The 124,488-nt window shown below is 52.7% G+C and overlaps 2 protein-coding genes across 3 annotated transcripts in view; one reads left to right on the forward strand and one right to left on the reverse strand.

Moving 5' to 3' along the window:
* The window catches only part of SNX20 (sorting nexin 20), a 9,491-nt gene extending 6,145 nt beyond the window's left edge, over positions 1 to 3,346 (forward strand). The window contains exon 4 of the mRNA XM_026011710.2: positions 561 to 3,346. Coding sequence (XP_025867495.1) covers positions 561 to 1,229 — 669 coding nt within the window. The 3' untranslated portion in view covers positions 1,230 to 3,346. The remainder of the gene's footprint in view (positions 1 to 560) is intronic.
* A 30,788-nt stretch (positions 3,347 to 34,134) lies between these two features.
* Positions 34,135 to 118,306, reverse strand: NKD1 (NKD inhibitor of WNT signaling pathway 1). 2 transcript variants are annotated; one of them, XM_072750265.1, is made up of 10 exons: positions 118,099 to 118,306; positions 117,902 to 117,934; positions 117,120 to 117,253; positions 61,458 to 61,524; positions 46,844 to 46,950; positions 43,557 to 43,652; positions 38,500 to 38,647; positions 37,920 to 38,004; positions 36,447 to 36,574; positions 34,135 to 35,705 (listed from the first exon to the last, which is right to left on the reverse strand). In XM_072750265.1, exons 1-10 carry the CDS (start codon positions 118,121 to 118,123, stop codon positions 35,116 to 35,118), a joined length of 1,413 nt encoding a protein of 470 aa, XP_072606366.1. In that variant the 5' UTR covers positions 118,124 to 118,306; the 3' UTR covers positions 34,135 to 35,115. The 2 variants fall into 2 exon arrangements, with proteins under 2 accessions (XP_072606366.1, XP_072606365.1); XM_072750264.1 differs by lacking the exons at positions 61,458 to 61,524; positions 117,120 to 117,253; positions 117,902 to 117,934; positions 118,099 to 118,306 and adding an exon at positions 47,326 to 51,252.
* Positions 118,307 to 124,488: the final 6,182 nt, after the last annotated feature.

Below are 124,488 nucleotides of genomic sequence, written 5' to 3' on the forward strand. Positions count from 1 at the left end.
TGCAAAAACCGAGGCCCATAGTGGCTAACGTACCTAAGACCACACAGCTAGACTGCGGCAGGACTGGAATTATAACCCAAAGAGCCTGTGCCCTTAACCAGTATTCTCTAACTGGAAGAGATCTGAAAAAGCAATCATTTTCTTACCATGGGACATCACCACCAACATACCACCTAAAACCACCCCTCAAGTGTCGCACACTCGGGAAATGCAGATCTAACCTAAGCTCCCCGGTGCAGGAACCCGAGGTCCAGTTTTGATGATGGAAAGCCGGGAGCCCCCCCAGGCCCCCGGCACCACCTATTCCTGTGGTCTTGGTCCCCCAAGATGCCTCCATGCTGCCCTGTTTGTTATTCTCGGTTGGCCTCTTGTCACCAGCTGCAGTTATAGCTCAGCAGCAGCTGGTGGCAATTTAAAACAGAATCGCAAGTAACGATAACCTGTTTTCCGATCTGCCTTAAATGATCATCATCATTAGTTTTATTTGCCGGGGCTCACTCTGTCAGTTACAACCTTCTATTAGGATGTAGTCAAATTCTCTCTCTCTCTCTGCACCGCAGATGTACCAAATCGTCGTCATCCAGACAGGGAGTTTTGACAGCAACAAAGCTGTGCTGGAACGGCGCTATTCAGACTTTGAGATGCTCCAGAAAAACCTCCTCAAGACGTTCCGGGAAGAGATGGAAGACATCGTCTTCCCCAAGAAGCACCTGATGGGCAACTTCACGGCGGAGATGATCTCCGAGCGCAAGCTGGCCTTCAAGGAGTACCTGAGCCTGCTCTACGCCATCCGCTGTGTCCGGCGCTCCCGCGAGTTCATTGACTTCCTGACGCGGCCCGAGCTCCGGGAGGCCTTCGGCTGCCTGCGCGGGGGCCAGTACGGCCGCGCCCTGGACATCCTGGTGCGCGTCGTGCCCCTGCAGGAGAAGCTGACGGCCCACTGCCCCGTGATGGTGGTCCCGGCCCTCTGCGCCATGCTGGTGTGCCACCGCGACCTTGAGCGGCCAGCCGAGGCCTTGGCGGCGGGGGAGAGGGCGCTGCAGTGCCTGCAGGCCCGGGAGGGCCACCGCTACTACGCCCCCCTGCTGGAGGCCATGATCCTCCTGGCCTATGGGCTGGGCAAGGACTTCGTATCGCTGCAGAAGAAGCTGCAGGAGTGCCAGCTCCGCAAGCCCAGCCCCTGGGGCTTCACCCTGAAGGAACTCACCGTGCGGGAATATCTGTACTGAGCCCCTTGGGAAGGCAGGCTGGAGATTGGGGCTCACCATGGCTCAGCGGGCTGTTTGGGGGTTCATGTTTGGTGGGAGGAGCCGCTTGGCTCTAACTTGCTGAGTCACCTTGGCCCAGTCCCTCCCCTGGTCCTCCATGTCCCCATCTGTGTTGAACAGAAGTGCCCCTCCCAGGAGGGTGTGGGGGGCTTGGAAGCCTCTGCTTGTGTCCTGTGTCCCTTTGATACCAAGCTCACTTCACCGCAAAACCACAAACCCAGCTGGCAAAACGCTGGAGAGTAAGCTCCAGCTTTCTGATGCTTTTGTGGGTAGCTGGAGGGAAGGTTTACACTGCACGCCATGGACAAAGTTTAACCCCCTTCCTACAGATGGCTCTCTCCAGCTGTCCTGTCTTTCCTCTCTGTTCCTCCTTCCTCGACATTGCCTGCAAAGAACCCCATCATTATCCTAACTATTCCAGCTCTTCCTCTTAGCCTGTGGACCTGGCTCAGCAAAGCAGAAGCTCACCCACTGCTCCTCAAAGCCAGCTTCATCCCTGGGATGGGACGTATGTCACCCTTGAAAGGGTAGAAAGATGCTGGGCCAGAACAGCATCCTGTTATGAGAGTCTGTAAAACAAGGCATTTTGAGGAAAGGAAGTTGCCAACAATTCTCTGGCTAGGATGCCATAACTCATTGTCCAGGTGTGTTTTCAATTATAAGGCAACTGGCCCTTGAAGGGGCTCCTTGAGTTATGTAGACAGAGCCCCGGAGGGAGGTGGGAGATGATACCCAGTGGAGCCTCTGGACAGAACAGAGACTGAATGTTTAATGCCTCCCCATTTGAGGGGCAATGTTCTTGGAACCTCTCTGATGGGTTGGGTTGCCCTTGACTGAAGTCCACTGTCAGGAAAGGATACCAGGAGCCTGGACCTATAACCTAGGTTCAACACTGGAGCTAATGGTACAGACTGGTTTGGGGCAATATGTGTTTGAGCCTGGAAGTCCCTAAAGACCTAAACCATCTGTCTGAGCTTATGAGTGAAATAAAGAGCCAGTAACTTGACATCTTAGCAATGGGGCACCAGTTTGGCCTGTACAGGGATCCAGCTCAGCAAGGAGATTGCTGTAGCAGTGACTGGGCAGTCACCAAACTGCACCAGAATGTGTTCAATAGCGACACTGTGTGGCAGCAGCTGTGTGGCAATCAGGCTCGGCCCTGGAGGCAAGAAACAGCCTGACACTTGTGACAAAGAAAGCCTGGGGTCTCTCAATTTGCTCAGGGAGGAAGACACTTTGAATGGGAAATGCTGGACCTCTGGGCATAGAGAAAATTAAAGTGTTCAGTGGAAATATAAAAGGCCGTGACTCTATTTCTGATGGTGAAGGAGACCTTGCTGATTTTGTAAGTCATTTCATCAAATGGAAAAACACCATCAACTATCAGGTGCCCCAAATATGCCCTCAGAAGGGGAAAAAATGCCCATCACAGGAAGTTTCCTAGGGATTTCCAGTCAGAAGCTGGGAGAGAAAAGAGGCAGCTCCCAATGTAAGGGTCAATGTGGAAGAAACCAGAAACAGAGAAAGGGACAATCAGGAAATGGAGGAAATCAGATTTGGTGCAAGGCAGGGGGTGGGACTTTCTTCCTAGGATTTGAACTATAAGGCTTGGCATCTGAACACACACAGTGTGGCCCAAAGTACTTCAAGCAGAGAGGTCATGGTATAGTGGTCTCCAGTACAGGTGTTCCTTGTACCTGGCACCTCAAAAACAGGTTCTCTCTGAGGGAAGTCAACATGGATTCAGGCCAACTGAGGGAGAAAGTCATTGACTCCAGAGGTACAACAGGGTGGGATGGGGGGAGCATGTGTCTCAAGATCACATATACCTGGTATGTGTGTAGTACATAGAAGTTTTTTAAAAGCCTAAAATATGGGGGCACCTGGGTGGCTCGGTCAGTGAAGCATCGGCATTTGGCTCAGGGAGTGATCCTGGGGTCCTGGGATTGAGCCCTACAACGGGCTCCCTGCTCAGTGGGGAGTCTGCTTCTCCCTCTCCCTCTGTTGCTCCCCATTTGTACTCTCTTGCTATCTCTCAAATAAATGACATCTTAAAAAATAAAGCCTATAATATGGGATAGAAGGAGTCTATGAGATCATAAGCCTCACCTGTCTTCTCCCTTCCCAGGCCTCTTCCTGTCCACGTGCCCCCCAGCCCAGGACCCAGGGATCTCCGAGTGAGAGCACTATGCCAGCCTCACCCAAACCCAGGAACCCCACTCTGGGCACTCGGGCCCTAAGTGGAGGGGGCTTGTTCCATGCAAGGCCTCCCGTCAGCTGAGATCAGGTGACCTGAGGAGCCTCTGTGCCTGGGATACAGGTCTCTCACCCTACCCCAAGCCAGGATGGGAAGACAGCACTGCCAGTGGCTGCCCATGCACAAAAACCCAGAGGTCCCTCAGCATTTCTGGAGCCCAACTGTGTGTCCAGTGCTCTCCTCATCACTGCCTGTCTGGCTCTGTTCAGCAGATACTCATCCCATTTTACAAGTGAGGACACAGACCCCTGATAGGTGAAGTGATTTGTCCAGGGTCCCACAACTAACAATGTGGAGAGCAGGAAATTAAACTCAGGCCTGTGTGATGACCCCAAGCCTGTGTCTTCCTCCCTGAGCCTGACTCTGGAGGGGAGAGGGGAGAGGTGGGGGTAGGGATATATGTCCCTGATCCTCTCATCCTTAAAGGGCCCTTAGAGATCATTTCACTCCTCTCTGTTTCTAGGTGGGAAACAGGCAGTGAGACAGAGACAGCTCCAGGAAGGGCAGACAGAATGATCCCGGGCTGGGTTTCCAAGAGGCCATTGGTGGGGGAGGTCACCCCACTGGACCTGGAGGCAAGGGGTCAATCTCAAGGCTGGGGCCAGGGCCAGTGAGCCAGGAGGCTCAGTTCCGGTGGGCTGAGCCAGCATGCCCTTCCCTCTGGATGTTCCCTTGGCTGTAACTCTGCCCTGGAGCTACAAAACCAGTTCCAAGCCCACCTGCCAGTGGGGGATGGGTACTTGCTCAGGAGCTTTCCAGATGCTTCCTGTCCCTCCTGCAGCAACAGCAAAGAGCTGCCTTCCCAGCATCCTCCCCACTCAGCCACATACCCCCACCCTTTGGGGGCCCACAATGCTGCCACCTGTGCTGTCATCCACTTGCTACTTTCCTGGTAGCAGTCCCCCTTGCACTTATGTAAATTTATTTGAAAAAGACTCTTCCGATTACTGATTACCACTCTAAATGGAAACTCACAGTCACTTGCTATAGTTAGAAAGATCGCTATAAAAATCAACACAATGAAACCTATTGCTGTTAGTACACCTCACAGGCGTTGGTCTGAGGCAGGCCTTGAATGTGAGGCTGCCAGAGGTTCTTTGCGAAAAGAGACAGAGAGATGGATGTTTGGGACGCGTTATCCCCAAGTTGAGCCTTCTCTTTGACGGACTCAGGAGGAAAGGAAAGAAGTTTCTGACCACGTGGACCGGATCATTCAATGTTGTCTGTGCATTTGCCCCTACCCTCTGGGGTCTTGCTCCCTGCTGCTTGGCCAGTGGCCCTGGTCTCCCACCCTCAGCCCTGTGTTTAGCCCTGCTGGCTTTCCAGCTCCTCAGTGGGGGGCCTGGTTTTGGCTTTGGTTGACATCCTCAGATCTCCACACCCCACTGGGGAGGCAGTACCTAGGCTTCAGCTCCTGGCTTCATTCTCGATTTCAGGTCAGACCCTCAATTAGAAGGAAAATTCTAGCTCAGTCAAAATCCGAACCTTCAGCATGTCCTCTGGTTGGTGTCAACGTGCTCCCCCTGGTATGAGCAAGAAAATACTGCTGCCCCAAAGAGGCCCTGCACCCAGAATAGGCTCTTACCATCATCCTTATCCATCAATCTGTGCCTAGTCTAATCTTCTTGGTAAACAGCAATTGATAACACTCTCACTATTTGTCAGACCCTGCTGAGAACACAGCAATGCAATGGCACAGCCCCAGTGCTAACCTCATTGAGGTTAGAAGGGAGTCATTCATAGAGCAGAGTAAAAGGAAGCTGAGACAGATTGGTTTCACTCAGCCAGATAATCAGGGAAGGCTCCTCAGAGGAGGAGGTGTTTAAAGGAGCCACAGCAGAGGCCAAGGGGGAAGTCACTGGAGCGTGGGGAGGTGAGAGTTTTAGGCCGAGGTAAAGTAGAAGCTCTCCTGTGGCAGGAGCCTCCTCCATCTCTGGGGACCCTTAGTTGAGGCCCCGGGCCCAGAAAGGGGGCAGGCCCAGGGCGCTCCCTTCCCCGATGTGCCACCCTGGCGGGGCTGCCCTGTGAGAAAGGGTTCCAAGGGCTGCCAGATATGCCCGGCCAGCCATCTGTGTGTCATCCTCCATCTCCAGGGACTGGCTCATCGCAAAGTGAGCAAGCGGGGAGCCTGTGTTTAGGGAGCACAGACCCTTTTGGTTACAAGCAACAGAAACCCAGGGGAGGAATTTATTATCTGAAAAGTCTAGGAATAGACGAGCTGCAAGCCAACTTGGATCCAAAGAATCAAACCTTGTCATCTGGTCCCTCGCTCACTTACACTTTCTTTCTCCGTTCTGCTTCCTGGCTTCGCAGCTTCCTCCCGACAAGCCCTCCTCCTGGTGACAAGATGGCTGTAGCAACACTGGGCTCAGAGCAAGCGCCCTTCTTGGCAACCCCAGTGGCTCCCCCCTCCCCAGGGCCTCGTGAAGCCCCTCATCTGCAGGATATGTAGGAAACACCCCCAGGGCCTTTCCTGAGGGGCCAGCAGGGCATATCCTGCCCCCCAAGTGTGGCGACCATACTTAGCTTGCCCAAGCCTTCAACAGAAATAAGTCTTAACATATTGTTTTGTAATCTGCTTTTCAAATTTTAAAATAGACTTTTATTTTTAGATCAGTTTTCAGTTCACAGCAAAACGGAGTGGAGAGAATCAAGATTTCCCACATAGCCCCTGTCCCCACATGCACATAGCTTCCCCCACGATCACATCCTTCACCAGCCTGATACATGTTACAACTGATGAACTTGCGCAGTCCCATCACCATCACCCGGGGCCCACAGCTGACGTTACAGCTCCCTCACCGTGGTGTGCTTCCTATGGCTTTGGCTGAATGTAACCCCCTTTGACATGTATCCACCGTGATAGTGTCATACTGCGTATAATAAAATTAAAGTATGACTGGAGTATATGATTCAATTTTGTCTTTATGTCATGAGCACTTCCCTATAATATATAATATTTTTCCACATTGTTTTTAATTTCTCTTAACCATCTTCTAACATTCCACATTTTTCCCATTCCAGGCGGCGCTGTTGCAAACGTGGATCCTGTGTCTTTTTGTATGTGTACACCCTCGAGGCAATTACTAACTGTGGTGTTCCGGATTCATAAACACTTTGCATGGTTTTGATGTTATTCTCTCCAGGAGAGCTAAGTCCCTCCTCTCCCAGCTGAGGACAGAGATGCCCATTTCTGGGAACCTCCTGTATCCCCGGAATGTTAACACTTTGAAACGACTGCCAGTGGGAAAGAGCAGACGTGGTGTCCACGGCTTAAAGTACCTTCCACTGTTCTTAGTAAGAATGAACATGGGCCAGAGTCTTATTGGTCACTCCTGTACCGAAGGGCACTGACCTCTTCGGTCCCCCCCTTGCATCAGGCACTTGCGGGGCGGGGGGAGAAGCAGGACCTAGGCGGGATCTCAGGCCGCAATTTAAGAGGCGGCCAGCAGATGGCGCTGCCACACAGGCCGCTCCGGGAGCTTCAGCGCAGCGCCAAGAGGAGAAAATTGAGAGCATTTCTCAAAAAAAAAATAATAAAAAATAAAAAATAAAAAAGACTTAGAAAAAAACTGTTTGAAGCGGTTTGAAGTAATACTAAGAAGAAAGTTTTGCTGGGAAGGCTCTGACGTTTCGCCGCCTTCTTTACTGTGGCCACCTGTCTCCCCACTCCTCTAGCCCCCGTGCCACTGTTGGTTGGGGGTCCCCCGGCGGATCCCCACTTGGGGTTCCCTTTAGTGCTCCCGCATCCTCTTCCCGCAGTACACAGACCCAAAGGCGCGGAAGGAGGCCTCCTGCGGCCGCCCCCCACCTCCAGGGGCTATCAGAAGGAAACCAGTGAAAATGCACCTGCTACCTAGAAATACAGGGCAGCATGCAGAAGCTCCAGGAGCAAGGGGGGGCCAGGAATGCACCCCCTGTGGTCAAAGGTTTAACCTGCTGGCTCCTGAGGGAGGGGGCTGCCTCCCTTGGTATGGGGGCAGGGCCCTTTCTCCAGTATCAGGGGAGGGGGTGCAGGGGGCCCCTCCCAGAAGCCTTGCCACATGGCTTCCCAGGAGAGAAGGGTTGGTTGCCACCTCTGACCTCTGGAGACCTGGGGGCTGGGCTGCGGAGGGGTTCTCATCCATCTGCTTATTGAACTAGGGGAGAGAAGAGGAGCCAGGCACTCAGACTTCTTTTTAGCATTAGATACCTACCCAGGGCCCGGACCAGACGTGGTGGGTAATGCAATGACTTGGATGGATAAGTAAGGGAAGGAAGAGGGAGACAGAATGGGAGCAAAAAGAAAAGAGAAATCTACCTTGCTTGTTAGAGTGGCAATGGGTACAACCACTAAGAAAGACCATCGATTGAAGCTGACCATAAACTATTGCATGAGGATCTATCGATTAGGCTCTCAGGGGCATGCCCTACAGATAAGAGAGGCAAGCAAGTTCACCACAAGCATGAACCAGAATCTCCCAGCAGGACTACTCCCAGGGATATCCCTGAACTAGAAACAACCCAAATGTCCACGAACAGTGAAATAGTTCAGTAGATGGTGGTGTATTTATATTTATATTTATATTTGTAAGCTGGACTATTACATACCCATGAGAACAAATAGCACTTATACACCATGAAGCAGCAGAATGTCACAAGCAGGGCCAAGTATGAGCAGCCAGACACAAAAGAACACAGCCTGTATGACTCCACTAGATGAAGTTCAAGAAGAAGACAAACTAAATGATGGTTAAGGATGCTTACTTAGGGATGCCTCGGTGGCTCAGTAGTTGAGCATCTGCCTTTGGCGCAGGGTGTGATCCCGCAGTCCTGGGGTGGAGTCCCAAGCTGGGCTCCCTGCGTGGAGCCTGCTCTTCCCCATGCCTGCATCTCTGCCTCTGTGTCTCTCATGAATAAATAAGTAAGATAAAAAAAAAAGGGATGCTTCGTTAGATCACAAAACTCCTAAAAAAAAAAAAAAGCAGAAGGGGTTAATATGAAAGTCAAGATAGTGGTTATTACTTCCAGGGGTGAGGATGGGGGTGGACAGTGAGGATCTCAGCCTGTGGGTCGTGTTCTGTTCTTAGTCTTATATGCTGGTTATAAGGATTTTTTTTGTAATAATTTGCTAAGCTGTGCACTTATATTTATGGGCTTTCCATTTGCATTATATTTCACAATAAAAATATTTCAATAAAAGAATGGATGGATGCAGCAAATATGGATTCGGTATTTATTAGGTACCAAATATGGTAGCACATAGGGCTGGCATTTGAACCCAAGGCTTCCACCCCCAGCCTGTGCTAAACCACTGGGCACGGGGTGAGGGTGGGGTGATTACGAGAACTTCAGACTTTAGACTAATGAACAGCACAGACTAAGACCCTTCACACCCACTCAGCTAATGGGGTGCTCTGACTTTAATCTACACTCACCCTAAGCCGCAGGGAGGAATCGAGAAAGGTAGACACTCAGGAATAGCAACAACTCCGCCAGTGGGTTGGAGAGATCTCTACAGGTGCCTCACTAAAATAATAGTGTGTGGTCAACTGGGGGGATGGCCCCGTTCATCTCCCCTCCCCGACTCTATGCCGTTACTATATGACACTGCAGCTCCTCCCAGTACAGACGCAGGGTCAGTTTCCCCACCCCTTGAGCCTCGGACACTTGCTTTGGCCGGTATGATGTGGCACAGGGGACAGCAGGCCAGGTCCAAGCCTTGGCCCCAAGAGACCTGGTGTTCTTCGTTCGTGCTCCTGAGCTTCTGCCATTGTCATGAGAAGAACATGCCCTGCGTTATCTTATTGGAGGATGAGGGATTCCAGATGCAGAGCTGAGGGCAGCTGAGACCAAAGGAGAGCCAGCTACTCCCAGATATGTGGGCAAACTCAGTCAAGATCAGCCAACCCTCATCCGTGTGATTTGTGAACTTGAATAATAAATTGTTCTAAAGTACTGAATTTGGGCGCTGTTTGTTATGTAGAAATAGCTAACTGATACTCTGTCTGTAGATAGCTGTGGGGTCTGGAAGAGGGTCCTGAAAGGAGATGCCCAGGCTGGGAAGTGATCCGTGCCAGTCTGCCCAACACCCCCACCTTTGCTGAATTCCCTTCCAGGCTCCAAGCAGCCTTCACCTCATCATCACCACTGAGGCTACTGATGCCTGGTATGCAAAGAGTACTCCTGCCAGGCCCTTGGTTTAGCATTGTACACTCCTAACCCACTTAACTCTTGCAACAGCCCTACGAGGTAGGTAGGTGCTGTTACCACCCCTGCTTTACGGTAAGAAGGCTGAGAACAAGTGGTTAGTTGGCCAGCCCCAGGTCACATGGCTCATAAGGGAGAGCTGTAATCTGACATCAGAGCCTGTGCTTTCTTCACCTGTGCTATCCTCCTGCCCATCCCAACCTGTGCCCCTAAGAGCACTTTCCCAATTTCAGGACACCTTAGCATGAAGATTGTGCTCAGTAGCAATCATGTCCCAGGAGAACATGGTTCCTATGGGTAAACAAGATGCCAATTTATAGGAAACAGCATAAAGGACGCTTTGCAATAACTCCTAAACAGGCTGAAGTTTATGGAAAGAGAGTTTGTCATTCTGACAGAGAATCTTGGAATATTTGGCTTGGAAGGGACTTCAGAGCTAATCCAGTTCAACTTTCAGAGTCTTTTTTAAAGCCATAGAGTCTTTTTCAAATGAAATTTGATACAGAAACCCAATATATGAAGAAGACCAAAGCCAAGCTCTTCATGCTGGGAGGCCAGGGCGCTCTACTTCAGACCCGGGGGTACCCCTGGGGTTCTACGGAGAGCTATTTGAGAACCACTTTGGGGAGCCAGTCAGGTCATTGTGCTGATGGGTAAGAATCTAAAGGTCATAGAGCACTAGCATAGAAGAGCCAAGACTTGAACTCAGATTCCCTGCCTCCCATCCCTGGGCTTGCTCTTCTGTTCCAAGCATTCAGGAATTAAAAAAAAAAAAAATTCCAAAAAGAAAGGCATAAACCAGATGTTTTTTAACATCCATTTTTCAAAATGGCGCACTTGGCTTCTCACCTCATCACTAGGACAGAATTGTTTCAGTCATGAAATTTCAAGACCCTGTTTTATCAATTTGTTGTGTTTAGCTGGGGGTCCCCTGGGACCCTGCCCTCTTTTCCCTGGGATCATCTCCCTTGACCCTTACCCTCCCACTCTACTGTGCAGTCCTTGTGTGTAGCTAGCTCCCTGCAGAGCAGCTACCCATGTGAGCAGCTTTGCTCTGGTGCCTTCACGACCTCCTCTACCTCCTAGGGGGGTGGACAGGCTGCAGGTGTCTGCAGATGAGAGAAGATGCTCCGGAGTGTTCCCCAGGTCCAGAGGGAGCCAGAGAGGACCAGGGACAGAGCTGAGAGTCTGGCACTGGATGTCTCTGGGTTTTGCCTGTCCGGCTCCTTCTGGAAACAACAGCTGCTTATTCTTCTCTGGGGGGGCTGCTGATCCCCGATTGCAGTCCATGAAGTTTGGATGGGCTGGAGCACCGGCTGTCCTGGAGGCTCCCCGTCCACTTGCTGGGGTTCAGGTTCTCTGCTGCTAAGTTGTATTCATTGCCTAGGGCTGCTGTAACAAATCACCATGACCTGGATGGCTAAAACCAGAGCAATCTCTTCTTTCACAGTACTGGAGGCCAGAAGTCTGAAATCGACGTGTCAGCAGGGCCACACTCCCTCTGAAGTGCTGAGGAACCAGGGCAGTGCCTGTCCCTGGACTTCTGGCAATCCTTGGGCTTCCTCGGTTTATACATACATCACTCCAACCTCTGCATCCATCTTCATATGGCCTTGTCCCTCCCGTGTGTGTCCATGTCCAGATTCCCCTCCTCTTAGGAGGACACCGCTCATTGGATCAGGGCTCATCCCAGTCCAGTAAGATATCATCTTGATCATACCCACCAAGACCCAATTTCCAAACAAGGGCACGTTCAGAAGGGCCAGGGGTTAGGACTTGAACATATCTTTCCAGGGGATGCAGTTCAACCCCCCAACATAAATGAGTTATGTGCATACTAGGTAGTGGCCTCCTGGGATTTTTGTGAAATGAATGTGAAATAAACCCAACCAAATGACAGTTTACCAGCTTCATCCCCACTAGGTCTACTACGGGGGACCCCACAGCACCCACGTGGGCTCCCCCTAAAAGCAGGTTTCTAGTCCTTTGTGCTAGTCTCTTGATGGGGATGGGTCTGTCTCTTCCTTATCTCACCCTGGGCACCTGGGGCCACTCCGGGGGGGGGGGGGTGAGCGAGTGGACAAGAAGCCTTGAATCCATCTGGGAATCCTTTCGGTTTGCCCTCCAAATATGCCCTGGACCCTACCCCTTCTCTGCCCCACAATTCCCGCCTGGCCCCAACACCCCTTAGCTGTTCTGGCACCTCCTGTCATCACAGAGAACTTTCCAAACAGAAATGGATCATCTCACTCCCCGGCTCAAAGTCCACCTCTCTGTCTTGAGACCCTACTAATCTCCCGTTTATTTCTTTAACAGCCTGTATCCCCGTGAAATCACCCTGGGGTCTGCTGTCTCTCCCTACTGTGAGGGAGTCCCTCTGGGGCACAGCCCACCAGACACTGGCCCTCAGTATCTAGAGGAGCACGTGGCAGGGCTGGTGTCATAAGTGGTCAACCTCTATAGTCCCATGTGACCCCTACCTAGAAGGGCCCCAGGCTTGGTATAAGGCTCCGCTGTCACTGTCAGAATTCTCAACATTTTTTGAATGAGGGTCCCATATTTTCATTTTGCACCAGGCCTTTTAAATCATGTAGCCTGTCCTGGTGTCTGGTAGATAGAAAGTGCTCAGGAGATAATGACTGAATGGAGTCCTTGGTGGGGGGAAGACTTTGTGTCTTGCCCTCCCCTACCCCACCCCCACCTCCAATCTCCTTCTTAGAGACTAGGCCTAGATCCTATTCAATCTTAATTAAGCAGAGAAGCAGAAATGGGGAGATTGTTGGGGAGGGTGGGGTAGAGAGCAGGGTAGGACAAAAAGCCCACCTGAATCTCCAGCCTCTGCCCCTGGATCCCTGAAGACACCTCAGAAATAGCAATAACAGTGCCCTGCAACCAGGAAGGGCTGTGGGGCAGGGGGAGGAGGAGACGGGCTGCAGGAACCCCCCTGACTTTCCCCTGGCCCCTCAGGCACCCACATGATGAGCTCACTCATTGTGAAGGGCACACCTGGATGGCCAGGTGCAGGCCTGCACACTTGTGCACCTGTGCCACCAGCAGTAGGAGGGGCCACTAGCTCACTGGGTCTAGTATCCCTAAGTGGGGGGTGCAGCCCACTCATTCTTTAAAATACCTGAACCCCAGAGAGAGATGTCAGCCCCTTTCTCTCCTTCTAATCATGGCCAGGAGCAACCCTCCCCGAAACCCACTTCCCTCTTGCCAAGCTCTGATTTTTAAGAGCAGGAGCTGCTGTGCTCTTGCTGCTTCCGGCGGGCAGCATGATCCAGCTAGGATTTGATGACATGTTGCTTGTCACTGTATTTCTTTTCGTGGTTATTTTTTCTTACTATGGACCTGCTATTGTTTTGGTTTTTTCCCCATTTACATTGGTGACATAAAATTTCTTATTCAGTTGAAAGCATTTAAGTTAGGAAAAGGGAAATGGTAGCAAGGTGGCAGTGGCTATGGCGGAAGTTGTAGGGGATTCTGGAGAGAAAAGGGACACTTCCGAACTCTGGTCCCGGCGCTCATACAGAAGGGACATTGAGGCTCAGAGCAGGGTGGGGATGTGTCTGGAGTCCCACAGAGGGCCTTCGGTGACTCCAGTTGACCACTCATAACACCTGTGACTCATGGTGAATCAAAGGCTGGGCTGTCACTTTCCTCCCAGAAACCCCCTTTCACCAAGTCCCTCAGGGACCCCTCTCCCCTTACATCAGGGCTCCTTGGCCCATTAAAAAACCCAGGCTTCAGGCACATCCTCCTTAGCAATCCTCAGACAAGCAGGTCTGGAGACTGGAAATCATGTTCCTGCTTTGAAAACTGCCACTGACTGCCTTTCCCACCTTCTGCTCAGCAAATCTTCACAGGCCGTGTTTTAAATACTCTTTCTCCTTTTGCTGTGATCAAAGGACCTGCTTGTTCCCCTGATAGGTGACAAAAGATGTCAGAAAGACTAATGAGAGAATGTGGTTGCCGCCCCCCTTCCTCTCTCCCGGAAGAAGGAGGATCACAGGGCAGAGCTTCTTGAGCTGGGTGGCGTTGAGGATTTAAGCAGGGGAGAGATAAGGGCAGAGGCTAGGGCAGGGATGGAGGAGGGGGCCTCAGGCAGGCTGATAATTTGGCGCCAGGGATTGACATCAGTTGGGTGGGCCTCCCAAGCATGAGTTTCCCCTTCTGGGCAGAGCATCCCAATTTCGCTTTAGAATAACCACCCTGCCTCCACCATGATCTGGTTCAGGAGGCATGGCTCCAGCCCCAGCTCCACGGAGCTATGGACTGTGTATGTGACTCACACCTGGCCCACTGGAGTCTTCTATTCATTTGGCCCCGTAGTGGGGATGTGAACCAATCAGAACCATGGAGAGGGAATCGTGGGGCTCCAAGGGGACCGAGGGCTAGGAGGGAGGACAGCACTTGTGACCGGTCTTGGTGAGATGGGGATGTAAGCCTGGAGCTGCCGGGGAGTTTGCCCAAGAGGAACTAAGGAAATAGAGCCCAAAACTGGAGAGAGAAATGGCCCACTGAGTCATGAAGAGCTTAAGCTCCTAGATCAAACCACACCTGAATACAAACACAGGAAACGCCTTTTTTTGCTTCAACTGCTGAGTTTTTTCTTTCATTGTTACAAAAGACGGCCATTTCATGATCATCTTTCATCATCTGAACATGTGCCTTCAGGTGCCTTGCTCCCTACCGTGACCCCTCCCTATCCCCAAGCATCTGACAGATATAATTTCTTCCATCACATTTCTTTTTTTAAGACTTTATTTATTGATTCATGAGAGACAGAGAGAGAGAGGCAGAGACACAGGCAGAGGGAGACGCAGGCTCCGTGCAGGGAGCCCGACGTGGGACTCGATTCTGGGACCGTGGAATCACGTCCTGAGCTGAATGAAGGCAGATGCTCAACCGCTGAGCCACCCAGGCACCCCTCTTCCATCACATTTCTAAAGACAATTTCAGCTCCATTCACACTCATCACACACCAACACTTTGCTGTGCTTCTTTTGGAAGGTACAAGTTCAGTTGGGGAAACTGAGGCTCACTCAAGTGGGTTATATAGACAGAGAGTTCTAGGGTAAGTCCCACCCCTGGAGCTGTCTCTGCCTGGGTATCTTCCCACCCAGGAGACAGCCTAGAGGAATGGATCAAAAGTCCTCACAGCCTTGTGACTCCTATAACCTATAATCACTCTCCCAGAATTTAACAATCCCATTTTATAGTTTCAGAGACTGAGGCAGCAGGGACAAGGAACATGTGATACTCTCATCTCCTTATCCTGACACACACTCAGCACTTCTAGCTAGGAGAGAGGGAGACTGACCACTCATAACATTGATTGTGATCCTGGATCCAGCCATGCCTGAAGGCCTTAGATCTACCTCTTGGAATTTCAAGAGCTAATAAATCCTCCTTCAAGATTTATCTCAGGGGACACCTGGGTGGCTCAGCAGTTGAGCATCTGTCTTTGGCTTCAGGGTTCTGGGATTGAGTCCTGCATTGGGCTCCCTGTGAGAAGCCTGCTTCTCCCTCTGCCTATGTCTCTGCCTCTCTGTCTCTTGTGAATAAATAAAATCTTTTTTTAAAAAAAGGATTTATTTCAGGATTTTGTCACAACCCAAAGAGCCCTGATTATATAGCTGCATTCAAATCTCTAAGGGGCCATGTATATGGGACAAAAGGAACAACTGTACCCACCTAGCCCCAGAGGCAGGAAAAAGACCTGTCATGGAAAGTTCAGGCATTCCATGGACTTCCCCAGTTATCCAGGTGGGTCAGAGCCCCTAGAAGCAGTGGGAGGGGAGACTGGCAATGTGGAGACATGGTAAAAAAAAAAAAAAAAAACAGCATGCACGGGATGGGCACAAATGCCAGGACAAGGTGCCCCTGAAGAGGGCCTGGCTTTCTAGGAACTAGGGCCATAGATACCCCAGACCAATGTTTCTCAAAGTGTGGTCTGTGGGCCAGCATCAGGGTCACCTGGCAATTTGTTAGAAATGCATCTTCTCAGGCTCTGCCTCAGACCTACGGAATCAGAACCTGGGTGTAGGGCCAGCATTCTTATTTTCGTAAGTCCTCCAGGTGATTCTGATGCTGCACAAAGCTTTAGCACCACTGGTTTGGACATTTAGAAAAAGTAACTATACTCGGTGAAGAGAGGAAGGTATTTACTATCAAGAAAAGATGGGGGGAGCCCAGCACCCAGCTACTAATCTTTCCTGCTCACAAGTGTCCCAGGGACCTTCAGCAGCTACGGAGGCTGGTACGGGGACCTCCACGCCTCTCCCATGGGCTCGCACCAAGCCAGAGAGCAAGGCTAGGGGTAGCCACCACCACTGCTAAGTTCCTCGGGGCTCATCTACCTCAGTCCCCTTCTGAGGACCCCGGGCAGCAGCCTGCCAGGATGGGCACAGAGAGGAGGCACGGCCCAAGGGGCGTGAGTGGTGGGCAGAGGTCCACCAGGTGGACTTTACTGTGACACGCTAGGATCACATGCCAGTCAGATCCCTGACTGCAGCTCTGTCCCTGACTCAAGTTCAGTAACTCCGCCTCGAGGTAGTCAGGATAAGGCTGGGTTTTGTGGCAGTAACAAACGAATCTAACATCTCAGTGGCTTAACGTATGACTCGTAACTTTCCTGTTCTCACAAAACCCAGAGCAAGTCGGGAGACTTTTGGGACAATGCAATGTCTCAGCAGACCAGGCTGCTTTGCTCTTGCGGGTGTGCTCAGTCCAAGCCTTCTGGGGCAGAGGGAACTGGAAAGACCCACACAGACGACGTGCATAGACGCTAAACATTTGCACCCTTGTCGTCCACTGGCCAAAACTAGCCTTGTGGCCCCAACCAGCTTCAAGGGGGCCTGGGACACACAGGAAGAGTTGGTGATCGACAGAAATCTCTGCTACCTACCTGTTGGACACCCCCAGCCACAGCCCACTCTCACCTCCTGTGGCATCCCTCGTTTCCTCAAAAACACCCAACGAGGACTGACAGCTGGGCACTGGGCACAGCATGGGATGTGGATGGGCATAAACAGGACAGACACGGCCCCAGTCCTTCAGGAGATGATGGATGGAGGGTGGAGAGCTGGAAGATTGGGCAGATCCTCCTGAATGTTCCCTGGACCTGCGTTTCTGTGCCACCCTCCTTCCTGACTCGCCAACTATATTTAATCAGCTGTCACCCCTTGGGGATAATAAACTAATCAACCAATAATAATGAGAAGTGTGAGAGGGACGCCTGGGTGGCAAAGTGGTTAAGCATCTGCCTTTGGCCCAGGGCGTGATTCTGGAATCCCAGGGTCGAGTCCCACATGGGGCTGTCCACAGTGAGCCTGCTTCTCCCTCTGCCTGTGTCTCTGCCTCTCTCTCTCATAAATAAATAAAATCTTTTTTTAAAAAATGAGAAGAATCTCAGATTGGTGAGCCCTCCCTCACAGCCCAGGGCATTAGGGCCAGGATTCAAATGCCATCTGTCTGATTCCCATCTTCCAGTCCCCTAAGTGGCCCTTCCTCTTCCTACCTGGGTGAGCAGTCCCTACAGAATTTCCTTCAAACTTTTTTTCTTCTTTTTAAGTAGGCTCCATCAGTGGGGAGCCCAACAAGGGGTCTGAACTCACAATCCTGAGATCAAGACCCAAGCTGAAATCAAGAGTCAGGCGCTTAACCAACCGAGCCACCCAGGTGCCCCTAAGCCTTTTAAGCTTTCTCTGAGAATGTGGGGATCTGACAGCCAGCTTCCCTGTCACAGCCAACATTAACCAGGCCTGGCCTCCAGCCAGCCTCATCTCCTAAAGACAACTTGAGCCAGCCCAGCCTGATCTCCCAGGCATCCTTGGAACAGGCTCCTGGCTTGGGTCATTCCAGAAGGGCCGCTCTGGATGCGGACAGGGCCCGCTCCCAGCTCCTCACCGCCCACCACCCTTTCTCCAGACTTAGATGTAGTTGAAAAGCTTACCACGGGACCAGCAAGGCCACCACTGCCACCATTAGAAACCTGATCCCGCGCCGCTGATTAAAACCAGGAGGGGGTTTTAATCAGCCGGGGCCATATGCTATTTAACTGAAGATGAAAGTACCAATGATAAGCATCATCTCAGAAAGGATGTCGTTAAAGGAAGAGCAGAACAGCGAGTGGCATCTTTTATCATTACAGCAGCCCCTCGCCAAGCTCTCGTTAGGGGCTTTGAGGACCATCTGGGCCCTGTCTTTATTATGCAGCGCTTACAGTGTCATTGTGTTTGAGACGGCTCCCAAGCCCACGCCACGCTAAACTTCTAAATATACAATTAATGCCTATTAATTATAGTTTTCAAACCAGCAAAATGATCCTTCATTAACTTAATCGCCTCTTCTATTTTATCAGGAAATTGTATTCTCGCTTTCCATAATCCTTGCATCTGAAGCCTCCCGGGTGGCGGGTGGCACATGAGGCTTGGCTGCCCAGCTAGGGGAAGGCCTGCCTGTCCTCTGGCCATCTCGACACCCCACCCCACCATGCCACATTCCACCATGAGACGGGAAGCCACGGGGCCCTGGTCAAGCTGGATCCTAGGTCCTCTGGAATTGGATTTAAACCAGGGTGGGTGAGGGTGGGGGGTAGAGAGCCTTACCTTCCTCATCTGTAAAATGGACATGATAGAAAGGCTACCCCACAAAGTCACCATGAGGATTAAATGGGCAGTGCTTTGCCTCCAGGGGGATTTGGGCACCGTGGCATCACGGATGACCCAGAGCAAGAAACGGGCTGCTTCCTCAACCCAGCTCCATGGGTCCCCCAGCCCAGCTAGGCTGCTAAAACCCTACTCCAGCTTCTATAGATTTGAAGCATCTCGACACTTCTCTCCCTCTGTTGCAACTTCATTTCCACACCTTTATTTTAAGCCCTGTCACCTCATCTCATTTGTGCCTTAAAGTAGTTTACAGCTAAGCAGAGAAGACAAGTAGTTGATACGAGGGATGTGTGGGGAGCCTACGAGGGACGTCTGCCCCAGCCTTGGGGGTCACGGAGGGCTTCCTGGGGGAGCTGGTCTTGAAGGAGGTATGTGGCCCAGGAGGCACAGACCCACAGCCACCTGCCGTTCCAGTGTGGCCACCAGGGAGTCCAGCAAGCACAAGCTCACCTGGCCCCAGCAGAAGCACATCCTGTGCTGTGCCCTGTCTTCCTGCCTTCTCCAGTCCTGCAGGGGCCTGCCTGCAAGCACACATCTTCAAGTGGGGGTGGGGGGCGTCAGCACCCTTGGAGAAGCACCCGAGACTCAGGCCTGGGATCGAGCCCTGTGTCAGGCTCCCTGCTCAGCGGGGAGCCTGCTTCTCCCTCTCCCTCTGCCCCTTCCTCCGCCTGTGCTCTTTCTACCTCACACTTTCTAATAAATAAAATCTTCGAAGACCAAAAAAAAAGATGGAGAACCAAGTCTCAGTAATTGGATAAAGGGTAAGGGCAAAGCTGCAGAGGATGCCCAGGTTTCTGGCTTAGGCTACTCAGTGGATTGTATCCCCCTTTACTAAGCTTGAAAGAAGTTTTGGGGTAGGATGGAGAGTTTGTTTGGGGGCATGCAGTTGGAGCCCCTTGTTAACTGCCTAGAGATGGTTGTCAAGGCCATGGCAGTGGATGAGATCCCCAGAAGTGAGGCTGTGGAGAAGAAAGGGGGTCAGGACCAAGACTAGAACGACGTCGCCATTTAAAAAATGTTTTATTTCACAATGCTTACAGATTCTGCAAGGATAGTACAAGAGGTCCCAGGTACCCAGTTCCAACGCAGTAGTTTGTAAAGGAGGATTCTGCAAAGCCTCAGGAGAAGCTAGAGGGTCCCATAGGGCTTGATGTCAAGAAAGTTCTTTCGCTGAGGATTCAGTTTGGTTGCAAGAGAAAGTGGTTTGCACAAGTGACAAGTTGATTTCTTCCTCACTGAATAGTCTAAATGCAGGTATCCAGGTCTGTGGCAAAAGTCCTGTTGCTCGAGGGCACAGGCTTCCTCCAGCCACTCCACCGTCTCCAGGGTAATGTCCTTGTCCTCATGGTCCAGAGCAGTGGCTGGAATTCCTGCTAACACATCTGCTTTCCAGGCAGCAGAATGGGAGAGGGGATGGAGGAGAAAAGGGACAACGGGAATAGACAAGGAAGCTCTTAGAAAAGATTCCCAGAGCTGCCACAGGACACCCCCTTGTGACTAGAATTTAGTGACAGAACTGAGTTGCGCAGGAGTCTTGAGAACCATAGTCTTCGTTTTTGAACTCAAAACCAGAGGCTCCGTTGCCAACAAGAAAGGGAGAAGGCGTACAGGGGAGCCACAAGCAGCCTGTGCCTGGAGTCCCAGGGCGAAGAACACAGTCCCCGAGATGAGACACAGCCACGAGGTCACAAAGAGCTGCGGAGACAGCCCGCGGGTCGAGGAACCAAAAAGTCAACGGCAAGCTGGTGAGGACGGAGCCCTGGATCCTGCCTTCTCTACTTTCCCCAGAGGTGGCTTTGGTCAGGTGTGTGTGTGTGTGGGGGGGGGGGGGTGTGCAGAAGACAGAGGTGATGGCCTTAAGGTGCTCCACAGTCCGACCAGGGGCCACGGTAAGGCAAGCAGGGCGAGGGGACGGGGGTGACAAAGGACGGTGTGCTGGGGCGGCGAGGAGGAGGTTCTTGCGGCTTCTGGGGCCACGAGGCCGGCGTGGGGGGCGGGGGCGGCTGGAGAGGAGCGACCCGAGGTCTGTGGGGAGCCTGGGAGTGGACGCGGGGCGGAAGCGGGGTCGAGGCGGCGCCGCCGGGGCGGACCCCTGCCCCCAGCCTCGAATGTGTAGGAGGCCGTCGCACCTTCGCCTCCTCCCCGCGGGCCGGGGCACCCCAGGCACGGGCAGGAGGCCGCGCGAGCACACCACGCCAGCGACCCGAGGCCGAGGCCGCCGCGTGACGCACTTGCGCGTCTGTCAGTCCACTCCCATCGGCCAGCGGCCGCGAGCCCCTGCGGACCGCCCGCCCCGCCCGGGCCGCTCTCCCCGCGCGACCAAGGCCCACCCGCCACGCCGCCCGCCTGCGCCGCCCCACTCCTCACCGTCCTACTGGCGCTTCCCGGGGTCACTTCGGAAGAAACGACGTGACCTCAAATCTCCATCTCCAGGATTTTCTCGTGAGAAAAGCCAAGCAATGAGAGCGCCCAGGCTGGGCAGCGGCAGGCGCCGGGTCAGCTGTGCCCGCCGACGCCCTCCCGGGCCGGCCCTCCGTCTGCGCTCCGCGGTCCTCAGGCACCCGCCAACATGGCCGCCGCCGCGACGGCTCACAGCCCGCCCACGCACTTCCCCCGGAGCCCATTGGCCAGAAGACGGCCACGTGACACCGCCCCAGCCAATCACTGGCAAAGGGGATGGCTTGGCCGAGGGGGCTTGGACAAATCATAAAACGAGTGCAGGAGGTCCTCCTGCTTCCGTGCAGGTGTTTTAAGAAGGGGAGCCCGAGGCCGAGGGGAGGAGACGGCGAAGAAGAAGAGCGCAAAGAACCCAAGTTCCTCTTGCCCAAAGAACGGCTTTACAAACTCAAATATTCATATTTGGTTATGTTATAGATATTAAAACGTCAAATAGTGAAAAGACAGAGCTGGTTGATCCTGCGTGTCTTTCATTCATTCATTCATTCATTCATTCACATAATAAGCATACATTGAGTGTTTACTATGCCCTCGCCCGCAGGGAGCTCACAGGCTACTTGCTGGGTCTGGGCGGGCAGACAAGAAAAAAACAGAGCACTGAGCAAAGGACAGGGTGGCAGAGGCACGACGTAGGCATCCCCTGATGCAGCTGTTTCTTCACCTAGTATGCACCTGCACCCCTCCCAGCCACCTAGGATCCTGCCGGCCCCACACAGCCACTCTCCTCCAGGAAGTCTTTCCGGATTCCCCAGGCGTCCAGGGTCTACTCTGTCCCTGAGCCCTCTTGCGATCTTGAATGGACCAGGCGCAGGGCTGCCACTGCCTTGGCTGCCTCTGAGGTGTCCTGCCCATTTGTCCTGTCCTGTCCTGTCCTCCATTAAGGCTGAGGGCTCCAAGAGGAAGGGGGCGGTATCCCCAGAGCTGACCCACAGCCTAGGCTGACCTGGCAGGCCCAGGCCCAGCCCTCACACCTGCCTCTGGGCTCCTCCTCTCCCTGTCTCTCCCATCGATTTCTTATTTCATAAAAATCAATTTCTGTCCCGTTTTTGCCATGTACATAAAAGACTATGGCATCAATTAGCCTCAGTTCTCTCTCTCTCCCCCTCTCTTTTTCTTCCTCGTCTTTTTTGGAAACCTCTTTGTAGGGAAAATCTCATATTTCAGCAATTTGCATTATCCACACACTCAGCTTTGAAGTTCTAAGTTATGGTAAGAAAAGGACCCACTTATCTGCCCATAAAAAATGTTCAAAGCTTATAAATTCCCTGAAACAGATGTACATTATCATTGGATTTGCCTTTCTTTTTGCTAGAGCATGCCTAATAGAGTTTCGGCCGCCCCCTGGCCCCCTTCCCCCGCCCCTGTTAGCATCTTGTCTCCACAGAAGCCCGCTCCCCACTGGGCCAGACTGACTTCAAAGGTCCCAGGCTGTCTGTTAGAAGCAAAGCACAAAGTGGGAACATAGGGGCCTTTTAAATCCCCCGCGTTTAAGTCAATATCATGCCTCCCTTCTTTCCCCTCTTCTGGTGGAGGGACATAAGTCAGCCATTCCTTTTCTGCCTTCCCGAGAGCCAATTCAGCAATTACCAGAGAAAGAGAGAGAGAGAGAGAAAGACAGAGAGAAAATTGAGGCCTCTTTCTCTCTCAGCCTCTGTCTTTGCCCTCTTGTTCTTTCCAACTTTACTTTCTGTTACTTCCCTCACTTAAAATGTCGTTCAACAACAAGGGAGGTATCACTGATCCCTGGTGTAGACAAACAAGTGGATCCTTAGTGCATTTGTGGGTTAAGAGTGTCACCAGCAACTTCTGACAGGCTGACATTGTGTCCTATGATGAGAGCCCCCTCTCCAGGCTCTCGTCATAATCTCCACAAAGTGACCAGAGGGCAGGCCCTAACCACCCGCACCTGACCTTCCAACTTCTTGATGTGTCCTCAGAGTAATGAGCAAACTCTCCACCATGACCTCCCACCCCTGTCCACAGGCCCTGCCCGTCCTGGGTGTCCTCCTTGCTGTGTTCAGCCTCACTGGCTTCCATAAGTTCGTTCAATGGCCCACCCTGTCTCCCACCCCAGGGCCTTTGCTCAAGCTTTTCACCTGGCTATTTCCTCCTTAACCTTGAGGTCTCTACCTGAATGTGGCTTCCTGGAGAGGCCCTCTCTAAACCTGATCTCAGTCATGTCCCCTCTGTTATTCTCTCACATGCCCCCCCAGAACTGATCACAGTTGAAAACAGTGTGACTTTTGTGGGACTGTTGCTCCCCTACTAGATTGAAAGCTCTGTGAAGGGAGGGAGGAAGGATGTCTATTTTATTTGGTGCTAAGCATGGCTCCTGGCACAGAGTAGTTGCTCTGTAAATATTTGAGAGGACACATGGAAAGAGGAATCTAGAGATGAATTTGGAACAGGTTTGGTCCAGGGAAAGGTCAGCTGGGCCTGAGAGGAACCTCTCTGAACAGTGAGTACCAAGGTTGGGTCCCCCTTGGCTCTGACCGGGCTTAATCTCGCAGTGGTCAGCTCCCAGAGACAGATTTGTGGTAACCAAACCACACAGCAAGGTTGAGTGAGATACTTGAATACTAAATTCTCCACAGTGAAGGAGGGAAGGAAGGAAAGAAGAAATGGAGGAGGATGGGAGGGAGGGAAGGAGGGAAAAAGGTCACATAGACCCCACTAGAATACTCTGGCTAGGAATTTCTGAACAAATTACAATCAGATGTTGCTTTTTGAGGATAGAGTCAGAGGAAATTAAATCAGGTGACAATGGCCATCTGGGGAGGATCTGGACAGGGGACAGAGACACTCAAAGTCACTCAGGTCCCGTGTGCCTGGACTATACTGGGAGCCCACAGGCCAAGCACAGTGGTGTTAGCCCTCTCTTCCATGCTGCCCAGAGCATCCCCGGTACATTCCTGGTGTTCAGTCGGTCCAAATGTTGCTACCCATCCCCGAGGGCAGAATCAACATGTCAGTGAACCAGAGCACAAGTCTGTGAGAGGGGAGGCTCCCTGCACACCTGTCTTTATGAATGCAATCAGCAGAGAACCTAGAGCACCAGGGCAGGTGCTATGCTGGGTCTAGCCCTGGGGCCATGTGGGGAGGCCAGCAAGGCACTGTCCTCCAGTTGCTCTGCAGAGATTTAACTTGTGCTGATCTTTGCAGGGCCTTTGGGATCACAAAATGATCTTTGGTGAGCAAGACAGTGCTTTGGTGGCAATAGATGTTAACTAATCAGAGGCACAAACAAGTATGTGCAGCCGACTCTAATTAGTCTTGATTTATGAATTTGCCTACACTCTAAAATGTATTTGTCACCCCCAAATCAATACTCACGGCGCTTTCACAGTCAATCGTAGTTATGTGTGGAGCAGCAAAAATTTAAGCCACTTAGACATGCGTGTTTCCAGCTTATGTCAAACACAGCGATGATCTGCCCTCTTGTTTCAGCTCTTACACTACAAACAAGGGTCCCTTCTGTAGTCTATTTTGTGCCACACTTTTGGTACTGTGGGCCTTGCATTGGTGATTTCGCTGTTTAAAATGCCCCCCAGGGATCCCTGGGTGGCGCAGCGGTTTAGCGCCTGCCTTTGGCCCAGGGTGCGATCCTGGAGACCTGGGATCGAATCCCACATGGGGCTCCCGGTGCATGGAGCCTGCTTCTCCCTCTGCCTATGTCTCTGCCTCTCTCTCTCTCTCTCTCTCTCTCTCTCTGTGACTATCATAAATAAATAAAAATTAAAAAAAATAAAATAGAATGCACCCCAAATGTGGTGCTGACACGCTGTCTAGCGTTCCAAGGCACTAAAGGCTGTGATGTGCCTTACAGAGAAAAATGCATGTTAGATCAGCTTTGTTCAGGCACGAGTTACACTGCCATTGGCTGTGAGTTCAATGTCAACAAATCAACAAGATATTGTAAATCAGGTGTCCTTAAACAGAAACACACACCTAAACAAGGTTAGGTATTGATGGTGGATGTAATGTCGCAACCAGAGGCTCGCAGGAACCTAACCCTGTATGTCCCCTAGGAGCAATGGCTCAGTATTTGTTAATTCAGTGTTAGCAGTGACTTTGCAGCACATAACAGGCTCAACTGTAATTATGAACATGATCAGTGCTATGAAGAAGGGGACAGTAGGGGACCATCTTGCTGCCACTGGGGTCTCAGGCTTGACCAACGGTCCCACCTCCCAAAACATCCCTTCACTCACATTTGCCCAGACTTGGCTGGGGTGATGGCAGAGGAGAGGGTAGGACTGGTCTTTGTTCATCTTTGCCAATGTTTGAAGGCCTCTGGAAAGGGAGGGTCAGGCGGCTAACAGCTTGCCCTCTGCCCCTTCAGGTGTCAATCTGTGTTTAACCCTATCACACATTAACCATGAGCTTGGTTGATATAAGTCACTTAGCAGAATAGTCAGTTTCCTCACAAGGGTGTCCTAAAGATGTCAGCAGACGCAGGCTGAGCATACAGTAGGTGCTCTATAAGTGATAGAAATGGCAAATTAGACTCCTCCATGATGCTGGGGCTCAGGGCCTGGTCCCTTGAGGGGCTGGACCAGACTCTCTGAAGACAAGAAGAGTCCCAGATGTGGGGCAGCTAAGACCTGACCCAGAAGCTCCATCTCCCCCACTGGTGGGGACAAGGAACTACTGGGCATGGCTCTCAGGGTGCCAGTCCTACCACAAGACCCAGTTTGTCTGAACCACAGGCAGCTTCATTATGCAAATGAGATTTAAGGGCCCAGCCAGAGAGGGTGGGTTCTTGCCCAAGTTCCCAGGGCAGGTAACGTCTGGGAGGCATGGAGTGACCCTATTGAAAGTGGAAAGGAAACAGGGCAGGCGAGGTGGCCCTCGAGTGTGCAGCTGACCTGCAGCGGGGCTGCAGCCCAGGCGGGGGCAGGGCAGACTTCCAGACTGTACCTCCTTTCCCATGAGCCCTGTGGGCTGTCTCTCGAGGGCCTACTGTGTGCCAGGCTCTGAGCCAAGCACTCCGCACCCACTGGATCATGTACTCTGATCCTCACAATGCCCCAGTGAGGTGGGTACTCTGATGACCCCTGTGTTACAGAGAAGGCAACGGAGACACCGAGAGGGTGGGCTTGCTGGTCCCACAGCTGGGAACTGACAGAAGCAGGTCTCAGTTACAGTCTGCTGACTGCACAGTCCATACTCTCCACCACCTGAGCTGGGCCCCCAACCCTGCATTCTGGGGCATGGCTGCTGGATCTCAACACCTCCTCAAACTTCACCCACCAAACCAGATGTGCAGCATCCAGGATGTCATATCTAGAGGTTCTGGAGCCACATCCTTCCCCCCGACCCATCTCGGATCTGCAGACAGGAAAGGGCCAAACTCCTAACCTGAATGGTGAGATGCAGCCCAGAGAGGTGGGGGCCACGCCCAGTGCCGGGCCCCGATAGGGCAGTGCTGGGCTTCCCCACGTGCCTGAGAACCCCTCCTCATCAGCAACCTTTAGCTGCCCCCTCCAAGAGAGCCGAGCCATGTGGGGATTTGTCCAGGGCATTGAATGTGTAAGAATCTCCTGTATTTCTCCCCTTGCTTACATCTCCGAAGACCCTGGAGCTAAAGCAAAGGGGATCTCATTAGACCCGTTTTACAGAAAAGCAAACTGAGTCTCTGACTACTGAAGTCACTGGCCCATGGTCAACAGCTCCAAGTAGCCCAGCCCCATGGAACCCAGCCAGAGTCTTTTGAGTTGGGGCTCTTTCTGTCCACTTTGCCTCTTTAGGCAGTGACAGCACGGTCTCATGCAGGCTGGCAGCCTCCTCGAGGGGCCCCCAGCCAACCCTGCCCCAGCTAAAGGAGGAATGGGGCCATGTGCTGAGGGAGGATTTCTAGAACTGGCCCCAAGGATCTTCCCCATGAAAATCCTCCCGTGCCTGAACCCTCTTCCACCCCCGACCCCCTGCTGCCTCTGTTAGTGTCCAAAACTCTGCCTTGGGCAGCCCCGGTGGCCTAGTGGTTTAGCACAGCCTGCAGCCCAGGGTGTGATCCTGGAGATCCGGGATCGAGTCCCACATCGGGCTCCCTGCATGGAGCCTGCTTCTCCCTCTGCCTGTGTTTCTGCCTCTCACTCTCTGTCATTAATAAATAAATAAAATCTTTAAAAAAAAAAAAAAAAACTCTGCCTTGAGAAGGCCCAGGTTTCCATGGGCATCGCTGGGCCCCACCCAGAAGGTGCTTGAGCATCTTCAGGGTTATGAGCTGAGATGCTGCAGGGCCAAGCCGGGGAAGGCACACGTGTGCCAGGGTAACAGGGCACCAGGACATTGGACCTTATCTAGGGGTGTCACCACAGCTCCTGGGGAATCACTGCAGTGGTGGGAAGGTGAGCCTGGAGGAATTGCATTTTTTGATCTTTGTGAGAAAAAATAACTCAAAGCCCAGATATTTGGGTGACACCTTCAGATTTGGGAAATTAGTTGAAAATGTTTGAGACCCAAGATGGGTTAAACACGACATGTTTGGTGGGCCGTGTTGGGTATAGCCCGAGGGACCAGGGGCTGGAGGAGGAAGACTGGGAGGCTCAGAGCAGGCAGGGGACTGGAAGGGGAGGAGGGGGACAAGCTCTCAGGGTGTGGGGCTCTGACCACGCACGTGGAGTCACAGCAGATGCTCCTGCTGGACTGCCAGTGACAGGCCTCCAAGAGTCCGGCTGCAGGTGCCTACACAAGCAGGATCACCACAGGGGCCCCTGCAGAGCCCCCGGCCCATGACTGAGGCTGTGGAAAGCCTCTCCCCAGACGTCACAGATGCTAGCCTATCCCCACGTCTCCCAGCAGGCAGCTGAGGCCACAGACTAGAGAGGGGTCCCAGGAGCTGGTCTGGATTCAGCTTCAGGAAGGAGTGTCAACATGGATGGCACATGCCTCCTCCAGCTTCAGTTCTCCCGTCTTTAAGATGGGGACAGTAACCCCTGCCCACCCACAACTGGCGGTTCACAAACACAATAAACATGCAGCCAAATTATCACTGTTTTCCAACAGTGGTGGGATGAGGTTGTGGGGGGGAACCCCCAATGCAGTGAGAGGTTGTTCTTTCTAAATAAAGCTCAATTTTGTCCTTTTTTTGTTTTTTAAGTTTCTTTAAAGAGTATAAGACTGTAGTTTTCTTCTCTTTTCTTTTCCATTCTTATTTAGCAAAATTAGAAGTCGGTGATGCTGTGTTGTTTTCCCAGACTTTTATCTGAATTGCGACTGCTTTGTAAAACTCCACAGTCAAGGACTCCCCAGCAGGAGAACACCACAAACCTTCCAGTCAATAAAGGACCTGCAATCCCCAGTGTCTTCTCTCCCTCCCTCCTTTCTCTGACATTCCCTCTTTCCCTTTTAGTGACCACCTACTGTGCACATGCTGGAGCCAGGCAGTGTAGAAGTCCCTGTGTGCCTGCCTGCGGGTCAGGTCGGGACGTGACAGCCTAGGAGGAGCCAGCAGCCACAGCCGAGAGACTGACAGCACTGCTCGCTGCCCCTTTATCTGGGCACCAGCTAAGTTGGTTCCAAGAAGTGAGGCCTTGTTGTTAAAAGAAAAAAATAGAGAGTCAGCTTTGATGAACTTATTCAGAATTTTGCAATGAGAACTATCTAGAAATGAGTTTATTTTAGTGGAGCAGGGGGAAATCAAAGCCTGGGGAGTTGGCAGTGGTAATCCTGTAGTGTTCACAGTCCCTTAGGGCTTTCATCCTTCTCTGCCCCCCCTGAGATCTGAGTGGTGGCCCAGAGGTTCTGGGACTGCTGGCCTCCTCCAGTGCCTCCCCAGACCCTGGCAGTGACTCCGTGGCCGGATAATCGCACCCTGGTCCTTCTTCGAAATCTCTAACACCCCTCCGTGCATGCCTCTTCCCTGCAGACATGGGGGATCAGGACAGCCCTCCAAAGGGTCAGCCCTTGGGACGCCTGGGTGACTCAGTGGTTGAGCACCTGCCTTCAGCCCAGGGCGTGATCCAGGAGTCTCTGCATGGAGCCTGCTTCTCCCTCTGCCTGTGTCTCTGCCTCTCTCTGATTCTCATAAAGAAATAAATAAAATCTTTAAAACAAACAAAAAAACAAACAAAAAAACAAAGGGTCAGCCCAGATGTGGCTCCCAGCACAGACCCCTTGCAGGTGCTTGGCCATCACCGAGCCTGCAAAGAGGGTCAGCTGGTGGTGGCATCAAGCCCCTATTTCCCAAGGCCGGCCTTGACCAAGCACCTGAGTGCCTCCCGCAGCAAGCAAGGACCACACAACACAGTAGGAAGATTGAGAAAATCCACCTGCATCTTCCTGGAGAGCCAAGGGAGGAGGAGGATGTGTGGTGCACACACCAGGGCTCCTGTGGACCTGTCCTAGTTGGGAGTCATGCCTAGGACTCTCCCTAGAGCTGGCTGTCCTTGGGTGCCTGTGGTTTTACCAGGGGAGGGGCAGGAGGGCAACACCAGGAGAACTCAGCCTGCGCCTGGAGGGCTGTTACTGAATTATCCAGTTTTGTCCACACCCGAGGGTGTGGTCATGGCCACACGCTCCAACATCAAGAGGCTTTTTGAGGCTCCCAGTAGGACAGGGGCATGGGGAGCTCCCTCTGCCTCTTTTATACCTTAGTGGGTATACTCCTCAGGGTAGGGCTGCTAGGTTCCACCTTGCTTGTTTGGCATAGGTCCTGGGTTTCTCACACTGTGACCAATGGGCCCAAGTGCAGCACCACGCCCTGGTGGAGGGGGAGCTTGTCAGGAGCCTTGATGCCGGGCGCCACCCCAGACCCACAGGATCTCGCTCTACAGGGGTGGGCCTGAGTACCCGCATTTAACATGCTCCACAGGAGATTCTTACGATCCCGGAAGTTAGGTGTTTCCCTTGCATGGGGCCTTCTGAGGTCATCTGGGGCAAACTCAAGGCTTGGGGTTCTCAACCTGGCTTGCCAGAAGTCACTTGGAAGCTGAAATACCTTGATGCCTTGCTGGACCAGCGAATCAGCATCACTGGAGGTGGGCCCATGAACTGGTGTTTGTACAAACCTCCCCAGGTGATTGGGAACACTCAGGATGAGAGGTAGAGGTGGTGGACACTGCACTCTGCCCTCCCCACCCCTCACCCTCACAGGCTGGTCTCTGCCAAAGTCACGTGTGGGGGGTCTCCCGTCGAGGTAGAGGCCCTCGTCTCCACCAGTCTCACAGGCTGAATGCACCAGGATTCTTCCCCTTTGTGGAGAAAAGGTGGAGGGCAATAAAGCCCAGGGGATGGTCAGTGGGAGATGGGGAATAGAGGCCAGGCTGTGTCATTTCCCCCCTGGGGTCACTTTCTGCTACTAGAAGATGAGTCTCTCACTCATCCCCCTCCTCATGCTGAAGGAAGATGCTGAGTGCAGAAAGCCCTCTGTGGAGACGTACATAAATCAATGGAATCATTCAAGGGCACAAGCCCCAGATGGGTCAGGTTCAGAGGTCTGCTGGTCTGGGAGAGGGGAACAGACCAGATCAGGGCCCCTGACAAGGCAGCAATGAAGCTTTAATGATTGGGGAAGGGTGCCCTTGGCACCGCTTCTAAGGAGTCACTTCTAAAGTGTTCACCTGGACCAACTGTATCAGCGCTGCAAAACCAGCCGTGTGTGTGCCAAGAAGGGGTGAAGCCGGGCTGAGCCCAGGGGACTTGGGGGGCAAAGGCAGGGCTGCGAGGGCAGAGGCTCGGTGGCTGCGGGGTCTTCGGGGGCACACCACCCCCAGGTGTGGGCTGGGTGCAGCTCTGCCTTCAAGGAGGAGGTGAAGGCGGGGCCAGGGGGGTGTCACCAGTTGCTTACACTGAGCACCCCTCAGGGGTCCCCTTTCATTCCCACGATGCTGACGGGGCTCACAGGAGCCGGGTCATTAGTGGCGGCAGCTGACAGAAATGGTACATGAAGTGCAGGCAGCCCTCCCCTCCTCCCGCCAGCTCCAAGGCTGCTCCCCTCTGGCCCCGTAATGATGTGACATCTACACGCTGAGAACAATGAGGGGGAAGCAAAAGAAACTGCTCCCGGCTGTCTGCTTTGCCAAAAAGTGTAATTGGCACGGCTGGGTGGGAAGTGCACGAGCTCCGGCCGCAGTGCTCCCCGGAGGTGAGAGCAGGCCTGGGAGCAAGAGCGCAGCCTCAGCCGGGCTGGCTGCCTGACACCCCCCAATGTCCTCAGGGCCCAGCGACAGATGAGCGGATGTGGGGCACCCCAGCCACCAGCTAGGCAAAGCCCAGTCCTGTCCGCCACCTCCAACTTCTCCAGGCCGAGGAGCTCAGAGCTCAGTGTCCTGGAGCAGCAGAAACAAGCAGTTTCCTCTAGAAAGGATGGCAGATTTGCGATCAAGACAGAACCCCCCCACCCCAGCCTGCAGTGGGGGGGAGGGACGGGGGACACACATGTGCTCAAAGCCTCACCAGGAAGCGTGCTTGATCTCTTCCAGCTTCCTTTCCCCTCCCTCCCCGCCTGCCTGCCTTCCTTCCTTCCTTCCTTCCTTCCTTCCTTCCCTCCTTCCTTCCTTCCTTCCTTCCTTCCTTCCTTCCTTCCTTCCTTCCTTCCTTTCCTCTCTCCCTCCGTGGCTCCTCTTCCTTTTTCTCTCTCTTCTTCCTGCAACTTCTATTTGCTACAACTTCCTTGAACAGTCGTTTACGATCTAGCAGCACTGACGTTGCCCAGGCTCTTGAGCTGAGCCCGTCTGTGCTGGCACTGTCCCTCTTGCTCCTGCTGCCGGGCACTGGGACTGGCCGCTCACCAGGCCCCCCAGGGCCCTGTGTCTGGCCCGGCCTGGGCTGAGACCCACAGGCACGGCAGGAGGGGCTGCGGCAAGTCGGTGACAGCACCAGCCTCCGAGCAAGAGAAGGCTGCGCAGCTGTTGGAGGGAAGGGGGCCGCGCTCCAGAGCCGCGGGGGCAAGCTCTCCAAATGCATTAGGTCACAGAGTGAAGGCCTGAGTATGAATACTATGTTACTCCTTGGGTAAAAATAAAAAAGTGGGGGTGGCAAGGGGATTAAGCAGCCAAGGCAGTGTTTTCTTTCTTAAAAATAGATCTGAAATAAATATTGTAAACTGTCAGCGTTTGTCAAACTCGGGCTGTGAGTTCACAGTTACTGTTACGGTTTCCTGTTTCAAACCTTGTTTGAAATATTGGATAAAATAACAAAACGGGCCAGGGGAGCGAGGAATGGGTGGAGCACAGATTTTTAGGGCAGTGCAAATACTTTGTATGATATTATAACGATGGGTATGTCGTTAGCTATTTGCCCAAACACATAGAATGTCCAACACCAAGAGGGAACCTTGAGGCAAACTATGGACTTTGGGTCATTACAATGGGTTCCCCCACAGGTTCACCCTTGGCAAAAAATGGTACCATTCTGTTGAGATGTTGATGATGGGGGAGGCTGTGCATGCATGGGGTGAGGAGTGTGTGGGAAATCTCTGTATCTTCCCCCTGATTTTGTTGTAAACCTAAAACTGCTCTGAAACAAGCCTTTTCAAAGAATTCAAAATTTAAGCAGGGAGGAATCTTACAGACATGCATTTATTCCTATAAATAATGGCAGCTACCATTTCTGTGGTGCTCCCCTGGTCTGGGCATATGTTAACTCAGCAACAACCCTATGGGGTAGGTCTCTTATGATCCCTCTTTACAAAGGGGAAACAGAGATTTGAGAAGTTCCACGTATCCCTTGGAGCACAGAGCACTGAGGAAGTCGGAATTCGGAGCCCAAAGTCTGTGCTCACAACCACCGAGCCTCACTGGATGGCCCGGGAGGGAGTCAGGGAAGGCTAGAGTCTGGGGATTCCAGAAGAAAGCGTACTTCTTCCTGCATGCCCATTCTGTATTCTCTGAATCTTTAACATGTGCACAGGCTATGATTTTTCAAAATGGTATTTTAAATAAATCCTAGTCCCTAAGAAATAACTGCATCCCGGCAGATGTGGGGTGGGAGGGATGGCCTGGGACCCCCTCTCAGAGGCTGAGGGGATGCTCTAAAGCCACAGCAGAGAGACTCCCTGTGTGGACCCAATCCCTGGTTCCTTTCCACCTTGCAGCAATTCTAGTCCTGGCTTCTGGCCCCTTTCTTCCCGCAGACTCTGCCCCCTTGCCACCCCTAGCAGAAGACCTTTTCCTGTCTGGCCGTGGGGCTCAGAGAGTCAGCAGCACCCATAGAGTGGCGGAGCTCCTGGAGGTAGAAGCATAAACCCAGAGAGGGAGAGCCAGCACCCCGCACGTCTCCGCTTCATTCACACCCTGGCTCCTAGCCTCTCAAAGCCAGCTCCCTCCTGCCTTGGTTACATTCCCAGCCGTTTGAGTTGGATGCTGAGTGATAGAAACCCACAGCTCAAAACAAGGGAAGTGCTGACTGAGTGGTGAAGCCCTCCAGGGATTAAGGGGGTCACAGGGAAGACTAGAATCCCAGCTCTGCACCTGCTGTGTGATCTCAAGCGAATTAGCTAACCTCTCTGAGCTAGATGCATTTCCTGAGCTCACTATCAGAAAAAACTCCTTACCAGCCATATTAGACCCAAACCAGAGGCTCTGCCAAAGGGGATGCCAGCTGGCAGCCAGGCAGCAGAGAGGCAGGCAGTTGGCCACTCCTTCTTGTGTCCCGCCACTCACTCTCTGCCTGAAAGAACAGCCATGTGGCCCTCAACAACAGCTCCCTGGCCCTGTGGCTCCCTCTGGCTCCCAGGGGCTCCAGCCAATGGGGTCTCAGCAGGATGCAGGGCAGGAAGGAGTGAGGGCAGGATATGGATTTCCCTGTAGGGTCCCCACAAGGCCGGATGCATCCCCGCGTGACGGCCACTCACAGCCCCTTCAGGTGGCTCCCCTAGCCCCACCACTCTGTCTGCTGAAGATGACTCCCACCCTCTTTGCACCACACACCGCTAGCCCCAGATCCTGTATTCTTGCGGAGGCTTTGCCCACACTTTGTAAGCATTCCCTCAAATTACCCAACTGCAGTGTGTGTTAAGTTTTTCATGGGACCCTGCCTGGTGGACAGTGGTCCTTTTTCTAGTCTCCCCAGGCCTCCATCAGATAAAATCGCACTCTGTGGAGGACGCTGCTCCGGGGCCCCACCTCTGGCCACTGTCCCCATGGCCCTCCTAGCTTCTAGACTCCAGCAGGTCTCTCCAAATCTGTCAGACCCTAAGTCCCAAAAAAGAGGTTTGAAAAAAACTGCCAATGAGAGGCAAGTGCCTATTCGCATCTGATGGACCGTGGTCTGAACAGGAGGCACACAAGGTGACATCTGGGCTCAGGAAGTGTCTAGAGAAGCAAGCCACTGACTTCTGTACACTGGAAAAAGTACCTGAGAGTGTATATTTATAGAAAGATACATCGAAACGGACAGCTGGCGCCTAGCTATAGATACAGGAAGCTCTGTTAGAGAACCATGTAGGTACGTATATATTTGCCAACGGTAGAGAACAGGAGGTTTCCACATCTTCGGCCACAACCAACAACACACGAATGCCCGTTCTTGGAAAACCACGCTTGTTTGTGTGGTTGGGTTCCCTCTCCAGAGGTTTCCCAAAATGAGAAGGCTGGTTTCAGGGGGCAGTCCTTAAATATGTGTGTGTCTTTCTAAAAAGAGAGAAAAAGGGAAGGGAGGAGGATAAGCGTATTTTCATGTGGTGCACGGCAGAAAAGATGGGACTGGCTTTGGGCAGGGACATGATCCCACTGGAAAGGCCTGAAGGGGAACTCCAGAAGGAACAGGGGTTTCGAGGTTGGGACATGAAAACACAACAGCCAGGAAGGTCACGCGTCCGCAGTCCGCTGAAATCCCTTGTAGCACATTACAATCAGTTAAGGGCAAAACAAAATCAGAATAATACTAAGAGGTAGCAGCTGTTTATCTTCTCGGAGATTTTCGAGGGTCTCTGGAAGCGGGCCAGGTAAGGGTGTTCTCCTGGAAGAGACTAGGGGTAGGGCACAGTTCTGGCCAAGGGCTCCCCCAGAGCCGGCAAGGGTGCGGACCAGCCTGCGTGGAAACTGCAGCTCGGGAGCCCGAGCGAGCCTCCACCGTCAACAGGCCACTTCCAAACCCAGAGTCATTTCTTGGGTAAGTTATGCAGTCCTCACAACATATAAATAAAAGTTTAGTTCTGTGTTTCCATATATCTTCTACATGGAGGCTAGCTGAATATTAGTGGAGTAACAATAATTATTAATAACAATAATCGTCATAATAACAATAATTAATAGAATAATAATGCCTTGGGGGCGCGGGGGAGGAGGGGTCCTTCATATGGCAGGGCTGGGGGTTTCTGGGGAGGGGTCTATGTCTGGTAGAAGTGGTGGTAATGGTGGTGGTGTTCGTGATGGTGGTGGTGTTCGTGTCTCTGGACCGCCTGGCCGGCCGGGCTCTCATACACCACCACAGCGGGCAGGTCCCTCCCGCGGTCCCGCCCCACGACACTGCCGCCCACCGCCAGGGGCGCCTGCAGACCCCGGCCCCCCTGCTGGCTCTCCTTGGCTCGGTGCTTCTGCTTCTTGTGCCCGAGGGGCGCCAGCGTGGGGAGGAGGGCGGGGCTGGCGGCCAGGTGGGCGGCCGGGGACACCGCGGGGACGGCGGGTCCCACGGGGGGTTTGCTTCTTGCCCCTCTGGCCACGTGGCCCACACCCACGCTCTTGCCCTGGGCCTTGGGGGACCTCACAAAGTGCTTGCTCCCGTCCTGGGTGCCCCGGAGCCGCTGCTGGACCTCCGAGACCTTGGCGAATGGGGTGTCAAGGAAGTGGAAGGAGCCCGGGTCCGCGCCTTGGGGCTTTCGGTGTGGGACGTGGATGGCTTCTGGCTCATGGGAGCGAGACCGAGTGGGGTTGGAGGTGCGGGGGGGCAGCTCTGACTTCTGGGCCACTGATGGGGAGCCTAGGAACCAATTTAACAGATATTTAATGAGCACCTACTGTGTGCCCGTGCTGCCCTGTGCCCCAGAAACCACCTCCACCCCCCGGGCTCCGAGTGGTAACTGTTCTTTCTCCCCACCCCGAAGGCTGCTCCTCACTGCCTCGGAGGAACCTCTCTGGAAGGGAACGTGGCCATATACGAAGGGGGAAGATCTGCTTCCTTGTTAGGTCCTTAAAAATAAGTAATTGCCTTTCCAGGAGAGAGAGAAGGAAGAGAGAGAGGCGGGTAGCTGTCTGAGGTCATGGGATCGGAAGGAAATCTAGAGGTGCGCTCCTTCACTTTGGAGGTAACCAGCACGCGAGGTAGGAGGAGGCGGAGGAAGGAGTTGGGCGTGTGAAAGTAAGTAGGCTACCTCTTCATTTATCTCAGCCAGGGGTCAACAGAGGTCAGCAGCTGATGAGGGCAGAAAGCGGTATTTTGCTTGGAACAGGGGAGCGAGCAGGAGCGGCCTGGGGGTGGGGGGCGCAGAGCTGTTGTTCTCACTGTATGATAGACCCTATTGATACTATTTGATTTTGTTCAACCTGGGGCATGTTAGTTTTTAAAACGTTTTTAACGTCATCTCTTCCGAGAAGTCACTTTAACCCATCCAATGAAAGCTGTACCTTCTCCCAGCCCAGGGTGGGGATGCAGTGAAAGCCACCCCGCATGGCCCACCAGCTGTCCCCTCGCCCCCCCTCCCAGATGTAGGAGCTCCCTTACCAGGCCCAAACTGGGACGTGTAGTTCTCTATCCCGGCGAGATCTAAGTAGTGGTTTCTCCTCTCAATATTCTCATCCACGCAGTGGTGGTAGCAGCCAGACTGTTCCAGACGGCTGTCACCCTGGAACCTAGGGCAAGAAGGCAAGTGAGTGGGTGGGCCCTGGCCCTCTGTGGGGGTAGCCCCATGTCTACCGGGAAGCCACTAGGACAAAGCCTTCTGGACCCTTCATTCATTTCCTTCTGGGTCTTTGGAAGGGGCTGGGGTGGGGGAGGGTGGGGAGAGGGAGTGGTCATCTCAGCCACCTGTGTTTCCAGTTCCTTCCCTGACAGCAGAGATGCAGACCTTTGCTGGCCTCCCTGGGCCTTCTGGGGAGGACTGGAGAGGCATTTGCTTTGGACAGGTCCAAAGTAAAGTTGAGAGGTTACTGGTCAAAACTTAGGGAACCTCAAAGTCAGGCTTCAAACCACGTGTGCCCACGGTGGACAGGACACCTAAGCCCTGGGCTGGTTCCCCAGAGAGTATGGGCAGCGGAAGACCCCAGGCCACTGCGGCTGAAGGGGGCAGGCTCTGTAACCTGCCCCAAAGCGAAGAACGGGCCTTACGAATGTGTATGTAAGGAGGGAGTCTGAGCTTCCTGCTTCTCCCCTGCAAGGCTCTCCCATCTGCCAGCCCCACCTCCCTCATTACTCCCTGACCCCCTGCTCCCTGCACCTCCCCACACCAAGCTGGGGCCCCTGCTGGGACCACCTCCCAGCTTGCCCCTATGGGTGGGTGCTTCCCACAATCCAGTTATATCCTTTCCCTTCCATGCAGGTATTCCCATCTCCCCCCTGACTTCAGGGCCGCTAATGCCTCCTACGTCCTCCTGCCTCCTAGGCTGCTGTTACTTTATATTCCTGTTTACTCAGTGACTCAATGTTTTTCTTTAAACACACTCTCTCTTTGTGTCCCTCCCTCCATCCCCCCTTGCAGTTAAAAGAAATAACAGGTGGAAGAGAACCGCAGCCTCACGATCCCTTAGCCACAATTCTGACACCCAAAAAAGCCTGAAGACAAAGATTTTCTCATTACCTATGGGGCAGCCCAGACTGCCCTAAATGGATGTGATGGGAGCTACAGCCTTTATATCACTTTGTGTGGATATTCATATGTCTCCGTGCAGAAATTTCAGTGTGCTAAATCCCAGGGTGCTGCCCAGATGCCAAATAGAATACATGAGAAATACACCAGGAACATCTTTTCTAAAATCCAACAGATGCTGGATTCCAAAACATTTCTGGCCCAAAGAGTTTTGGACAAAGGAATGTGGATCTCCATTTAGTTATTTTGTAAAAAATTGATTTGTGAGCCTATCCTCCAAAATCACTTGCCTCCAGCTCAGTCCCTCAGGTGCAGGTACACAGCTGGTGTTCAATATGTGGTCAGGTGCATTGGGCTGCTAGCCACCCCCCACACACACACACACACTTTACCTGAGTGGGGCTCGCTGCTTCTTCTCCCAGCTTCGGAGCTCCTCGGCAGGCTTGGTCTCCGCTCTGGGCCTCGTGCCCTGCAGGTCTGAGTCCCACCCGAGAAACAGCCAGGTGAGCGGCTTGCACCTGTGCCCACCAGCTTCCTGGCTCTGCTGAGGTTTTCTGAGCTCCCTGGCATGTCGCCCTTGATAAATGGTCCACGACTGCTCACAATGGCTCTGTGGTAAGGGTTCTCCAAGCCAGGACCCGACAGAGGGGTCTCACATCTACATGGCCCCTTACCTCCTGCCCCCCCACCCTCCCAGACTCACCTCCTCCCCAGACTCCTTGGCTAGCCTGCATTATAGCTGCATCCATGCCCATGCCCACCTCCAGCTTTGCCTACCCAGGGTCTCCCACCCGCAATTCCTTTCTTATCCAAATCCTGCTTTTTCAAGGATCTGCTCAAATTCCACCTGTCCACAAAGTCACTCCCAGTCAAAGGGGCTCCTTTCCACTCCTCCCAGGTAGGGTGGTGATCCTTCCTGAGATCTGGGAGTGGACTGGCCCCTGTGGCCTGGGCAGCCCTCCAGCCCCTCACCAGGGTGATTGAGAAGGATGCCCTTCTTGCCCTGGCTTCCATCAGGGGCCACTGTGAGCTTCACCCGCAGCGTCTTGCTCGAGGTCGGGGAATGGTTGACAGAGGAGTCAACCACCTCGTAGATGGTGTGCAGCAGGCTGGTGATGTCCTGTAGGGGAGCAAAGCAGAAACCCACAGGGGGCCTTTAGCCACCATGCATGCACAATACAGGAATCAGAGGGCTTATGAAACCTGAGAAAGCGAAAACCCCCTGGCTCCCTCTCTTCTGCCCTTGAGCTTCTCTGCACCCACCCCCAGTTTGCCCCCTCCTCTTTCCATCTTAGGAAGCCCATGAAGGAGGTGTCAGTATACCCATTTTACAGATAAGTAAAGTCAGGTCCACTAACATCATCCACCCAAGTGTCCTCTCCCAAGCTGGGGGGGGGGGGGGCTTCCAGCTCTAAATGATGTAGGAAACCTGTGGAAAAGGTATTTGCTCTTTATAGGTCGGGGCCCCAGATAGCCAATTACCCACCCTTATGGCTCTTCCTACACAGATAGAGCCCTCACCTTACTCCCCACCCACAAGCCCTTCAGGCAGAGGTAGCAGAGGTGACACCAAGCACTGCCATGGCTAGGCAGGGATATGGATGAGTGACTTGGAGTGGGGAAGCACCCACAGATGTAGCACCCACTCAGCACAGCTGATATGCCCTGTGGCAATGGGGACAGGCATCTCAGAAATCCAGAATCTTCTGCTAAATCTTCAGAACCTTTGATACTGGAAACTCATCTAATTTTTGTCAACTCCCCATTTCCCCGTCTCCCCAGCCGCTGGCACTCTACTTTCTATGTCTACAAATCTGACTATTCCAGGGACCTCAAAGAAGTATTATCGCACAGCATCTGCCTTTTTGTGACCGGCTTGTTTCACTCAGCACAACATCCTGGAGGTTCATCCATATTGTGGCACCTGTTAAAATTTCCTTTCTTGGGGTCCCTGGGTGGCTCAGTGGTTGAGTGTCTGCCTTCAGCTCTGGTCATAATCCCAGGGTCCTGGGATCGAGTTCCACATCAGGCTCCCTGCAGGAAGCCTGCTTTTCCCTCTGCCTGTGTCTCTGCCTCTCTCTGTGTGTCTCATGAATAAATAAATATCTTTAAAAAAAAAAAAAGAATTTCCTTTCTTTTCAAAGCTAATACCACACTGTATGTCTATGTGTATCCACTCCTCTGCTGACGGACACTTGGGTGGCTTCTGTCTTTTGGCTCTTGGGAGAAATGCTGCCGTGAATGTGGGTGTACAAATATCTTGAGACTCTGCTTTGGGGGGTACATACTCAGCAGTGGAGATCATATGGTAATTCTGTTTAGCTTTCTGAGGGCCCTCCATGCTGTCTTCCACAGCAGCCACACCATCTGACATCCCCACTGATAGTGCAGGGGTTCTGATTTTATCACTTCCTTGGGGACACTTGTCATTGTTGGTCAGTTTGGTTTTTTTGTTTGTTTGTTTGTTTGTTTGTTTTTAGTAGCCATCTTACGGCATATAAGGTAGGATCCCCACTGTGGTTTGGATTTGCATTTCCTAAGTGATGTTTAGCACCTCTTCCTATGCTTATTGGCCATTAATTTATGTATCTTCTTTGGAGAAATTATCAAGTTCTTTGACCATTTTTTAACTGGGTTGTTTGTTTTCCCGCTGTTGAGTTGCAGTTCTTTTTTATATTCTGTATATTAATCTTTCATCAGATACGTGATTTGCAAATATTTTCTCCCATTCTGTAGGTTGCCTTCCACTCTGCTGTGTCCTTTGATGCACAGAACTTTTTAATTTTGATGTAGTCAATTCATCTATTTTTGCTTTTGCTGCCTGTGATAATTTTTAACAAAAACTTCTGGGGGGCTGGGTTGGAACATCTCGGGGCTACATCAGGAGTGTGGAGGCTGCCAGTTTGAGACTCAGGCTCTCTGGCTCACTCAGCGATCTAGCTCCTCTGGCAGGGCCCACAGAGGACTCCTTTTCTCCTCTCTTCTGCCCTAGAGCTTCTCTGCACCCACCCCCAGTTTGCCCCCTCCTCTTTCCATCTTAGGAAGCCCATGAAGGAGGTGCCAGTATATCCATTTTACAGATAAGTAAAGTCAGGTCCACTAACATCATCCACCCAAGTGTCCTCTCCCAAGCTGGGGGGGGTGGGGGGGCAGTGATTTGGGGTCTAGGAACAGGCATGCTCCTGCAATCCCAGCTGAAGAATCAACTCCTGCCTGCGCAGGGCCCAGCATACAGAAGTGGGTGCCTGTGAATATTTATTGCACAAATGAACAGGTACTTTCTTCTGAGTTGGGAAGTGAGCCCAGAGCCGGCTCTGGGCTGTAGCTGCAGCGAGGAGGGAGCCTGTCTGCCCTAGCGCAGAGAAACATGCCCGCAGACGGCCGGAGCATGGAGGGGACTGGTATTTATAGCCAACTTTGAGGAGTGGCCTTGAGGCTAAAAATAGACCAAGGGGAAACACGAGGCTGGGTTCTCCCTGGACTGGAAGCCAGCCTCCTTGCTCCTCCTCAGCAGGAGGAAGACACAATGCAGGGATGGCCTTCTGTAGGCCAGGCCAGGCACCCTCCTTGGGAAATCTCCCTTCCCGGCTCTTCCTCTTGTAAAGGAAGGCAAGATGCAGAGCCAGATGGCAGTGTCTGGCCGTGGGTTTCTGCAAGGCCTCCGAGGTGGGGGGCAAGCCCTCTCTTGGTCAGCATTTCTGAACCAGCAAGGAATGAAGACGGCAGCTAGCAGGGGCAGGCGGCAAGCAGGGGCAGCATGGTCTTTGTCCCCACATGCATCAGAAGAGAAGGTGATGCCACCGAGAAGCCCAGGCTGGCTGCCTGCGTGGCCTGGACAGCCAGTCGGGGCCACGGCCATTCAGCTCAGTGACCAGGCATCCAGGCTGCAGTGTGCTGCCCCGTGAAGGTAATTACACCGCAGCTGCCATTCCCAAACAGGACGGGGAGGAAAGGCGGCTCTCGCTCCAGGAAAACCATAACCCCTCACACAAAACATCCCAGCTGGAGGGACGGGGGTTCACCTAAGCCCTCCCCTTGGCCTTCCACAAGATCTCCATCCAGGAAGCATTTCCACTGCTTCCCAAGTCCCCAGGCCCCTTCTCAGGGCTTTGCCTGCCCAGAATCCATTCCCCCACCCCCTGAGGACAATACCTTGATTTTATTTTGGGAGCCATTTTACACGCCCCCCTCTCACTTTTAGTCTCTGTGGCTCATGCATCGAATAACATCCTCCGGCTCCAGGATGTGGAACAGGGCCATCTGAAGCATTGCAAACCCACAGCAAAAATGACTGGATCAGGGCCATTCATGTGAGGCCGTGGGAGCCAGTGAGGTTCGGTTCTGGAATTTCTGAACTGGAAGGGTTGCTGAAAGCCCCGGACAGAGGAGGAAAAATATTAGCCATCACCTTGCTCCTGGCCAGAGGGAAGCTCTACCATGGAGCCTCTGGATCCAGCCATGCCTGAAGTCAGGCTCCTGGACCACATTTCAGTTACATGAACCAATATATTCCTTTTTTTTTTTTTTTTTTTTAACCTATAGCAGTTTGCTGGGAGTCTGTCACTTATATGCCAAGGAGTCCTGAAGGACTGAGAGTCACTCACAGCTTCTTCCTCTACCCTGTTCTAATATTCCTTAAGCCACAGGCTGAGGAAGAGGTGCCCTATTTTCACCCAGGTGTCCCCTCTGGCAGCTTCTCCTGTACTAGCCACAGAGAAGAAAATCCATAGCTCTGAATCAGGCAGAGAGAGAAGACAGCAAAGCTTCCCTGGGAACACACCTGGCACCCTTGAGAGCCAGATGGCAGGCACGTGTGGCCCCCGCCAAGCTACTCTCAGAGCCCTAGGCAGATCTGTAGTAGGTCACACATCTGAAAACCAGGGCCTCCAGGGGAGGGGGAGGATGTTGCAGAGGGTCAGTGGGGAGAGAAAGGAGCCGGATGGGATAAGGGTGAGGCCCAAGGTACGCGGGAGGCAGAGACCCTGCAGTAGTTCAGACCAGCTCATGCCCCTGCTTAAACCAGCCCACCACCAGTGCTTCCCCGAGCACCAGGAACCAAAGCCAGGGCCTGCCCTGCTGGCTCCGGCCAAAGCCACGTCTCCTGTGAGCAGCCACACCAGTCTCCTCCAGTGCCTTGAACACCAGAGCGCCCGGCATCTGTCTCCCGGCTCCGCACGTCATGCTTGGCTCCACATCACCTCCTGCAGGAGGCTTCCCTAGACACGGGGACCCTTCCCTTCACTGGACCCATCAGACTGTGCAATTGTCCCATAATTGTTTGGGATTTGCCCCCTCAGGTGGCTGGATGCTGTGTCTGTGCTGTCCTTCGCCTTGTCCCCACACCTAGGGCATAGTGAATGCACACAGTGGGTGCTCAGTATTCAGACAGATGCAGGGAAGGAGGGTGAGGGGCACATGGAGGAGAGAGAGAGGTGTGGCAGGACGGCCGAGGGGAGAGACGCAGGTGTTCAGAGGGAGAAGGGCGGTGAAGAGCAGGCTGGGACAAGGCCATGCGTAGAGCCACTGGCAGAGCTCTCAGGGCCCGGGGGTGCTCATTTCGGGATCGGCAGAGGGAGGCACCGCCTGGCCTTCATGTGCCCACCCGGCCCCAGCTCCTGGGCAGCCTGGCTGAGGTGGGAAGCGGCCTGGGTGGTCCCAAGCCTGCCCCAGCCAGAGCTCCCCAATCTCAGAGTGGAGGACGCAGGACAGGTCTCTGTGGGGACTCGGGGTCCTCCTCTGGGGAGACCTCGGGGCTCCACGCCTGCCTCCCACCCTCCCCCTTCCCCAGTGGGAGCAGTGCCTCACCTGGGTGCAGGGAGCCCAGCTGTCCCTTCCTCTGTCGCCACTGCCCACTCACCAGGCAGCTCTGGGATACTCTTCCAGGTCCCCCTGGAGCTCCAGCAGCCTTGCTCCCCCTGACACACCTCCCTGCCACCTGTTAGCCTGCCCTCAGGAGGAGGACCAACACGGAAGGTGCAGAAGTGCCCAAGGAGGTGGCCCGTGGCAGCAGGTCTGGCAGGTGCACTCACCTCACGGGTGACCTTGCCATTGTTGTCAAAGTCATACAGGGTGAAGGTCCACTCCTGCCGGCTATCCTCCTCCACAGACACGTCACATTGGAGCTCCTAGACATGAACATACAACACACAGGCATGGCTGGAGTACCCAGAGGCCAGGTCGCAGGCCTGCTGCCTTCCCACTGCCCTCCCCAGACCTTGTGCAAAGGGAGAGCACGATGACCACAACATGGAGGGCCAGGGGAGTGGGGGGAGAGGCCCGCCGGGCAGGGGACATCCAGGGAGAGATGCCGGCAGGGGTGCCAGACAGCCTCTGGACCTTTGAGGGCAAAGGAAACACTAGAGGCATGAATTGGAGGTTGGAGGAGAGGCTTTGTGAGCCTGGATGGAGGGACAGAAGTTACTAGAAGACACAGGGAGCAGTAATAAGGAGCAGGCAGGACTCCTTGGCAGGACTCCCAAGGTGGCCACCTGGCCTGGGAGGCAGGAGAGGGTGAGCAAGCATTAAAAGGTAAAGCTCAAGGGCAACCTGGGTGGCTCAGTGGTTTAGCGCCGCCTTCGGCCCAGGGTGTAATCCTGGAGACCTGGGATCGAGTCCCACGTCGGGCTCCCTGCTTGGAGCCCGCTTCTCCCTCTGCCTGTGTCTCTGCCTCTCTCTCTCTCTCTCTCTCTCTCTCTCTGTCTTATGAATAAATAAATAAAATCTTAAAAAAAAAAAAAAGGTAAGGCTCCAGGTACCTGGCCCTTCAGAGCTGTGTGGCCCTAGGCATGGCTGCTCTGTGCCTTGGTTTCCCCCCATATAAATTATGGAAAAGACCAGTACTGATCTCCTAAGGCTATTGGGAGCATGAACTTCCCCCTGCCCGTGTCCCCTCAGTGCTCCTGGGCCAGTTCCTGACTTCCCGCCTTGAGCATCCAGCTCCTATGTCCACGAAGACCTGAAGAGCCGGGGATCGTAAGCCCAGGACACCCCGGGGCATTCGGCATGGCCCTTCTTGGGGGAAGGGGGTTCCCAGCGGGACTGAGCCCCCACTGCCCTGGCAGTGATCCCGTTAACCTACTGGTTTGGGCTTCCCTCCTTTGCTGCTCCCTGGGATCACCTGCCAAGTCCTTGCCTCTGGCTCTGCGATGGGGAAACTGGAAAAAGCATGGAACTGTTTGGCACTGAGAGAAGTCCAATTAATAATAGTAACTGCCATTGTCTTTGCTGTAATGTTAACATATGAGGTACGTAATGTTAACAATGGCTTCATTATCATCACTCACAGGACCCGACATGTCTAACCACAGGAACCTGCACTGGGAAGTGATGAGCTCTGTCCCTGGCAGTGTGTGTGCAGGAGCCAGCAGAACACCAGAAAGTTCTAGAAAGGCTGGCTGTTTTGGGAAAGAGATTCACAAGATTCTATAAAAACAAGCAAAGATGCTTCCAGGCCATTCTGTTTCACGTCTTGCCTCAGGTCCCCTCTCCTTTTGCAGGAAGACAGGTTCAGCCCCCGAGAGAGGGGTGGTACCTGGCCTCTGAACGCTGGCAGGGATGTGCCCGAGCGCGGCGTCCCTGCCCCCAGCCTCTGCAGCTCGAAGCCAGTTCCCTCCAGCAGTCCTCGGGCGGCCCACGCGGAGTTCAAAGTCAGCCTTCCCTCAGTTGTGACATGCCCGTCTGATACCTGCCAAGTGCCCGCTCTGCTCTGCAAGGCACCGTTTCATGTAGCACAGCACTCGCCCCGCACACATGCGCGCACACACACACACACACACACACTCAGAGCGTTTACCTGATTCCTTCTCCCTGGCCCTTCTGCTCGGCTCCAAAGACAGCTAAAGCCTCAGTAACTATCCCTCCCTCTCTCAACTTCTGTCATATGTGTCTTCTGTCCGCCCCCACCCCTCACCTGGACTTCTCAGGTGAGTCGTCCTCATGGGCCATGGACGAGTCCCAGGCATTAGCCAGGCCCTTTCCAGAAATCAGCCCACTCAGGCCTCCAGGGAAGTGAGACATCTAGGTCTGAGGCTTCCCTCTGCTGCTGCACTTGGCCCTCGGCTCGGCCAGCCACCCCAGAAGACATGCAGGGACCCCAGCGCACTCCAGGAAGAAGCTAGCAACCCCAGCTCCCCAGGTGCATGCTGCCTGCACCCCTCAGCTCGTGCATTCAGGGCCCAGTGTGACCATCTCACACCCTTTCCCGAGTCATCTTCCCGCACCACCGCCATCCCTCTGCAATATAATGCAGTTTGTTTGCACAGAACGGGCGGCACTGGCAGGCCTCTGGGCCTTGCTCCTACTGTTCCCTCCACCTAAAGTGCTCCTTATCCCAAAGGCTCCATGTCATCACCTCTCCCAACTCCTAGTCCCACACTCAGAGGCTCACTTCAGACTCACTCATCCTCCCAACCTCCGCTTGCAGCCACGGCACTGCATGCAGTCTGGAACCGCCACATGTCCGTCACTCTGCAGGCCTCCAGACTCGGGTGGCCACCCCCTCCGCATACTTCCAGATCTCCCTCGCATCCCTGACAGTGCAGTTACTGGGTCTGGGTCACTCTCCCAGGCTCCTCACCACACTGTGGTCCATGAGGCAGGAGCCATGCCCAGTTCACTTGGGGTCCCCAGGGAACCAGCAGGTATGTCGATCAAGTGTGGTTGGAAGGGAGAGGAAAGTGCTTACGTGATAGTGGACAGGCACCCCTTTGAGCACGTTAGATGTATTAACTCCTCATGCTTACAATACCCAAAACAAGATAGATGCTGTTGCTACCCCCATTTCCCAGGTGAGGCCAGCAGGGCTGTGGCAGAGCTAGGACTTGAACCCTAGCCTGCTGGTTCCAGAGTGATGGCCTAGTGGTCTCACAGAGGGAAGCAGAGAAGGAAGGAGAGTGAGGGCAGGGCAGAAAGAGCGTAAGCTCCATGCCAGATAGGCTGGGTTCTGCTCTCCCGGCAGGGAAGGCCATCACCCGGTACAGTGATAGCAGCGCCAGGGCCAGCCGTCACTCCTCTCATGTCCTCTCCCAGACCTCTGGGCCACAGCCCAGTGGCCACAGCCCAGCTGCCACCCCACATTGCAAGGCTGGGTAGCCAGGGCCAAGAGGGGTGGCTGCACACGTCCTCAGGACCTGCATGGAGCTGGGGCAGCCCCAGACATGACGGGACTGTACTGTCATGCCCCACTGCAGGCAGCTGTTCACACAGGAGGTATAAGGCCCTCACATCTGCATAGGCCTCAGTTTACCTCCTAGAAGAGCACTGCTGGGGGGACAGAAACCCTCCTCTCCAGAGCCCAGTGCCAGGAAAGGGAACTTACTTCAAATTTCAGCTGCTTTTTGGAGCCAGGGCAAGATTCGCTCGCCTTCTCCCTCCTCTTATCATCTCCGCTGGTCAGCCCATCTGTCTTCTCTGGAGGCAGGGCCACTGCAGGGAGGACAAGTGAGACAGCATGAGGACAGTCCCCAGCTGGGCCTCGGGGCCACCACACCCACTGTGGCTTTGTTCTGGGGACCGTGTGGAGGAGCGCTGGGGTGCTAGGCCTCTTTCTTCCCTGTGTGCTCAAGTCAAAATCACTTCGCTCGGGGCCTCTGGGTAGCTCAGGGGTTGAGCATCTGCCTTCAGCTCAGAGTGTAATCCTGGGGTCCTGGGATCAAGTCCCACATCGGGCTCCCTGCAGGGAGCCTGCTTCTCCCTCTGCCTATGTCTCTCATGAATAAATAAATAACATCTTAAAAAATTGCTTCACTCTCTGGCCTTTGGTAATGTCCAGGGTTCACATGTGCTGGCCACTCAACTTACCTCCAGGGTGCATCTGAGGCCTCAGAGGCCTCCATTCTCCGCCCCTTATAAGTTCGGACAAGCAGCCTGTGGCCAGCCAGGGCTGTGTCAGACCAGGGGCAGGTGGCCAGGGAGCTTGTGGCCCATGGCCACGGTTGGCACAGCCTCACTGCCTTTCCTGCTGACATTTGGGCTTCCTCCAAGATGCCGCCTGCCCGGGGCCCAGCATACGGCACACTGGTGGGTGGTCAGGAGGACTGAGGGAAACGGAGGCGTGGTACCTCTCTCAGCTAGCCTGGCAAGGTTTAGTTTCTGCTTGGATCCGGATCCTTCTGATACTGTGTGTGACCCAGGGTGGGGCATGTAACTTCTCCAGATATCTCAACTAGTTTCTGCAGTGATAAAACAAGGATCAGAACAGCCCCCTCCCCACAGGATCCTTGTGTGGATTCAGTGAGCTACGACCGACTGTCAAGGCCAAGAGCCCAGGGCCAGCACACAGGGTCCCCGCCATTGGTAGTCACAGTCAGGGGAATGATGTCCCCTCCCCCACTCAATCTTGGGCATCAGCATAGTTGGTAGCTAAGTTTTCTCAAAACGGAGGCTTCGGGGATACAAAAGGGACACGCAAGGATCATATCAAACACAGGCAGTCCAGGATAGGGAACAGGACGGGGAGGGAAGAGCTGAAGATAAGGATGCTCCGGTCACCAGCCCAGACGGGTGAGGACAGGAAGGCCACGGTGGCAACAGACTGACCTGGCTCCTTCCACAGCTCCCCTCCCAGCTGGGCCTGAGTGCCCCCTTCTTTCTCTTCACCCCGGGTATACCCAGAGGGATGCAGGGGGGTAGGGAGGGCCCCACCCTCGATGCCCACATCTCAAGGCAACAACTCCCTAGGGATCCAGCTGGAGACCCTGTCTCGGCCACAGATCCCAGTTCCCTCCCAGTGCTTTCACAGGGAGGCAGATAAGGACAAACCTCAAAGGAGATCCAGCTCCTCGGGAGGCCATGGGGCGGGGGCGGGGGGCAGGGACTGATGCTGACCACTTCTGATATAGTGGATAAAACCAGGTCCTGCCTTCCCTGCTCCTCCAAAGCAAACAGTGTAATGGCCAGGAGGTGCACCACTCCCATGCAATGCTGAGCCCTGGGGCAGGTAAGCGGGCAATTAGCCAGTGACCCAAGGACAGCTGAGCACACAGCCTGGGCCACCCTGATCCCCCACCCCAAATCTGCTGGCATCCTGCTGGTCCGGACCAGCTGCCATCATGGGACCAGACAGGGTGCAACGCAAAGCCACTTTTATCCAGGCCACAAAGCGGTGGGTGCTGCTGTCACCCCCATTTAGAAGAAAGCAAAAAGGTCTGGAGGCTTAACAGAGCGAGTGAGGGAACAGGGTCTCTCTCCATTCCCAGCCCTCAGCTGTAGGAACCCCCAGCATCCAGTGGGTGCAGCTGAGCTTGGCGAGAGTGTCCTAATTAAGACAGTCTGGTCTGGGTCCATCTCCTGGTCCTGCTGCTGACTGGCCTGGGCAACCTTGGGTAAGGCACTACTGATATAGGCACTAGACTTCTCTGGATCTCAGTCTCCTCCTGTGGAATATGGGGATGAAATGGGTTCTTCTTCACAGGGTTACTGGAGTGGTGGGGGGAGGCAATGAGGAAGGTACCTACTTAGCACTGTGGCCTACATGTAATAGGTACTCGATAAATGCTGGCTTTGCAAAAGATGGTCCATGGTCCCAGCTGATAGCCCAGATCGAGGTGACGCCTGTCACCCCCAAACCGCCCCACTGGAGAAACCAGGGTGCTCTCCTGGCCTGCAATACCCTCTATTCAGCCCCCCTGTGGGGTGTGGGGAGTCGGGTGGGAGCGGAGAAGAAAGGAAAACAAAGCCCAGCTCCATCTTCAAAGCTGCAGCCTCCCTCCACAGAGGTCCTGGCTGGAGATGTAAGCCAGCCAGGCTTATCGAAACCAAACTTCAAGTTCAAAGAGAAGTTATCAGAAAACCACCTTCAGGTTCAACATTGCCTTTCAAGTTCCACTTGATAAAACCCAAAGAAAAGAAAGCTCTGTCCCTGTTCCCTCCTTCTCTGGAGCACCCCTCCCCACATGTGGGTCCTCCCTACCTCCCCTCCTTTCTCCTCACCCACAGCAGGTGGAAAACATCCCCCTCGACCACTCACCCTCATCCTGTGTCTTCTCCAAAGGCCAGCGTGGTCTGGATTGCCTTCTCTTCACCAAGGGGTCCCTCATCACCACCCCATCCCCATTCAGAAAACCGCCCCAGGCACCTGTGGCACTGGCCACTGATGGGTCATAGGACTGGGAGCCCTCCTGCCCCAGAGCCCTGGGGGCCAGAAACAGGGAGAGTCAGCACCTTCTGCCCCCGCCAAAGTCCCTTCACCCTGTCACTGTCCCTTCTGCTCCCCAGTGACCAGAGGAGATGTCACAGAACTGATGGGAAAGCCTAGCAGGCCCTGAGTGCCAGGGGCAGGGGCCGGGACACAGGGCCCTGCTCCTACACCCACATGTGAACCCTCTCAAACCAGACATTAACCAATTCCGGCCCCACCACCCCTGCACAGAACCTCTCTCCCTCCATCCATCGTTGGGCTCGTGGGCAGGCATAGGAAGGGTAAAGGGTGTTCACTTGGGACTGCCAAGGTCCCACCAACCAGCAAAGAGAATGGCATGTTTGTCACAATGGGCTTTGGGGTCAGATTCTGAGCCCATTCTCTGTCTCCTACTCCTGCTCAACCCAGAGATTTTTTTCTCCCAGAGATGATCTTCTGGGGGGTGGGCGGTACATAATGTCAAAGGGACTCTGATCACTCTTTAATCACTCACGGTAACAACAGGAAATACTGCTAATTTGAAAGAAGAAAGGAAAGCTGGAGCAAAGGTAGGAAAAGGAAGGGAAGAGATGAAGTAAGGAGGAAGCAAAGCCTTCAAATTCAAAGACTCGTATTCTGGGTTTATGTCCTGCGTTCACATCACTGTGACGTACCTTTGGATGACTAAGAGCAGGGGCTGGCAAGCTACGCCCTGTCCACCCACTGCCTGCTTTTGTAAATAAAGTTTTATTGGGACACAGTCATGCTCATAGGCACTGTGTATGGCTGCTTGGCTCTACACTGGCAAAGTTTGGTCGTCACAACAGAGACTATATGGCCCACAAGGCCTAAATGATGCACTCTCCTGGCCCTTTGTAGAAAAGTTTATGAACTGCTCTTAGGTAAATGCAGCCCTCCCTTCCCGCCAGGGTACCCTGATAAGCAGGATGCAGGCTGGATTTCACCTTACTGCTCACCGGCTTCACTGGAAACTCTTGTGCAGTACACAACCTGCCCAACCATGCACAGTACATATGGAAGAAAGAAAACATCAACTCTGCTTTCTTGAAACCAATTCTCAGCTCAGATGAGTCTGGGGGCGGTGTGTGGAGCTCCTTCTCTTTGGAAACTGCTCCCTGTCGCTCCTCACACCACGGCTGCAAGGAGCCTGCTGGCTGTGTTTACCAGATGATGGATCTCTCCCACATTAGCTCCCAACCTGGCATCTCTCCACCCCCAGCAACTGCCAGATTAAATGCATTACTTGACCATCTTCACCGGGCTCCCTTTGATGTTCCCTTCTCAAGCTTCAAAATACCTTTTGGAGGGAGATCAGACAGCATTAAACAGAATTACTAATTAATTAAGCAAAGTTAAATTTTAAACACTGTTTGTTGTGTTCGCCAAAAGCCTGAACAGAACAGACTTTTTTCCTCCACTGAGATCAAAGACAGTCTCTTCCCTGTCCCTCCCCCAGTTTAAAAGAAGAGGGGGCTGGGGAGGGAGAGAGGGAAAGGAGAGAGTCAGAGGAGCACCAGCGAGTGAGGAAAGACCCGAGTGGGGATGGTTGTTGGCGATGATCATGGGGCCAGCTCCCAGCCCCCACCCCACAGCCACAGCCCCAACAGGAGGCATCAACAGCTCATTTGGGACCACATGCTGGGAGAGCCCCGGTCACCTTCTCCAGCCTCTTTAGCCTGGCAAATAGCAGTGACCCCAGGAGCAGGATGGCACAGCCCACCCAGCCCGAGCTGACAGCTGGCACCACCCAAACAGCATGAGAAGACGGCTACGAAATAAAACAGATCCGCCCTCTCGCAGCCCCACCTTCCCTGGCACCCAGGCAGGACCAGCACCTCAGGGCTCTTCCCTGCAGTGGGGGTGGCTGGGGGGGGGGGTTGGGGGGGGGGTGGTACTCGGGGTCATCTGGGAAACAGGTTGGGTTGTGCCGTGTAGCACTCTAGGGGGCGCCATTCATAGACTGGGCCTCATTTTGGACAGATGGCAGAAAGGTGTCTTGCGGGGGTGGGGGGGGTGCTCCTTCCTCTAATTTGCACAAATGAATTTGTCGTGAGCAGAGCGTGGTCTATCCCCATCCGGCCCAGCACTTCATTCTGAGCAATCTGATCTGGGATCTTCCGATTCCTTCACAAGAGCCTGCCACATCCTGGCAGCCAGACTGCAAGTCTCATGGGAGCCCGGACCCTGCCGGCTAGTGCCCCTGGGATGCCCACAGTGCACAGCATGCAGCACGTACCACGCACATGCACGGAGCACTGTTCCAGCCCAGAATGTTAAACTGCACCAAATCCCATAGGCGGACACAAGGAAGGCACATAACGAATGCACCACAAATTCTGGCTTGATGGAGTTTGGGAACTGGCGTGAGAAAGGGGGTTTGTGAAAGAGGTAGGTCTGTTCTTGAACCCCATACTTAGGCTAAAATCCAAACCCTGGATGATAGCAGCAAACGCCAGCTTATTTTAACACAATCTAGAAAGGCCTGGTTGATAATAAACTTAGGAAGTAGGGACAAATTTGAAACACCATTACAACTATTATCAGCCCCCTCCTGCTCTGCCCAGAGACCAGAAATTACTAACACTCAGACAGGCTCTCTCTGCCCGGTTACCTACCACGTTCTCAGTTGATACGACATAAGATCTAACACAAGCCAGAGCTTCCTTGCTGGAGTTTGGACGCCCGCCCTGATGTCCCCACAGGCCCTTCTCAATTGTCCACGTACAGATTATCTGCTGCAAATATTTTAGTGGCCCTGAGGGTGGCTGGCCAGGATGTTTCTGACTCCCCAATCCTCCAGCAGCAGCTGTTAGAGGGAATGCAGATGAATTTTAATATTAGCCTATGCCAAATATAATTAGGCGGGTAAATCTGCTGCCAGTAAAAAGAGAAAGATATCATATGTGCATTCCAGGCCAAATGGTTTCTCGCATCATTTGTGCGAGACTCTCCTCAGGGAGCCAGGGTCCGAAAGACACGCAAATCTGTTTGTCAACGAGCACAAGGGCAGGCTGGTGAAGGTAGTAGGTACGTGAAGTATTCTATTAGGGCCTCTCAAGAGCACCAGGTTGGGTAGGCTACTGTTTGCATTTTACCAAAGAGGAAACCAAACTTGAGAAGTGAAATGGATCAAGCCATTTATTTCTCCGCTGAAAATGATCTCTGGGCTCTGTATCTCCCCGGAACTGCTTTTCAGGTTTTGACTCAGCGGTGCTCTCATGCTGTTATCCCTGCCAAGAACATTTGTCCTGGCTCTCCAGCTCCGGCTCATCCTTCAGGTCCTCAGCTTAGGCCCTCCACCCTCTGAGCAGGTGCCCGCACACCCCCAGGGGCAAGACTAGGGTTCTCTGCTCAGGGAGTCTGTCTTATAACTGCTATTATCACTACTTGGTTTATTCCATCTTCTTACTATAGCCCCAACATATAGCATAGTGCCCATCACACCCCATTGAGGCACATCGATACTGTCACCATCATCATCATCATCATCACCGTCATCATCAAAAAAAAAAAAAAAAACAACAACAACAGTAAGTCACACTACCAGGATTTGAACCCAGAAGGTGGAGAAATAGAACAAAAATCCCCTTTTCCTGACTCCCCCCACATACACTGATCTCTCTATTCTGTCACACAATAGTTGACACCTGCTCCTGCATGTTCTACGACCATCCTCCCTCTTCTGAGAATAGCATCTGGGTTTCCTCTGACAGGCCACCCCTCTCCCATCTCAATCCACATGGTTTAAGGAGAGCTGATCCCATGCCAGCTTCCGGGATGCACCCAGAACCTAGACCCGACACCATGAATTTCAGCCTGACGGCCAATGTGGCTGCTCCTAGGTCAGTACCAAGGGACAGGTCATCCTGAAGTCAGCAAAGCTGAGCCTGTGAGCCTCTCACTTGCACGGACCCTAGCAATGTGTTCACATGGTCATTCTGTTTCCAGATACTCTCAAAATTAGCTATTTTAACCTCAATTGGCTACAAACACTGTCTCTTTCCATTCTGACTCCCATAGGTCCTCTTGTGTCATGTGATGTCAGAGTGAACACAGGTATTTCTGGAATTGAGCTAAGGGAAAAGATGAGTTGGCAGTATAGTTATTAATGTTTAGCAGAATAGACTTATCATCTGGTTCAAAGTTATAAAAAAATTACATAAAAATAGATTAATATTTAGCAGAATAGACCTATCATCTGGTTCAAAGTTATAAAAGAATGGCATAAAACATAGATTAATAAAAGGATCCTATACTCTTCTTAAAGATGGCCCCAAAACTGGATAAACTTCAGGTGCCACACAACCTAGATCCACCTGGGCCAGTAAAGTGAGACCCAAACTTTTGCAAGAAGTAGTGAGACTTTGCATGGGGGGCAGGAGGCTCTTTCACTTGAGGTGGCTGAGCTCATAGGATGTGAGCGCCCAGAGCTGGGTAGCCACCCTTGCCATTTTAGTGGGAGAGACCAACACAGGGGCATAGGGAGAGGTGACTGGAGAGTCAGGGAGAGAGGGAGGGAGCAGGAGAGGGAGCATATGTGTGTGTGGATGACGTGGTTTGAGCTCCTGGATCCAGCTGGCCCCTTTTAGGCAAGATCCACCCTAGATTTTTCAATATTGTCAGCCAAAGCTTCAGTGAATTTCTATTGAGTGTCAAAAAGAACCTAAAGCATCCCAACTTAACTCTGAGCCCCTGCTTATCAGGAAAAAACCACCACCACCAAAAGAGGCATGGACCCAATGCAGGATTCTCCAAAGCAGTTTCTGGCACTTTCCACTGGTGGGTGTCTACCCCTTCCTGAAACCAGAAATGCCAGCCTGGGTCTTTTGCTCCAAAACCATGCCTCCCTGGACTGTGTCTTACTATAGGGAGATTTTCTTTAAGGACAAGTTGTAGGGGCAGCCTGGGTGGCTCAGCAGTTTGGCGCCTGCCTTCAGCCCAGGGCAGGATCCTGGAAACCCAGGATCAAATCCCACGTCAGGCTCCATGCATGGAGCCTGCTCCTCCCTCTGCCTGTGTGTCTGCCTCTCTCTCTCTCTCTCTCTCTCTCTCTCTCTGTGTGTGTGTGTGTGTGTCTCTCACGAATAAATAAATAAAATCTTTAAAAAAAAAAAAAAGGACATATTGTGACTGAAGGGAAAGAGGACAGGAAAAAAGAGAAAGAAAGAAAGAAAGAAATCTCCCCAACAAATAGCGTTCTGGCCTTTTCCGTCATCAGAGCAGAAGGTTGATGGCCACTCTGCTTTGAGGTCTGAATAGGGTTGAGACGAGAAACATCTGTTCGGGGAGGGAGGGGAGAATGCTGAGAGAGGGAGAGGGAAAGAGAAAAAAGCCTTTTTGGGCTAAAAATACCATGTCCCTTCCACTCTTCCTCCATCCCCACCCAAGTTAAAACATGTGATGAAATTCAACTTTTAAAATCTAACCCCGAGCTACTTGAAACTACTAAAGCCTCCTCGGTATCTGACACAAGTCAGAATTTCCACTGTTCCAGCTGAGCTTTTATGAAGAACAGACTCGAGAGAAGCTGCTGTCACCCGGGCTTCTGGGGAGGACTGCCGCCGAGCGGAGTCGGGCCTCACTGACACTCACAGGAGGGCAGGCTCTGAACTGAGAGAGCACAGCCAGCGGGGTGTGGCCCGCCTGCCCTCCGTCGGGGGGTCCCCGCGGCTCCCCAGTCATCTCCTCCTCCTCTCGGGCTTGCAGGGAACCACCGGCCAGCCCCCGTGATTGACCGGCCTGTGTCGGGGAGGTGTGCAGGGCCATCTGCAGAGACGCCCTCAGAAGTCCTCCCTCTCTCCCCCTCTCTGGCTGTCTCCTCCTTAGCTGCTCCCTGACCTCCAGACTCCGTGTCCAACTGTCTGTCTACTTGGCAGCTCTACTTGGATGTCCAACAGCCATCTGGAGCCCACCATGCCCCCCAACAAGCAGCCCTCACCATCACCTGCCCAAAGCTCCGCCTCAGAGGTGACCCCACCCTGGGGCACCTGGGTGGCTCAGTGATTGAGCGTCTGCCTTCGGCTCAGGGTGTGATCCTGGGGTCCTGGGATCAAGTCCCGCATGGAGCTCCCTGCAGGGAGCCTGCTTCTCCCTCTGCCTGTGTCTCTGCCTCCCTCTCTCTCTCTCTGTCTCTCTCTCTCTCTGTCTCTCATGAATGGATAAATAAAATCTTTAAAAAAAAAAAAAAAGATGGGGCCCCACCCTTGCCTTTGGTCTTATGCCAGAAGTCCAAGGTGGGGCCCCAGGATCCCTCTCTTTCCCTCATCCACCTCCTCACCCCACCTCCCTCTTCCCACCCTACCCCCAGGCCCTCCCACTTATCTCCAACCCCACAGCCCCCACGTTAGGCTCACCCATCACCCTTGCCCACACTACTGGAATCATGTCCCGTCATTGTCATTGTCTCCTGCCTCCCCCCACGTGGCCCATCCTTCCCAGAAGCTACAAGCACCTGGTTAAAATGGAAGTCAGAAGCTGGCACTCACCTGCCTAAAATTTTCCAATGCTTTCTCTTCAAAAGCAGCATAAAAGCCAAGCACGAGGTCTCACCCTTGTCCCTGGTATCTCCTCCTGCTGCATGGGGCTCCCTTTGGTTCTTCCCTAAACCCCAAGTTCCTTCCACCTTGGGGTTCTGCTTGCTTCTCCTGGCTGCTCTCCCTTTACATCCTCCCATGGCCAGCTCCTTCCTGGCACCTGCATCTCAGCTGAGATGTCACCTCCTCTGAGAGGCTTGGCACACTCTACCCTTCACTGGCTTTCACCTCTTGGCAGGGCACCACTACTGGAAACTTGCATGGTTATCCCCACATCCCTCGTGTGAACACCCTGCCAGCGGGGCCCCATACCTGCAGCAGGTGCTCAGTAAATACTTCCTGAATGAGAAGGCCTTGGAGGCCTGACTTCCATTCTCAGTGTGCTGTGTGGCCTTGGACACTCTCTGGGCCTTGGCTTCCCAACCCAAATGAAGGGGACCAATGGCCCCCAGGTCTGTGAGTGGCCCCGGGCTCCTCGGGTCTGTGAGTGGCTGCCATGTCACACCTGGGTGCTGGGACAAACCGACCAGGGCCGAGGGGGAGTACACGGGACCTGCCTGGGTGGCCCAAGGGAGGGGGCCACCTGACTTCAGTGATTTCATGCTGTTGACGTCATCTTCCAGTGAGTATTTATTGAGCACTTATAGCATGCCAGACTCTATGTCATGCACTGGGAGTAGAAGGAGAAATTCTAATAGGATTAAAGAAGCTTTGAAAATAGGTCTTCTTTGATCTGGACTAGTAAATAATTATAAACACCAGTTGGCTCCTCTTCAAGAAAGGACCCATGAAACAATAAGACTCCTAACAGCTCACATACACTGGGCACTTACTCTGTACCGGGGCTATTCTCCATGCTTACGTTAATGACCTCACTGTCATCATGGGAACCCTACAGAAGCACTCTGATTACCCCCAACAAGGAAAATGAAAAACAGAGACATAATGTGAATGCACCCAAGGTCACCCAGAGAGTTGTGGTAGAGCCAGGCTGGATCTGGCTTGCAAATTCCCAAAAGAGCCCGAGTAAAGGTAAGAAGGTGCCTCTCACAGATTCTGAGGCAGTGGTGGTGAGACAAGTTTCAGAGTTCATGCGGAGTCAGGTCCTGAGCTCGTAGTGGGGCTACTAAGACCCCCAGGGCCTCAGGCCCAACACCACTGCCCTGCATGGCAGGACCAGCTAGTCTAACACATCCATCCTTGGGCCAGGGAAGCGGGGACCCTGGAGGCCCTGTCAAGCCAAACCTTGGGGGCTTGGAGGGAGGGCCTGGGCCCCCAAGGGGAGGGTCCGCCTGACTTCAACCTTTCTAAGGGTTCCTTTATGGGCGTTCTGTGGCGTCCACTTTTTAGAGATGCCAGGCAGACTGTACTATGCCTGCTTTCAGCCCCGAGTGGAGGTCAGAAGACGGGACACAGACACGGTGTTGGGGGTCAGTGGGCAAGGCTGGAAGTCAAATCACTGGGAGGGATGGGACATCCCTAGGTGGAAGGGAGAGAGGGGACCCAGAGAGAAGGCGCCCATGACCATTTATAGGTCTTTCCCTTCTGAAGGGCACAGAGCAGAAGTAGCACCCCATGCCCAGTGGGGATGAGGCCCCCAAACACAGTGCTCTGAGAGGCCATTCAGGGCGATGGGGGTCTGCCAAACAGGTGTGGCACCGATTTGCAACTCAGGCCACAAGCCACAGGCTGCCACCACCTGTCGTGTGGCCCAACAGAGCTAAGGAGGTGGGGCAGCCAGGTGGGGACAGGAGTAAAGTGTGGGGTTGGGCCTCCCCTGCGCTCAGACCCCTGCGGGGTCAGCAGACGGAGGGTCCCTGTCCCCTTCTCCCCTGGAAAGCCAGCCCTGTATCCCACCCCTGCCACGCCCAGCCAGCTCATGGAGCTTGGGACTTTTGATGTTTACTTTGTTCTCGCCACAGTTCAAAAGGAGCTCCGCAGCCCTCGCAGCCCTCGCACCAAGCCCAGACTTAATCTGCCATCCCGCGAGCTCCCAGCTGGCCAGTTAAGGCGGTTAAGATGCTGGATTAGGGCCGGCTTTACATAACAACGCAAGAGCTAAAGCCGTCCTCTCCTGGGATGGCTAAAAGACTTCTTTTTATCTTCACGCCTCAGATGGCCTTTTTTCTCCCTTAAACAGCCCTCCAACCCGCCAAGAGGCAATGAACTTGGCCAACAGGAAGACAAAGGAGAGATTCAGGATTCGGCTGCTCGCCCTGGGCCGGGAGCACAGAGGGACGCTGGCCCAGCGCCCGCCCGCCCCCGCCAGGTGGATGCTCCCCCAGGGGCTGCGGCCGCACCAGTGGGGGACCAGGGAGCCACAGACTGTCACGGGTCCAGCATCCCCCCCCCCCCCCCCCCCCGGAGTGTCAGGACCATGCAGGCCGGCCAGCGGTGGGGGGGGGGGGGGGCGGGGAACCAGAGCAGCCTCAATCTTCCAGCCCCGTCTACGCATGGTTTTCACTTTCTTAATTCTGCTGTGAGTCTTCCCATTCACTCTTCTTGTGAAAGTTAAAACATTCATCCCAGTTAATACTACAGTCCTCTTGGTGAGCTCTTTCAAGTTTTAGTAGCCTCCTCCTAGGTCCAAGAGGAGCGCGTGTTTTTGACCATCGAGGCCTCCGGCTACACAGCAATACACACATGGTCCTTACTCACACAAGCAAGGAACTACGGGGCAGCGTCTCATGCCCCTTTTAACATAAAACACACCGGCCATGACGTACTGCATCTCTCTACAACCTGATCTGTTTTATATTTTCTACTTCTGTGTAAGCTTTTGTTTGAAGAAGGAGGCTGAAAAGCTGGACCACCAACAATGTAGTCCAACCCCTAGTTGGGAAACTGAGGCAGGACAGTGATTCCCAACCCCCTCTCTCATGAGTGGTGGTGCCGACGTGCCTGAACATTGCCAGCATCTAGCAAGGTGCTAGGGCTGCCCTTCAAGTCCAGCATGAAGCTGGTGGGTCATGGGGTCAGATCGAGCGCTGCCAACCTGACACCCTCTCCCCAACAGGAGCCGGGACCCTCGGGCACCTCGTCTTCATCTCCCATCCATCAGCCAACGTCAGTAAGTGCTGCCTGGCCCGGGCCACAGGGCTTCATTCTCCCTGCAAGGAGCCCACATCCTCTGAGCACCACTGGGTCCAGCTCCATGTCCCCACTCATCAGGTTACAGGGGGCAAAGGGACCCAGAGTCTATGGGACCTAGCTGTGATCCACAGCGGGTGGCTACCAGAGCCAGGAGGGGAGCCAGTCTATGTGCTCCTTGGCCAGCATTCCTTCTGTTCATTACAACATGATTCATGCTCTGAAGGGAGACACTGAACAAAGTAACCCTCCCCTCCAGAGGGAAGTGGATTCCATGAGTAGGCTGTTTCGTGTCTCTTTGCAGGGAAAGACATCTCATTTGAAATCAATTATGTGGTTTTAAACTGAGCCTCAATGGACAGAGGAGTGCCTCGTTTAGGAAAAATAACTAGGGTTTAAAACATGATGGATAGACAGATGGTGATTGGAAGATGGGGTCAATGGATGAAGGGATGAAGGATGGGTGATGAACACATGGGTAGACAATGAAGTATGTGCAGGCTGCCGGTAGATGGGTGGCAGGAGGGTAGGGAGAACAATGGATGGGATGGATGGATGGATGGATGGATGGATGGATGGAGCATGGCCAGTGGGTGGCTGGGTGATGGGATGATAAGGAGTGAGGGATCAGTGAATGAAGGGACACTCAGAGGAGGGGACTGGTGGGTGGCTGGATGGAGCAGGTGGAAGGATGGACAAATGGAAGGATAGACAAACAAGAGAATGGCCTTGCTAATGGGCTACAGGGCGACTGAGTGGGAAATGAATACATAGCTGGAATGAGAGCCAAAGCCTATGGAACCGATGTCTGGGGTCACTCAATCCCCAGGATTTACATCCTGCACATCTTTACCTGACTTCCCAGATCTCAAATCACCAACTCCTGGCATCTCTCCCTGAAGCCAAAGATGACAGCTGACGCTTGGGGGAGCCCAGGGGAATAAAGAATCAAAGTTGCAGAGCCCCTGAGTGCCATCACCAGCTCTGCAGGCAAACATGCTCAAGGAAAACAGGCTGCACAAAGCCTTCCATCCATGGGACTCCATACTTGATTTAGGACCTATTTGAGCAAAGTTTGATAGATCCTTGGGTCCCAACCCACCTCTAACTCCTGGGCTACCAAGTGAATCTCTTAAAACAGGGCTTCTCAAAGTGCGGTGGGCACACAAGCCACCAGGGGAGCCTCTCAAAGTGCAGATGGCCTGGGGCTGAGCAGGACCCAATGTTTCTGACAGCTCTCAGGCTGGATGTGGCCATAGCCGTCAGGTCTGGCCCACGCATCCCTCGAGAAACTCTTGGCACTGTCTGGTCTCCTCTCAAAGCCCCAAGGCCTAGATCCCCTGAGACCCTTGGCCCTCTGGCTGTCCTGCAAGCTGCCTGTCCTCAACTCAACAGCAAGGTCCCTACTATCCTAAGCTCCCGCAGTTCAGTGATTTTCTTCTCTGAGTATAAAATGGGAAACATGATCCCACATAGCAAATGCTTTCCAATGCCATCTGTGCTTTGTGCCAACTCAGAGAGTCAAGCAGGGGAAGGGCTCTCATTCCCATTCTGTAAGTGTGGAAACTAAGGCTCTTCTAGAAAGGTGGTGTGCCTTGCCCGAAGTCAGGTGAGGGCACCAGTGGCCAGCCGGCCCTCTACTCCGGCGTCCTCATCCTTCCTACAACAGGTGCCTCCCCTCAAACAAAGGCAAGAGTGAGAGCTACAGAAGCAAGAACAGAAGAGCCGGTGGCGGGGTGGGGGCTATTTGGAGGTGTGCTTGGGCTCCAGATGAGTTCCATGTGAACAGCTAAATGGGGAAATACAACAGCTACTTTATATAGTGCTTACTACAGGCCTAACACAGTTTGCAGGGGGCTAGGAGCTCCTATGGTCACCCCCAAGTGGAAACAGTGAACTTAAACAACCTGTCCAACGTTCCCCAGCCAATATAGAGCAGGGCTAGGACACGAGCCTCAGGACCCTAGCTCCACTCTGGGCTTGGACTATGAAACGCTACACTCCCTGCTCCCTTCTGGCTTCTCACCCCTACCCCCATTCCCATCGACAGTCAGGGTCCTGTCATCCACCTGGCCTGCAGATTTTCTGGAGGGTACACAGAGCACATGGTAGACCCAATGCCCCTTCCCCATCTCACTGCACCCTGGGAAGAGGGTGATGGATTCCCATACCTTCTAGCCGAAAGTCTTCCTCTTCCTCCTCACTGAGTGTTTCTCTGAAAACTTCCCCCACGAGCTCCTAGAGGAAGACAAAGCAGGGATGTTAAGGAAGTATCAGACAAAGTCAGGTAGGCAACCGGCATCTAGACGTAAAGGCGGTGTCACGAACACATGCCTGGCTGGTCACAAGGATGCAGGGATCCTGGTCTGGTTCTTCTGATGGGAATTTAGGTCAATTAAGGTGGATCCTATGACTTGAAAAGTGAATTGTCACCATGCTTTTTAGGAAGTAACTTTTTCTCAGTTACAGCCCACTGTGAAATACTGCACTCCTCTCCCTCAGAAAGGAAATTCCACCCTCTGCCCCTGAAAAGAGAGACAAGATGAGAAAATGTCCCTCATCTATCCCTTGGAGTCAGCTTGATGGACTCAGGACCTCCCAGGTGGGCTTCAGGAAAGGATCTCAGTGTGAATCCTTCCTCCAGCAGGGGAGCGCAGGTGGGCTGGCTCCATGGGTTTACAAAGAGTGCCTGGTGTGCACGAGATTAGGTCTCTCCTGCCCTAACATAAACCCCCAACTCTTCAGCATAACATTCAGAAACCTGCATGCTCTGGCTCCGCTGATCTTCAAACACGCCTGCCGCCTCTCCCCAGCGCACACACCTTCCGGAAACTAGCCTGATCCTTACACATGCCTGGCCTGGTGCCCCATGTGTGGATTCAGGATGCCTGGTGGCTTATCCCATTTGGCAGAGCTGTTCCCAACCAGCCTGGTCAGGCTGCCCCTCGGGTGTTGTCAGGTTGGCAAGGGGAGTTTGGTTGGCCCACAGGCTGGGAAATTTCTGGAACGTCACCAAAGCTACCACCTATCCCGCCCCACCCCAGCAGGATGACTCTAGATATGGAAGAAGCAAGACCAGCACTCGTCAGACTGGCTTCTGCATTTATCGGTTTTCCGCCAATAAGAGTTCTGTGATCAAAAGAGATTGTTTTCAAGTTAGACAAGATCCCTTACTGAAGAACTGACTATGGTAACAGCAGACACTGTGAATATCCATCCAAGTAGTAACTTAGGCTGCATTCCTCAAACCTATTGAGACCACGGAGTTTTGTGTTTAGAAAGCAACACATGAGATTCATATTCTGAGGAACCCACTTTGGGAAATGCTCCTTTTCTGGGAGAGAGACAAAGTTTGGGAGTGTTACATCGCCTTATCGCTTTTGATGCCACAACAGTGCTGTGGCAGCGCTTCTCGAACCACAAAATGACAAGCAATAAAAAAGCCCAAACTCAGCAGCTGTCACCAACTTCTCTTTTTGAAAAAAAAAAGTGCAAAGCGAAAGAAAAAGAGAATGCACCCTCTCCTTGAAACATTAGAAAGGAAGAAAAAAATCCCACACCTCAGATACTTAACAGAAACACCAGTGCTTGTCTTGATTAACAAAACAAACTCATGTTTTCTAGATCTGATCTTATGAACTGGACACAGCTGGAGAGAAGTCTCTTGTTTTTTATTGTTTTGTTTTGAAAAGATCAACAGCTAGCATTTTATGGATTAGGGCTGGTGTTCTCCATCCTCCCTCTTCTTCAAATCGTCCTGGGGCATCATCATACACGCTTTCCCTGCTTGTTGTGAAAATGTGGTCATTCAGACTCCTAGCGTCCCACTGACTTCAAAACCAGGCTTCTCCATTCCTGGAGTCAGGACGGCTTCTCCTTCCTCCTCTGCCAATTATCATAATCACCGAACACTTCCTGGGCTTGTAAACTGGCTGTTTGTGTTAACAGGGCTGGAGTTGACAGGGAAGCCGGGAGCTGGTGACAGGGAAGGCGCACACTCAGGCGGCATCATTAGATGGCTGGGACACTCCGGCAGCCAATTAGAGCCCATCTTTCATGCCAGAGGAAGACGGATGCCGCCTCCCCCAGACAGGCTGGCAGGCAGCACTTCCTCACAGAGCAGGCGACCAGCTTCAAGGGATCACGCTGAGGTCTTCTGGAAAGCGGGCGCTCAGTGCTGACCTCGGCCCACCACCCTGACCGCTCCCGGCCAGGCAGCCAGGACCTGCCAGGCACATACTTTTGAGCGCTCGCATCTTCTTGCTGGCACACTTGGAGCAGTTTAGAGACTGCAAGTGTCACCCCCAACAAAGCAGCCGTCTGGAACCCCGAGAACAATGCCTCACAGTGTGTATCACACACTCTGAGAACTGTCTGTGGGGAGGACCAAGCTCCCTGACACAGTAAAGACATGTCTCTGCATATTAAAGCAGAGTTCTGGCAAGTTCTGGGGTTGGCCTCTTCGTGCTAAACCTTACCCTGCTGTATAGAACTGTGAAGGCTCCCCAGCACCATGGTCCACTGACACGCTGGGTGGCACAGGTGCTTGATGCTGGCAAAAATCCATTTCATCTGGGGCACCTGGGTGGCTCAAGTCAGTTGAGCATCCAACTCTTGGTTTCAGCTCAGGTCGTGATCTCATAGGTCATGAGCCCAGCATTGGGCTCTGTGCTCAGCAGAAAATCTGCTTGAGATTCTCTCTCTCCTGGTGCCCCTCCCCCAACTTGCTCACTCACTTGCTCTCTCACTCTCTCCCTCTAAAATAAATAAATAAATCTTAAAAAAATTTCATTTCATCAGTCAAGCTAGGTGGCCCAGGGCATGGAGTGCAGTGTCTGTGGTCCTCAAGCTTTGAATCACGTAAACAAGAGGCAATGCAGTGTTGAACCAAACACAGGATCACATCCTGGCTCCATAGCCCCCCTGCCCCTTGGACACGGGGTCAGCCACCACTTTCTTGGGGTCCTCAGTCTATCTCTCTATAAAATGGGCATGATCACAAACCACAGCAATGACAGGACAGCTGACCTTATTGGGCATCTCCTAAGTGCCAGGCACCATGCCAGGAGCCCTGTAAGTATATTTATTATCTCCCTCCATCTTCACCATAGCCCCACGTGTTCCATCTCTCCAGGAATAAACGCTCATAAAAATGATCTGCAATTTGTAAAGTAAGTTATAACTGTTAACCCTTTTTTTTCCCTACAAAGAAAGTGTTGTCAGTCCTCAAGGGACATAGGAGGCAGGAAATAATGGTACCAACTGCCACTTGCATCATTGACCAAGTGCCTGTGGTACACGAGGTACTGACCAAGGGAATCCCCATAAGAACTTCTGGGGAATGAGGTTCCCAAGCCCTGTATTTAAATGAGGAGGAGGCTTTAAGAGGCCAGGCAACAGCTGGGTTGTCAACAGAGCCAAGATTTGAGCCGTTTCTTGCAGAAGCCTGACCTGAGCTTGTACAGTAGAATCAAGGCTCCTGTGGGCATGGGGACAGGGACAACCAAGAGTCCTGGCACACCTGCCGGGAACTGGGGATCACAGAGAAGTGCAAGAAGAACAGGCCTGCCGACAGCTCCAGGGGTGGGGGTCAAGTACTCCAGCTTCTATGACAGGACTCAAGGGGCCCACAGCCTCTCCCCACTAGGCTGGGGACTCAGCAGAGCCCTGCTGGGAGGCCCACGGGCAAGGTCTGGGGACCTTGGGCTCTCAGTACCATCCTGCAGGTAGAGGCTCAGACCCCTTGACAGCTGCAAGTCCCTCCATGAGGAGCCTCATGCACAAGGTTTGGGGCACAGAACTGGAATGGGCCAGACCTTGGTTCAAATCCCAGCTCTGCTTCATATATGCATCACGTGGGTGAAGGAACTTTCTCAGCCTCCCATCTGCATATAGGGACGATAGTATGCATGTCTCAGGGTGGCTGTGAAGATTAAGGAAGTCGTTGCATGAACGAAGTCGTTGCATGTATTAATATTACACCTGATACCACGGCTGGGGCTCCAAAGACCAGTAGTTACTGTTTATTATTTCTTCCACTCTGGCTACTAGGTGACTACTAGGTGACTACTAGAACATTGCTTGGAGAAGCTCAAAGGTTCACCAGCCCCAAGGTGCCGTCAAAGACACTCTCTTACCTGGCACGATGTTTTTAATGCTTCATATTTAATCCTCATGGCAATCCTTTGAGGTAGTGCCACTATTAGCAGTTTATCATCAGTTTGCAGATGAGCAAACTGAGGCACAGAGAGATTAAGTGACTTGCCTAAGGTCACACAGCCAGTGAGTGCCAGAGCCAGGCTAGAAAGCAGGCTCCTGGCTCCAGAGTGCGTATCCTTCACCACTGCCCTGTAAGAAGCCCAAGTGTGGAGCTTGGTATGACTGCCCTTCACTGCTCCTTTACTCAGCCATCACTCTGGCCCCGGTCCCAGGCCCCCTCTCCTCTGGCCTTCAGGATAGTTGGCCTCAGACTAGGCTGTAAGTTGTAATCAAAGCCTTCCTGGATCCCCAGACTTCTTGCTGCCCCAGCCTGATGCCCAGTGGCCAGGCTCAGCAGCCTCTCAGGCCACAGGGCCCAGGCCTCCCTGCCTCCCTCCCTGCCTTCCTCCCATGTCCCGGCACTGCCGCTCCTCTGCCCCACGCTGGGCCCCAGGAAGAGAGGCCAGCTCCTCCGGGCGCTGAGTGTGCAGCCAGCGCCAACCCAGAGCACAGAATTGCAGGCATAAGGCCTTATAAGGCCTCCGGGGACGGGAAACCACATCAAAGCGGGGCTTGGGAGCGGGCTGGAGTTCGGTTAGGGTTTTTCCTCTTTGTCTTTGAGACTCCTACTCCTGAGCTTAATATCTTCCCCCCACCGCCTGCCCAGCAGTTCTTTGTCAATGTCTCTGTTCTCTAAGAGCTAACAGATGTTGGTGCCACGGGGTTTCAAAGAACACTCCTGGTGCCCACAGAACACGGCACAACTCGCAGATTCCAAGAATGCACGGGGCTGGGGACACGCCGGGAAAAGAGAGGGTGGGAGGCACAACCGAGCCACCCTGTCACCCTTAGATGCAAGCAGCCTGCCCCTGGAGCCGCCCCAGGAAATTCCTGGCGAGCTCCCTCTTCCCAGCGCACTGTGCAGAGCAGCCGGGCCGGGCGTGCCTGGGGAACCGGTGCCGCTGTGGGCAGGCCCCGCCGAGAGCAAGCTCTGGCCGTTCAGGGCAGGGATGCTCCATTCCCATTCCCAGCACCCGGCCGGACCCGGGAGTCAGGTGCCCGCCCTTGGCCGCTGAGTGACAGCAGACGCCTTACTTAACCATCCCGGCTCCCGTTTTGCTCTGCTGTGACACGGAGATTTCAATGTCAAGAAAGAGTGAGAAAACATAGACCAAATACACATCATGAGAAACACCGAGTATGAGCTTCTGTCCTTCTGGAGCGCCCTGCTTCTGCCGCGTGCTTGGAACATTCTCACATCCTATTCCTGCAAAAACCTAACGTCCAGTGATTTAACACCTCCGTGTCCGTAGCACCAGGGAGGCATGTTCAAGTTCACCAACAGTCGGAAACAGGCGAAATGCCCAGGAAAGGAAAGTGTGCTGGTCCCACACTGTGAAATGCTACACAGTGACTCTGAAGAACAGGGCAGATCCATAAAATCTGTAAATCCCAGCAGGAGGAGCGCCACGCCACATGGAAGACACAAGTAGAGCATGACTTGTACATCTAAGAAAACACCAGACACACACATACCGTGAGCGCACCCAACGTACAGGTGTCCCCCTGGTTACCGCCAGGGAGATGAAGGACAAGAGAGGTGGATGGGAAGTGAGAAACTTCAACTCTCTCTGAAGTGTTCTAGTACATTCATGTCTCACTTGGGCCACTGAAATCTAGTTTCATAAAAACCCACACAATAACCTACTTTATAAGAGGAACCTGAGGCTCAGCCAAAAGGTTAAGTGACTGGCCTTAAGATCACTCAAGGAGAACAAGTAGCAGAGCTGGGTTAGAACCACCCAGGCTCTGGGGTTCCTTGCCTCTAGAATGGGGCGGCGGGCCAGGATGATACTCCTGGTCCCCTTGATAAGAGGCCTTCTGGGGCTCCAGCTCCCTGACCCAGCAAAAACCAAGAGTGGGAGGAGAGTCAGGGCCATTCACCTTCCGGGCCTCAAAGTCCCCATCTCCAATGTGTACCTCAACCTGGGGCTTTTGTGACTTCTGCTCCTGAGAGCCACTCTACACATGCATGTGGCAGGCCAAAAGTGCAAGGAATTACCCATTCCACCCCCAAACTGTGCAACATGAAAGTCAGGGCTGAAAGACAGCCACTGGCAAAGGGCCGGGGTGGGGAGGCTCCTGGGGGCCCTGGCTCTAGTGACAGTCCAGGAGGGGCTGGGGACTCCCTTCTTCCCGGGGGGTGGGAGAGAAACAGACTCATTCCTCCTGGATGTCAGCAGACCTTACATCTGGTTCCAAAAAAAAATGTCCCCTCTTCTCAAACAAGTGATGCATGGGGCAGATGCCTCAGATACTCCCATGAGGCCACTGCAGCCTCCTCTGGCCATGCAGCCCGCAGGGAGGGCCACGGGTTCTCCTTACCCAGCATCTTCCCCCCCCCCCCCCCCCCCCCGCTAATAAGCAAATTGGAGTCCTCCCTCAATCGTCCTCACACGAGCTGGCAAGGGAGGTGTCTTCTTCGTGCCAAGGCTGTGTCCAATCCCATCCACAGCTGCTTGAGACCCCACACCCCAGGTAAGAGCTCACGAACAGATGGAGACACAAGCCAGTGCCCAGGAGAGCATGACCATTCGACGAGGCCTTGGACCAACTGGTTTCTAGAAGTCAGCTCCTGAGGGCAGGCACCTGGGTCTGTTCTGCTCTAGAATAGTGTCTGATATATAGTAAATAATAAGTGTCTGTTGGATGAACCTTGGAGCCAGACCCACCCTCACCTGCCTTTCCTGGGGATGGGACAGTTATGGAAGCCACTTGACTGCCCTCTTGGTTTCTGGCAATTTGTGTTGGGCTTCTCCTACTTGCAGCTGAAAGCTCTGACAACCTCCCCTCCCCCCGCCACAGAACCTTCAGAACCAAGTTATAGTCCCCTAAAACCAGAGCCAAGATTCCAGCCAACTTGGAAGCCAGAGGGAGGAAGCTGCTGCCACCTGCTAAGCAGTGGGCACCTCCACAGGTATCCCCCCTGCTGGAGGAGGGGGGACGCTGAGCAGAAGAGGGAAGGCGGCTCTGAGGGCTTCAGTTTGCAGAGCTGGCCTGCGTGTCTGGCCTACGAGGACCAGGCCTTCAGGACTCCAAAGATGTGCAGCAGTAATTAAAATTCCTTGGATTTCTCCCCGACTGTTTTTATCTGCTCAAGATGTAATCCCTCTGCTCCCATTGGCACTTCCCAGCCTCTGCCCCCCGCATCTCGGGGGCTCCAGCCTGAGTTGACTTTCTGGATTTGAGGTAATGTTTATCAGACAGGTATACTTTAGCAGGATCCAGAGCCACCAGATACCCTTCCTCCGACCCTCAGGCCTTCCACCCTCCAGGGTGCAAATAACTCCCGAAGATGGCTTTGCCCAGTCCTAGAGACACAGCCGGCCATTGGCAGCAGTGGGCCAGAAGAGTCCACTTCCTGGGCTGTTGTCACCCCAAACCAGCGGCTGGTATCCACATACCATCGTCCCAACTACCCCCCAGAACTGGCTCTCAATTGGGCTGCCATGAGTAATTCACATTTTTCTTTAAATTGGCTCTCTTTCCCTTTTTCTTTCTGTTTAAAATCTGGTCTTGCCAATAATATCAGTGAAATCATGGGTGTGATGTCCTAGTTACCATTGGGGTTCTCAAAAAATATAATTCAAATGAAACAAAGGCAGAACCACTAAAATACAAGCTGTCCACCACTTATCTCAAGCCCCACCTCTAGCTCTAGCAGAATGTATGGATCATGCTTTGGGAACTGCAAGGTTTAAAGAGCTCAAGCTGCAGGCGCCTGGGTGGCTCAGTGGTTGGGCCTCTGCCTTTGACTCAGGTCCTGATCCTGGGGTCTTAGGACCGAGTCCTGCATCGGGCTCCCTGCATGGAACCTGCTTCTCCTTCTGCCTGTGTCTCTGCCTCTCTCTGTGTCTCTCATGAATAAATAAATAAATAAAATCTTTTATAAATAAATAGCCTGAGCTAGGGGCACCTGAGTGGCTCAGTCAGTTGGGCTGCCTTCAGCTCAGGTCATGATCTTGGAGTCCCAGGATCAAGCCCTACATCGGGCTCTCTGCAGAACGGGGAGCCTGCTTTTCCCTCTTCCTCTGCCCCTCCCCCTGCTTCTTCTCTTCTTCTTTCTCTCTCTCTAATAAATAAAATCTTTAAAAAAAATACAAAAGAGACCAAGCTGAAGTCCTCTGCTCCCTCCTCCACCTGGAGGATCCCTCGGACAGGTGGGAAAGGGTGTGAAGAGGAAGAAGGGAGACACCAGGGAAGCAGCTCAGTGGATGCTCCTCCCACCCAGTCACAGGCCCTCCTCTAGGGCTCACGCTTTGGGAATAGGGATCCCAGGCTTGGGGAAAAACCGCTAATGCCAAGAGAAAACAGCAGAGTTGGGCATTACCCAGACCCTGCCTTCATCTCCAGCCTTCGGGACTTGAGAGCTCGCAGGAGGATGACCCAACACAAGGCAGGTTGTCCAGGGCTGGGTGGGACACGGGGCCCGAGGGCTGCTCTGCCGGCGTGATGGGAACTTTCCTACTAGACGGCAGTTCAAAGGAGTTTCTACAGTGGAAACCAGGATCCAATGGGCTTGTCGGGGCGTGGGAGTAACTGAGGTCACGCACACAGAGGACTCAGTGATAATAATTACCAGCATTTCTTTCGCAAGCGCCTAATGTGGGCCAAGTGCTCTGTTGAGCACGGTAGGTGCCCAGCTAAAGGCTCCGAGCAGCCCTGTGAGCCTGGCGCCGCCGTTGTCACCCCGTAGCCAGGAGGGAGCTGAGGCTTAGGGAAGTAAGTGATTCCCACGAGGGTCCGCCCTGAGCCCTGGCTCCTCCGCTCTATGCCGTGCCACCATGTACAAATGATTTCCCTGTTTGTGCCTCAGTTTCTTCACCTGAACATGGGAATGACAGCTGCCGCCTGGCAGGCCCACTCGGAAGGAGAAATGAGACTGGATGTCAAGTGCCCAGCACACCCAGCAGGCAGTCAGCAGGCCATAATGCAGCCGGTCCCTCTCTGCTGTGCGTGAGGGGGGTGCCCTGTCCGTCACCCTCTGCCATCTCGTCTCCTCGCCGACCCCCCGCTGCCTTCAGAGATGCCCCACAGCTGATCAGAGCTGGACCCAGGAGCACCCTGGGTCCAGCCATCCCACAGGCCCCAAGCTCCAGAAGGCCACCAGCCCTCAGTGCCCCTCCCGCCTGGCCCGAGGCCTGCCTCCCTGCTGACCCTGCTACGCCATGGACCCGCCACGCCACCAGCCTGCCACACCGCATGCTGATAACGGCAGAGGCCACAGGGGCGGTGGTGTGCCTCTGATCACTGGGCAGCTGGGGCTGCCTCTGCCAGCAGCTCCTGGCTCTGGGACAGGCCCCGGTCCATTGGCAGGTCCAGCGGGTGTGCCCTGTGGAGCGGGGTGGCTGTGAGCCAGGCTGCTCATGACTGACAACAAGTCACCCATCAGCCAGAGAACTGTGCTCCCGTAGCCCAGGGGCCATCTTGTTGGGGGGAAAGGAGGTGCTCCCTGCCTAGGGCAGAGGCTAGCCCAGCGGGGGACCCTGTGTGTTCTGGGGAGCCAGGGGAGCATAATGCTCCTCTCAGCCTCGGGCCTCCTGTTTGTCCTCACCTAACTAAACAGACAGAATAAGGTGCTCTCATTTTGTATATCCAAGGAGTCTTCATTTTTATGAGAGAATAAGAGACCAATGGTTTGGACCAGATTCTGGGACCCTCCTCCTAGACAGGCAGACACACACACACACACACACACACACACACACGTACACACTCGGTCCACCCCATCTGGCCCTAAAGCTCTTAAAAAGGCCATCTTCCTGCCTCTCTGATGCCTGTCCATGCCAGGCCTGCCTCTGTCCCGGCCTCCTTCTCCTGCCCTATAGGCCAGCTCCCAGAACCTCTCTCCAGCCCCCTCACTGGCCAGGCCCCACCTCAGGGCCTCCCAACAGCACCCCCACAAACACCACCCCCCCCCCACCGGTGCTGCTTCCTCTGCCTGGAGAGCCCTTTGCCCTCAACAGCTGACTGCCTGCTGCTAAAGTCTTGTGCCCCCCACTGCCGACAAGTGTGACTACTGACTTCCAACATCCTCACCTCACTGCATTTGGGCAGAATCAAGGGTGGCACATCTGGACTCCCAGATGACTCAGTTCCGAATCTTAGCCATTTATGAGCCACCAGATCTGTGCCTGTAAGTCTCAGTGTCCACACCTACCAAATGGGCCTGTGACACAGGCATGCCTTGAGGTCACATAAAAAGGCAGACACGGATGAACAGAAGGGTTAGCAGCACTGCTCACGAACCGGGGCTCCCAGGGTCCCAGGTGCCCACAGGGGGATAGCAGGTGAGGACAGCCTAGAGGCCGGTCCCCGTTGTGCTCATAAACAAAAGAGGCTTCCTCTCCAGAACGTTTCTGGAAGGGCATACTACCTGTCGGTTAATAGTGCTGCTCCCCTTGGGGAGCGGGGATGGGCCACAGGGACTTGTCCCCTTCAGCTGCCCAGCTTTCTGTGCAATCTGGATTTGTGCTGTCTCCCCCCCCCCCATTCTCTCCATCTTTTAAAACCCAGAACACACAATGCTTTTATGCTCAAACGACACTACGCTTTCTTAAGCACTGTTCCATTAAAGGCAGTGCTGTGGCTCCCCACGCACTGGCCATATGCACCGAGCTTCTGCGGGCCTCTGTGACTTCATGCATCCAAACAGACTCCCATTTGCCCCAAACCCGTCTTCCCAGATTGCCTCCCTGCACCCAACCAGGGCTGTTCCCTCCTTCCTGTCCCTCAGGCCAGCAACCCGGGAGTCAGTCTACCACTGCCCTGTCAACGCTTCCAACCAATCCCACTACATCCTGCTGGCTCATACCTCCAAAATGTACCTCGAAACCAGCACGTCCTCACCTCCTCCACACCCACAGTGCGCTCCAGGATGCCAAGAGAGGTCATCCTCTCCCATCAGGGCAATGCCTACCATCTCCTTTTCTCTGTCCTGGTACTCTCTAGTCCATTCTCCAAAGTCCTATGAATGCCCTACAGAGCCCCACCCGGCCCGTCTGCCCCATCATTGTCCTGCCCTGCTGTTACTCCCCTGCACATACTCTGCCCTGGCCACCCTCACCTCACCCCCTCATCTCCTGATTACAAACACACTGCCACCTCAGGGCCTTTGTACATGCTGTTCCTGCTGCCTAAAACTCTCTCCATATATCCCCTCCACTTCCCCTCCTTCAAGCTTTGGCTCACCTCATCACCTGGGTGATGATCTAAACCCATTTATCTATCTATCTATCTATCTATCTAAAGATTTTATTTATTTATTCATGAGAGACACACAGAGAGAGGCAGAGACACAGGCAGAAGGAGAAGCAGGCTTCATGCAGGGAGCCTGATGCATGACTCGATCCCAGGACCCCGGGATCACGCCCTGAGCCAAAGGCTGACACTCAACCACTGAGCTACCCAGGCATCCCTAAACACTTCTATTTAAACTACAGCACTGATCCCACCCCCCCTCACCCCTTCTCTGCCTCAGTTTCTTCTATGGCACTCCGCACCATCTGACACACCACATATTGCCTGACAGAGGAGGCACTCGATGAACACGTGCTAAACAACTAAATGCAGCTCTGACTAAATTTACGGACTCAGAAAAACATTCTCCGTATTTTCCTCAAAGAGAAAAGCAAGTCGCCAGAGAACAGAGAGAAGCGATTACATCTGCTAAAATTATCTACACGTGTTTCCGTGCACTGTGGTCAGAGAGGCCTGTCTGGAGAGGGCGGCCGCAAAATGCTCCCAGAGGTGGTGCCTGGGCGCCGGAGCCAGGGGTGTCAGACGGCTTGCTGTGAACATGCACGATTCCTTCCACGATCAGAAATAACAGCAAAGCATTTTGAAGAAAACATGAAAACACACAGCCACAGGCCACGTTGATTCGAGATCTCGCCCACAGAAGTCTGCTAGAAGGGTCTTGGCCCTAGCAGGTGGTGTGGTCTGCAACTTTCCAGTGAAATGGGGTGGTTTTCAGATCCCACCTGGGAGGGAAGGAGGCGGCAAGGGGCCTTTCTGCACCCCAGAGCCCTGCTCCCTCCCATGCCCTGCACACAGGCCACAAAGAGAACCCACCAGAACCTGCCTGCTCCCCAGTGCTCCTGGCTGTGGGTGCAGAGGAAGCCGGAGAGGGAGGCTGGCAAGACCCCCCCTTTGTGGTCATGTAACACAGACAGACTTAGCTTCCAGAAATGGCATGAGGCCAGCTGAGCATGTGAACAGGGGCTATCGCTGGGAGTGGAGGAGGGTGGTAGCTCTCTCGCCCGACCTCAGACCCCATTGGCTGCACATCAAATTTTCATTCTTGGGCAAACCAAAAATCCTTGTTTTTGTTTTGTCTTTTTAGTTGGGGAGGGGGAGCATTGTAAGAATCTAAAAGGTGGCTGCCGGCCCCCACAGGTCCTGCCGGGGACCCCTGTTGCAACCATGATCCCCCGGGAAGCCCACGGAGGCCTACAAGATGCTGCGTGGCTGGCACCCAAGGTCAGAGGACATACCTGGTCTGAGGGCAAGAAGGCATTAATAGCAGTGCCCCGTGTCTGTCAGTCCCTGGGTCGTCTGACTCACCCACAATCCTAGAGGTCAAGAGGGAATCCTCACCCACTCCTAAACACAAGGAGGGAGGCTCTGAGCAGGGAGGCAGGAACATGCGGTGTAGTTGGGAGGGACCGAGCCCCCCACCCCACCCCAAGAGAAGGCCAGGGCTCCTGAGACACGACCCCGGCGTGTTTCTGGATGTTGAGGAAGAAAAGCCTGCAGACACGCAGTCCTCCAGGCACAGGCATCCAGGCCAGAGCAGAGCCCTCATGCAGAGGTTCTGACCTGGGGGAAGGCCCAGAACCCCCTGAGAATGTGTCCCCGGTAAAATGCCACACAAATAAAACTGTACGTCGAACCCTTTCTGTGGACTTCAGGTTAAGGCCCTCTTGGAGAACAGATGGGTAGACTAAGGCCCCAAGAAGAGACTCCACTCCACCAGAAGCCAGGGAGCAGGTGCTCCGCTGAGTCAGCAAGCTCACTCTCAGACCTGTGTCCCCACAAGCAGGGTTCTGTGGCCCGTGCAGTTTGGAGAAGATGCCAGGTTCTTCACTGTGGGACTTTTCGAACCTTATTGTTGATCTCCATCAGGAGCCCCTGAAAGTGCTCACAGCATATGCAGGTTTCTCCGACTTCTCTAGGCCCTTTGCTAACAGCTTTCACTTCCATCTCTTGCCGTTTCTGCAGGGCCCTCGCCCCCACCTTTGGTAAGCTTTCCACACCAGCAGCCCACACTTGTGAGGTGTCTTCAGAGGCCTTCAGACAACTGCAAGCCTCCCCTCCCCACCCTCTGCCAGGTGGTCCTGAGCCCAGCTTCCTCGCCTCCCATGGGGACCAATCCTGAGACAGAAGTCATACTCCAGAGCTCCTGCAGGGAGCTTCCCTTCCTGTCTGTTCTGGGAGACTGTCCTTCATGGATCACTTGTACATAATCCTTGTCTCAGGCACTGCTTCTGTGGTATACAGGATGGCTCTCCCCTGAATACCTGGTTTGTTAGAGGAATCCCAACACATTTTGGTAAATTCACATGGGGCAGACAGGCTGACCAGCAAGCTGGCTAGTCTCAGACAAAGGTATGGGTCACCCCAAGGCCAGTCCAGAAAGGTGACAGGCCAGGGGCCCTATGCCAGGGTTCAGGTCTGATTGGCAGACAGAAATGGACATTTTCTCCCACCTATCACTCACCCCACCCCCATTTCAATATATGCCTCTCCCCATCTCTGGGGCCTAATTCAAGTACAGGGAGCACCTCATGGTCCAGTGACTTCTCTCACTGAATATCCACAACTCTCAGGGCTGACTTCATAGACTGTACCTTCAGGAGGAATTCAAGGCTGAAGGAAAGCTTTTTATCCCTCCCCCTGCCTGTAGTGGGCACCTCCTGTGATCTGGAAAAACAACTCCCTACACCACAGCATCCATTCCTCCTTCTTCTGGTAACATTTTGATTTTCCCTGCAGAGCCACCCCTCTGGCTTGCCAGACTTCACAAATAAAAACACAGGACACTCCATTAAATGTGGATCTCAGATTTAATCACCACTTAATCGAAGTGTCTCACACAGTATTTGGGATATACTTATAGAAAAAATATGTGTTATTTATCTGAAATAAAATGGGCTGTCCTGTATGGTATCTAGAAATCCTATGCCTCTACCACTTTCATCCATGAGGCATGGACAGGGCTGATTTCTGCCCCATAACCACAAGGGTGGGCACATATTCCAGGCCTGACCAGTGAGAATTTTTCACATCCCTGGCCACAGGGATTAGTCACGGCTGGGCACATGACCCAAGCCTGGGCCAAAGAGATGCAATCCCAGGACATTTGCTCTTTTTCTGCTGACATTAATGAAATGTGAGGGGTGGAAATCTGACACTGAAGAAAATATTTTACCTCTTTATAGGGAGACTCTGTCAAAAAGAAAAGCCAACATGAAGGAAAACAGATCCAGGAGTTGAAACAATAGAAAATGGGTCCTGAGAATGCTGAACACCTGGATCAAACTATACCTGAAACTGGTACTTCCCCTAGACTTTTCAATGACATGAACCACTAAGTCACCCATTTTTACTTAGACCAGTTTGAGCTTGTTTACATGCCATTCAACCACTGAATGAGTGCTGCTTAATCCAGCTTCTCCTGACTCCACGCAGCCCTGGCACGATGCCATGCAGGGTCATGCTCAGTGAATATTTAAGTTACCTATGTCTCTGACTTTGCACTTTACTGTGGGAGGCAGCATAGGATTATGGGAAAGCCTGGGCTTTCAAGTCAGACAGGCCCGGTTCCCATCCCAGCCCCACTCCTGTCCTCTTTCCAGGGCCTGACCTAAACTTGAGTCTCTCTGACCCTCAGTTCCCCATTGGTAAAACGAGGACACTACTGCCTATATTCTGGGGTGCCCATATAATTTTACTGCTCAAACCAGGTCACTTTTGAGGGTGAAAGGGGAGTGCTATGAATAACAGGGCCAGGACAGCAGGAGTGACTGGCACTGTCATGGGTCCATGGGCCAGTGGTAGCCCTCCCTACAACTGACCCTGCACCTGCTCCCATGGTCAGTGCCTTCCATGCTGCCCACCCCCCTGTCCTCATCACTGCCCTCTTCCCAGGCCACTCCCACTATTGTCTCCTGGCTGCCACCTAATTCCTTGTCCCAGTGCACCTATAATGTTCTCTCCTGGAGAAGCCAGCCCAGGACACCCAGGCTCAGCAGGGCCCCCCCCCACTTGCTGTCAACCCCCCGCCCCAACCTGTGAAGGCCTCATTGTGCTCCTTAGTGCTCTGGAGGACTACTGTTTGTGGATCGCCAGTCTCCCCACCTGGCGAGATAAACTCATTGAGGACAGGGACCCTACACGTCCTCCTCATGACTGAAGGCCCCACAGACCTGGAACGGAGCCCAAATTGCATCGAACAGCAGCCAAGAAGGTAAACAGCTGCCCTCCTCGGCCTCCTCCCCACAGGTCCCGTGTTCGCTCCGTGTGTCCATGGAAGCATCCTGGGGGAGACGTCAAGCAGAGGTGGATGGGGCTCTGAATCGCGGAGCAGGGAGAGCGTGGGGCAGGGGTAGCCGCGCCTGCCAGGCCAGGACTGCGCTGATTGCGGAGCCCGGGACTCTGGGGACAGGGCCCGGGGAGGCCCTGCCCATCTCAGCAGCCGCAGGCGGCGGTGGCGGCAATGCGCTGGCCGAGCGACAGTTTTCATTGATCAGGGGCCAATGTGGACTGTGCCTGGGCCGGTTGCCTATTCTAGAATCCAGCCCTGGCTCCTGCTCAAAACACAGGCCCGGCGTCTCCCTGCAGTCGCGGCCAGCTCCGTCCTCGGCGGCAGCCAAGTCACTGCCCAGGACGCAAATTGGGCAGGTGCAAAGGGCCTCTCCAACCCGAAACCAAGGCCATGACATCCCACACACAGCCCGGGTTGTTCCACTCATGAGCAGACAGCGTCCCCTTGGGCTGCCTGGCCCCCTCCCACACGGCTCTTCTGGCCCACCCCAGGGCAGCCTCACCCGCCCCATTTCTTGGTTCAGCCAGACTCCTAGGCTGAGGTCAGCTACCTGGAAAATGCTTTGCCGACCAGCTCCTTGGCTCACACCCCAATCCACACGGCACACTACTTCTTTATTTCCACAGGCTCCGTCCCCTGCTCTACAGCCCTGGACGGCTCCCTATTACCAACCAACTCAGATCCTTCTGTAGGCTTACCCTGCCTTCCCAGTGCTGCTCACCAAGAGACAAGTGGTTATGGCAGGAAAAAAACACTGGCCTGGGAACCTCACATTCTGCCTCAGTTTCCCCATTTGTATAAAGGGAGAAGGGAAGATGGCATCTCTGAAGGCCATCCTGCTACAACAGGCCATGATTCCAGGGGCTCATGAGGGGGTCGAGTCAGCCATGCCCTGACCTCCACCCTTCCTCTGTTGTCTCCAGGCCACCTCGCTACCACTCACAAAGCCACCGGTCAGTCTCTCAGGACTGTCTCAGGAGTGAAAGTGCTTTTGGACAAAGAAGAGATCTGTAAGATTTGAACGTGCCCCTCAATCAGATTCCGGTTCAGTCCCACACGTCTCCTGGCCCCAACACCCTGCTCCAGGGGCACTGCCGTGACCAGACAGCAAGGGATGAGTGGCTCACAGACTAAGAAACAGCAAATGCATACCCACGGTAAACCGCCCAGGAAGGACCAGGCAGCCTCAGCCTGACAATGCGCACCTCCAAAGGTGAGGATCATCAGGTTAATCTTACAATAGGTTGAGTCCTAATGGCTGTGAACTCATAACAGCCCACAAGGAGTCTGTAGCATCGCTGAGGAGTTAATGAAATGATTCTACCGCAGACCACCTGGGCTGTCACCTTCCAGTTGAGAGACGGTAACTTCCCTGTGCCTCAGTTTCCTCCTTCGTAACACAGGGAAATTATAATATCTACTTCATGGAACTGTTGTGATGATCAAAGTAAGTGATATTTGCAAAGCACTTAATCCCTGGCTTATCGGAAGCTCTACGTAAATGTTTATTTAATAAATAAAAATAAGAGTTACCATAAAGTGTATAAAGACATACGTATTACAGAAAGGAAGGATCACCTCTCCTCCCTCCAAAAAAGGATACTGTCTTGTGAATATCTTTTTATGAATAACTGTTGGTTCTGACACATAGGAGGGTATGAAGGCATGTGGGTGTTTTTGCTTCTTCCATTGGGCATATGATAGTCTTATATGAGGGACTGTTACATTCCTGTATTATCTGCGCAAGTACAGGAGGATCGATATGGGGAGATGAAGTTGAGCCCAGCAGTCCTGAAAAGGACTGGGCCTCTTCCAAGGCTGGACTGGCAGAAGAGGTCACCATAATGCCAAGGTCAAAAGAGCACTTGACAGAGGGCTCCCACATGATCTGTTTGTGTGATACCATCATAGAGGAGCAGGAACTGCCCAGACTTGAACCACCTCGGAGGAGGAAGAGGAGCCACGCTTGGTGGGGGGATGGTCCCTCTAATTATAAGATGGTACAAGTGAGGCACAGCCCTGTCCTAACAGTGCCCCCCACTGGGCTGACTTTTCACGGGGCCAGGGGAGTGAGCTGTGAGCACTGGCCACTTGGGGCTTTCATATGGAACATGCTGGACTGCAGAAACACAAACCCAAACAAACCTCAGTTTTTTGCACATCATCAGGTTATTTTTAAAAATCCATTTAGCCGCTCTATCTTTTGATGCGACAGTTTATTTATATTTAAAATAATTATTGGGGGCACCTGGGTAGCTCAGTCAGTTAAGCATCTGCCTTAGCTCAGATCATGATCCAGGAGTCCTGGGATCCAGCCCTGCATCAGGCTCCCTGCTCAGAGTGGAGTCACCTTCTCTCTCTCTCTCTCTCTCTCTCTTATTCTGAACCCCTCGCCTTGTGCACACACACTCTCTCTCTCAAATAAATAAATAAAAGCTTAAAAAATAAAGTACATATTGACAGGGAAGGATTCACTATTATCATTTTTTTCATTGTTAGAGATTTTTCTTCTATATTCCCTCTCTTGCTGTCTTCCGCTGTATTTTGTTGATTCTTTTTTTTTTTTTAAGATTTTATTTATTTGTTCATGAGAGACACAGAGAGAGAGGCAGAGACACAGGCAGAAGGAGAAACAGGCTCCATACAGGGAGCCCGATGTGGGACTTGATCCCAGCACTGCAGGATCACACCCTGAGCAGGAAGGCAGATGCTCAACCGCTGAGCCACCCAGGCATCCCTGTTTTGTTGATTCTTCATAGAACTTATGTGCCTTGATCCCTTTCTCTTTCTCTTTAGTATAATTTTAAAATTTTCTCTGTGGTTGCCATGGGGCTTACATGAAACATCTCATAGTTCTGGGGCACTTGGGTGGCTCAGTTGGTGAAGTGTCCAACTCTTAATTTCAGCTCAGGTCATGATCTCAGGGTTTTGAGATGAAGCCCAATGTATGCCCCTGCACTGGGCATGGAGCCTGCTTGAGATTTTCTCTCTCCCTCTCCCTCTGCCCCTCCCCCACTCAACCTGGTTTTATTAAAACAGGGGGACAGGGCCCATGGACAGGAAGAGCTACTGTCTACCCCTCCCCCACTCTAAATAAATAGATAAATTTAAAAAAAATCTTGTAGTTCTAACAGCATCTGTGGTTTGAACTGCAAACAGAAATTCCCCACTTCTTCCCCTCCCAGCCACACTTTATGTGACTGCTGTCACAATTTACATCTCTCTGTATTGTGTGTCTATTAACACGTTTTTATGGTTATTGTTAATATTTTTGTCTTAATAGAATTCAAAGTGATTTACCGACTGCCATTAAAATATCCTGTATTTGTCTATATCTTTGGAGTTTAATGCTTTCTTATGCTATCACATTGCTATTGAATGCAACTTGAAGAACTCCCTTCAGCATTCTTTTAAGGCAGGAATGGTGCTCCCCACCCTAGCTATTATTTTTCTGTGAAAGGCTTCATCTCTCCTTCGTTTCTAAAGGACAGTCTTGCTGGGTATAGTAATCTTGGTTGGCAGTTTTCTTCTTCAAGCACTTTGAATGTATCAAGGTCTTGAAGATATATTAGCACTCCCATTTTCATTGCAATACTATGCATAGTAGCCAAGATATGGAAACAACCTAAATTTTCATCAATGAAAGGATAAAGAAAATGTAGTGTATACATACAATAGAATATTATTCAGCCAAAAAAGGAAGGAAACTCTGCAATATCCAGCAACATGGATGAACCCTGAGGGCATTATGCTATGTGAAATAAGCCAGTCACAGAAGGACAAATACTGCATGATTCTACTTATGTGAGATATCAAAAATAGGCAAATTCGTAGAATCAAAGAGCAGAATGGCAATCACCAGGGGCTGAGGAACGAACTTATAGGAAGTTGCTACTCAACTGCTGTTAAGTGTCAGTTAAACCAGATGAATAGGCTTACGGATCTGTCTTACAACATTGGATCAATGGTCAACAGTATTGTATTGTACCCATGAAAATTTAAGAGGTATGATCTCATATTAAGTGTTCTTATCACAATAAAATGAAAATAAAAAATGTTTCTATGTATACGTAAATAAAGAAGAAAACCTACAAGGACAACACAGGCTGAGAAGGCTCTATTATGACACAAGTAGAGTTTAATCCTTAAAAAAGAAGTCAAGAAAAAAAAATAAGTAGAAGTCAAGAAAGTTGACTGGCATCTGGGCAATTGCTTTCAGGGGATTCATTTCCATATTCTCTCTACTTTTGTGTAGGATTGAAATTTTCTATAGTAACTACTTTTTAAAAAAAAAAAGATTTTATTTATTTATTCATAAGAGAGAGAGAGGCAGAGGAAGAAGCAGGCTCCCTGTGGGGAGCGTGACATGGGATTCAGTCCTGGGACCCAGGATCATGACCTGAGCCAAAGGCAGACACTCAGCCACCACTGAGCCACCCAGGCATCCCAGTAACTACTTTTTAAAGTGGCAGGGGTGGGGTATGCAGCAAGGCAAGGGTAGCTTAGCCAGAAGAACAAGAGTTTGACTTTGAATCAGCAGATCCAACACTCATAAGCTGGTGAACAACCAGGATCCTGTGATGTCAGGTTCTGGGAAGATGCTAAATTTCTTTCAGCCACAATGAGATCACAACATAACGGGGGAAAGGGCCAGATGTAATGTGGCACTGTGGGCCAGACACCCTCCTAAGCATTTTGTGTTTATGAACTCACTTCATAGTGACAACTATGGGGTAAACACTATTTTCCTCATTTTTTAAAAGATTTTATTTATTTATTAGAGAGAGAGAGAGTACACGTGTTTGCCTGTGAGCACACAGTGGGGAGGGAGCAGGGCAGAGGGAGAGGAAGAAGCAGACTCCCCACCGATCAGGGAGCCCAATGTAGGGCTTGACCTCAGGACCCTGAGATCATGACCTAAGCTAAAGGCAGATGCTTAACCATCTGAGCCACCCAGGCACCCCAGATTTTCCCCATTCTGCAGATAAGTAAACTGAGGCACATAGTGGCTAAAACATTTGAGTAAGTGGCACTGGGATTTAACCTGAGCCACCTGGTGCCAGAGGCTGTGCTGGGTCTAACCACCTTGCTGAGCAGCCACTCCCTTTCCACCCAAAGCAGATCACAGCCCAGCAGAGTCAGATAAGGAACAAAGAAACGCTGGTTAAAGCTACAGCATCACCACACCTTTGGAACAGGTTGAATCAGAAGTGCAGCGTTAGGTCAGTAACCACTGTAGCTGTTGTGAGCGGGTTTGATCTGTCATTCTCAAGTCATCTTCTCGTCCCACTGGTTTATGGCAATGCAACTTGAAATGAGTATTTAAATCTTTTCAGAAGAATCGGTTTCTCTATTACGTAAGTTGAATGAATGGAGCCATGAAAGTGCAAACAGGCATCAGTGGCCCTCTCGGTGCACAGAAGTCACTGGGACGTGAGGGAGTCCTACTAGCAGCAGGGCACTGACCCATCGCCCACACCAGGCTGCTTCAGCCTCTACCTGCCTGTGTCAGCCACCCCTGCCGTGAGGAACTCTGCTCCACAGGACCCAGAGGGACTCCCTTCACTGATCAAGCTTTGGTTAGTCATATGATACACCCAACGGTCTGGAACAGAGGGAATTCCAGAGGCAAGGCATGTCCCTCAAAGATCCTCAGGTTCTTTCAGATCCATGAAAGATCCATGTAAACTACAGGCCAATTTCTCCATAAATCACTAGGTCAGGCTCAGAAGCCAGAGGACAAAAGTTACCTTGACACCCAAGATACTACCTTTGTCTCCTTTGGGTAATGCAATATTAGGCTGCATGACCACAAGTGTTACATCTTGTATCATGGGACATGATGATTCTACTATCACTGGAACAAGATAAACCCTACCTGGAAAATGAAGTTTCATTCGTAAAAACATGGCTACACTGGCCTTGCCATTCCAAGTGTGGGCTGAGGGCCAGCAGTCTCCACACAGCCTGAGAAGTTGTGAGACATGCAGAGTCCCCGGCCTCACCTGATCTTCTCAGTCTGAATGGGTATATTTACACGAAACCCGTGTAATTCATATACACACACATTCAAGTCTGAGAAGCCTTCGTCTAGGGATGACCAGAAAGATGACTGCGTAATTAGAGCTGATATTTATTTACTTAGCAAACCCTGTGTGAAATCCTTTACAGGCATTCACTCACTTAACTCTCCCTCACAAAAAGTCTGAATAAGGACTAGGGCCATCTCCATTTTATATTGTGATAAAATGACTCAGACTAAGACAGAGACTCAGACTCAGAGAGGCTAAGTCACTTACTCCAGGGCACAAAGCCTCAGAGCAGAAGAACTGGTAAAGTGATGGTAGAGGTTGAGAACATTGAGGGTGGAAGAGGCAGCCAATTCTGGGTGTCTCTTGAATGCAGAGCAGGACTCATGGCAGGGAGGGCCAAAATTCTCTATCCTTCCAGGAACTGAAGCCATCCAACAAAGGAAGAGGCCACTCAGAATAGTGAGCTCCCTGTCACAGGGGGTATTCAAGCAGAGGCTGGGTGGCCTTCTGTACGGGCTATACTGGAGATGATTTCTACTTTAAGAAGGAGTCGGGCTTGATGGGTGGGGCTTTCCTCTTTAATCGTGGGGTTCTGGGAGGACCAGGAAGTGAGAATTTCCCCCTTTTCCACCAGGGGGTGGCTGTGGATAGAACAATGGCCCATGGGAGCCTAGCAAGTCTCTCTGGCCTTAAGAGTCTGAACAGAGAATGGAGCCTATTTTTAACCCCCCAGCTCAAACACCATCCTGGAGCCTGGACACGTGGCACCCGTGGTCCACAAAGAGGATGCAGAGCGAGCTGACCCCCAGCTGGGGACAGGTGGGGAGGTGGGCAGACACCCCTCACTCCCTCTGAAGCAAGGACACACCTGTGTGCCTCCGTGATCCAAGCTTCCACAAGCAGGAAAAGCCCCCTGAAGGAGATCCTCATTCATTCATCCAAGGGCCCAGTCCTTGACTAGGCAGCCTCTACTAGCCGGCATCTTCCAGGAACTGTAATTTCCAGGTGGCTCACAGAACAGGGTGCAGAAGGAACACTCTGATGGGGACTTGTCTTCTTTTTTTTTTTTTTTTTTTTAAGAGTTTATCTATTCATGAGAGACACAGAGAGGCAGAGACACAGGCAGAGGGAGAAGCAGGCTCCCTGCAGGGAGCCTGATGTGGAACTCAATCCCAGGACCCCAGGATCACGCCCTGGGCCGAAGGCAGACACTCAACCACTGAGCCACCCAGGCGCTTGTCTTCTAAAATGTCAGACCACGGGAGTACCTGGGTGGCTCAGTCTGTTAAGCCTCTGGATTTCAGCTCAGGTCATGATCCCTGGGTCCTGGGATCAAGCCCTTCATCAGGCTCCGCACTGGATGTGGAGCCCACTTGAGGTTCTCCCCTCTGCCCCTCCCCACCATCCCCTTCCCCTCTCACAGGTGCTCTCTCTGTCTGAAATAAATAAATAGATCTTAAAAAAAAAAAAAAGTCAGGCCACATTAATCCTTCAGACGGACACAGCCTGGCAGAGGGTGAGCGCCTGCCCACTAGCGTTGAAATCACAGCTCCGCATGTGAACTGACCAGTCGTTCCTCAGACCCTCTTCTGGGATGTGCAGAGAAGAGCAAACTTACTACATGTACCTAGAACCACGCAGGCCCACGGTGAGCACAGCTCATGGGTAAACACAACCCGTGGACAGAAACATCCTTACAATTCCAAAGCAGGGCAAGCTTTATGATGATGTCCACTAAGTAGCACAAAGACCACGAATTACTAAGCACAGCGCATTTGGCATGGCCATGGCACATGGAAGGCTCTCGATAAATGGTGGTGGGTATCACTGCTGATTATGCTACTATCATCCTTCTTACTACTACCAGTGTCTAACCGGAGAGAAGAGAAGAAAATCAGCACAGAGCACACAGTGCAGCCTGGGGGGTGGGGGGTGCTGAGGCGTGGAGGGAGGCCGCGGAGGGCAGCATGGGGAGGCAGGGAAGGCCCTGCCTGGGGAAGAGCTTGGCAGCTGGATCTTGGAGGCAGCGAGGCCTCTGGAGAGCCAGCTCCATGAGCCTCAGAAGTCAGGCCAGCTTTCAGTTCCCGGCATTCCGGCCCCAAGTCCCCAGTCGGGCCCGCTGCCCAGGGCACTCAGAGTCTTCCAGGGCCTGGGATGTGCTTCCAAAGTGGCCTCATCTCCGACTCAGACCCAGAATTCCTTGGCCAGCAGGGACCATGTCTCTGCGAAGCTGACACAGCCCAGCTGCTGGGACACTCTCTCCTCCACACCCACCAAGGCCCCAGCTAGCTCCAGAGTGGACTGAACAGGAACTGCTGGTGTCCCCAGGCCCTGCGCCAGCCACATGTTTGGTACAAACACCAGTGAGGCATTTGTACCAGTGTGGCCACCCCTCTTGGACCCTCAGTGCCTGGGTTATGGCAGGTACTTCATGGTCAAAATCTGAATCTAATGACAGGCTTCCCCTGCAACAAAATGCCATGACAGCCCAAGTTTTGAGAAAAAAAAAGAAACAAAAGAGAATCCTCTCTTTACTACAGAGCAGCACACCCTGAATCTAGCAGCTTCCATGATTCTCAGGGGAGCCGGGGGACATGCCACCACCTGGGCCCCCCAGCAGGTCACTTCCTCTGTGCAGTCAGCCTGGGCACCCCTGTTCCTAGGATCTGGGACTCACTACCATCTACAGATGACAGGCTGGAGCCCTCGGGGACACAGGTGCTGCAGGATAGGGCTAGGTGTCCCAAGCCCCTGCTGCCCATAGTCAGGGAGAGCTGGGCTCCACAGGGGCCATCCTGGATGGAATAGACCCCTTGGTTATACAGAGGCCAAAGAAGAGACACCAACCAGCCCGAGGAGCTCCCAGTTTCCATGTGCCTGTGATGTAGGGTCACTTATAAGTTGGCTGATAATTATAATCACTAATATTTACCAAATGCTTACTCAGTGCCAGACATCATGGTTTACATTTATCTTCTTTTTAAATCCTTGCAACAGTCCTTATATTATTATGCTCATTTTATAGATTGGAAAAATGAGGCAAGGGCTGAAAAATGACTAAATTACCCATTTGGAAAGCCGTAATTCTGGGACCTATGGGAAGGAAACAGACCCCTCAGCCCAGTTATATCAAGCCGATTGTATTAATGGCCCTGATTTGTCCAGGCTTCCCTGCACCTAGGACCCTTTGGTGGTATCCTCCCACACTGACTCTGGGCTTAGCTGTGTGACTTGTTTCAGCCGGTGGGACTGTAGCCAATGAGAGGCAGGCAGAGACCTGATACGACACTTGAGATTTCCACTTTCACTCTTAGACATCGGCTGCTATGATGAGAGGTGCCTGGGCTCACTTGCTGGAGGGATGTGAAATGCACGTGAAGGAGAGTCGCCTTGTCCCAGCCAATTCTTTCCCAGACCAGGCAGCTGCCAGCTGACCTGCCAAGTGTCCTCAGAAGCATGAGCAAGCCCAACCTGAACCAGCTCGGCCCAGCCCAGGTCAGTAAAACTGCTCCAACCAAACCGTGAGGAGTAATTAATGGGTAAGTCACTAAATCTAGGGTGGTTTGTTACACAGCAAGAGCTAACCATATATATATTTGGTTACACACACTGTTACAGTTATATGTAGTTATATATAGTACATATATAGTAATGTGCACACATATAGTTATATACTAAAAATGCGTGTATCTATATGTATATATAGACACTCTGTCTTATTGCCCATTCTCTTCTGACAAAGGAAATAAGCCTCCTGAGATTAATAGGGTGAAGAGTGATACTGTTTTGAATGAGAAGCCCATTAAATCAAGGGGTTTGCTTTAAATGAGAAATTCTCCAAGAATTTCTGTACTTAAATGAAGCTTTGAATCCTGGAACTCTTGACAACACCCAGGAAGGGATAGAGCCACACCTACAGTCGTGATGGCCCTGGTCACTCCACCATACCTGTCCACCATGGCCCTAAAGGGAGACCATTTATCCTTCTGCCCTTCTCTCTGATACTTAGGAGGTGATGCTCCACCGCATGCCAGCGGGAATCTTATCTTTCTTCCATGCAAGCTGACATCAAGCTACCCGTCTGTTTTTTGGTTTTTGTTTTTAAAGATATTATTTATTTATTTGAGAGAAAGAGCACAAGCAGAGGGGAGAGACAAAGGGAGAGGGAGAAGTTGGCTCCTGGCTGAGCAGGGAGCCCGACCCCAGTACTCTGAGATCATGACCTGAGCTGATGCAGACACTTCAACAGCTTCAGCCCATCAGCCACCCAGATGCCCCACTCCTCTGTTTTGACTTTCTCCTGTTGTGCCATAAACCATCCCCAAACTTAGTGGCTTCAAACTACCACCTTCTAATCTCTTGTGATGCTATGGATTGACTGGGCCTAGCCAGGCAGCTCTGCTGGTTGCTGTGAAATCTCTCCCATGGCTGCTGGAGGCCAGGGTTGCAGTCATCGAGAACATGTCTGGGCTGGAACACCCAAAACAGTTCACCCCAGACGTGATTCTAGGACAAACACCAAAATGAAAGCAGCAGCCCGGGGACCCCAGGGTCCCTGCTGGCTCCCCAGAACCCTGAGGCCCCCTTCAGAATGAATGTGTGAAATGACTGGTGAGTGGCACTGTTCCTATTCCTGTGCCTACACGAAGATGTCTGGAAGGTGTGAGGCCACCATGCTCTCTGCAAAGACCTCAGTCTGGAAATGAGCACCTACAAGATCTAGCCTCCCTCAGGCCCTGGGAGCGAGATACTCTCCTGGGGACAAAAAAGAATCCTATCTTGGCAAGAGCTCTAGGCAGAGGCCGAGGGGACTGCTGTAGGGAGGGCAGTCCTGGGAGAGCCCTTAATCATTTAACTAAAATCACATTCGAGGCATAATTAGCAGACAGCTCCAAATTCATGATCTGAGGCCCATCGGCTCTAATGGACTAATTAGTTGAGACATCCTTGGGCGGGCAACACACTCTGGCCTTCTCAGAAACATCCCAGGGAGCTCAGCAGATCAAGGCTGGCATCTGGTCCAGGAGCTGCCTTACTGTGGCCAGGCAAAGAGACAAACGCATTATTGGGCACGAAATACACCTTACGGCACATGCAGCTCAGGGAGACAAAGCAGAGCATCTCCCCTGCACACAGTTCTGCCCTCCTCCCCGGATCCCACTCGTCGAGCCCCTGTAGCCTTGCAGCAACTGAGAGCTATTGCAAAATAGCCCAACAACATCCTGGATCAGAAAACAAGTCACCAGCTCTGTGGAAGCCCACAAAATACCCAGAGCCGCAAGCTGACCACGGAGAGAGGGCACTGGCTGTTCAGCCAACCCTCTCAATCCAAGTCGTTTCTAAGCACGTGGCAGGCGCCCCACACGGCAAGGAGGACTCGAAATCTCAGCGGGCGGCTGGCAGAAGACAACTTTGCAAAAGCGAAGTTTGCATCTTTGGGAGGCCCTTGGTGCATCTAGTGTAAGGGCAGGTACACCTGGGGGATGCAGGTCACACACTGGGTGATGTCAGAGACAGCGCTTCACAGCATGAGAGCACTCAAATCTATGGCCCTGGGAAGATGGGGAAACTGGCCACCAAACTGAAAGAACACTAAGTTATACTAAAGCCTCATTTTGAGATTCAGAGTGTACCTCAGCACAATAAAGGCACTGAGAATTCCTGCAGTAACAGAACTTTTTAATTTGGTTATTAGATCTATTTTTTTTCCCAAACCTATTTTAGCACAGAATCTTTGACACTCCCCTCCCCAGAATTCCTAGTGGGATACTATATTCGGGAAATATTATCCTATGGGAAGCAATACATCAGTGAGGTCAGATGTCACAAGTTCGATCCTATTGGAGCTAGGTTATTTAAATAAATAAAGTGGGCCATGTTTAATACTCACATAGGAAACATACAGAATCTTTTGTCCCCATGAAGAAATACACTCTCATTTCTCTTAAAACAAAGAACCATTTTGGCTCATCTTTCCCACCCTCACCTTTGATAGCAATTATTTTCTTTGCAAGAACTAGAGAAACTTATTAAAAAGAAACATATCTCAGGGTGCCTGGGTGGCTCAGTCAGTTGGGCTTCTGACTCTTAGTTTCAGCTCAGGTTGTGATCTCATGAGTCATGGGATCGAGCCCCATGTCTGTCAGAGGAGAGTCTGCTTAAAGATCCTCTCGCTCTGCCCCTCCCCCTGTGCACTCTCTTTTGCAAATAAATCTGTTTTGTTTTGTTTTGTTTTTTTTAAGAAAAGAAACATTACTCTATAAGAAAGCATGTGCAAGAGCAATAGAGCAATGATGAAGGGCCACACAGAGAGAAACAGGATTGATGGGTGTCACAGGGCTCTGGGAGGTGTATACCGTGTCCAAAGGCACAGCCTCACTCAGCTCCAGCTGAATGTTGCCAGGCTACGAAGCTGATGCCACTATTACCAGCTTTTCCAATTTTCAAAAAGCAGTCAGAAATCTGGACTTCTAAGTAAAATCCTCCATTTTAAAGCACTGATCCTTTTTTTTTCTTTTTTTTCGCAATTGAGTTGATCAAATAAAATATGCCAGGGGCTAGATTCAGTCTACCCTTTTGCAATCTCTGCCAAAAGGAAGGGCATAAAAAATACTAACTAAACTGGTGCTGTTGGCTTTTCCCAATCTTGTAACTTCTCCAGGGTGACACAGCAACACTTGCATTCTCAGAGAAAACAGCCACCTCTGATGATAAGATGAGGCATCATGAAAGCAATGATCCAGACACAGCCCACCCTAAAGCCCAACCAGATCCCTAGCTACCCAGGAGGAACACAGGCTTGCAGGAGACCTCCTGGGCATTTTCAGAACCATGAGCCATGGCTCTCAGAATGTGACAGACAATCACAGCAGTGCAAGAAGTGCATGCAGTGTGGGCATCCAATCAGAACCTGGGTGTGAATCTCCCAGCAAGGCACCAGCAGTCCCCCAGGGGCTACACATTCCACATGGAACAGAGGTCGAAGCTTCTGCAACATGGAGCTAGACATGGCCGCTGAGAAAATCAGCAGAAAAGGAGGCCCAGGCAAAAAGAGACCCTGCAAGGGACACAAACGACACAACGACACAAGCAGGGGCTGTGAGTCATGCTCCCGCGTCCCTTCCAGGGTGTGGGGTTGCCACTGGGAGGTGACTGCCCAGAAAGAACTACATCTCCCAGCATCCTTTGCATCGGGTGAGGTCCTGTGATCTCACAGCCAGGGATCTTAAGAAGTGGTAGTTTTTTTCCTTCTTTTATTCCCCTTTTGCCAGCTGGAAGCAGATTTGGAGAACCTGAGCTACAAGATGGAAGGAGCCAGGGCCACTAAATCACTACCTGGGCAAGGACACCTTCCAAACAAGATCCCTGTCTTACACTGGTACGTGAATGATAAATAAAATGCTAGCATCATGAGCCACTCCAACATCAAGGTTTATGCGCTCCTACCACTGGGGTCACCCCATCTAAAACAGGAAAAGAAAGAAAAATGGGTCAGGAAACAAACCCTCATCAGAGTGAGCAGCTCAAGGCAAAACCAAAGCAGGAAAAACTCACCTTGCTAAGTCACATCAGCTACCGCCTCCTACATGCAGCCCACCTGAATGGCCCCACGTAGAGGTGAACTTTAAGACCCCCCAGATGCCCGTTATGCCTACTACCTTGATCAAGAATGACTTATGAAAACTTATTTTGAAAAAAAAAAAAAAAAAAGTTTTTTTTTGCCCACTTAGCAACCTTCTAGAAAGGTATTCCTATGCCCATAGGCAGCCACTCTCAGGCCAAATTCTAGTGTCTCAAATCTAGCTCTCCAGCCCAGCTCTCTCAACAAAGAACAACCAGAAATGTGATGGTGGCCAGGCACTGCTTCCACGCCAGACCACCACTTGATCGCAGCAATTTAGCTGTAGATCGATAATCTTATTAACCACTTGTCATCGATACTTAAACCAGGAATCACTACCTCTGAGGGGTCTGCATCTTTGCTGCCTGGGGAGGGGTCGGGGACAGGAGGGAGTGGCCAAATGCCTTCCTAGAACATGGCAGTAGGGGCAGCTGCTCCTCTAAGCTCTGTTCGGGGGCTTGCCCAGCCGTCAGTACACACACCAGCCACCAAGCACCCATTCGTCTGGGACCCAGGCAGAGCCCTGGGAGGAGTGAGGGCAAATTAGCATAAAGTCCCAACTTTGAACAAAAGGTGGGAATAAGCTGAGAAGCTAGCAACCAATCTCGGGAACTCAGAACCTTCTAGAAGACAGGAGTGGACTTGGTGGGCCCTGTGGATGCTCTGCCCCAGCAGTTTGTCAACCGCGGCTCTGTTGGGGCCAGATAATTCTTCGCTGAGAGGCTGTCCAGGGCATGTAGGGTATCTAACAGCATCGCGGGCCTCACCCACCAGATGCCGGCAGCAGCATCGCCCCGGCGTGATGACCGAGAGTGCCTGCAGACCCTGCCAAACTGTCTCTGCTCCGGTGAGAAGCCTTGCTCTCCAGCGCTCGGCCAACGGTGACCACGCTGAAATCTAGGCCTGGTGTTTTGAGGGCCCGGTCCCCCCTTCCCTAAGCTGGAGCCCCCGAGCTCCCGAAGAGCCATTCTCGGGCCCGACAGCCCGAGTGAGATTCGTACCACTGAGGCAGAGGCAGATCAGGAATCTGCCTTATTTCTCGAGGAATACCGTCACGACATCACTGTCTTCCCAAACACCCCCTCCCAGAAATACAGGCTGGCAAAACCCGTCCCTCGAAGCCCAGAGCAAGTCCCTCTGCAGGAAAGCTGATCCCCCCCACCAACCACATCCCATGCCCACACTTCACCCCTTCCTCCCAAAACACAATTACCCTCCTGCTGATGCTCCTAACGCCCAGGCCCCCAGCGGGTCTGGTCTGGGAAGCGGGCACCTGTGACCCGCCTGCCTGTAAAAACCCGGCCTCTGCTCGGGTCAATGTTTCAGCACCGAGTCCCCCCAGAGGACGGGTCTCCGCATCTTCTAGCCCCTAGTTAAAGAACTTGTTCTGAGCAAGTTTCCTTTACTTCTAGCAAAAATCTGGGTTACTAGGGGGAGGGCAGTGGAGAATCTAATAAATCTTAGAATATACTTCTTGGCTAAAGGGAAGAAAAAAAAAAGCCTACTTACTGGTGTCATGAAACACCTTTCCTGCTCTCTGAAGAGAGCCCCGTTCAGAAGTTACTATTGTATTCAAGCTGTATTAAATCAAGCTGTGAGCAGCACCAGGGTTATGCTTTTAAAGAATGCCCTGAGCCAATTCTGATGTTTAAAGGGAAAAGGAAAAGTTTCCAAGGCTTCCATAAATTCCAGCGAGAGGAAGTTTCAAACTTGGGTGTTCACAGTCCGTGGCCCCCACATGGAAACAGCTTGGTTTCATGTATTTGGTTTTACTGTTCAAACTTGAGGGTCTTTTAACTTTTTATTTTTACAGGGCTCAGAAGAAAAGGGAGAGGGAGCCATTTGCTCACCAAGTGCCAAAGAAAACCCCAGAGCCTCCCTCCAGAGGGCCTCTGCCTGAGGCGGCAGCGAGCAGGGGTGTGGGGCGGGGACCCCCTGGCTCCTGGCACACCCCCAGCCGGCTCCTCCCGCCTGCCGGAGGCCAGGCCTGCAGGACCAGCTGCTAATTAACTCCGACAAGATCAATTCAGGCCAGAGCGTGAGTGCGGCGCGGGCAGGCCAGTCATCTGGCTGGGGCTGGGCTTCGGCCGCCCGCAGGCAGCAGGAGGAACAAAGTGGAGACTTTCCAAAAACAAGAGGAGGCCCAGCCTAGAGCCGAGGAATCCTAAATTTAGTCCCTGGGGGGAGACGGCTGGGTCTGCTCGGCCAGGGGCACCAGAGAGGCCGGCATCTCTCGGAAATGTCAACCAAACCAAACAGGCCCTCCCAGGCCACCTCAGCCCCAAGCCCTGACTCCGAGGAGCTCACCCCTCACTCGGGAGGGGTGACTCACACGCGGCTTCCCAATCCTCAGTCCCGCTCTCCGAGCGAGCGCTGTGTGCCCAGGAGGTGGCCGAGGTAAGTGGAGTGCGCCCATTCGACAGGCAGGAACACGGGGGCCGAAGAGAGGCAGCGGGGAGGCAGGATGAGCACTGCAGTCCTGAGTTTGGGTCCTAGGCCGAGCTCTGCTGCTCGATCCTGACCTGGAAGAAGGGACCCTGTAGCTCAGAACCTCAGTTTTGCCATCTGTAAAATGGGAGTAAAGAACGCCGACTTCAAACAAAAATCTAGAAATGCGTATGTGTCGACGTGCATGTATTATATATACACATACCTATGTGTGTGGTTTTTTTTTTAAAGATTTTATTTATTCATGAGAGACACACAGAGAAAGAGGCAGAGACCTAGGCAGAGGGAGAAGTAGGCTCCCCTCCCTGGGGGGAGCCTGATGAGGGGCTCGATCCCAGGACCCCAGGATCTCACCCTGAGCCAAGGGAAGATGCTCAACTGCTGAGCCAACCCACACAGGTACCCCTATATGTGTGTTTCAAGAAGAGACTGCTGGGCTGCCCCCCCCCCAACATACAGAGTCAATAGCTGTCACTCAGGGGGCCAGGCACCCCTCCTGTGGGTAACAGTACCCTGATCCTCCTGGGGTCGCCACCTCTCTCTCAGGCCCTGTGGCAGATATGTGAACCTGACCTGTTGCCACAAAGGTTCTCAAATACCTACCGAATCAGACTAGCCAGGGGTTGAACCCAGAAGTTATTTTTCATTTAATTTCCCCAGGTTATTCTGATACACACAAGGCCGGCTTAGGAACAGCTGCCAGGAAACCTCCAGAGGGCTCAGAGCCTGTGCTCAGAGAGGGTGTTAATCCCCCAGGAAGTTGCACATCTGCAAAGGGTCTCAGGTTCCAAAGGGCTGTGAGGATGGGACCCTCTCCCAGTCCTGAGCCAAGATGAGCTTCCAAGAGGGTAGATCCCATTGGGGCAGAGAGGAGGCAGCCTGCTGATCTGACCCCAGAAAGCACTCGCTGCCCCCACCCCCAGCAGCCACCTTCATGCTGCAGGGCAGATCAAGGGGAGGATGGATGCCCAGAGTCTCCAAACTGAACCTCCCTCCCCTAGTCCCTTGACTGTCACAGCCTCAGGCCCTAGGCAGGGATCACAGGATGCCCACCCAGCCACAGGGCAATTTCAGCATCAGGGGATCTCCATAGCAACCATCTAGTTGCAGTAATTAATGAGTCACTGGGTGACCAGACAGGGTGCAGGGGGACAATGGAGGGACAGGGACAGGGTGATGCTGAAGGGTAGGGGTGAGGGTTTTCCAGCAAGGAAGGAAATAGACCTTTCCATGGGGTAAAGACCTTTCCAAGGGGTAAAGAAATCTCCAGAAAGACTTTTCCTTTTTCTGTTTCCTTCTCCCTCACAAGAAGTAATTCTTAAAAGGAACACTTATTAATCATAATAAAAGCAGGTTTACTGAGCAACTGGCCTACACCAGGCCACAGAGTTTCATGTAAAAGATCTTACTGAACTCATACAACAACCTCAAGGGGGAGTTCAACAGGGAGTCCCATTTAACAGATGAGGAGACTAAAGCCTCAGAAGGATCAGGAAAACTGCTTAAGGCCATATAATGGGTCAGAAGCAGGCCCAGGATTCAAATTTCTCTGATCCCAGAGCCCATTCTCCTACCCGCTTCTGAACTGCCCATTAGCACCCCCTCTAACTTCAGCATTCTCTGGGCTGGGCAGAGACTGGCTTTGGATCCAGTTCTGCCCGACTCGGAGGTTCACTCAAGCACCAATGCCACGTTGCCTCTAAGCTGGTTAAAAAGAACTATAGCAGTGGTGACAAGCACCCATTTTTATGAATGAGCTACTTGGCACACACAGGATTTCTTTCTCCCAGAGTCCCACAGTCAACCCCTTGAGCCCCAGCCTGACTAGAGTACAAAGGAAGGAGGCAGGGCACATGACCCTGCAACACCCAGCCTTCCAGCCAGCCCCAAGTACCATGTGGGGTCTTAGACAAAGCACTGGTTAATTAAAAAAAAATATCCAAGATGGAAGCAACTTGGAAGTGACTGAGTCCAGCTACTGCCACCCACATTTACATACTGGGTCGCTGAAGCCCAGAGGAGAAGGGATGCGTCCAAAGCACACAGCAAAGCGATTCCATTTTGCAAACTTTTTGTTTGTTTGCTTTTGTTTAAGTATACTCCATGCTTAGCATGGAGCCCAATGTGGGGCTTAAATGCATGACCCTGAGATCAAGACCTGAGCTGAGATCAAGAGTCAGATGCTAACCCAATGAGCCACCCAGGCACAGAACCCACATTCTACGCTGTGCAAGGGCTAGAGCTGTAGAGGTTAATACTGGTAACTGTCCCAGACACCACACAGCTGATGTCCTGTGGGAGGTGAGCCAGAACTCAATCACCACATGAATAAATTGCTAATGCCTAATGGTGACAAGCATCCCAAGAAGTGGAAGGAGCTGGGTGTGTTAGGAGAAGGAACGGCAGTGAGAAAGGAAACTCACAGTAAGTAGGGCCTCGGGGGAAGGCTGCTCCAAGGCAGTGACATGGAGGTTGAGACCTGAAGGGTGAGTCAGGAAGAACGTCTCAAGTAGGGAGGGCAGGATGTGCAAAGGGCCTGAGGTCAGAGCATGATAGATGTGTTCAGAAAGGACCAGCATGGCTGGGACCGAGGGAGTGAGGGAGTGAGGGGAAGGCAAAAGAAGGAGATGAGAGGTAGGAAAGGGGCAAATCGTACTCAGTCTTGTAGACTATAAGAACGATCTGACAGGGGAACCCTGGGTGGCTCAGCAGTTTGGTGCCTGCCTTCAGCCCAGAGTGTGATCCTGGAGTCCCAGAATCGAGTCCCAAATCAGGCTCCTTGCATGGAGCCTGCTTCTCCCTCTGCCTGTGTCCCTGCCTCTCTCTCTCTCTCTCTCTCTCTGTGTGTGTGTGTGTCTCATGAATAAATGAATAAAATCTTTAAAAAGAAAAGGAAAGATCTGACATTCTTCTAAAGACTATAGAAAAACACAGTAGGGATTTAAGGAGGGGCACAATTCTATAAAATCCCGAAGTGTCCTATAAGGTCAGCCTGGCTGAACTACAGAAGGTAACATCAGAGGCTTTGGAATCCTCCAGGAGGGATGTGATGGTGACCTAGACCAGACAGGGACAGTGACGAGCAGTGAACAAATAAATCTAAGATGCATTTAGTTAGAGAACTGACAAAAGTTATCCAACTGCCAGCCATTCAGTTAAGGGTTGAGAGGAAGAGTCAGAAATGACCTCCAGCTTCCAAATGGATCAACAGGTGGATGGAGGGCCAGGCATGGGCTTCACAGGAAGACGGAGAGAGCCGTACTGGACGGGTTAGGTTTGGGTGTGTGCACGGCATCAAGAGCAGGTGCCAGGGGGTGGACTGCCGGAAATGCCCCCAGGCCCCCACTTGCTCCTCAAAACCATCATGTACAGAAACTCCGGGGTGGGGATGGGGGTGGGGGGTCCAGCAGGCTGAGCAGCTAGCAAGTCATCCTCACCCTAGCCACGCTGCTGAGCGGCCTCCCTGCCTCCTCGCACAGAAGGCAGGCCCCCGGCATCTGTGATCTCAGAAGAGGGAATTTGGTTCTGTTATTAAAAGGCAGCAGTCCCCAGGCCAGGGTCCGTGTCACTAACAATTTCCAAGGCCTTGAAAGGGACCTTTAATCCAATTGTCTGTGTCGGGCAGTCAATGGGGCAGCCCCTCCTTCCCCCTCCACCTTCCTCCCAGCTCTCCCTTTGAAGGCGACCCCAGGGAGGAGATGCCCAGCTCAGCCCGGGCCTGGCCCTGACAGCTGGACGCCCGCCTGGCCAGGAGGGGCTGCCATGAGCCTGACAGAGGCCACCAATGAACAGCCCTCAGTGTGGAGCACCCCCCCACCCCACTGCACCCAGTGAGGTGCTGGTCCAGTTGAGGATGTGCTCAAACACCCTCCAGCCACATTCCACACTCGGTCAAAGTGCTGCACAGACATTAAGGTCTTCCCAGGAACACATTTCCAGGCGGAAAAACAGGCCAACAGGCGTGATGTCACTCTGTAAGTTCTGGAAGTGCAAGTCACCCCTGCTCTGCCTCCGGAGCCTCACTTAAACACACACGAGTAAGAACTGACAATAATAACCGCCCTCTTTATTGGGTACTGGGCAAAGTGTTTCACCTTTCATCTACCCAACAGCTCTGCAGGGTAAGTACCATTTCTCCTCCCATTTTACATGAGGAAACAGAGGCCCAGAGCTTAAGGAACTCACCTGAGGTCACACAGCTAGTAAGAGGCAAAGCCAGTGTGTGACTCAGGTCTGGCTGCCCCTGGAGCCACGTTTCTCAGGCTTTGTTATCTGCCCCCTGCCCCATTCAGAGCCTACATAGATTTCCTTTCCTAATTCCTTGAAATTTTGATACTGCAAATATACTATGTATCTATTTATGTAGATCTATATGTATATAGATCTAAAACAGGTAAGAACTTGTTGCCTCCCCCTCCCCCCTCCCCACCTCCCCACCAGCCCCAAGAATGAACTTTTGCCTACTTGGGCACAGTACCATCATCAAGAATGGTCTAGAATCTAGACTAAAGCTGCTCAAAAGGAATCAGATGCAAGCCCTATATGTAGTTTTAAATGTTCTAGTAGCCACATCAAAGAAAAAGAAACAGATTAACTTAATTTTAATGATGTAATTTACCCAATGTATCTAAAACATTGCCATTTCAAAGTATTATCATTACACATAATCAATGTAAAAATCATTAATGAGAAATTCTACATCCTTTGTTATCATGCTGAGCCTTTGAAATCTGCGCAGCCTTCAAAATCCAGGGCAGCTTCAACAGCCGCGTGAAGCTCGTGGCGACCACAGTGGGCAGTATTCTAATCACCCTGCTGAGGCAATATCGTTTCTCGTCCCCAGAACCTTGAAAATCAAGCTCTAAGAGATTTTCTCCATCCAAGGAACCCGTAGGAGAATCACTGCCTCTCCTAACTGGTGGGTTCCACCTACTATGTTCGCAGGGCTGACTACGGATGAGACACCTGCTAAGCTACAAAGATGAGTAAGAACTGGCTTCTACTCGGGCAGCTCACAATCTAAAGTGGGGACCAGAGGCAAATGAAAAATGTGCCAGACCCTCCTGCACACCTGGCTTCCCACCCATTTCCTATTCATCCTCATGCTCACCTAGAAGAGGGGGTGGGGGATGGGGTCCTATTATTTCAAGCCCATTTTATGGATGAAGAAACTGAGGCTGGAGAGACTATGTATCTTGCCCAGAGCCCATCTATGTGCCTTGGCTAACTCAGGTCGGAACACAGGAGATGTTGGCAAAGTGACAGGAAGGCTTTTAGCAAAGAAGGGGGCAGACTTGGGGAATGGCTTTCGGGGGGATGGTGAATGAATGTCGGAGGTTTACGGGCAGGAAGGACATGAGGATGCCAAGGATGAAGAAAGGCGGTGTGTATCTGCGGGGAGTGAATGAGCCATGCGAGGATTCCTGGCAGAAGGCGCAGCACAGTGGACGGTGAAGGCACAGGGATGTGGGGTGCTGAGATGCCTCAGCACGTGGCCCGTGTGTGGGGCATCATATGGGAAGGATCCGAGTCCCATCGTCTAGCCATGGAAAAGCACCCAATGCCCAAGCCCATGGGCCCTAATGCCAGCAGAATCCAACTTCCCAAAATATTTACCAGAAGGCTCTAGGCACCAGACTCCATTCTGTAAACTTGGATGCCATTCCAAAGCTGAACTGATAGATCTCCTGGAGAACAAGATAAACTCTCCCTCACATTCTAAATAACGAAAGGGAGGTGAGGAAGAGAAGGACATAAATCAACCCTCTCCAACCGCCCAACTTAAAAGGGATTATGGTCAGCAGCAAGAAGGGGGCAAGGATGCCGTCTCCTTATCAGGCGCATGGCTGCTCCAGACACAAACAAAACTTTTGGCCAGCATTCTTCTTCCACGTCAAGGGGGGAAGTGGGGGACAGTCTCGCTCCACAAAAGTCAAACCCATTCTCCTTGAGTACAATCATCTCGCTTCCCCTGATTGCCAGGCAAGAACAGTTCCTTCCATGAACTGAAATACTGACCAGCTCAAGGAATGAGGTCCATAAATCTCCAACCAGCTGGGGTGGCCCAGAGCTCAAATCCCTCATGACTGCATTATCAGACCAGAAGTCCTCGTTCGGGACTCAGGAAACAGGCCCGAGGCACTTGAGAGCACGAGCAAAGCAAAGCGCACGATGAGCTGCTTCTGGAATGTGGACTAAAGGAACGAAGGCCAGCCTCCCTGCCTCCAGTGATCATTGCGGACGCTATGGATTGAATAAACGAGTGAATGCTGGGTGTGGGCAATCCCACTCTATCCTCACAAGCCCAGGTGTGGGATAACTGGTAGCCCCATGTCACACACGGAAAAATGACACTCCAATTGCTGAGGATCCAGAGTCACACACCTGACAAATGGCACAGACTGCTCTGACCTGGGCCTGCTGTCTCTCCAGCAGTGGGAGGGCCTCACACACCGGCATGCCACCCACCCCAGTGTCTTCCCCTCTCTGCCACGTACCCTCAGGCCCAAGCCCAGGTTTGACCACCACCTATCCCTGTTCTGTGACCTTAGGCTTCCTTCTGCCCACATGACAAGCCCAGAATCCCCAGGGAGGGGTAAGAGAAGGTGACTACATGCCCAGGAGCCCCCCAAGCCCCCTGCACCATCACTGTCACCCACTCCCAATTCCAGAAATGCGACCCAGCCTCTTAAATGGCCCATCCAAGAAGCGGGCTTCCTAGCATAATATTTCCTCCCACAGAACGTGAGAATAAAGGGCTCTTTGCTTGTCTCCTGAAATAACTGGCTCGCACCATAAAGCAATCTTCTGCCCAGTAAAAATATTTCTGTAAAACTTGGTAACTCTATCTGTGGTTCCTTTTCTGAAAGTCAAAAATCTTGGAGAGTGAAACATGGCAGGGGCAGACTTTATGACAAGCTCATGAAGTCATGTCTACCCAGACATTCCCTCCTTAATACTGTGATTAATTTGCTGTTAACCACAGGGACTTTGTGTCTTAATACTCTCAAAGCAAAGCACCAGTTTGCATTTCTACAGAACAATACCTACCTCCCCCCAGACCTGGTGTCCAGCCAGGCAGGCTACTGGCTGGCGCTTTGCTGAGATTGGCAAGTCCCGATCCCAAGCCCCGTAATACACAGGTGAGCCATCACCTGTGGCGTGTCCTTGGCCAGGCAGGAGACACAGTTTTGAAAATAAGCAGAGGGGTGTCCTAAGATCAGAACATAAAGATACCCACAACTAACCCAAACTAACCCTAAGACACCTGGATGAGTCACAGGAGCCTCTTGGGCCTTAGTTTTCCCAAATGGAAATAAAGATGAATCACCCAGCAACCCCTCAGCAAACACAGAAGTTCTCTCTAATCCTCTCTGGTTGCCACCAAACGGCAACCAAGCCCCTTCCAGGTGCTGTGTTGGGCTCCCAACTGATGAAGCGGGTTTCCCAGGAATCTTCCAGAACCTGCCAGCAGCTCTGGAGGTCTTACTGAGCTACCAGCATGTTTACTGAGTGCTTACTGCAGGTGAAGCCTTAAGTTGGTACATGCATTATTTTAGTTAATCCTCAAAACAACTCCAAGATGGGGAACTTTTTTCCTTCATTTTACAAGTGAAGAAATTAAGACCCAATGTCAAAACAGTCAACACAGTTCCCTATAAACCTAAATCCAAGGCCCAGGACCAAAGCTCTGTGGCTCCTGGAATGAGGAGAAGACCCACATGAGAAATTAATAATAATAATAATAATAATAATAATAATAATAATAGTGAGGTTTAAAACAAGAAAACATGCAAACTCAGGCAGAGGTTCTTAATGGGGAGGTTATGGGTGCCCTGAAATTGGAGTTAAAGGGGTGAGACCATTTATTTGAAGAGAGACACCAGCAGATTTAGCAGTTTCCCAAAAGAATCTTGTTACCCACTCCCTGAAGGTTAAGATCATTATCACTGGAAGCTAGGAGCTTGAAAGGAAGGCTATTACCCATGTGGGCTGCATGGAGAAGGTGACAAACTACCAGGGCTCTTCTAAGATCCAATGGCAAGGAGTAGTCCTCCCCAGATAGTCAGCTCATTGTCGGCTGCTCTGTCCCCACCCACGCTAGCCAGCTGTTGACAGGAGTGGCAGTCAGTGGGTTTTACTCCAGGGGCCAGGCAGCGCACAGATGTTGGTTCCAACCATCCAGGGTGCATTCTGCAGCTTTCTCTCACAGGTGCTTCTTCTCTGGGGAACCGCCCACCCTCTCCCTCTCTGCCCTAGAGGTTTGGGGCTGATCCCAGCCCTAATCCAGGATGACCCAGGATCGTCAGAGGCAGAGAGACTGAGTCCGTGACAGGCATGTGACCCAAGTCAAAACAATGGGAGCCCAGCTTGGGATCTGTCTACAATACTCCCTTCCGGCCTGGCATGGCAGCCCGACCACTGGGTGCCAAGCTGCCACTACCTGGGGAGAGCCTGCCTGAGAATGAAGCCAACCCCAAAGAAAGCGGCGCTAAAGGCACAGACCACTGACCTGGGACAGAATCGAAGCTCTCAGATCCAACGTATCTGAATTTGATTCACTCTCAGAACTTCCTGGTTACACAGGCCAATAACACGCCTTTGTAGGACACAGTGGGGATGGGTAGAAAACCCAAGAGATCTTGACTAATCCACACCAAGAAAGGTCACGCTTACTTAACCACAACACCCACCCCAAACTCGACACCCTCCTGAATTCTGAAGACACAGGCCCTCGGGAGAAACTCTGGCTTTGGCAGAAAAGTAATAGAGCCACACCTGGAGATCACATCAGGGTGTGCGGTGTGTGTGTGTGTGTGTGTGTGTGTGTGTGTGTGTGTGTGTGTCGGAGCAGGGGCATGCGTGTAGGAGTAGAGCTATAGAAATGCACGCCATTGATCTCGGGTAGACCGCAGGCACAAGCCCCTAAGTCACCTGGCTGCCTAACAACAGGGAATCAGTGCAATCAATTATGGCCCATCCTTCGTCCTTCGAATGGAAGGCTTGAGAGCCATGAAGAGCAATAAGATTAAATGTACTGATATGGACTGATTTCCAAGATGCGCTGTTAACAAAGCAAGGTGCAGAACCAGATGATGACGGTCAAGGGAAACAGTCTCTAACACTTTTTCATGATTCCCACCTTACATCCATTTTTCAATTAACCTGCAAATACCAATGCTTCCCAGTCCTATCGGTCAAGAGGGCTTGTGCTGTCTGCACACAGAGAAGGGTGCATTTGCACAGAGCAAGTTGGGAAGCATGTCGAGGAACTGGAAACAGCAAGTGCCTGGGGAGAGGGCCACTGGGAGGCAGCGGGAGAGGTGGCAAGGAGGCTTCCTTTTCATCACATAACCTTTAGTAGTATTTTAAATTTATTTTCATCTTTTACCATATGCATTCCTTCATTTACGAAAAGAAGAAAGGTGAGGACTCTTTCGAAAAGGCAGGGGAGATGCCAGCAGAGGCTCTCTTCAAGGACGAGGAGCAGCATGGCTCTGTATAAGGAGGTGGGATGGGGAGGGACAGGGCCTGACTCCCTGCCCCTCTAGGGCCGTGTGCCCTCTCACCAAGCTGCAAGCCCCTCTGAGCCTTGTTGCCCCAGAAAGTGCCCCTTCAGCCTCTGCCATGTGCAAGCAGGCCAAAAGACCCCGAGGACGCAGCGGTGAGCCACAGAGAACCAGCCCTATGGACTCTGCCATCTGGCCTCAGTTCCCCCATGGTATTAATGCCAACGCTGGGCAAAGTTTTAAATGCCTGACCAATGACTGGGAGGAGGGCTTTGCAGACCATCAAGCTCTGGCTGTTCCTCCTGGAGAAAACCTGGCCCCTCTCAGCACTGCCCCAGGGGTGGGTTATACCTCCTGGCTCTGCACACCAGGGCCAAGGGGACAGGTCTTCAGCCACGAACCCCAGAAGCAAAATGGTATACGTGCTGCCGAAGCGAGCACTCCAGAAGCAAGATGGTCCTCCAAAGTTAAGGAGGCCGGGAAGGCCTGATTGGTGACAGCAGGAGAAGGTGCTCCAATCTGCCCACCTGGAAGGACGCCACGATCCTTCCCATCCCTGATGTAGCAGTGGCCAGTGGGGCCGACTGCCTCCACACTTAAGGGAAGCCACACCTCCAGGGAGCCGGGTCTGGAAAGACCCTGGGAAGGGTTTCACCAGAGCTTTCTGGAGGCAAAACTCTCTTTCCACCACCACCTGCTGCAAATAACTCCTTAGATCCCCCTAAGGTGGGGGTTAGTCTGATGTTCCGCAGCACTGGATCTTCTCTACTGGTCCTGAGCCGTGGTCTCTGTGAGGGAGGAGCTAGCCTCATGCAACTATTTAAATTAATTCAAATACAATATGTTTAAATTTCAGCGCCTCAGTCACAGAAGCCCCATCCCAAGTGCTCAGCCGCTGGTGGCTAACGATTCCCCTACTGGACAGTGCGGACACAGAGCACTGCCATCATCACAGATAGTTCTATGGGACAGCGCCAGTCCTGAGGTCCTTTTAACATCGCCTCCCTTCCAGTTATAAAACAAGGGTCTTGACAGGTCTTGAAAGAAAGACCAGGTATCCACAACTACAAAACCCACTTGTAGGCTTAAGAAGCCATGGCCATGAGGAAATGCACAGGAGACAGAATCACTGCCTGAGCTGGGCGTGAGTCAGGGATTCTGCCAGCTTCCCCATGGGGCCGCTCATGCGGTCCCGATGGCCCTACACATGGGCCATGCCCTCCTGCTCTGGCCTCTCCCCGACGGCCTTTCCCACAGAGGTCCAGGCAGGACAGGCATCATCTGATAGAGAGGCTCCAATTCAGAGAGCATCTGGCAGAGAGGGGGCCCCAAGGTCTCTGCATCTGAGATGGCTCACAGGAGGTTCTGATGCAGGTGGTCCTCACTGGACCCTGCGTCCTTCCCAACCCCACACCCCCCTCTGGCCACTGTCTTCCCTCTCTGCCCCCTCCAGCAAAGCCTCTCCATCGGCTTCCTGCACATGTGATTCACTTCTTGTCTCTCATTCTCTTCTAAAATGTATGGGCTTTTTGAAAAATACAAAAGTAGCCCATGCTCATTGGACAGAAAAAAAAAAGTCAAACAATGTGGAAACACATAATGTGAAAAGTAAAACTCCTTCTCTCCTCACCACCTCCCACCACTCCAATCCTCAGGGAAGCAGCCTTTGACAGTATATCCTTCCAGATCTTTCTCTGTGCACCTGCAAATATATAGACATGGGCCTGAATAGACTTTTGTATCCTGTGAAAACGGGACCACGTTATACTTCTGTTTTGCTCTCGCTTTGCTCATTCAATAGCATATCAGGGCTTCCTTCCCGTCAGCCCGCTGCCCACCCTCACTCATCCTGGTTTCACAAGTCGCAGAGAGATCCATGACACGGCTATCCCATTGTTTGTTAGCTGTCTCCTAGTGATGGATATTTGAGTTGTGACACATTTTTCATCCTTCCAAATAACACAGCCATGGATGTTCTTGCAAGTACATGCTCTGCTCACATGCAAGGCTTCCTCAGACCCCTCGTGACCCAGGCTGGCCCCGCCTCTGCTGTCATCCCACCAAGACAACTCCTGCCACACCCAGCTGTAAGCACTAGAATCCTAAATCCAACTGACACCTTGCACTCCTTTTGCCAACTCAGTCCCTGGGCAGTTTCTCTCCAGGAGACCATCCTCTCTGCTAGACCACCTTGATGGGCCCCCAGTGAATGCCATCTCCCAGTATTTATGCCCCTAGGTAGTCCCTTCCCCTGGCTAGACCTGAGCTAGACTGGTGACCTGATTTAAACAAAGGGAATGTGGCATTGCCAATCCCAGGATTAAGCCTTCAGAAGGCCTGGCAGTTTCCATTGCCGCACTCCCAAGAAGCCAGACACCAAGTAGTGAGTCAGCTTAGCCTGAGACCACCATACTATGAGGAAGCCCAAGCCCGCTGTGTGGTGAGGCCATGTGGAAGAGGACCAAGGCCCCAGACATACGACCCAAGTAAAATTGGTGGCCTCTGGCTGTTCAAGCCACCCAACTCTACCACATAGAGCCACAGACAAGCTGCCCCTGCCAAGCCCAGCCCAATTGCGTAACATTAAGCAAATCACAAAAGGATTAAGTCACTACATTTGGAGTAATTTGTTATGCAGCAAAAGGGAACCCAAACACCCTCCTTTTCTTCAGCATATTTGGAGATGCAGAGGTGAAGGCCAGGAGAGGGCACATTAGCTACCTAAGAGCCAAACTGGGGGCGCTCCGGGCTTGGGATTCCCAGCGCAGTACCCTGTCCTGTCCCCAAAGATTCAGCCATGTGTTCTTCCAGGAGGCAGCTGCTGCTCAGAGGTTGGTTCTCAGGTGAGAGAACATGGGGGCTGACAAGGAACTCCTCATTCTCTTCATGCTCAAAGCAAAGGGAGTGACTGGGCAAGAAAGCACCCCCAGCAATCTTGGGAAAATCTGTCGTGACCAAATAGTCAGCAAAGCAAAAGGCTCTAATATTAAGAAAGAAAACTTTGGCACAGATAGGTTAGGGAAAGTGCCCAAGGTCACACAGCTAGTAGGAAGCAGAGCTGGGGCTTGACACAGCATTCAGGCTCAGGGCCCTCACCAGCGACCAAATATCAGTGTTTTCCAACACCTCAACCCACAGCAATAATTACATTCCAGAGGGCCTCTGTATATGTGGATTTGGGTGCAGATGTGTGTGTAGGTATCCATAGATCTAGATTGATCTGTCTATCCATCTATCTGTTATCTATAGACTTGAATATCCATGTCTCTAAATTAAACAAAAGTTCAGGCAGATATGTATTTCCTCTTACTTTAAGCATTGTTCTCTTGTTTTTATTCTTTTTTTTTTTTTTTAAATGCCGATCGCTAAACTGATTTCATGAGCCACGAAGGGGATTATAACAAGTGGTTGAAGGGGGAAAAAGTCTCATCTATAATGATGGAAGATAGCTCTAAAATCAGATTAACCTGAATTTGAATCTTGCTGGAACAAGAGCCCACTTTGAAGTCAACCAAGTGAGTTTGGGCAAGGAGGTAGGCTCCTGTAGTGCCTCAGTTTCCCCATCAGTAAAACGATAGCAACAGCGCCCCCAAACCTGCTCAGTGGAGCCGCTGCAAGCCTAAGCCTCTGTGTGAGCAGCCTGCCAGCCTGTGTGGCCTTCTGGAATGAGAAAAACATCCTTGGGCCTGAGCCCACTGGGGAGGCTCTGGTCTTCCCCAGCCCTCACCTGTGGCCTGAGGGTAGACAGGCCGGCCCTGCTAACAGGGCCCCTTTATGCTCTGCCCCTCTCCAGAGCCCCAGATCAGCACACGACGCCAGGGGGTTCGGGCAGCACTCGGCAGGCCGGCCGATCAGCTCCACAGGCTCTCCCGCTACCTCCCATCCAGCCAGAAAGGAGGGAAGCCAGAGTGGCCGGATGTCAAGAAAAAAATCCCATCACCTGCAGGGGGTGGACCAGGGCTCATGACAGGTTGTGACCTGTCACAGACCCCTGTCCCCACAACCCCAGGCAATGCCTACCCACTCTGCTGAAGAATGTGTCTCTGTCCTAACATCTCAGAGATGAGAATCTGGTCCTGGGCCAGACGCTCAGGAGAGAGTTGAAGACTATCTGCAGCGATCACATCCTTTGCACCTCCCTCTGTCTGAGATGACCCTTTCCTCAGCCAGCTCTTTATTCTTTGGGCCCCAGCAACTTAAATGTCACACCCCCACCCACCCACCCCCGCCAGTCCACAGCAGAAGCCCCCTTACTCTCCCACCACAGCCTGCTCCTTTCCTCTTCACATTTAGCACACATCAGCAAGACCATTAGCAAGACCATTAGCAAGCCAATCTGAAAAGCTGGAAGGGAAGAGGCATCTGCTTTACTCACCCAGAGCAGCCAGGAGGAAACTCATTTTGCTCTCAGAGCACCCCGGTGAGCTAGCAACTAGGGCTCTACCCACTCCACAGATGTGCAAACTGAGGATCAGAGCCGAGCCAGCCAGCTGGGGACACCTGCAACTGGGAGTCAGGTTCTGCAAGCTACACCTCTGACACCTGCCACATGGTGTGTGGAGGGGCAGGACCAGGGGCTGAGCACTACGAGGCCAGAACCGAAGGTGGGTCTAATGGAGGGTAAGAGAACCAATGCGAGACGCTAGACACGAGCTTGAAATGTGGCCTAGAGCCGTCCACAGAGGGGCCCAAGAGCATCTCCCTGTGCCTACCCCACCCGGCCCTCCCACGGTGTTCTGCGGGACTGAGACACTGTCCCCGCTTCCCAGCTCTCCCTCGCCAGCCCCACCCTTGGATTTGCTGAGCCCATCTCTCGTTGGCATAATAACCGGGGAACGGCACACGGAAAAACCACGTGGAAAGCACGAGGCAGCCTTCACGCTCACGTGTACGCACAATCACCACTAACACACTCCTACCCACCAAAGTCTCGTCTCATGAGCCAGGGCACAACAGGCCAAATCTAGCTGCCTGGCTCCACCCAAAGAAACTATTTTCTAAAAATTGTATTTGGTTGATGATTTTTTTTTTTTTAATTAGAATGACTTCACACAAAAACCCAGATGGCTGGATTCTCTTAATGATCAAATGTGGTAACACCAGGGCCGCATTCCCACATGGTAACAATTGGCTGGGGCTGAGGGGTGCTGCCCCCTTGAGATAGGATGGGTGCCCTCCAGGGGCCCCCAGTCCCCACCCCCTCCTGAGTGTCTCCTGCCCAGCCTGCTGTGCTCATTAATAGGACTTCTCTGGCCCTTTAAACTTGGATCATCCTTTAGAGCTTCCTCACATGCCACCTCCTTCAGGAAGCATTCCCTGAATCTTCATAGTGTGGTGTTTCTTAGGGCTTTATAAGGTCAATAGCTAACTTGAATTGAGCACTTACTTCTGTGCTAGGCAGTTATAACCATTTTACAGTTTGAGTCCCCATAACTGCTCATCCCCACTTTATAGATGAGGGAACCGAGGCCCAGAGTTGATTCTTCCATCACCCTCCACACCCCCATCCACCCCCCCCCCCATGCTGCTCTGTGCCCCCAGAAGCTGACTCCTTTAGACCAATCTGCTGAAGCTTCCTGGTCTCTGGCTTCCAGCTTCAGCCAATAGGAGGCCCTAGCAGGAAACCAGAGGATACAAGGAGAGAAAGGTCCGGGTATTTCTCCCATCCCCGCTACGTTTGCACCATGTCTCTGACTATGGTTCATCTTCCATATCTACAGCTCCTGCCTGACCTTTTCACTTCCTCAGCTACAGTTCCTACAGGGATCCAAACCAAAAATATCCAACATTTCCTCCCCTGCCCTTTCTGCCCTGGGACGGTAACACCTCCCTGCCTCTGCCAGGGGCCAAGCAGTCCTTGGGTGCCTCAATACCCCATGAAGATTCTGTTAACCCTTCCCACACCTTTAGAAGTTATTTTAAACAATCTGGAGTACACTTGTTTCCTGCCAGACCCCTGGCTGACACAGAGGTTAGATACTATGCCCAAGGTCCCACAGTCAGAAAATTGAGCCACCAGGATTTGAACCTAGGATATTAGGCTCCAGAGTCCTTACTCATTAAGAATCACGCTACACTGCCTTATGTACTTTTCTCCTTCTGGTCCTTTACCTGCTGGTGGCCTCCTCAAAGATCCCTTGGATGACCCCCAAGAGCCATATTGCTATGTGTGGATCAATGCAGACATTCTAGAATCTCTCACTGAGCCCAGAAGATACAGTCACTTGATTCCTCTTTATCCTCCAAAGTATTTTTACAACTGAGATCCCGTCCCCACATTCCTTCTTCCCAGGCACAAGAGCTACCCCACTTCTGTCCTGCTGGCCCCTCCCATAGGGCCTGCTACTTGTCTTCCCTCTAGACCAAGACAGAGGCCCATAGCATGGCCGAGAAGGCCCCCCAGGCCCAAACTGTGACCCCTTAGCCAAATGAACTTCAACCAGCATCTCAAACAAACTGCCCCCTTCATTACAGGGCTCTCTCACACACTGCTGGCCCATACAGCAGACACTCATAGTGCTATTACATGCCTCCCCCTCTGGCCTCCCTGCCACCCCTTCCCCAATTCACCTTTGGACTGAAATCACAGCTCCTCCAAGACCACCTCTGACCCAAAGCCAGTTGGCACTCCCTGCCCTAGATTCTCAGAGTCACCTGAGTGTCCTCCAACATTCCCCTAACATTGTATTCATTGTTCAGTATCCACCTGCCCAAACTATGAGCCAATCTAACGTGAATATCTATGCAAAAATCCAAAGTGTGAAAGATTGGCAAAACAAATAAAAGCAACCTTTTTAAACAGCAGTGTCTTGTGACAAAGGAGGACTGAGATTAGGAATACAAAGAAGTTGAACACTAGGAAATCTAATGATGTAAATCATGCATATAAATCATTTATTATATTAGCAAAGGATGACAACACCCCAACAGCATTTGACAAAACTCAATATTTATTCCTGCCTTCAAAAATATTAGCAAGCCAGGGGCTGGAAGAAGCTTTCTTAACTAGTTAAACAACAAACAGTTATTAAATAGTATGGGAGGTTCTAACCAATGCAATAAGATAAGAAAACAGAATGAGAGGCAAAGATGAACATTTAGTTCCATTAAACTCTTAAGTTTGGTGAGGGGGGAACTGTGCCAGATGGTTCACAGTTTCTACACCATCCTAAACACATGCAAATATCTGTGGAATGCACAGCCACCCAGATTATATCCATTCAATGTTCGCAAAGCACCCAGGACTCCTCCTTTGAGGTACGTATCACAACTTAAATTGCATCATTTGTTTTTAAAAATACTTCTCTTTTCCTACTAGAGTATAAACTCCATGAACACAGATACCATGCTCTACTGGCAGAGCAAATGTATACATGGCCTAAAATAGGTTCTCAATATCTATTGCACAGACATAGGAATGACTTGAATAAAATGCACCAATAGTTGCTAAATTATGATAAATCTTCTTCTCAGCTGGAAAACCCGAGGCCCAGAGAAGGGAAGTGATGCCACACCACTGGGAAGCCCCCGCCAGGATCCCTGGGCTCTCTGAAAGGCCTCAGCCACACACAGGGCCACGCACACAGGGCACCGCCCACGTGGCTCAACAAGTAAGGAAAGTGAAGCTCAGACCAATTCCTCTAAACAAACTCACACCCAGGGCACACCCGGGTGGGCAGAGCCGCCTCTCTGGGGCTAGGGATGACCCGTGGAGAGACCTGAGCTTTCCTTGCAAAGCCCTGTGACTGCTGCCCACATGGATAAACAGCCCCCTCGGCTTTCCCGTGAAGTTATCAAAGAATTACTTATGTCTCTGGAAATGCTTGTTTGGAAAAGGTTCTCCACCCCACCTGGGCTTGGCAGGAGGGGCAGCATCCTCAGGCCTGCCCTTCGGGGAGTGATCAGGCTTTTCCTCCGGCCCCTGAAGGCTCTCGGCCATTCTTCATGTGGAGAGTCTGAAGCCAGCCATAAAGAAGCAGGCAGCCTCCCAGGATAAACGGAGCCCGGTGACATCAAAGACCGCCTTCCAGATTAAACAACTGAGGCCTTCAGCTCTCTCTGGCGTTTCTTCCAGGATATTCTGGGCTCCTGCCTCAGTTCTCCCTCAGATGGAATGGCAGATATTTTGTTTGTGAGAGTCTGAATTTTTTCCTTCCTCGGGGAGAGGGGGAGAGGGAGGAGGAGAGGGGAAGGAGGGGGGGGGGGGGAGAGAGAAAGAGAGAGAGAGAGAGAGAGAGAGGAAGAGAAAGAATGTCTGAGAGACAAGAGCCACAAAAAGAACATGTGTGAGTGAAAAAGAAAGGAGAGTGAGGGAGCAGCCGGAAGCGCCTGCTTTGGAATCCAACAAGCAACCTAAAAATTCTAAAAGTTTCTAAACCAAAGCACACTGTGAACCTACAGCCAGAGAACGAGGCTGCAGGAACCCCCAAGCTGGGAGCTGAGAGGTGCCTGGCTCGCCGGTGCTAGCAGATCCCTTGGTGGGCCAGGGCCCTGGCCCCTTGACTAGAGGGTCCCTTGGTGCTCCCTTTGCTCAGACACATCAGGTAACCCAAGGCAAGGGACCCTCTTCCCTCAGGCACAGGCTCACAACAGTTCTCTGGGACTGGCTTGTCACTGCCTCTTACCCCCTAGCCCTTGAGGTTCCTCTTTCTGCCTTGAGCAACCAATTCCATCCCACCCCTCAGGGCCCCCCCGCCCCCAGACCCCAGCACAGCTGGGACCCTCCTCTCCCCCGAGGGTAGCCATCCCAACAGCCGTCCACGACCCTCCACATGAATCAGCTCTAAGGGACATGCTGCTGGCTGAGGTGGCACACTGACTACTCACCCTGCTCCTCCACCACCCCACACACCTGTCCAGGGGGACAGGTAGCTCAAACATGCCAAGAGCCACTAACACACAGGGCTTCTCAGAAAGCCTAAAGCACCAGGAGAGCTTTGTAGTCCCCACAGGCTGCAAGCCACCTGGGAGTCCATGCTCCCAACCCAACCAGCACCCAGTTCCCAAGGACGATGGCAAGGCTGGGGCCTCCATCAGCTCTTCCAGGCATGGATGCCAGCCTTCTCCTCCCACATCCTCTTCCTCATGGCCTGTCAAGTTCCTGCTTCAGTGCCACCTTCATGCAGCTTCTCCCAAGGCCAGTAATGTGCCTATTTATGTGCTGGTTCCTTTGTCTCCTTTATTAGGCTAGGAGCCACAGGAGGATGGGGACCACAACCCCTTTATTTGTCACTGTATCCTCGATGCCTGATACAGCTAGGGAGTTAATGATGAGTAACAACTCATTATTGATCATAACTAACAACAGAGTGCCTGAGAGAAAAGCCCTACTCCCACTCTTCCACCTGCCTGAGGAAGAGGATCTGGGAGAGAATGAGGCAGGGATGGTGGCCTAAGCTAGCTTCATTCATTCACTCACTCATTCAGGCAGCAAACACATCCTGAGTGCCCACTACGTGCCCCGGGCTACCACAAGAAGAGATGTATTACTCAGAAAGTGATTCTTTTATTGCTGATGTGCCGGGTAGCTGTTTGAAGCCCTCAGAGGGATAGTCTGTCCCTGAGGATGGTACTGGAGCTTCCCAGTGCTAGGAGCATCGTGGCCCACCCTCTCACCTCACTCTAGCCATCCCCACTAGGTGAGGGGAAGCAACATTCCCCTGAATTCTGGGACCCCGGGAAACATGCCATGCTTGCTTCCTGGTTCAGCCTCTCCCCAGGCTTACTACAGTTTGTAGTAAATGTGGAGGGGCTGTTTCTGAACGAGGGACTAGAACATGCATCGGCCTGACCCAGGGGAACTTCTTTCTCAGGGAAGAAAAGTTTCAAAGGCAGGATGAGATGCTCCTCGAGGCCTCCCAGAGACCACATCACAGAGATCCATTAAAGCCTTCAGAATATGACACCCTTGCCCACCACCCGCCCTCCTGAGAGACCCAACCCTATTGGAAGCCAGAAGCCCCACCTGGCACTTTGCCCCGCTCCCCACCCCACCCCACCCCCCGCACCCAGGCTCACCTCCCCACTCCCCCAGGATAAAGAAAGCTGCCAGGTAGGGCTAAGAGGCTGGCCCTGGGTGCCACAGGCAGAGACCCTCCATGGAGAACCCAAAGATGCCAGCAAGTGGAGGCCCAGATGCCTCCACCAGCCTCAAAGCAAATCATCTTTTAATTCTGAAAACACCAAATATTTAATTTATGCTTTACCTCAAATGTCAAGTCTACCTCCCGGCACATAGCTTCGAAACCACGTAAGGAGGCCTAACGCTTTCCATATGGTGAAGACATGGGGCCTTTTAATTGTGCCAACTGGTATCATTCAAGGGTGATTCCCCTGGAATCCGGCAACTCGGGCAGCAGCCGGGCCCAGAGCCAGCCTCCAATCTCATCGCCCCAGACCACACGTCCTCGCGGGCTCTGACCCAGGCTGTGCCCTCCCAATCTTCCCCAAATGTCAAAATGCACTAGGTGCCCCCTAATCAATAAGCAACCCGCCTGGCGGCCACCATCAACCCACAGGCTTGCCGGCACCACAGCTCTCAGCCCGACTCTTAAGGCAGCCCTGCCATAAAAGAACAGAAAAGCCAAACTGCAGGGATGGAGTGGGGTTGGGGGATTGGCCTTAAACCTGGTCCCACACATTCATGTAAGCACACGCAGGTACACACCATGCGAGCACACAGGCACCCGGGTTCTGCTTCTCCAAGGGCTAGGCCATCAGGCTCTCCCTGTCTACTCCACGGCTCCATTCCTCGACAAGCTTTTTTATTTCACCCATCCTATTATATGACATTTTTGTAGACCTGGTATTTCCAACTGGTTTTCTTTTGTAACTGCCATTACAGCTTCATGTTTACCTCTCCTCCTGCATCCCTTTGAGATGATTATGCTTTATTCAAACTTCTAAGTGTTTAGCACACTGTTGTCTGATGTTTAAATCGTTCGCTTTACTGTTCTTCTCTCATAGTACTTGGACACGTCACATTTCTCATGAGTTTTCTCCTCTGAACACATGACTCCTTGAAGTTCCATCACACCCCACGGGGGGGAGAGCAGAAGCCCTTAGCCTGTGTCCCTCCAAGCACGTCTATAGCATATGGCAGGGCAGGCGAAGGCGGGAAGCCTCTGGATTCATAATCTGGGCTCCTATCTCCCCCAGCCACCTCGGTAAACTTCCCAGTACCTTTCCCCCTTCTGAACTCTTTTTGAAGAATCATGTGCCATAACCCTGCCAGGGATGAGAATGTTACTATACCCGCCTCTCAGATGAGCTTAGGTACAATGGCTTATGCAAGGTGACAAGCTATAGTGCCAGAGCCTGACCTCATTTATTTTTGTACTCAGGATGGCAGGTGTAGGTTAGTGCCAGCAAGGTCACCCTCTCACATCCCAGGACCTTCCAAGCAACTGGAACCCACCCTGGACATTTACTAAGCTACTCAGGCCCAGTCAGGAAGGAAGAAGGCAAGCAGGGGCCCTTTCTGCTCCTGCCTGGCCCACCACCCACCTCTTCCCCAAGTGCTCAGCAGCTGGTCAGCATGCCGCCTCTCTGGAAATTAGTAAGGGAGGCACCCTCTGGGCATATGGTCTAGCACAGGGCTTTGCTACACATGGCCCCCATTGTCTAGAAAGTGCTCCAGAGAAAGACAGAGTCCACACCAACCGGCTGACAACTTTATAGGGCTATGAAGAGGAGTAAGATCATGTAAGCAAAGTGCTTGACATATACAGGCACTTAATATATAGCAATGTTCATCACAATAATAATAATACCAGTTGGATGAACCCCTAATGTGCTTCTAGCCACTTTGGTGAAAGGCCAGGTGAAGAAGTAAAGACAGAGACCATCCTGGGCCTGGGGCTGGAGGGGGGCCCTGTCTGCCAGCCCCCAGAATCCAGCTGACTTTGGAGCCCACACCGTACATCCTGATGATCTATTGGAAGAGCCTGCAGCCACCCTTTCTGCACTGCTGGGAATCACGGAAATTAAACTAGACAGGAGATTGCCCACTGCTGTCTCATTCACTATTTCTCCAGGTTTCCCAAACTGTGGACATTCCATTTCCACAGTCACAAATTTGACCACTTGTACTTAATGTTTTTCTCAGAATCAACTTTCAACACTCTCTTCCAATTTAGCTCCATCCTAAGTGATAATATCCGTGAAATCGTGGGCTTGATGTCCTAGTTACTATCTTTCCTGGTAAAAGACATGCTTGACTATTAAGATAACAAACATTCCTCCAGGCAACACCTGAAATCGGTGCACATGTCCCCACCAAGCAGCGCCACACCCTGGGCTTCCCCTGACCTCTCCCAGGGCCAACTGCCATCCCCACCCCTGTGGGTTTGGTGGCTGGGCCAGAGATGGTAGAAACTTGGGTGCCTGGGTCCCAGTCACCAAGCAGAACTCCCCAAGGAGCAGAGGGCCCCTCCTCTTACTACCTTGGATGGCAGGGCCCACCCTCCACCACCTAACATATGTCACACTGATGGCTCCGTGTCTCACATCTTCAAAAGTGCTTTGAACAAAGGTTAATGAACCCTCAGTGTTTCTCTGAGAGACGAGTTGAGGAAGCGAGGCAAGCACCACCCCATGCTGTCCTCAGCTGGGGGAAGAAACTAAGCAACAAGATTCCATGACTTCACCAAAGCCACAGACTTAAGCTGGGGCCCCCTCCCCACCCTCCCTCATTTCCCCCAATGGCAACTTTTACTGGCTCACATTCCTCTTGCTGGGAATACTACTATTTAATTAAAAACGACAGACTTTTGTTTTCCTCTCCTTCCTTCCTCCTCCCTCCCATCCTCCAGGACTGGATGCCAAGGAGACCCACCAAAAACATGCGGGTAACATTTGTTATGGCTTTGAAGATAAAAGTCAATTGAAGTAAGCCCTCGCTTGTATTTCAAGTTTCCCCTAAAGCATGGAGCAAGCTGCCTGGCAGTTGAGGAAAGGAAAAAAAAAAAAAAAGGAAAAAAAAGAAGGGACTGCAAATAAATGTCATTCTGCAGGAATACTTTGTAAAAATAAACAGGCTGAAAAAACCCAAAACTTGATTAATGGAAATCCACTCAGTTGGCCTCTGTCTTGAGCTGCAAATGCATTTGTTCATATGGCTAAATCGGATCATTTTCACTGGGCTTTAAATAAGTAAGTAGATCAAAAACTATAAATGGTGGGGGAAGAAAGGGAAGTTTATAGTTCTCTTTCTAAAGGGCCCCAACCGCAGTGCCCCCCACCCACCAAGGTTTGACCTTTACAAGGGGACAGCAGCTCCAATTCCAGCCCAGCCAACAGATGAAGAAAAATGAAGAGAAAGCCCCCAGCTAAGGGAGGCGGTGGAGGAGGAGATGGGGGCTACTCCCAGATGCGGAGATTATTTCATACATGCACAAGAGTGCACGTTAGTCACAGGCCCACCTCCCAACTGCAACCAACCCAGGTGCCACCTCCCAAACACACACACACACACACACACACACACACACACACACATCTGAAAACTCCACAGGCCCCTCCCTCCCTAGCCCATGGATAAGACCAAAGAACTAACCAGACCTGAGACTCAGTCCGTTCCCCTCGAAGTTAAAAAAAAAAAAATTAAATGTCACATCAAAAAGTTGATTCATCCTTTGATCCTTGGCTTGCTCGAGTTCCACGCAGACCATCTGAAAGCCCCGTGCAGAGTTCCAGAGCTCATTGGACATCTGTGAGCACCAGTCCCAGGCCAAGAGCTGGGGCTGGACTCACTCCCCTGTCGCATCTACTGCTCCCCCCACCCCACCCCCAGGAACAACTCCAATCTCAGTGACCCACTGGGGTAAGGCTCAGGGCAGGCCCTGGCTACAGCAGCAAGAGACCCTCTCTCTCCCTGTGGGCCCAGTGAAGGGCTCTACCAGATTTCAGAGTCCCCCAGGCTCTGCTACCCACATCACAGCCCCTTCTACTAGGGTTGCTGGGCAGATGGTACCGATGAATGCCACAGACACTTGGAACACATGTGGAGGCCAGTACAGTCCCACCCTCCACCCAGACACCCCTACATGCTTTCCCTGTCTTCCTAGCAGCCCCCTCCAAACCCACCCTTTAATGCTGGCCACAGAAACAAGGTAGAAATCAGAGCAGGCCCCCAAATCCCTCCAGCACAGACGAGCTTCCCCACAGACTGGGGCTGCACCACCGCCTCATCTAGGACCTTTCCCTCCCCAGACAGCCCTCTACCCCCAGCTGGACGGGAGACTGACACCTGAGCCACCTCTAAGGCTCCCCAAGACAGGGTGGGTACCTAGGGGTGGGGCAGGGGCGGCTAAGAAGGGACTTCAGGACTTAGAAGCTGTGCCAAGAGGGTGCTAAAAGTTGGGGCGGGTGGGTAGGGAGACCCGCCTCTGGGGCTGAAAGGTAGGTGGGGAGCGTACCCGGGTTCCTCTGCCAACGGTGCCCGCTGCCCGCAGCTGTCGGGGTCCAGAGCTCCCGCCCGGGCAGCGCTGCCTCCCGATCCACTCCTCGATGCCTTTCCGAGCCCAGGCGGCGCTCACCGCGAAGCTGTCACCTGGGGCGGGGAAGACAAGACGCCCCTGAGTCTGGCCCCTGGGCCGAAAGTTACCCGAGAGGGGAGGGAGAGTGGGCGCGGCGGAGGCAGCGGGGCACCATCCGAGATAGGGACGCGGGTCGTCGGGAGAGGGGCTCAGCGGAGACCCAGGGGGCGCGCGAAGGGGGGCAGCACCCCGGAGGAGGGGAGGAAGGGAGGGAGGCCTGCCGGCCAGAAGAGCAGGAGCCGGGGGCAGGGCTGCGGAGGTCAGGGGTGAGGGTCCGAGGACCGGTGCAGTGAGCACGGGATGAGGGCAAGAGGCGCGCAGTGGGCGCCGGAGCCCAGGTCTCGGGAGACGGGGTGGGGGCCGGGAAGCCTGGGGCAAGCTCTCGGGGAGGGGGTAGGGGTCTGAGGAGGGGGCGCAGCGAGCGCGGAGGGCGGGGCCGCGGAGGGAGCGGGTGAGGGCCGGGAGAGAGCCCCGGACGGCGAGGAGGGGCAGGTGGGCAGGAAGGGGCGCGAAGGCTGCCCCGCGGCGGGTCTGCGGACCGGGGGCCGGAGTGGGGGGCGGGGGGCGGGGGCCTGGGGGATGCGCGCCCGCGGGCGAGGCCAGTCCGCCGCGGCCCGCGGGGCTTCGCCGTCCTTCCCCCCGCGTGCCCCGCGCGCCCCTACCTTCCGGGCTCTCCCTGCGCTTGCACACGGCGGCTGCAGGCACATCGCGCGCGGCGGCGGCGGCGGCGGCGGCGGCGGGAGCCGGAAAGAAAGGAGAGGCAGAGAGTTAGCGGTCGCGGGGGCGAGGGCGAGGGCGGGGGCGGGGGCGGGGGCGGGGGCGGCCGGGGCCAGGGGCCGGCGCGGGCGGGGACACTGACCCGGCTTGGAGTGAAGTTTCCCCATGCTGGGGCGCGGCGGCGGCGGCGTCCCTAAGCCATGCGCCCGGCCCGCGGGGCCCGCGGCTCCCCCGGCTCCCCCGGCTCCCCCGGCGCCCCGGCTCCCGAGCCGCGCCTGGCTCTCCTCCCCCGGAGCAGCCCCGCGCCGAGCCGAGCCCGAGGCGGCGCCGGGACGCGCTCCTGCCGCCGTCGCCGCGGCCCGACTGACGCCGGGGCGCGCCGAGCCCCCAGCCCGCCGCCGCGGCCCGCGCCTCCCCGCGCGCCCATTGGCCGGGCGCGGCGCATCAAAGGCGAGGCGGGCCGCGGAGGGGGCGGGGCGGGGGCGGGGCGGGGGCGGGGCGGGGCCGCGGGGCGGGGCCGGGCGCCCAGGGGCAGGCACAGCGCCCCCCTGCAGGCCGCGGGCTCCAGTCCCGCGCGGGGGGCTGCGGGGCCGGGGGGTGGCCGCGAGGTCGGGGCCGGGGGCCGCGAGGGGAGGGCCCTTGGGCAGTCGGCGTACTGGGAGGACACGCCCCGGGGCCCGTCTTCTCTGGACCGGCCCCTGCTCCCGCTAACAGCGCTGCACCTTCCCTCCGCTCGGCTTCCTCGAAGAGCGCTGGGCAGGACTCGGGCTCCAGCTCACAGGTGACGGGACTGAGGTCGAGAGAGGAGACGCGGGGGGGCGCTGGGGTCGGCTGCGCTGCCCCTTCCCGATCCTACCAGGACCTGACTTTTGCAGAAAGTGTTCGCTGGTTACTCGCCCCGTGCCCCCGCCCCCGCCCCACCCCCACCGCCCACTGCACCCCCCGCTCCGCCCCTCTACGTTTCGATTTGGGAGTCCAGAGGAGCCCGCACCGCGCCTCCAGCCGTTTCTGGGCCCAGCCCACTCCCGGCGGCTGCAAGCGTCCGAAAGCCACGAGTTGCCAGCCAATCGCTCGCAGGCCTCACGCCGGGGGCCCGTGGGTGCCCTCCCGGGGTCGGGGCGCGCTGCCAGCTGCGCGGCCCGGAAGGGGGTAACCGCTGGGCCTTTGATCTTCCTCGGTTTCCGCTCCCCGCTGCAGCTCGCCAGACCCAAGGGCTTGTTTGTTTTGTCTGGGGAAGTCTCTGCGGAGGGGAGGGCGACATCAAGGGGTTCCACCCCACCTTTGTGGATCTCAAGGAGAATGCCTGCTCTGCTGGGACACCGTGGGCCTGTTAAGTTCGGCCTGGTACCCAGCAGCCCGGGCGTGGGAAAAGAAAACCCTGTGCTAAGAGTGAGGACACGGCTATTACCCTGGGACTGAGTTCTCTGCAAGCCTCAGTTTTGTGGTCTGTAAAATGGAGGCTCAAGTCTGCCCTTCCTGCCAGCTCCTTGCAGCAGCATTGCCCAAGAAAGACAATGTGAGCGACATGCACAAGCCTAAATTTGCTAGTAGCCACATTTTTTTTTTAAGTAAAAAGAAACAGGGATTAGAGTAAGACTCATCAAGATGAGCACTGAGTAGTGAATAGAAGTGTTGAATCACTGTATTGTACACCTGAAACTAATACAGCACTGTGTGTTAATTATACCTCAATAAAGAAATTTAAACGAAAACTAAAAAATTTTAGAAGCTTATAAGAACACTAAAAGAAATAATATATAGGCCATCTCCCTCTTCAACATAGAAAAAAAGTAAGAAGAAACAGATGAAATGAATAATATATTTTATTTAACCAAAACACCAAAAACATTATAATTTCAACATATAATGAGATATTTTACATTCTTTGTGTTGCACTAATTGTTTGAAATCTGGTGTGTACTTGACACTTAGTGCACATCTCCACCCAGACTAGCCACATCACAAGAGATCAATAGCCGTGTGTGGCTGGTGGCCACTGCGTTGGGCATCAACATGTCTCAAAAGGACATTGGGAGCTGCAGGGGCCTCGAGCCATCAATCTCTTACAATGTCTTACTCAACAATGTCTCAACAGTGCCTTACTTCCATTGTCCAAACTTTGTTTCTCACACACCCTCTCCAGTGAAAATGAAGGCTAATCTTATAAGCAGGTATATTGATGCCAGTAACAGGCTGGTTTCATTTGAGGAGTGCTGGGACTCCCCAGAATATTGTTATTGTCCATTTTATGTTGCACTCCTTTAACCAGGACCTGCTACATGCCAGGCATCATCCTAAAGGGTGGCTAGCCCTCACAACCACTCTCTGATGCAGGCTTGTACTTGTTTTACAAAGAAAGGAAACCACCATGCTCAGAAAGGTGAAGTCACTTGTCCAAGGTCACACAGCTAGCCAGTGGCCTGGTAAGAAACTGAACCCAAGCCTGTTGATCCTATCGGCCGGGCTGCTTTAACGGCGTGAGGCTGCCGCCCAACACAGTCTCAAACCCACATCCCACCATTAGAGAGAGTCCCTCATCTGGAAACAGATATTGAGGAAGTGCCAGTTCTGTGACAAACACTGTTTTAGGGACTTACAATACATCAGGGAACAAAACAGTCCCCATTCTCACTGAGCTCCCCACTCTACCAGGAGGAAGTCAGACAAGAAACAATACACTCAGCAAATGGGCCCATAGTGCACCAAGTCAGAAGGCAACACAAGCTATGCCCTGGCTCTTAACCGAGGGCAGTTGGTACCCTCATGGGACATTTGACAATGTCTGAGGGTCGCAAGTAGAGGGCTGCCACTAAACATCCTACAATGCACAGGACAGCCCTCCAAAACAAAACATTATCCAGCCTAAACGTCAATACCACCAAAGTGAGGCCACTACCACCCACCGTCCCCCCTCCAAGCTGTAGGAAAATGAAAAGACAGAGCAGGATAACGGGAGTCAGGAGTAGGAGGGAGGTGGGGGCAGCGGTTTGAGAGTCTGATTCAGAGCAGGAGCTCTCCTGCAACCCCTCCAAAGGAAATGGCATTCAGTCGGGGTTGCTGTTGGTCTGTCTCACCCGCTACCCCCCACCGGTGCCAGGGTGCCTCAAAATCAAAGCAAAACTCTGAGCGCTCTTTCTCACAGTACTCAAAAAGTTGGTTACTTCCTTAAACCGGTCATGGCTTTCTTCTTTCATGAGAAAAAAGTATCCCCTCTTCCCCTTGGGAATTTCTTTTTACAGTTCAAAAAGAGATAAAAGCAAGAACTAAAACTCCGCAGTTACCAGTTTGAGTCTTGAGGGAAGTAAATCCCAAATGTCCAGCCCAGACACAAAGGCCCCCCTTCACCTTCAGCCTGGCCCCTTCCCAGCCGGGCAGGCGCCGGGGACTTCGCTGCTGTTGGAATCGTGACACCCCCGCCCCCACCGACCTGGCCCTGGGGCGAGAAACCAGAGAGGTGGGCCTTGTGGTGAAACCTTAGCCTGCCCAGGACTCCGAGGAGGGGCTCCGTGGGCGCCACCAGCCCACCGTCCACCTGGGGTGGCTATTCGGCTTGTGCCGGCTCCCCGCCCCACGACTCACTGTCTTTTTATGTGTTTTAATAATTTATCTGGCCCACTTCTTGGGCTGAATACTTACAGTGACACATCTTTTTCTTTGAAGATTTCCCATCCTTTGGGGGAGGAGAATGAGAAAGGATGGGAAGGAAGAGATAAGAGAGAGAGATTATAACAGAAACGGGTTTCATGGGGCTTGAGATTTAGCAAGGCTGGTTTAGGTGAAATCTGTTAGACGTGGAGCTGGGAGGTTTTTTTCTTTTAAAGACTGCATCAGCCTGGTTGGCCCACCCCCACGCTGGTCCCCAGGTGAAAGCCATCTGCATTGGCTCCCTTCAAATGCCACCTCCTAGAGGAAGCCCTCCTGATCTTCCAGCCTGAAGAGCTCTGACCACTCTGATTAGCCCGGGTCCGCTCCCCTGCCTCTGGGCCTGGCACTCCTTATTTTATAATGATGGCACTAAATTTTCCTCCTGGAATCTGGGCTCCTTAAAAGAGAGGCGGTTCTTGCCTGAGTGGCATCTCTAGATGCAGTACGCAGTACTGCCCATAGGACGTGCTCTAGACAGAATGAGGAGAGCCCACCCAGTCCCACAGACACACCACTCCCCCACCCCCCACCCTGGGTGTGTGGGTGTGTTGTCAGTGAGAGAGTGAGACGATGCCAAGAATATGCTCTGGGATATACTGAAGAGAAAATTAATGCCCAACCATGCTGGCTCCCCCTTGGTCCCTGGGTTCCTTCATTCTGTAACCCCCCCCAACACACACACACACACACACACACACACACACACACACACTGAGATTTGGCATTGCCAAGTGTCCTGAAAACCCGATTTGGGTGAGGAAGGGAAAGTTGAACTAGTCTGCATGAGACAGTCACAGGAACTTGGGAGATGGCAACCAGCAGAGGGAAGAAAAGCGTGTCAAGGGGACCAGAGAGTATGAGAGGAGTTCACTACGCCAGGGCCTAAGGAAAGGCAATCCCATGAGGAAGGCAGCAGTCAATTAATTTTCAGGACAGTGAGGTGTATTGTGTGATTGGCAGTTGTCACCTGCTCGGCTCTGTGGCAGGATCACCCTCCATTACTCCAAACCTCTGCCAAAGCCTAACCACGTCTCTGGGTTCAGCACAGGACAGAAGAAAGGAATGAGCCCAACATAGAACATCATAGGGCCACAGGCCACAGGCAGCCTTCAGAGTGGAAGTGTTTGTCAGCGGGGAAGATGGGAGCCAGACCAGCCCCAGCTTCAGTCCTTGGAGATGAGACAGAAGAGGCTGGGCTTCGCCTGGAAAAAGGAGTGAGATCTCTAAGCCATTCTAGTCAAGTCTTACATGGGAGAGCCCCCAAAGACAGCGACTTGGGCCTAAGAATTGGTTGAACTGAATTGTATTTTGTGCCACCAGCTTCTCCCAAGTTCAGAGCATGGGCTCCCAGGGAGGAGGAGAGAGCGAGGGAGCCAGCCTGGCCTCGTCATGCTGCTCCTTGGTGAGACCCTGCTCTCTCCCCTGCAGTCCCTGCCACTCGGCCCTTGTCTTGCGCATCTGTAAAGCCATCCGGGTTACGGTGCCCATCTGTCTACTTTCCAACTCCTTTCACAAAAGGGAGAGAGAAATTTCCACTTTCCTGAGCCTTTGTTTTTCAGTGACACGCGGTCCACCTGGGGCCTCATCACCACACTTGGTCTGGCCCATCCACATAACAGGAGGAGGGGGGTCTGGCCAATCAGCATTTCCCAAAGCAGGTTCCGTGAGGAACACCAGCATTGTGCGATGCTATTATTATGTGAGAGAAAGGTCTCCACGGGCCTGGGGAACCTGTTTTAGGAAGTTTGAGTAAAGAGAAATGAATGCACTTTGGAAAATGCCAGACTAGATGGCTTCTGAGGTTCCTTCCAATCTGAGATTCCAAGTCCTAATCCAGGGACCTAGCCTAAAAGGGTGGCAGGAAGTAAAGTCAGTGAGGACAGGGCCAGTGCAGGAGGGCCCGATAAAGGCATGCACCCACATATGTCTATCATGGGCACTGAACATGTCTCAGCATGTATATGTCCACCTCCAGGCCTCTGAGCAATCAGACACCACTATGCATGAGGCTCCGTAGCCACAGCTTGAGGCAAGAAGGAAACACATCACTATAGGAAAGCTGCTGGTCAATGTGCCTGCCTCCCTGGCTTTCTCTTCTAGGTTAGGCTCCTCCCTCTCTTCCTCCCTCCCCCACCTCTTCCCCTCCTCCTACTCCATTGCCTTTGCCACCACCTTCTTTCGTCTCCTGCCATCTCCTTCCATCTCCTGCCATCACCTTCTCCTTCCATGCCACCGAGCACAGCTCCACAGTGGCCAGCTGTCCTATCAGGACCACATGACCCCTTGGCTCCTTGGTCACAGCTGGCTGGGGGTCTGACCCATGAGCCTGCTCAGTCAGGGTCTCTTCTCAGAATTTAAACAAAGGGACGCCTGGGTTGCTCAGTGGTTGAGCATCTACCTTCGGCTCAGGGCATGATTCCGGGATCCCCAGATTGAGTCCCACATCATGCCCCCTGCAAGGAGCCTGCTTCCCCCTCTGCCTATGTCTCTGCCTCTCTCTGTGTCTCTCATGAATAAACAAATAAAATCTTAAAAAAAAAAAAAAAAAAAGAATTTGAACAGAGAGGCCCAGGGTCTGGGATCCACTTGCTGGCAATCCAAAACCAAAGGGCTCCATAGTTCCAGGGGTCAGAGTAGCTGCTTGGGGTCCATGTGGTCTTAGAAATGAACAAAAAGAAAAAAAAAAAAGGAATGAACAAAAAGAAGTAGGAGTAGAAGCAGTCAGAGAGAAGCAGAGGAGGGAGACAGACTGTGCTGGTCCCTGCTGCTGCCTGTTCCCAGCTCCTGACCTGGTTAGCTCTGCCTGTGTGCTCTGACCTTGGGTCCCTGACAGACCCTTGTTCCCAATTTCCCAGGCCCAGGGTCAAATAGCCTCGCTGAGGGTTCC

The sequence above is a fragment of the Vulpes vulpes genome, chromosome 2, assembly GCF_048418805.1.
Source record: "Vulpes vulpes isolate BD-2025 chromosome 2, VulVul3, whole genome shotgun sequence".
In the NCBI taxonomy this organism is placed as follows: domain Eukaryota; kingdom Metazoa; phylum Chordata; class Mammalia; order Carnivora; family Canidae; genus Vulpes; species Vulpes vulpes.

Bases quoted from the DNA above. Each gene is read 5' to 3' on its own strand.
- NKD1 (XM_072750265.1), bottom strand. From the start codon at position 118,123: ATGGGGAAACTTCACTCCAAGCCGG. The intron at 117,935-118,098 runs GTCAGTGTCCCC...ATGTGCCTGCAG, and splicing joins GAAACTTCACTCCAAGCCGG to CCGCCGTGTGCAAGCGCAGG. The intron at 117,254-117,901 runs GTAGGGGCGCGC...TCCCCGCCCCAG, and splicing joins GCGCAGGGAGAGCCCGGAAG to GTGACAGCTTCGCGGTGAGC.